The sequence below is a fragment of the Patella vulgata genome, chromosome 2, assembly GCF_932274485.2.
Source record: "Patella vulgata chromosome 2, xgPatVulg1.2, whole genome shotgun sequence".
NCBI lineage: Eukaryota > Metazoa > Mollusca > Gastropoda > Patellidae > Patella > Patella vulgata.
Window position 1 is genome coordinate 86,864,958 of NC_065880.2, and position 144,179 is coordinate 87,009,136.

General features: G+C 37.7%; 5 protein-coding genes across 5 annotated transcripts; 2 read left to right on the top strand and 3 right to left on the bottom strand.

Moving 5' to 3' along the window:
* Nucleotides 1-19,239: 19,239 nt before the first annotated feature.
* Nucleotides 19,240-23,536, bottom strand: LOC126812135 (ficolin-3). Its single transcript, XM_050538392.1, has 3 exons — nt 23,245-23,536; nt 21,661-21,739; nt 19,240-21,293 (listed from the first exon to the last, which is right to left on the bottom strand). Exons 1-3 carry the CDS (start codon nt 23,485-23,487, stop codon nt 20,635-20,637), a joined length of 981 nt encoding a protein of 326 aa, XP_050394349.1. The 5' UTR covers nt 23,488-23,536; the 3' UTR covers nt 19,240-20,634.
* A 10,195-nt stretch (nt 23,537-33,731) lies between these two features.
* On the top strand, nt 33,732-62,145 carry LOC126812138 (transmembrane protein 114). Its single transcript, XM_050538396.2, has 5 exons — nt 33,732-34,111; nt 56,261-56,368; nt 57,193-57,330; nt 58,646-58,746; nt 59,617-62,145. The coding sequence occupies exons 1-5, from the start codon at nt 33,877-33,879 to the stop codon at nt 59,965-59,967; spliced, it is 933 nt and encodes a 310-aa protein (XP_050394353.1). The 5' UTR covers nt 33,732-33,876; the 3' UTR covers nt 59,968-62,145.
* A 1,504-nt stretch (nt 62,146-63,649) lies between these two features.
* LOC126812141 (uncharacterized) lies at nt 63,650-69,752 on the bottom strand. Its single transcript, XM_050538401.2, has 5 exons — nt 69,472-69,752; nt 68,129-68,248; nt 65,622-65,789; nt 64,971-65,150; nt 63,650-63,934 (listed from the first exon to the last, which is right to left on the bottom strand). The coding sequence occupies exons 1-5, from the start codon at nt 69,683-69,685 to the stop codon at nt 63,705-63,707; spliced, it is 912 nt and encodes a 303-aa protein (XP_050394358.1). The 5' UTR covers nt 69,686-69,752; the 3' UTR covers nt 63,650-63,704.
* A 10,787-nt stretch (nt 69,753-80,539) lies between these two features.
* Nucleotides 80,540-86,702, bottom strand: LOC130010380 (uncharacterized). The gene is made up of 5 exons (XM_050538405.2): nt 86,429-86,702; nt 85,211-85,330; nt 82,564-82,731; nt 81,869-82,048; nt 80,540-80,824 (listed from the first exon to the last, which is right to left on the bottom strand). The coding sequence occupies exons 1-5, from the start codon at nt 86,640-86,642 to the stop codon at nt 80,595-80,597; spliced, it is 912 nt and encodes a 303-aa protein (XP_050394362.1). The 5' UTR covers nt 86,643-86,702; the 3' UTR covers nt 80,540-80,594.
* Nucleotides 86,703-115,500: 28,798 nt separating this feature from the next.
* On the top strand, nt 115,501-121,388 carry LOC126812144 (SCO-spondin). Its single transcript, XM_050538411.2, has 5 exons — nt 115,501-115,764; nt 118,287-118,406; nt 118,505-118,675; nt 118,918-119,094; nt 120,361-121,388. The coding sequence occupies exons 1-5, from the start codon at nt 115,551-115,553 to the stop codon at nt 120,579-120,581; spliced, it is 903 nt and encodes a 300-aa protein (XP_050394368.1). The 5' UTR covers nt 115,501-115,550; the 3' UTR covers nt 120,582-121,388.
* The last annotated feature ends 22,791 nt before the right edge of the window (nt 121,389-144,179 follow it).

Sequence of the window (144,179 nt, forward strand, 5' to 3'; positions counted from 1 at the left end):
TCATTAATCCCAATTCCTATTCCACAGTTGTACATGGTTGGCATTTAGAAAAACAATTGTAATATATTCTTCAAAAAAAAAGGATGGGATATTGAAATGCAAATACCTATGCAGGTTGTGATATGATAAATAGTCATGGACGCCTGACATGCTTTGAGAGTATGTTCACATATGAAGAACTTATCGCCCCAACAGAACCACTGAGCTGTGTGTGCGATACGCAATAGTGCCATACACGTGGGAGGGGTTCACTGTCAAATTTGAAAACTGCCGCTTGCTGGTTTATCCTGTCCATGTTTGCTTTCCTATCGGTTCAATAAGATTTACTGCTTAGCGTATCTTTGCTTTAGTGTGTTACGTTTAATTTGATCGGCAGACGTGTTCGTCGACGTCAACGTCAACCGACAAAACTTCAAGAATTGGACGTGGCACTGCACGGGGAGTGGGACAGATTGTCCCAAATCGTGATTGGATGGTTGATTAGGAGGATGCCACGACGAATTGCTGAATGTCTGAGGACTGGTGGAGCAATTACTCATTATTAAGACAAAAATCAAAAACGTCCTTTTCACTTTTGACAGTGTATCTCTTTGCGAGTGAAATGGGGCCGTCAGATAAGCTGCCAATATGAACTGTTTATGTTCATGTGTAGACAATTGGCCTGTTATTAACATACACTGGTTACCTCTAATAAAAACAGCAGTGCATTTCCGCAATTTTGTATTGTTTGTGAATATCCCTTACTTTTTTTTGAAGAGTATATATATATAAACATCATTATATCGTTTTGTCTGTTTAGTTATGAAACTAAACATAAGAAATGTATACCCTATAGAGGCGATTCTTTACTTTAGTTCTGTTTTCGTTTTTAAACAGAATTGGTCTTGTTGTTTCTTTTTTTAATAACTATTTTCGATGTTTGACGAAAAGTTCCATTGCCCATGCCTAACCGGGAGTTTGTTGGGGCTTTTTTTTATTTATGTGGTTGATTATCCAGTATCATTGGCCAAGTCAATTAGAATTAAAATTAATTAAAAAAAACATAGATATGGCTCATCAAGAGAGAAATTTTAAGATAAAAAAATAAGAGTGTTAGATATTGAACTGTCAGTGCAATCAAATGGGTTTTCTGAAATGGCGCCAACATTTGTTTTAAGGGCTAGTCAACTCCATTAGACTTTGTTTATGATAATATAAAAGACAGGTTAATCCCAAATGTTGACAACGCATCCAAACTAAAATTCGTAGAATATTTGTCTGGATGATAGAGACTAAGTAGATAAGAGTTCGGAGACTGCATCAGTCCTTTGTGACATTAGTCGAATTTATTGTAAATTTTATTGGAAATTATTTTTCCAAAATAAAGACATCAGAATTATGTAAAAAAATAAATCATTGTCTTGTTCATTTTGTTGGTTTTGTTGTGGACCCCTACAATAAAATCGAAATTTTAAATACTGCAATTCGATTGGCTGACCAATATGCAAATTGCATATATGCAAATTGATTTTACTGGTTAGCCAATCGAATCGCAGTATTTCTTAAAATTTCGATTTTATCTTAGTTTAAGTTTTCGTGAATAAGGGCCATGAATGGGGTAGTGGGGTAGATGATTAATATCTATCAGACACCACCACCACCACCCAACGCCCCGCCCATTGATTTGTCCTGCCCAGGTTTATTCGGCCTTGTTTAGGGTTTGGTGGTGTATTTACGAATCAATTGAAACATGGATGGGGTATTGGTAGATGATTAATATCTATCAAGGACAGTATTGCCGTTCTGAAAATATCAAAAGCATACTTTTGAAGAATTATGAAGAAATTTCTACTTCATTTCTCCCACCTTCCTATCGTCAAGGAGACAGACAGGGGACTTGGATGGATTGGCAGTCGGTATCAAAGAGAGAGAGAGAGAGAGAGGGGGGGGGGGGTTAACGTCGACTCGACACAAACTAGGTCAATTCGGGACTAATAATAATTCGCTTGCGCGTAGGGGTCTTTAGCAGTGGGAGGAAACCGGAGCACCCGAAGAAAACCCACGAGGTTGGACATGCGACCTTATTCCTTGTCATGTACAGCCGGGGATTCGAATGACTCAATGACAGACCTTATGATACAGCGCGCACGTGCTAACCATTCGGCTATCCACCCACCCCCACCCCCGTATCAAAGAAGGAATAAATAAACGACTTGGATTGATTAATAGATAACATCTCAGGAGGGATGAATAAAAGCATCAAAAGGGGGGTAAATAAAAACTTGGTATTAATCCTGGTCCAAAAGCTCTATAAAAATTATATCGACAACATTCCAGGCCCCTGGTCCAAAAGCTCTATGATGATATGTCGATAATATTCCAAACCGGCCATGTAATTCTGGTCCAAAAACTATATGTAAATTTGCCCATCAAACAGAGAGAGAGAGAGAGAGAGAGAGGAATGGGGTTTAACGTCCACTCGACACAAACTAAGTCATTTCGGGACTAACATATGGTTTAATTTTATTTACATAATTCACTTGCGCGTAGGGGTCTTTAACAGTGGGAGAAAAACCGGAGGCCCCGGAGAAAACCTACGAGGTTGGACAGGCGACCCTACCCCATCAAATACAGATTCCTTCCGTATGCGACTGTCGACAAGATTCCAAACCGACACGCAACGTACAGTTTAATTCTAGCGATTGTTATTTATGTTGCATATTCTGTATATATTTGTCTACTACTCACATTACCTGTATCATTTGCTTGATACAGACGAGAGTATCCACGTCGAAACGTCGCATGTTATTAAACTCAGTCTGTGTGCATCCATAACATTGTACCTTGTGTTAATAATGAAATGGGGTTTAACGTCCTACTGTTCGGCTCCGACTAGGCTAATGAACACGGGCATACGTCATAGGGAATTATTTTCCGGACAGCGGCGTTACCCTACTTTTACATCGATTTCTAACTGCCAATGGATCTTTTACGTGCACCCCAATGTGTACACAGGACCTCGGGTTTTCGTCCCATTCAAACGGCTATTGTACGTGTTAATATGTTCAATTACTAAATACCTATCAGAGAAGACCCTGTAGTTGTTAATGAATATGGCCGAATGGTTAGCGTGTGTACGCGCTGCACTATAAGGTCTGTCATTGAGTCAACTGGCGTGGTTTTGATTCCCCGGTTGTGACAAGGAGTAGGGTCGCCTGTCCAACCTCGTGGATTTTCTCTAGGTCCCCCGGTTTCCAGGGGGGTTGGATGGCCGAATGGTTAGCACGTGCGCGCTGTATCATAAGGCATGTCATTGGGTCAACTGGTGTGGTTTCGATTCCCCGGTTGTACGTGACAAGTAGTAGGATCGCCTGTCCAACCTCGTGGGTTTTCTCCGTAGCCTCCGGTTTCCGCCCACTGCTAAAGACCCCTACGCGCAAGCGAATTATTGAAATAAAATTGAACCATATCTTAGCTCCGAAATGACTTTGTGTCGAGTGCACGATAGACCCCATTTCTCTCTCCCTTTCATAAAACGCAAAACAAACGTTGAAACCTGGTGGATTTAATTCCTACATCAAAATGAAATGAAATGAAATGAAATGGGGTTTAACGTCCTACTGTTCTGCTCCTATACTGGGCTAATGAAGACGGGCATACGCCATACAGTGTGTTATGAGGGAAATTTTGCCCGGGCAGCGGCACTATCGCCTACTCTTATATCGAATTCCAACACGGGACCTCGGTTTTTCGTCTCATCCGAAGGACTAGACAGCTGTCCTTGTCAGGCCCTCCGTTCTGCACCACTGACAAGGGGAAACCACGTCGGAAAATCCCGATGAACTCTCTCGGCCAATGCAGGGATCGAACACCCGACCTCCAGTCTAGCGGGCCAGCGTCTCAACCACCTAGCCACCGTGGCTCCTACATCAAAATGATGTTTACTACAAACCAGATGGTGCCATTAACTGGGGTTCATGGAAAAGGTGGCTTAGATCGTTCTGCCCCTGGGCTCTTTATGTACAGTAGCAGAATTGGAATAGTGGCAGAATTGCGTGAACAAATTCAAAATGTAATTTTAACACAGCGACCGTTGCTGTTCCCCAAATCTTTGCTATGGATCAACCGTAGCAAAGATCTCTATGTTAAAATATTGTTTTTGATCAACCGTAGCAAAGATCTCTATGTTAAAATATTGTTTTCAATTTGTTCCAATCTTTGTTTTTGATCAACCGTAGCAACGATCTCTGTGTTAAAAGTACATTTGTAACGTGTTTATACGTAATATTAGCGTTGCACTAAAAAATAAGGAGAGTGTTATTCGTGACAACGGTATAATAAAGATTGCTTCGTAACCTGTGTTTACAAATAACTATTACATAGTAAATGTCGTATTTATGAATTACGACAACCTCGTAAAATCGTTTGAAGCTTTAATTACCTGACATAAACCGCAGTATCGGTCATCAAACACTAAGCCTAAATACCGTAATTACGAATAATTGATTTTTTACTTTCGAAGCAATGACGACATAACTTAAACCGTAGCGGCACTGGTGATTTAACCCCAACCCTGCATACTGTGGTTGCGAAAAATCTATGTTAAAGTTATCGCGCTATAACATAACAAATAACAGACACAATCTGGTTAAAACGCACATCCTATTTCGTTTCGTTTTTTATGTTATGGAAGAGTTGTTATATAACCCGCGTTCTGATTGATGAGGGATTAGCCAATGAAACGGTCTGTTAAGGCGAGTTCTTGGCGTGCTGTGCACGGAACTGTGGATAAACCACTAGAAACGTCAACGATGATTGATTAATCAATATCCGACGTAATAGGTCAAAAGCCGCTGGTATGAACCCTGACGCGGCCTTCCACTGCAACGGTCAGATCTTCGTGTTGTAGAGGCCATCGAAAGTATAAAAAACGAAACGAAATATAGATCTGTATTTCAGATTGATAACAGACACATTATCTGAGATATATCCAAAGATTATACTATTTTGGACATCATTTATTTTGAACTCCTACTGCCAGAACGCATAACTAAAATATTTTGGACGTTTGATTTAAAACGTGTCTGATTTAGATCATAAGATCTGTCATTGAGTCAAATGGCATGGTTTCGATCCCCGACTGGATAAGGAATATAGGATCGCCAGGCTAACCTCCGCCCACCCCACCCCACACTGTTTCATATATGTATTCGAATTATTGAAATAAAATCGTGTCATGTTCTTCCCAAAATGATATGATACCCTGTAAAATATGTAATCGCATCTTTAAATATTACTGAGAATTCGTGTATTAATAATTCATTGACAGATAAGTATTTACTGGAGTTAAGGTGAATTAAATCGTTTTTATTCTTTAAGTCATTTCAACCAATAATGATACACTTTACAACTACAAATGTACATTCACGCCTTGCTTGAACAGTCACAGCCACAGCCAAACTATTATCTTCAATAAGGAAACAGTGGCGTGTTGTCGCCATATAAGAGGCTAACGTCAAACTGTTCTGCACCGACTGGGCTGATGAAAACGGGCATACGCCATGTAGTGTGCTATGAGGGATATTTGCCCGGACAGCGGTGCTATGGCCTGATATTATTTCTAATTCCAATGGTCAAGGGTTCTTGTACGTGTACCCCCAATATGTAGACGGGGTCTAGGTTTTTTTCACATCGACTATACGTTGTCCTTTGCCAGACTGGCCGTCCCGGTTAGCGAGCCTCTTACCCACTCACTGAGCCACCGTGGCTCCCCAGAGAGAGAGAGAGAGAGAGAGAGAGAAAGAGAGATTAATGTTATTGTTAAATGAAGTAAACGTGCACGCTGTGTATATGTCAGTCTTCGTTAGCCGACTTGGGACATTAAAGTAGGACAAGTGGTGATGAAGATTAAAAGAAAAATATTTTACGTCTCCACGATGGAAGATGTTGGGTCGCGATAGCCCTGTGTGTCCCCGCCCCCCCCCCCCACCCCCTGTCAGCACACTATATGTCGTATGCTCGTCTTCATTGGCCTGGTTGATGCATCATATCTAGTTTAGTACCTGAAGACTGAAAGGCTGACAAGGACCTGGACTTATTTTAAACCGGCCCATCCATTGGGACATATGAGTATGGAGTTATTGGCGATGTCATGGATTTTTTCAATCCATAGTTGTAACCACAAATGTATTATTCCATCCTAAGAGAGAGAGAGAAAGAGAGAAAGAGAGAGATGGGGTTTAACGTCCACTCAACACAAACTATGACAGAGGGGGTTTAACGTTGTCCACTCGACACAAACCAGGTCATTTCGGGACTAGCATATGGTTTATTGTAATTCAATAATTCGCTCGCGCGTAGGGCTCTTTAGCAACGAGGGGTAGCCGGAGGACCCGGAGAAAATCCACGAGGTTGGACAGGCGATCCTACAACCGGGGACGACGCGATAAAACTGATGGCGACTAACCGAAACTGAGAGATTATGTCGCTGCGACTAAATTTATCCGCGACTGGATGCAACCACGAGCAACCAGTTGATCATAGTCGTAGGCGCAGAATCGGAGCCACAACTGATCACATGACTGCCACGTGATAGCATTCAAAATGGCCTCATTCCACTTGTCCGCCATGTTTGTACCGCCTTCTGAGTACCACGTGACTAAATAACCTAATCGTATTGGTTGCCTCAGAGAGGGGCCGACTCAACGTAGTCGCAGGCACGCCCATGTCCCTTGCAACAAGGGACAACTAGTTGTCTTCAGATGTTGGAGTAGAACATGTGCGATTCCGAGAAACTGGAGGGGGCTGGTTGTCGTCCGACTTACACCAGTCGTAAGAGCGCTCATCATAAACCAGTCGCCGATTTTGAGTCTCCGTCAGTTTTTTCGCGGCGTAGGACGACATTAGCTAGGCTTTAAGGCCAACTCAAGATTTCGTCAAGGTCACTGAGATGTAAAGAAGGTTAGGGCCGGTGATTGTCGGCGAGATTGTAGGTTAGGGCTAGAGTAAGCGTTAGGGATAGGTCCAGGGTTCCGGTTAGTGTTGGGATTAGTGCTAGCCTTGTTAACATCTCGTGACCTTTGACCTAACTTGAAGTTGGCCTTATGAAATAGATATACCCCAAGTTTACGGGTTCAGACGCTGTGGTAGCCGAGAAAGTTCCCCGGGACCAGTGATTCTCAACGGCACACTAAAAAAATGTAAAAAAAAACACGTGATGATAATTGAGTATTCACTGGTGTCTACTGATAAGTTCATAGCTGTGTAAAATGTAACAAAAACACTTGATCATAATTCAATGTCTACTGATAAGTTCATAGCCGTGTATTTCTTTATTTAGTTTGTGTCTACGGTTGTATGCCGTCTGACTTACCATGTTTTTATTTTGCAAAATCAAAATATTTTTCATATATATTTAGCCAGCTGTGGCGCTATTGTTTCATGTTTTCGAAGGCGCACGTTGGCAAAAAAAAGGTTGAAAACCACTGCCCGGAACTCTTCGGTGTGGTTTCTCGTACAAGTAGTGTATGTCAAGGAACCGGATCTGAGATCTTTCGGATTGAACAAAAAGTCCAGGGTCTTGGCTGCACGTTGACGTAGACGCAAAAAGGATAACAGTTGGAATTCGAATAGATGGAAACGCCGCGGCCCGGGCAAACCTCCACCCATAGCACGCGGCATGGCATATGCTCGCCTTCATTATCCAGGTTGGCTAAGAAAAGATAAACGTTTAAACGTTAAGCTCAATGTCGTGTTACTTCCCTGCTTGTCCGTTACAAGGAGAGGGTTCCCTGCCCAGCCTCGTGGGTTCTCTTCTGGTCGTCCGGTTTCAATTCGATAGATTATACGCCTACACGCAAGCGTATTATTGAAGTAAAATTAAACCAAATGTTGGTGCTGGCATGATGTATTTTGTGTCGAGTGGACATTAAACTCTCTCTCTCTCTCATTTTTCCCGGTTGGTGGAGAAAAGTTGGACCGAAATGCCATAGTTTGTGTTGAGTGGACGTTAAACCCCATCTCTCTCTCTCTCTCCCCAACTGGGTCTTAGCGAGGCGGAATACATTTTAATGTTTGTGTCGAGTGGACGTTAAACTCCATCTCTCTCTCTCGTACCTTATATTTGACACCAGGAAGTGAATTGTGTACGTAGAGGTTTCCGTCTAATTGAATCAAATCAATTCGAGTATTTTACAGTCAGACCACGAACGCCATGTTCTTATCATTTCAACTGACTAATAAACACTCAGACAATAAATGTTATCTACTAGAAGTAGACACAGTTACCCTAACCTCCTTTTATGAAGGGGATCACGTGGCTAAGTGGGTAAGACGCTAGCTCGCTAGCCTGGAGGTCGGGTGTTCGATCCCTGCATTGGCCGAGAAAGTTCATCCAGATTTTCCGGCGTGGTTCTCCCTTGTCAGTGATGCAGGACGGAGGGCATGACAAGGAAAGCTGTCTAGTCGTTCGGATGGGACGAAAAACCGAGGTCCCGTGTACACATTGGCGTGCACGTAAAAGATCCCTTGGCAGTTGGAATTCGATATAAGAGTAGGCCGTAGTGCCGCTGTCCGGGCAACATTTCCCTCATAGCACACTGTATGGCGTATGCCCGTCTTCATTAGCCCAGGTTAGGAGCAGAACAGTAGGACGTTAAACCCCATTTCATTTCATTTCATTTTTGCCTTTTATGAAATAAAATGGGCTAATGAAGACGGGCATAAGCTATACAGTGTGTTATGGGGGAAACTTTGCACTATGGCCTACTTTTATATCGAATTCGAACAGCTAAGAGATCTTTTACGTGAACGCTAATGTATACACTGCATCTCGGTTTTTAGTCCAAACCGAACGAATAGACAGTTGTCAAGCTCCGTCTTGCACCACTGACAAGGGGAAAATTTCCCCCATAGCACACTGTATGGCGAATATCCGTCTTCATTAGCCCAGTCGGAGCAGAACAGTAGGACATTAAACCTTATTTTATTTCATTTTCAACCGTGAACAAACAGAACATGCATATCCATACTGCTCTCAATAAACCATCCAATTGCGCATGCCCAATTGATATGTGCGAGTGATGTTGCCATATTGCACATGCCACTAGAGAAATAAAATGAAATGAAATTGGGTTTAATATCATACTGTTCTGCTCCTATTGGGCTAATGACGATGGTAGCCACTGGTGAGTAGAAGATATGACATGGTATTCACTTACTAGGTCTTGTACAAATTGAGATAAATAGCCGTACTTATTCTATATTCCCCAGGTGATACGATAACATGTGATATTCATCAACCATTATGTTTGCGAGCTTATATCCCCTGGGAGTGGATATTGTATTCATGTGTTCCGACACTGAAAACATCCACTGATTTAAAGAACTTTCGTAGACATAGTGGCGCATTGGGTAAGAAGTTGGTTAAGTGTCGCCTTGTGTAGGTCAAGGGCCTGGTACAAAAAAGTGTCAAGCCGTTAAATGTATTTTGGACGAAACTGGTTTCTCATAGATGTATGTCTCTCAAAACAATATTAACATCAAATGGTTTAAGGAAAGTATTAAGTTAAAACTAATGGACCAGTATGTACAAGAATGGAGGTCTAAAGTAAACAACAGTAGCAAGTGTCTTTACTATAAAATATTCAAAGATAGTCTTACATTTGAAGAATATCCAGTAAGCCTGTCTAGGAAATATCGCGTTAGTTTCACACGATTTCGATGTAGAAGTCATTTGCTACCAATAGAAAATGATCTTTTACAAAGACATCTAAACAAAATAGAATATGTACATTATGCAATAATAATGAAGTTGGTGAGGAATATCACTATATATTCAAATGTTCTTTTTTTTCTTAAGAAAAAGGCTGTATATTTAACTCGTTTTTATAGCAGATCTCTTTAAACCTATAAAATGAAAGATTTATTTAATGTTAAAGGCACAAACTTAATCAATTTATATCAGTGATATTAAATCACTTTTATAAATAATATTTTAAGCACGATAAATTAAATGTAAATAGCTGTAGGTAAATGTTTAAAACGATTGTTATGTTCGACTGTATTTACATTATTATGTATTATACATATTCATGTATATTTTTTCTGACACTCTTTCCGTGTGTCCCGTATCCAAATAATTCACTGCTTATGGCCATGTATTTATATTATTATGTATTATATATATTCATGTATCTTCTGATGAAGACTTGGAATAAAGATTATATTCGGATAGGACGTAAAGGATACCCTGCCATTTGCTTTAGGGGCAAAATATCCTGTGGCAATCACTATTTGGAAGTACTGTAGTTCTGTTTCACAAGAATTTGAAAATTTGTTGTACTGAAAGTTTAGAAAATTTGTTGAACAGGCGTAGGCACTGTTGTACGGATTAACCTTTCTTATCATAGTACAAACATTTTATTGAATATTTCAGTATCTCTGTCCCAGCGAAATTCTCCAATTAGCCACTCTCTCATACCAGGGGTCGAAACCACGACAGCAAGCTAGGTGGCCGACTAGCTAGAGCTCGACACGCGACTCTCCAGACCACTAGGCCATCCCAACCCTCCTTTTTGGTCTTTTATATCCCCAGACATCTCGTATTAGGTGATTGGTTAATCAATGCAAAAGAATTATCCTAATGTGAATAATGTAAACATGAAAGACCATGACTCTAGATATGTCACTAATTCGTCAGCATAACATTTAACAACAAACCAATTGCATTATAAATAAACATATAGTTAAGAGGACTGTTATCATAGTCATGTAATATTATAATCGGGCCCGGATCCAGGATTTTGTCGATGGGGGGGGGGGCATACATTGGAGCAAAGGGTAATCAACAGAGTGCCGCATGCATTAGTGGTTTGTTGTAGTCCCCAGAGTCTTCGTCGCGGCCTCATTAAACAGAAACTAAAATCTGGGAATCCCGTTGCTGGCTGCAGGTGCTGGTCTGAACAGTGATGACCAGTCTCACTGGGGCTGGGGGAGGGGCACCGCCCCCGTACCCCGGATCCGCGCCTGATAATTCAATATGGCGTCAACACCGAAATCGTAACAGGGCCTATATTACCCCCGGGTCCGAGTTACCCCCATACACCAAAATTCAGCCCCAGGGCAGTCCATTTGTAGTCATTAACCCTGACAGATAGACAAACAAACGACAATATTAGTATAAGTCAGTGCAGAAAAGTAGAGCGATGGTACTTCTAGAACGGTTTTGAAAATGCATTCTAGTAACTGTTATCTATCGTTCGAATATAAAAATAGGATGATCCTCGAAGCTGTAATTGTTGGCTATCTATACATAGAAGCACTCTTGAGCATGTTCAAAATATTCCATTTGCTCTGTTTGAAAACTAATGCATGCATCTACCCAAGGAAGCAGTGAAGCGACAAATAGGTGATTCAACTCCTTTAAATTCATTCGAATCCTATTCAGATACTAAGGATTTCCCATCTAATTTTAATGGCAATCGACAAGAATACTTGTTCAGTTCTTTTACTGAACACACATCTTATAGAATTACATGTGATGTAAAGTAGATGTACTTTATGTGATGTAAAGTAGATGTACTTTACTGGTAGTATAAATTTGTGTATTGTCTAATGTAGAATATTTATCAATGTCTGGCGATATTTGAGTTTTAATCGCAATAAGGCGCCATTCATACTAGTATCAGTCCAACCGAACACAACCTTACCCCACAATCAGTTCAAAGCTGTTTTTCTCTAAAGAATAGTCCCCAGGGTTTATTTGTGCCAATTTCGATACTTGTATCCACATTTGAACGATTATCCTGTTAAGCTGCTGGGCTATTATTGGAATCGAATATTTAAAACTACAATAAATTGCCGACTGGGAAATTCAAAATGGCGTCAGCTTTTTTAAGGGGCAATGACAACTGGTTCGAAGAAGACGAGCAAATTGAATTGATGTATGGTAAATGTATCAATCTTTTTTTTGACATGAAATGAAACGAAATAGGATTTAACGCCCTACTTTTCTGGCTAATGAACCCTTGGATATGTCATGCAGTGTGCTATGAAGGAAATGTGGCCTGGACAGTGGTGCTGCAGCCTACTCTTATTTCAACTGTTCCTTACTAGGCCCTCGCTCACGCACCACTGACAAGGAGACAACACGTCGGAAACTCAAGAGGAACTCGCGGCCAAAGCTGAAATCGAACCCGGGGCGTCCAGGTAAGCGAACCAGCGCCTAACCCACTAACCCACCGCGAAAGATACATAACCACCCAATTAGTGATTCATGGACAACATTACTCGGTGCTGCGAAATATCAAATTTCAAAATACAGATGTGACGTCATCCTTTGATGTTGGCTTACCATTATTTCCAATGGTTCGAGCAATGTGCCACAAGCGTATTTTTTTTAATACTAGTTGCAATAATGGACCCGCGTGACGTATTTCATTGAAATGCACGTGCTGGATAGTGTCTGTATTTTAAGTTGTTTAATGGTCTCGTGCAAGACATTGCGTAATATATAGATATTTCCCTCGTGCTATCGCACTCGTACAATATCAATATCGCGTTCGACCTTTAATTGTTTGTGTAATCGTAAAACAAAATCCTTGGTGACCAAAACGTGAAATACAAAACCTGCCGAATGTCTTTTTTAACCCAACAGATAAAAGGCTTATCTTATTCATATATAAAACACAACATATACGATGAAAGGCCGTCAGCTGAGAAGTGGGTGCCGGAATTCTGCTATTACATTACGACGTTTTGTTTACGGTTACAACTGCTCGCTGACGGTAAATTGAAGGAGCTAAATCCCTATTCTTTGGCACGTAGAAATTGACACAAATGGATCGCACTGCATATAATAATGTAATATGAATGTATATAAACCGATTTACATTCAATCGTTTCTGGTTTTACTGTAATTTCTAATCAGTTATGTTCGGCGAAATGGATGGTAGTCTTTGGCGTCTGGTTATTCCAGTCTACACCGTTAGTAATCTCTTGTGGGGTATGTTTAGCCTCGTTCCTCAATTTGCACATTAAAAGTTGCGATCGAAGCATTCTGGCCCGCGATTCGTGCCAATTTTAAAACTTACATTTTGTCTTAAATATTGGATATCAGAAGCCCAACTGATAACGGTAAGATAACAACATCAATGTTGATTTAAATTGACCAATAAGTCGTGTTTGCAATGACTGGGGATGATATTGAGTAACAGTAAAACTCTTGTCATTCATTTCCTAATAAGCACTGTACTGTATTATAGGGTGAACCATCTTGATTCGTCGTCATGCATTTCCTACCAGGCATACAACTCATATTTAACTACTGTGAGCGATCCTGAGCGCAAATCTGATTCATCGCCACAATTGCCAGAGTCAGAACGCAACAAAATACAGAAAGTACACGATTCGGTAAAAGTGATTGTACCACTTCCATAAGTTGTCTTATTTTAATTTTTTTTTCTTATCTTAGCGCTCGCGCAGAGGTCGTTGCTATGGTAGGAAACCGGAGTACCCGAAGTATACCCAGAAGGTTGAGAAAATCCTTAAGAACGTTCTTGTGCTTAGATTTTAAGTAGACTTCATTGTAAGCACAAGAACGTCATTATGCGTTCCAAGAAAACACTTAAGCACAACTTCGTTTCTGTTTCTGCTTCAAAAAGATGGCTGACCGTAGAGTTATTCCACGGCATTTCCGACACCTTTTGATACCAAAGAGACAATTACCAGACAGAGAAAATCCTTCTCGAGAAGAAATTTCAAATTAAGAATGCTACAGAAAATTTCGTCGAGGCCTACCCTGATAAACCATTTTATTTATTTATTTGCCAATTAGTAAACAATAGGCTACAAACACACAGGCTACTTTAAGATCAGGCGCTCTCACAATTATTCAGTTAGTTTGTATGTGCCTGCGTTTCTTTTTTATCTTGTGGCACATTTTATATGTGTATAGGGGACATGTCAAATGCATCTAAATCAACCATATATACATGTATATGACGTCAATGAAGCAGACGACAAATTTATGACGTAATTCGCATACCAAAGTTGTTTTTATGACGTTAAAGAGCATCGTAGTCTCAGTTTATGGTAAACTTTACCAGTCACAATGTGCTTAGATTTATACTTGACTTGTGCTTACGTAAGAATAGTCTTGAGAATTTTCTAGGGACGGTATTTTTATAAGTTTCTTACGTAAGAAAAAGTGAAGCATGATTTTGTGCTTACTTCAAGAATTTTCTAGGAACCGGGCCCTGGGATCGAAACCACGACCGATGTGATCGACTAACGGGTAAGGTTTTCGTCGTTTACTCGCGTCATTTGAGTGAAACATCCCGAACGGTCCGAGTAGTCCCATGACATCAAAACAAAATGGCGAGACACCTTATTTTTTTTTGTTTTATTTTTTTCGCAATGGTTGCCCCCATTCCGAATCTCTTTTTAATTCAAGAACTATTAGAGGACGAAGAAGAAGAAGATTCCGAAACAACCGATCGAGAGACAGGCTTTTTTGTATAGGACGCCATTTTGTCACGTGACAAACCCTTTTACTCTCCGCTCAACGGGGAGTAAACGGGTTAGTCACGTGATGCGACTCGAGTCAGTCATGTGACCAACTCGATTCAAAACGCGAACGGTCTGGTGTCGACTCGAGTGAAAAACGAAAACCTTACCACGGGAGCTCGAAGCGCGACACTATAGTCCATCCCAACCCCTCAACTCGGTACAAGAAAAATCTCATCCTTAAATACCTGAATGCCGGAAAAAAGGGGTAGCAGCAGGTTTGTCTTAGCTTTAATTGCATATTGATCTGTTTGGTGTTACTTATTGATTAATAAAATGATTCAGCAATGATTTAACTGTATCTTCGGTTGCAGCGGTTATTGAATTGCCACAATTAGTCTATAAACAAAGTGGCTTGCGTTTGTGTCAATATTGGCTGGTTTTTTAAATTGATTTTTAGCCAGGGAGAGAGGTTCACTAGTCTGTGGATGCACTATTCCGCGGGTACACTAGTCCGCCGCTATAAAAATTATATAAATATGTGTATCAAAACAACAGCAGGTATGGTGGCTGATTGGTAACATGTCGCCCTTCATAAGGCGACATCACGACATTTTAACCCGACACCACAACATTTTAACCCGACATCACGAAATTTTAATCCGACAATACGATATTTTTACCCAGCACCACATTAAAAATGTCGTAACGTCGCATAAAAATGCCGTATTGTACTTGCAATCTTGTTGATTAATTCACATTGTATTATCTATCTATAACGTCAACCACTGCAGAGAAACATTATTTTGAGACTGCAACACAGACATGGTTCAATTTTATTTCCATAATTCACTTGTGCGTATGGGGTATTCAGCACAGAGAGAGAGAGAGAGAGAGTAAACACGTGGACCGGGAGAAAACTCCTTGTACTGTTGAAGCGGTCAATGGAAACAACGCCAATTGACTCAATGACAGACACCGTGGTTTCACGCGCACCACTAGACCACCCAACCCAATTTCTGGAACTGCAGGTCACGGAACACTGAAAATCGACACGGTTCATACGTTTATGAAACCTATGGTTAATATCCAAATTGAAAAACAAGTGTTAAAAAACTATTGCTTCTATCCACTTCACAAGGTTTTCGTAATGAACATCATACGCGGGGTGGCGGCAATATAAAGCATGTGAGATCTTTTATGTGCTAGTCAATGTGTACATGAGACCTCGGTTTTTGTCCTATCCGAACCGCTAGACAGCTGTTCTTATTTCGTTTAAACGAATTAGTTATTACATCATAGTGTATTAATTATTTCGTTATAACGAATTAATATTTCGTAAGGAATTATTAGTTCGTCATAACGAATTTATATTTCATCATAGTGAATTATTTCGTTATAACGAATTAATATTTGTTTAAAGGAATTAATAGTTCGTTATAACAAATTAATAGTTCATTATAATGAATTAATATTTCGCTTAAACGAATTAATATAATTAATAAATGATATAAGAGTGGAATCATGCACGAAAAAAATATGTAAGAGTGGAATCGTGCACTTAAGGGCTCCGTAAGTAACATTACAAGGAATGTGTGAGATGTTTTAGCGACTAAGGTCAAGCAAATAAAACACTATCGAGCTCGCTATGGATAAGGCAATGATTTCCAATATACGATCTTATTTACATTCAACTATTGATGTATTTTTCCATACAATTCTTATTTGTTAGAACTAAATTTATTGGGTCAACTATTGTTTATTGTATGTTATAAGATATGGTAACCACCTAGATGTCTGTGGATATTATTATCCATAGAACTGTGTCATGTTATGTTCAAATCGCTAAATTACATTTCAAGTTGACATTTAGATTTAAAAGTTTGTCAGTACCAGGCCCGCAATAATTTGGCCGGAAGTGTTCCTTTCTCCAGGTTATTGCACGCAAGTAACTATTCGGTTAGATACAATGACGTAACTGGAAGAGGCCTTATAACATAGAAGTGAGACTTCCAGAATGTAGCCTTTCAGAAAAAAAACCTACTATAGGCTACTCTATACTGATCGCGATTAGTTAACTGAACAGTCGATCTTTATTTCAGGCTCATCTCACTTCCGTTGTATCTATGGCAGATAAGGTAATTAAAAAACAGGATAGAGTTTTTCTCACACTCTTTCCGTGTGTCCTGTATCCAAATAATTCACTGATTATGGCCATTTAAAAAAAGCGGTTGCCATGCAAGATATTGAGTCAACTGGCGGGGTTTCGATTCTCCAGTTGTACGTGTTAAGGAGTAGGGTCGCCTGTCCAACCTCGTGGGTTTTCTCCGGGTCCTCCGGTTTCCTCCCACTGCTAAAGACCCCTACGTGCAAGCGAATTATTCAAATAAAATTGAAAAATGTGTTAGTCCTGAAATGACCTAGTTTGTGTCGAGTGGACGTTCAACCCCATTTCTTTCTCTCTCTCCCATGCAAGATACGCCCACATTGTGGGAGAAATGAATGGGGAAAAGGTAAAATCAACAGGGCTCATACTCCTAAGATAAGTTGATCCTTAACATGTTTGTTAAGTTTAATCTGAATGGGTTGTAGCCCCTGGAACCTCGCCTAAAGTCCTAGTATGGTAGCCCCACGCCCACATCCCAATCCCAATCATAAATTGATTCCGCCGGTCCAGAGTACTGACAGGTTGTAGAATGGTTTAACGACCAAGGTCAAAACGATATCGAGCTATAGCTCTGGACAACGATTTCTATTATATACGATCTTTTGTGTTACAACTAAATCAATTAGATTGGGTTTGGCGACCAAGGTCAAAACGATATCGAGCTATACATTTACAACGATTTACATTATACACGATCTTATTCATACCAAAATATTGAAGTGTCTGTCCTACAAATTCTTATTTGTTACTACTAAATCAATTGGATTTAGAATTAGTTTATTGTATCTTATTGAACATGGCAACCATATAGACTTAAATGTTAATTAGAATTGTAGGTTTGTCGCGGTTTCTCGGTGAGTAAGGCGCTGGCTAAGAGGATTCGGTTCCCTCCGGGTCTACAAAGTTTATCGGAATGTTCCGGCGTGGTTTCCCTTGTCAGTGGTACATGACGGAGAGTCTGGCAAGTACAGCTGTCTAGTCGTTCGGGTAGCCCGAAAAATCGTGGTGTAAACGTAAACGAACCATTGACAGTTGGAATTTCAACTAGCAAATTTCATGGCGTGGTTTCGATTCCCAGATTGTACGTGACAAGGAGTAGGGTGGCCAGTACAGCCTCGCGAGTTTTCCCCGGGTCCACGGATTTCCTCCAACTGCAAACGAATTATTGAAATAAAATTGAACCATATAGTAGTTCCAAAATGGCAGAGGGTGTCTAGTGGATGTTAAACTTTACCCCCTCCCCCTTCTTTCTCTCTCCCTCTTATCAGTACTGTGGGATTACAGGATGGTTTAACGAACTAGCTTAAGCAAGGCGATATCTAGTTTAAAATGGAAATGAAATGGGGTTTAACGTCCAACTGTTCTGCTCCGAATTGGGCTAATGAAGACGGGCATACGCCATACGGTGTGCTATGAGGAAAATTTTGCCCGGACAGCGGTATTACGGCCTACTCTTATATTGAATTTCAAATGTCAAGGGATCTTTTACGTGCTCGCCAATGTGTACACTGGACCTCAATTTTTCGTCCCATCCGAACGTCTAGACAGCTGTCTTTGCCAGGCCCTCCGTCCTGCCGGGAAATCTGAATGAATTTTCTCGGGTAATGCAGGGATCGAATACAGTTTAATATGGACAACGTGTCATGTTTTTAATTTGGCTGAGTATATAAATATAAATTTAATTATAATTAAAATTGTAGCTATAATTATTAAAATTGTAGTATAATTATTAAAATTGTAATTATAGTTACAGGTATTTATTGCATGTATATTATTTTAATAATCATGTATTATTATCAGGTATTTGTAGGGAGAAGAGCTTTGTAAGTGAATTCACTTGTCTCTCATCCCTTTGATGTTTTATGATCAATAAAATATGTTTTAATAAAAATATTCTTCAGATATATCAATAATGTATACTGAAACAGGGAGAAATGTTTACATATATAGCACTTTATACGTGCGCTTCGTGGAGCGTGCTGCATGCGTTCCAATATATGACTATTATATACTACTCACTGTTCGAAAGTTTAAAAAGGGCGAAATTTTTAATATATCATACACAAATTAATATATAAAAATACTTATATTTGGATGAAATAATCTGCATTTAAATAAATTTTACATTAGTGCCAAAGTCTTTTTTTATTAGGCCCGAAGACGCCGTAAGGCCGAAAGATCTTGGCACTAATGTAAAAGTTATTTAAATATAGATTTTTTCATCCACATATTAGTATTTTGTGGTATAGAAACCTGAGTGTTTGATTTGTTAAATCATTTAATTGCATAGTAAATGGTTATAGTGAAAGCTTCTATCGGGTGTTAGATATTAGAAATAAAGTTGTTTTTGGAAAACTAGGTTTTTGCGTGTACTTCCGGCTTTATTAAGCTTCTTCAGGCAAACTTTATCAATTCCAACAAATTGATGTGATGTCATTTATATTAAAGTAGATAAAGTACCCGTCCTTCTATGTTTACGATAAATAAATACATAAATGAAAAATACTTCCAGGTAAAAAAATTCACCACTTTAATACATTCTGATATACATTAAAAATACATTATGCAAGAGTTAAATCTGCCTATTGTTGGTGATTCCTTAGGCCTGAAATGTTATCTAACTTATTAATTAGACATTAATTAACATATCCAGACCATAATCAACTCTCGATGCCATCGCTAGCCTACGATGTTTATTGGATTAGGTTCCGATTAGCTGTTCGACTTCCATTCATGATTTAATCATGAAATGGATAATCAAGACTATATTTTTTTTATCCTACCGACTTTAAAAATGATGATCGAAAACTCAATCGCTACAATCTAGGTTTAGAGTGGATCAATTTGACTGAAATTTTCAGCAAATTCTCTTCACATTATCTAGTATTTAACTATTATAGTGAGAACTGCCAGCTCTTTATCTAATCTCCCCTAATGTATCTATAAATCACATAGGCTAGCTGTCTGTACTTTATAGGCGTCTTCAGGTATGAATAATGTAAAATATATATATAGGCCCACTGAGTATTTTAGATATGAAGACCTGCCACTGTTCTTGCTACATTTCAAGATTAGGTTAGGATTTTGCAAATAAAACCACATAAGGTACCGACCGAGACGAGCCGTGAAGTCGTATAATAAAATAAGCAAAGAGCACGAATACTCTGTCTCGTGCATGAAAGGGAAACATATGGTCCCCTGGGAGGAAAAGGTCACAAGTGACAAAACAGTTTATAATTTGACCCCTCCGGGTTATAGCAGACCATGGTGGCAATTACATTGATACAATCTGAAATATGGGAAAACACCGCGAGAAAAAGAAAAACCGAGACCGGTAGGTCTTTTTTCTGAAGTCTTTCTTGCTCAAGCATAACCGAAGTCGAGGAATTTATCTTGCTTATAAACCGTCTAGCTTTATATGAACGTAAAATGAGAATATCCCAGAATTCCTGTAAGAAACACCGTATATCATGTTTTCTTATGAGGAAAAAACTACCCTGGAAAGAATAACCCGTTACAGGTTTAAAGAAAAACTTTGAGACCGCAAGTTATTCCGGGAATAGAATATAAACCCCAAAGATCAAAGAGATATGCCGTTATGTATCGTTTAATGGCCGAGCGCGAGACATAAGTAATATATTGATACTGCACGAGGCGTTAGCTGAGTGTTGATTCAATATGTTACGCAATGTCTTTAGCTCGAGACGATTAAACAACTTAAAATACAGACACTATCCCGCGCGTGTTTTTCAATGAAATACGTCACGCGAGTCCGATATTTCATCTAGTATAGATAATGTACGGTTGGCAAGTTGCCCGTACATTATTGGAAATAATGGTACGAAAACATCAAAGGATGACGTCACATCTGTATTTTAAAGGTTTATAAGAGTGATTAATATTAGGTAGTAAGTGGGGAAATGGTAGTAAGTACACGGATAGCAGTGTAACAAGGTCGTAACGGACATATATATATCACTTTATTACTGCTTTCTTTGTAGCTTTAACTGAATATCACTAAAATCCGTTCGGCTGCCCAAGTTGTCCAGCCAGTGCCAGGTAGCCTCAAAATTACCACCATCTCTCTTTCCATGCACATTAGCTCGACTACAGACAGGGTTATCTAGATACCACCATCCACCAATAAAACGGGCTGGACAATCGTTATTACTGAAGTCCCGATCATAAGTCGAAAATGGTCGACCGTCGATGTTATATAAGCCGTTGGTCAAGGAATCCCCAGTGGGGTTTGCAGTATCATCTTTGAACAATTGGAGCGAGATTCGATAATCATCATCATATGTAGAGATGTCAAACAGCTGATAATAGCTTGTTTGATGCCCCGTCTGTCCAAAAATAACTATATTCAAGAAGAACTGGGGGTAATTTTGAAGAATGTCGTAAATGTTGGCAAGACCGAACCAATAATTGCCATATGATGTACCAAACCCATCGGAGTATTCTTTCCAGGTTTTGTTGTAGTCGACTTCCTGGCAACCTTGGAATCGGTATAGTAATATAGTATATCCACCCCATTTAAAGTCACATTTAACTTCCAGTATTCGTCCATCAGCTTTTGGTCGGATGTAAGACATCAGAGATTTTTCAGGTACTAGATTTTTTCGTATTCCATCCGAACAATCTGAAATTTTATGAACTTAGATTTATTTAATTTAAAACAAAAAAAAACGGGATCAAAGTCTAACAAATCTGGATAAAGCGAGGAAACCAACCCAGGGATCGAACCCGCGACCCCAGGCTAGCAAATCAGCATCTTATTCACTTAGGCACCGTGATTCCCATTTCAAGTTAAAACGTCTTGCACTACAGTTGAGAGGGGATTTTTGACGAATAAATCACCTCCCATTTCAGTTTATAATCTGCCTTGCTCTACTGCTGAGAGGGGATATTTAAAATACCTAATTCTGGATAATAATTAAATGATAGATAAAATGACATTTTTGTAGAAATTGGTAAATAAATAAAATATATTTAAAAATAATTCTCACCTTCAATCACGTGTTGACACTGATCACCATAGTAACCAATAGGACATCTTGTACATTTGGTCTCGCCACAAACGGATTTCTGAGGGGAAAATAAATAACGAAATAAAGGACTGAATTAAGAACGCGCAGTCAGCTTTGTGTGGATTTCAGAGTATTTAGATTGAATGTGAGTGGGTTTCTGAGAAATTTGGTTTCTGAGATGATAGATTAAACCCCACAACCGGGAATATGGGGTGTGCGATCGTAGATCTTATGTCTAAGGGCAGGAAATGAAATTAGAGCGTAGATTAATGAGGTTATAGGCATTCAAATAAGGGAGAAAATATCTGAGATTAAGGATTCAAACATCATGGTGGGTTAAAAATAACAGGAATACCAGTCTGTTGGGCTAGACACGCTTAGATGCAACTGAGTCACCAGCCTGGTGGAGTCGACACGCTTAGATGCAACTGCGTCACCAGCCTGGTGGAGTAGACACGCTTATATGCAACTGAGTCACCTGCCTGGTGGGTTAGACACGCTTAGATGCAACTGAGTCACTAGCCTGGTGGGTTAGACACGCTTAGATGCAACTGAGTCACCAGCCTGGTGGGTTAGACACGCTTAGATGCAACTGAGTCACCAGCCTGGTGGGCTAGACAAGCTTAGATGCAACTGAGTCACTAGCCTGGTGGGTTAGACACGCTTAGATGCAACTGAGTCACCAGTCTGGTGGGCTAGACACGCTTAGATGCAATTAAGTCACTAGCCTGGTGGGCTAGACACGCTTAGATGCAACTGAGTCACCAGCCTGGTGGGCTAGACACGCTTAGACACAACTGAGTCACCAGCCTGGTGGAGTAGACACGCTTAGATGCAATTGAGTCACTAGCCTGGTGGGTTAGATGAAACGTGCAGTCCCATGCAGCCTGGTGAGTCTATAGCAGTGATTCTCAACCAGAGTGCCGCGAAATTTTGAACGGCACCACATTAAGAAAATGTGCAAAACCACGTGATCATAATTGTGTCTTCACTGGTGTCTACTGATAAGTTCATAGCTGTGTTAATTTGTGTCTACGGCTGTATGCCGTCTATGACTTACCATGTTTTTATTTGGAAAAATTCAAATATTTTCATATATATTTAGCCAAGTGTGCCGCTATTTTTTCATGCGTTCCAAGTTGTGCCGTTGGCAAAAAAATAGGTTGAGAACCACTGGTCTATAGGCTTGGATACAACAGAGTCCTCTTGTTTTTAGGTCATAGGTACAAAACCAGAAGAATAGCTAAAATTCAATTCTGATAATTAGAATTGGATTAAGAGGGAAATGAAATATCATGCAGTGTGCTATGAGGGCAATTTAGCCCGGACACCGGTGGTACATCTACTGTTCTGTTCCGACCGGGCTAATAAAGACGGGTATACGGCATACAGTGTGCTATGGCGGAAAATGTGCTCAGACAGCGGCGCTACGGCCTACTCTTATATCAAATAAAAAAATGTCAAGGGATCTTTAAGTGCACACCAATGCGTACGCGGGACCTCGGATTTTTTCGTCCACTCCGAATGACTATACGTTGTCCCTGAATTAAGAAGGTAATTTACCTGTAAGTAACAGACCATGTTATGCACATCCTGTGATGAAATACAGTTTTCTCCGGATTCGTACAAAATGCACTCCTTAGATTCTTCGTCGAACATAAACCTGCGACATTCGTCAACAGACGAACAAAGTTTGGCGCAACTGAAGACCGAATGATCCGTTCTTTCCAGAAGCGTGTGGTGAAACGAAGCATATGAACACCCGATATTTTCTCTTTGAACCTTTGTCTGAATGTACGTTGACATTGAAATATCCGATGCTATCGCCGTGTAGAATACAATTTCTAAAACTCCAGGTAGCAACAACCAGTGTACCATGATCGCGGAGGCGCTAGAGGAATATAAATCCTCGAATCGACACGAGTCATTAAATATTGTGAAATATTGATGAGGTTAATCGATTATTGATTATTGCGTGCGAGTTTCTTATCTTGAAATTGAAGGACTGTTTCTACCGCTGTTAAATCTCGTTTTGAATTTCTTTATTGCTAATAATTAAAAATTATGATATTTTTAATATTCAAGTCCCAGTGCGCCAGAAGGTCCGTGAGAGAGGGAGAGAGATGGGGTTTAACGTCCACTCGACACAAACTAGGTCATTTTGGGACCAACATATAGTTAAATTCTATTTCAATAATTCGATTGCGCGTAGTGGTCTTTAGCAGTGTGAGGAAACCGGAGGGCAATCGAAACCACGCCAGTTAACTCAATGATCCAACGCGCACGCGCTAACCATTCGGTCATCCACCCCCTACCCCCACCTACCCAAACTAGTAATCATTTTCTTGTTTAAAGGAGAATATTGGTGTCAGTCATTATCACATATGTGTTAGAACTGGTTTAACACGTTCCAAATAAAATATAACCCGTACATTCACTTGTTTTTATTTATTCTATACTTAATAAAACATGGTAATGCATGGACTTTTTCTATATTTTTTCGTTTTCTCTTTTCTAGTGACAGTCAATTTCTGTTTTGAATTGTCGGATATCCTCTAACAGCCACTTTTGGTCTTCGAAGGAATTATTAGTCAGCAGAAATTTTGCCTGTGTATCTGTTATCACTCGTCACTTCAGTCAGTTATATAGAAGGATAACTCGTGTTTTCCTTTTGCGTTCGTCACTTCCGTTTGTTGACACCTTGATTACGCATCTGTCGTAGCAATGATCTCTGTGTTTAAATTATATTTAAATACATGTATTCCAAGAATCGGGATTTGAAACATCCAAGGACATTTCAGACTTTGGTTAAGGATGGAAGTCGTTCAGAGATCCCATGTACAAATTAGCGTTTACGTAAAAAAAACACTTGCCGGGAATTCGAATGAGAGTAGGCCGTACGGTAGCTGTCTGGGCTAAACAAAATTCCCTGAATAGCGCAATGCATGGCGTATACACACTTGTCTACGATATCACTCCGGTGGAAGCGGATGTTAAATAAAACAATTTCACACACGTATGCACGTCTTCATTGACTCAGTGAGATGGTAAGTACAAACTACATATTTCAAGCTAGCGCTTCAGTTCCATCGGAACCTCTTCAGGTTTTAATATTATGATAGCGTAATATTATGATGGAACTGAAAGCGCTAGCTTGAAATATGTAGTTTGTTTTCTTTTCCAATATCTTATTTATTTATATATCACCTGAGAGCTGTTTCCAGAACTTTTTGTGTATATATAATTGTGGTATAAGTGTCAAAATATTTCGAGACATTTATTTAGGGTGGGGCATCCTACTCTATGTCTATAGCTTTTCTTGTATTCATGTTTTTGTTGCCTTGTTTTCAAAACACAAAGTTTATGTATTGGGTTGCGAAATCAATAAAATCGAAATCAGAATTTTATATCTGATTTAGTTGCTATGTTATGGACGTTTCCTCCTAGTGATAGACTGGGTTACAATGTCAAAGCAGCATCCTTATGATTTTTGTAAATAAAAGGAAATCAAATATGGATTAACGTCCTATGAGTTTGCGCACCTATCATAATAGGGACCTTTCGCATCGATACGAACACGAAAACGTAATCGATTCGTGTGTACTTGTGACGTCAACTCGTAATGAGTGTTTGGCCGGTGAAAAACGTAACGCGTGTGGAGCTGGATTTACGTAGGTATGCAAAAATGTTTCTTGTCTCATATATTGAATTTTTCACCATTTTTCGAGGCTTTGTGTATATTGTTGATTGTGTAGAATTCGTAGAATGTGCTCAAAGGCAATATTCTGCTTGATTTGTTGTACATCTGCAAACAATTCGATTGAAAACTTTGTCTAAACAGAGAAGTTCAACGAGTGGTGGAAATTAACGCCATATATCTGGTTTCGTACGTCGGATTGCGAAACCGCGTTTTAGGGGATATGAAAACGTAAACGAACATATGTTCGTTTTGGTGTTCGTTTTCGTACCGATGCGAAATGTCCCTATTAATTAAGACGGGCATACGCCATATCGTGTGCTATGGGCGTATTTTGCCTGGACAGCGGCATTATCGATAAGACTTCGTCGTATTCTAACTTCATCGCATTCTAACTATAACGGGTGTTTGTCGAACTGATTGTTGTCACCATTTATATGATGACTATTTTCTAACATGAGCAAAGTAACAGAAGAGTAATTAATATATTGGTGGGCTAGAACCTTGCTCTGTCATGTTGCTAAGCAACACTGCCATATTGAATATTGGGAAAATTAAGGCCCCAGCACTGTTGAAAGCCTTTGTTGAAAACTGTTGATAAAAAGGAATGTTTTAAGTTTAGGAAAACTGAGTTTTGACCAAGTATACCATTCTCTTTTAGAATCAGGTTGAAGTTTTGTCGACAAACTGTAAAATATCAAATTGTTGAAAAGTTCGGCTATTAAATCTCAGTTATTTAACCCCTGACGGAGGCAGGTCCCTTTTGCCGTGGAATACCAGACAAAAAAAAATGTTTTCAAAGGAGATAACTACAATTAATAACACATAAAAATCCTTGTAATTAATAATTGTGTTTCCCGTCAATAAATACCAAAACCCGAAATACAAATCATTTCAATTACAAGCCTTTGGTGTAGGAAGATGTTCAGAGGGAGAGAAGCAGGAAGAAGAGGGAGAGAGCAGCCACGATCAACGTACTCCACATTATTTCCACTATGTAATTCTTACAGGGATGAGACCATCAGTAACAGTCACGTACTGAAAAGATATGGGGCCATCTATGGACCCGCAAACTGAAGGACTGAAGGGAGAGAGGGGGAATTGGGGTTTAACATCCACTCGACTAGGTCAATTCAGAAGTAACGCTTAGTTCAATTTTATTTGGATAATTCGCTTGCCTGTAGAGGTTTTTGGGAGTGGGAGTGGAGGGAGACCAGGACAAAACCCACGAGCGTATACCAGCGAACCTTTTCCTTGTCACTTAAAAGCTGGGAATCGAAAACACGCAACTTCACTCAACGACAGACTTTATGATCTTACGCCGCGCATGCGTTGAACCACTAGACCATCCATCCTGCCACGATGTCCTGGGACAAATTTGTGATCTTCCATTGTCCCGACAAACATGAACAACTTCAGGGATTAAAACCCTTAACCGGTCTACCTAATTCTGACGTCATGACGTCAAGTGTTCATGGTAAATAAAGGCTAAAGTGAAATATTTTGTATGCCTATTTGAAAAGACTACTACCGGATAATTATAAGTGCTAGATTCTTGACACCAATAAAAGAGATGAAGGGAATAAGTTGATCTATAATGTGCACTATTGTTTTCACCTCATTTTAAAATGCAAATTCAGTTAATTTGCATAATTAACGATGTTTTTCCCTTTTTTGAGGGGGTATTCTACTTCAAAAGGTGTTTCTTTGTTGTGTTTATCATTGTATATGTTTCTTAAAATACAGATCTATATTTCGTTTCGTTTTATTTAAACTTTCGATGGCCTACACTACATGAAGATCTGACAAGTTGTAGCGATAGGTCGAGTCAGAGGTCATACGAGCGGCTTTTGACCTATGACGTCATAGACATTTGAGAACCCAATCAACATTAATGTTTCTAGTTTATTACCGACAGTTTTGTGCAAAACACGACTAAAGCTCGCTGTAAAACACCCTTTCATTGGGTAATCCCTCACACCATCTAGAACACGTCAATGATAACAACTCTTCCAGATCCTAGTGTAGTAAAGACAAGTAAAACAAAATTTTGAACTATAAAAAACGAAACGAAAAAGGATCTGTGTTTTGATCAGATTAATTCTCTCTCATCTTTTTGAGGTAAAACAAACCTGGTTGAAGAAGAATTCAAGACATATGGGGTGGCATGTTCCTGAAGCAACGACTGCGAGTTTTACAACATCTGGACGTTGCTCTATTACTTCACAATTCTCGTACTTAGAGCTACGTTATCTACAGACACGTGAACAGTGGCGTCCAATCAGAGGTTGTGACATAGCGACCTCCACGGAAACCTTGACATTGAACGAACCTTGAACTTTGCAACTCGATTAAAAAAAACCAACATTATTCAGATCAGTAATTTTAAAATAAATTCAGTAATTTTATAAATTAAATTCAGTAATAATGCATTTGACAATTCAATGTTCATTTCAATCACCAATAAAATAAATTTATAGTTCAATAACGAATTTTATAGTCTTTTATTGTGTGACATCGTTCAAAACATTTATCAATGGACATAGCTTGATTACAACGTTTACAGTAGGTTTTCACTTGTTTTCGATTTCCAGTTTTCCTGTCCGAACAAACTATACAGTCAGGCTTATGGGTTTTATCCTCATAAAAGGCTGGGAAATGTGCCTTGGGTTTGTTGTAGCTGACCGATTGAATTTTTTATGCAAGAAGACTTTTACTAACAGCTATGCGGTAATCTTTACTGTTAAGTTTTTTCTCAGGGAAAGCCAGATTGTAGGTCACTTTAGCATTAGCTAATGCAACTTTAGTACAAAAGTGGGAAATGACACTATACGTCCTTCTTTTCATATGGGGATACTTATAATATGACATTACTTGATCTAGTCGATCAACACCACTCATGTATTTGTTGTAGTCATTTATTAAAGATGGTTTATTCATTTCACGATATCCGCCTTCGTGACTCTTAGCACGAATTCTTATCCAAAAGACGGAGTTGCCATGAACAGTAGATAAAGCTGACACACGTTTTACATCTTGCCAAGCAACTGCCAACAATTTATCATCTAATTCAAAAAGGCGTGGGGGTCACCTTTCTTCATTTTGGCTCTAAAATCTGGTATCTTTGGAAGATGTTTCCTATCGATGCGTACAGTACCACATACACCGTGTCCAAGATTCAATAGTTCAAGATATAAATTTACAGATGAATAATAATGGTCCATGTAGATGTGGTGTCCTTTTGCAGGTAAGGGACATATGAGATCAAGGACAACTTGTTCACCTTTGTTAAAACTAGCAGTGGGGGGGGGGGGGGGTCCTTTTCCAGTATAACAATGGAAGTTTAGACAAAAACCAGTATGAGAGTCACACATAACAGAGATTTTCACGCCCCACTTATGAGGTTTATTCGGAATATATTGTCGATAAAATACTAAGATTTTGGCCTGCCTCAAAATGTGTCAGAAATGTTGGAATGATTTTATCCATCATTGGCCTCACTTTATATAAGGGGTCATAGTCAACACTTGTTCTCTCCGGTTGATCTGCATTGTCGTTGTAATGCAGGAACGAATTGAGTAGGCGATACCGTCTTATAGACATAACTTCACTAAAAATAGGAGTCGAAAGCAAAACATCTTTAGACCAGTAGTCACGTAGGTCTGGTTTCCGCACAATACCCATAATCAACTGTAGACCAATGAATTCTTTAATTTCTGAAGAGAAGGTTGGTTTCCAATGTTGAAAAATTGAACCAGCAGTAACATCACACGAACTGTCGAAAAATTGTTCAGCATAACGGTTTGTTTCGGTGGCTATCATATCAAAAATATCTTCTGGAAACAATTTGTAAAAGAAATCCACAGGCTGCATACCATCTGCATTAAATTTGATTCTAGGAGTACGAGAGCCTGAATACACTAGAACTGAAGAAGGTGTTCACCTGCCATCATGAAGAAAATTCCAAACAAAGTCACTTTTATTGGGTAGATTTTCTTCTAAAACGTCATCATCATTTTCACTGTCGCTTTCGGTTTCCACGGCAACAGATTCGTCGAAAACATTATGATTTTGATCACGAAAATTGTTGAAATCGGCACCCGCACGTGGTCTCTCGTTTCCTAAATCATATTCATCAGAGATATCGTCTTCAGACTCGGTTTCATCTATATAATCCGAGTCGGAATCATTCATAAGAATTGCAACCACGTTGCCAGTCTTTAACCTTCTCGACATCGTTAACATATTACGTCTTTTGTCAAAAATTGTTGAACAAAGACATGTTTTTCTCAATGCTATTGACAAGGCAAGTTCCTGTCTGACACGCATGCGTGGCGATATCAATTAAATACGAAACTAAATACTCAAATGCGGCTTATAAAAAAGGTTCTAGCTGTATAACGTTATGGGGATTATAGTCGACCGGTTAAGGGCAATGATGATGTGCAGATATTTGGCTCAGTGGGACAAACCGGGATGTGGCGGTGGCGGTGGTTCTGACAAGGACAGTTGTCTAGTCGTACGGGTGGGACAAAAAACCGAAGTCCCGTTTACACGTTGGTGTGCACGTAAAAGATCCTTGACAGTTGGAATTCGATAGTCGGAGCAGAACAGTAGACGTTAAACCCCATTTCAGTTCATTTCTGTATTTACAAATAGTGATTGCCAGTTCCCACAGTAACGTCAGTTGTCTTAATTGGTTAATAAATTTCGAAATGGATTGGGGCTTCGGCTGTGAAATAATTAAACTATTTTAATATTAGATAATTAATAAAATATATACGACTTGACTTATTCCACGTTATCATTTAAATCTCTATCAATAATAGCAAGTAAAGGGAGATAACTCTTAGTTGAGTGTTGTTAGGATTCGGACAACACTCGGTTACAATAAAACCATTTCATAGCCTAGAATTCTTTTCTGAACTTTCCTTTTAATTCTAATCTTTATACCTATGAAGCCCTCAATGTGTCAAAATCATCTGGTCACCACCTTGATTTTTGAGGATGTCAATTTATTATATGTTAGACCCAAAACGACATGGTTTACCTTGGGATGATGTTAAACTGCAAGAAAAATATGTTTTGTAGTTTGTGTTGGGGTGAAACTTGAGATCCCATGTACAAATTACATTTGGTAGTGCACTAGGTGGTAAGGACACTGCCTTTGCTTATTACCCCCACCCCGCTCCCATTATACACGCAACCATAGAATTTAACAATTACCGTTCCATTTTGGGGGATAACTACCAGGCCCATTGGAACGAGAGAGAGAGAGAGTAGGTCATTTCGGGATTAACACACGGTTCATTTTTATTTTAATAATTCGCTTGCGCGTAGAGGTTCCCTTATGCTTATGCAAGGTGTGTATATAATTCGGTCTTTATCACGGTGTGACTTGATTTAAATTCGGGCTTAGCGTCTGCTTTCAAGGTGTGAAATTATCGACCCCTATATATAAAAGAGCGGTCTATATTTATCTTAAGGTATATTTGATAAATAGGTGTTAATGACGGGAATATTTTATACCTGGATTAGGTTAAACACCTTTCAACCTTTCCCTAATTCCTTCATGTATGACATGTATAGGTACAACAAAGACGGCGGGAGTGTATAAGACAATACCTGTAATTATCACCTTCCCGTCCAGGTAAACTGGTCTAAACATAACGCTACTTTAATCTAATTCCATGTTTAATTACTGTTATTGTTTTAGAGGATTAATGAAGCCACTGCGTCCCTAATTCTCAATCATATCACTAACTTAACCTTTTAGGATGAAACTTACATTTTATAACAGAAAATAAAATGTAATGGCTGTAAACAAATAAAGTTTTGAGATGGTTTCTTGATTGTTTATTAGTGTCGTGGGTTTTCTATGAACCACACTCCAATTAACTTCCGTAACTCATTCTTTTACAATGTCTTTTAGTGTTCATGCTTGTAATCAAATAGTGTTCGGGGTTAAGGTCGCTTGTCCAGTGTCGTGGGTTTTCTCTGAACTGCCCCCGTCCTTAGCTTCCGTAATTCCCAATAACATGTCTAACTCATTCTTTTACGATGTCTTTTACTTTTTATAACATAAAATAAAGTGTTAATGCTTGTCCAATGTCGTGGGTTTTAGCTGAAATGAGACCTCCGTCTCCCCTCCGCGTCTTATCTTCCAATATCATCCCTACGTTTTATTCCAAACATTAAAATTAAATGGTTGGAAATAAATAATGTTTTGAAGTTTTGTCCAATGTTGCGTGTTGCCCTGAAACTGTCCCCCGCGTACCCCCCCCCCCCCACACCATTTCACCCCTGCTAAAGAATACTAGGCGGAAACGGATTTTAAAAAATTAAAAACATTATCATAATATTAGTCATGCAATGGCCAGTGATCTAGTTACGCTTCAGGTGACTATTTTTGGGACATGTCACCATATGACAGACGACAAGATACACTATGAATTCATTTATGCGGCGGTGGATTGGATCGCGTGGTTTAGATTCCCCGATTGTACGTGACAAAGAGGGGGGACGCCTGTCCAGCCTCCTGGGTTTTCTCCAGGTCCTCCGGTTTCCTTCCACTGCTAAAGACCCCTACGCCCAAGCGAATTATTGAAATAAAACTGAACCATGTGTTAGTCCCGAAATGACCTATTTTGTGTGTGTGTGTCTGTCTCTGTCTCTCTCTCTCTCTCTCTCTTATTTATGGGGCACCTAGTATCGCTGTTTGTTTTATGATAAGTTAAAAACCGATGAATACCGAACATTTCTCACGGTTTCAACTTCTATTCAATCGGAGCTACCGTGCAGTTTTCTAACTAAAACAGGTTTTACGGTTAAGGGTTATAGTCTTGATCATCCGGTCATTCAGATTATTGTCACGCCGACTATACAGTTATGTAACGTATTAGGAGTATTAATGATTACTAAAAATAAGATACACTCGGGTGGACTCAAAATGACTACACCTCTCTGTCAAAAATAAAATTATCATTTCATTACATTTTATATGTAATTCTGTTTCTTGGGATAAACCGATTTCGTTCAATTCTATTTACAATTTAATTAATAAAGCCATTAGTAGGGATATGATCAATGATAAGTTCACAAGGCATACATGAATATGAAATAAGTAGAAAACAGAATTCCTCAAAGTCTTACCAAATAAAACTTTAATGGTATAGAGACTGCTGCAGCACTGATGAACATTACACCCAACGACAACGCAAAATACTGCTTTATTTTGTTTTATCCAATTCTCAGAGGTCTAGTTCCTGATAATTACAGGAATTTAATAAATGATTATTGATTCCAATAAAGAAACAGAAATATACGGACCAGTTATTTGCAAAATGAAATGAAATGGTGTTTAACGTCCTACTTGTCTGCGCCAACTGAGATAATGAACACGGGGTGTGTTATGAGGAACATTTTGCCAGGACAGCGGTGTTACGGCCTACTGGTCTTTTTGAAATCCAACTGTCAAGGGGTTCTTTTACGTGCACATCCATATGTACCTCGACTGGATGTATAATAACAATATTCATATCTGTGGAATCAGAGCTCTACATCAGTAATGTCCACATGTGGTCACAATTCTTACAATGCATAAGAATTTTGTCGACAAATCCAAGAAATAAACATAGAAGTTTGAATAAAAAAGTGATTACGGCTAATTTTTATTAATTCAATAATCTTGAATCCTTGTACTGTAAATGAAATGTGGTTTGGCGTCCTGCTGTTCTCTTCAGGCTTACGCCATACAGTGTGCTATGAGGGGAATTTTGCCCGGGCAGCGGCACTATGGGCTACTCTTATATCGAATTCTAGTGCCAAGGTATCTTTTACGTGCACGTCAATGTGTACAGGGGACCTCGGTTTTTCGTCCCATCCGAACGACTAGACAGCTGCCCTTATCAGGCCCTCCGTCCTGCACCACTGACAATTGTTAAACCACGCCGGAAAATCTTGAATAACTTTTCGGCCAACACCGGTATCAAACCCGCGACGTCTAGGATAGCAAGCCAGCGTCTTACTCACTTAGCCACCGTGGCTCCTCTGTGAAAATAAATTCTTGTGAGTGCTTATTATTTTGTGTAGATTATAGCTCAGTCGCTGCTGACATGTCATTAAACTCCGGTATATTTATTGATAGTGCTGTCATGTTATTGAACGCTGTGACTAATAACCTATAGCTTGCAAATAGATCGATAATACCTGAAAGCTTTTTTACCGTTATATGATAAACATTGCCTGGACAATCGTGACTATATAACACGTCTATAAATAAAACATCTTTTCATATTTTAATAGGGTTTGGGAACAATAGAAACTAACAGAGCGTTAAGATCGCTTTAAGACCAGGCCGTATATCATACCTGTGGGAGTTACCTGGCTTAACTGTCGTCATTCGGGAACATTAGTTGACGGAGAAGGTTGTTCGGGTCGTGGTGTGGAGATATAGCGATATTTCGTATTAAACAGGTGCTCGTTTAGAATCAGTTATCATGGGATCGTGTGCTACTGGCTTGATTGTTCTGGCGACAATTCTAGGACCAATAACATTAATATTTCTAGCAGTTTCATTTGGTACGGACAATTGGCTGATCTACAATGTAGACAGCACTAAACTGACAGCAGCCGAAAAAACAGATCGAAACACGGATCAAGCCAAAGCTAGATATTACCATACGAGAGCGCGAGGCCTGTTTAGAGAGTGTTACCCGGGAAATGACACGCAATGTAAGTATATAATTAATATATTATTATTCAAACTTTATCTTTACTATATCTTGACAACAATGTGCGGCGGTGGCCTACATCCATGGCAAAACAAACAAGAAGCCACTCAATAAAATTGGAATGCAACGGAATGTATGTATGGACTTTGCCGTTTGGTCAACTTTATTATTGGTCATTTTGGGACTAACATATGTTCCATTTCTTTTCTAAAGGTATTCGGTTTACCAAAGGAATTTATTTTAAATCGCCTTCTTGAGCCTAGTAGGTACAAAACAGTAGAACGTTCAACCTCATTTTATTTGCGTATTTTAGAACTGATTAATTCCGCATTATAAATCCCCACTAGTTGGTCATTATCAAATTAATATGGTTTAAATGAAACGGTTTACCATATAAATTATACCTGGAATTATATACTTAATATATTATCATATCTTAATATAAAATGTGTCACCTGGTTTTATACTGATTAAAGTTCAGGTGTGTTGCCACGCCCAGGTAAATACAGGTATGAAGGAATGTATGTATGTATGATAAACGTATCCCCCGAATATTTTAGCTACTTGAGTAAGCGATCTAGCAGGTCGTGTCGTGGTAATAAGATATGGATCAGCCATGTTATGTATTAACAATAACCAAGCTGTTTTTTAAACCTCAGTAAACATGGTCTATATTTATCGATCGATATGACTTATTTAACAGTTTGTTATACAATTGTCGTGGAAATTGATTTAATACCTTTTAGTAATTGAATATGATTTACAATTCTGTGTAATTTAAATGTTTATTACACATTTAGAATGCATAACAAACAGTTTCAATGGCATTTAGTAACTGAACTTGTTGTCGTGGAAATTGTTTTAATACTATAATAATATTAATTGAACATGAAATACACGATTCCTTTGAATACAACAACTGGTTATTTATTACACAAGTATTTGATACACTGGGATAACTCCGTGTGGTATACAATTACTAGAAAAAGACACGAGAATCATTGTAGAAAATTAGCTCCCATTAAAATACAGTAATTGTTTTTCCGTGTGATATACAATTACTTAAAAAAGACAACAGAATCATCGTAGAAAATAAGCTCCGAATAAAATTCAGTAATTGTTTTCCTCGAGACTCTTGCGTTTATTTACTGTTTATTACAGAATTCATAGCACATGACTTATTAACTGAATTGCAATTAAACAGGTCACTATGCTATCGAATAGAATAATTACTGCTTATTATAGAAATTTAGAATGCATAGCACATTGTTTCAATAGCACTTAGTAATTGAACTGCGATTACACAATGCACTTTTCTATGGAATACAATTACTGCTCATTACAGATACATGTATTTGGAATGCATAACAAATAGATTCACTTGCATGATGAATTTGAACTTAAAATACACAGAGAACACAGACGGTTTTAAGAAGAACAGTATCTGTTGAAGTTGACGCTACTGTACATAAAATCATATCACCTAAAAATCAGCATGTGTCATGCACCCATGAAATTTAGAATTCATAAAACGTATTATTTCAATGACATTTAGCACTTGAGCTGAAAATACACAGATTACAGTTCTACGAAACATAATTACTGTTTATTACTGAGCGACTATTTGCTTCTCCAGTCTTTATCAATTATTGTTTACTACTGAGCGACGATTTGACCATTTGCTTCTCTAGCCTGTATCAATTACTGTTTATTAATGAGCGACGATTTGACTATTTGCTTCTCCAGTCGTTATCAAGTACTGCTTATTACTGAGGGTCTATATGCTTCTCAATTCTTTATCAATTGCTGTTTATTAATGAGAGACGTTTTGACTATTTGCTTCTCCAGTCTTTATCACAATTACTGCTTATTACTGGGCGTCTATATGCTTCTCAGTTCTTTAGCAATGGCTGTTTATTAATGAGAGATATTTCGACTATAGACCTCTAGTTTTTATCAAGTAAATGTTAGAATTATTGTTTGAGAAGCCTAGTAAAATTGTCGATCAGTAATTATGTCCCTGTGTAGGTAGTTGTTTACATCGTTATATTGTTGTTTACAACAATTGGTGAACTGGTAATACAATGGACAACATTCTTTAGAATACAATTAATGTTTATTACTGGGCTCATTAATAAACATTAACTGTATTTCATAGTCCTATTACTATTGCTAACTGTTTAGAACTACTGGGGAACATCAAACGATTACTAACAAATAGATGGTAATGTTTTATTTGCCAGTAACATGTTATGTTTGTTTCCAAGAATTAGAAATTAAAAATTTAGTATCTATAACTTTGTTTAATTAGATCTCATTACGTCACGCTATATGTGAATATACATTAGATTATTCCACTCCCGTGACAAAACAAAATCAATGTTGGGATTTTGGAATATAACCAAATGATGTCGGTCCTTCCCAATATTTCAGATAACAATTGGAGCATTTGAGTTTGTCCATGGCTCTATTGAAAAAAAAGTAAATAAACATTCGATAACTTTCCCAACGACTAGATTATAATCAAATCCATACATGTAATTAGTTTTCTTTGAAAATAATGAGTCAATTTTGAATGACCTACTTTTTTCGGTGTGTTGACAAGAAAACTGAACAATTGGTTGCCAAATATTAATGTCAAATCCCATCTTATTAATTTTCTTAGATATTATCAAATATCCCACAGATTAATCCACGTAAATATCTCAAATAGATTATTTAAAATTTAATTAAGAAAACAAAATCAAAATGTCAACGGTAGATAATCTCGCCCCGGCTTGGATTCAATCGGATTAAAAACAGGCTTATCATCGCAGCTTGTTCAGCATATGACACCGAACTGGCTGCAAATATATTTAATTCATATTAACTTTGAATAGTATTTAGTAATTGGAACATAATCAAAATAAATAGCATTTATTGATAACAATTACTATGGTATATTTCACTGCAACGTTTCTACAAGATTACGTCGCAGTGTAATAAAACTATAGTAATTGTTAATTATTATGGTTTGTTTCACTGCGACGTTTCAACACGATTACGTCGCAGTGTAATAAAACCCTAGTAATTGTTAATTATTTCACTGCGACGTTTCAACAAGATTACATAGCAGTGAAATAAACCATAGTAATTGTTATCCATAGATAATGTTTTATTTGATAATTCATATCAAAACAGAACATGCCTCAATCATCTTTGAACTTCTATTCCGTTAAGAGATTCGACTGTAATAGTATTTCCAGGTACATTTAATATATCGATTCACTCACAGATTTTTCATATTTTATAATTAAATAACTGTGTTATATTGATCCTGCCACATATATATGATATTTAATAACGAAATAACTGTATTTATATACATGTATTATAATTTATTCCAAACACACCGAATGGCTCTTATCGTGTTGTATATTAAAGAAATAGAGATTATACACCCAGACGATATAAAGTAAACCGTATTGGGACACACCCGTTTAATATTATACGTATATTTGTTAATAGTCAACAGTGAATAGCGGGTTTATAATAAGTTATATAGCAAGTGCTTAGAGTTCGACATGTCCCTTAGTGAGGCAGATCCTTCTGTTCGAACAGCAAGGCGCATATCAACCATTCATTAGCAAAGCATATGCACGTACAAGACATTAACACGGACATATCGTAAGCCAGACAATTACACCAGTCTATATTTTATTAGTCTTTTCATTGAACTTTCGATGCTGTATTTATTGTTAGATTCTGATCGAATTAAAGATTCAGATACTGATTAATCTCCTCTGATTCGAATGATTAAAGGTCTACATCAAAAAACATCATTTAGTAATATATATCAGTCTAAACGTGTTAAATAAGAGAGAGGGGGGGGTAACGTTTACACAACAAAAACTAGGTCATTTCGGGACTAACATACGGTTCAATTTTATTTCAATAATTCTCTTACGCCTAGGGGTCTTTAGCAGTGGGAGGAAAGCGGAGGACTCGGAGAAAACACATGAGGTTGGATAGACGATCTTCTACTCCCTTTCACGTACAACCGGGAAATCGAAACCACGCCAGTTGACTCATTGACAGACCTTAAGATACAGCACTCAACCGACCCGCTAACCCTTCCGCCATTCACCCCACCTTATTTAAGGGTGTTTAAACGAGTTCCGATAGGATAGTAGAGGGTTCTAGATCACAGATCACGTCACCGGTCACGACTTTTTATTTTTATTGAATGTAACACAGTGACGGTTCACCGACTTTAATCTTATGCCAGTGAGTCAGAATGAAACACCCTTTATTATAAAACCCTAAAACACATAAACCGACTTTGTGACCACCATGTTACCTATTATCCCATTAATTTAAGCGAACATCAATGGCGGTGACTGCGTATTCTCTTCATAAGACAAGAGAAAAGAAAAGAAACCTAGTTGAAAGATCTCTCAGTAATAAATAATAATTGTATTCCATAGAAATGTGTTCTGTGTATCCCAATTTAATTACTAAATGCCATTGAAACAATTGAGTCTTCTATAAATATCCCATTGTCTTGTCGAATCCCCTGTTGTACGTGACAAGGAATAGGGTCGCCTGTCCAACCTCGTGGATTTTCTCCGGGTCCCCCGGTTTCCTCCCACTGGTAAAGACCCTTACGCGCAAGCGAATTATTGAAATAAGATTAAACCATATGTTAGTCCCAAAATGACCTAGTTTGTGTCGAGTGGACGTTAAACTCCATTTCCCTCACTCTCCCATCGTCTTGGTCAATAATGCTAGGTTCCCACTATCACGATTCATGCTGTGATTGAAATCGTAGTTTTAATCGTGGGGATACTATCAGGTCTTACCATACATTGGGGTTATACGTAGCGATCGTGTTCATCGTATCCGAACGTATCTGTACGTACCGGATCGTGGACTCGATATGGACAATCGTATCGAACGCATCGCACCACAGTGGTAACCTAGCATTAGCTTACACCTAAGTTAATCTTATGGCAGTGAGTTCTTCTTGACACGGTACCAGCTCTTTCATTTAATCGTACAGCAGTGAGATCTTCTCTACATGGTTAAATTTTCTTATTTAATGATTTGACACCATGGTACAAACTATGTCATGTAATATTTACGAAATATGTTGCAATATATTTAGGATGTTCTACATATTTAACCGTTGAATATTTTCGAAAAAAAAACCCTAAGAAATATTGTCGAATCATATTGATAAATAAAAGCATGTTTTCCCCTTAGGCTATACATTCTAAACAATATCCGGTATGTGTACATTTTACTTGTAGAGAGAGAGAGAGAAAGAGAGAGAGAGAGAGAGAGAGATGGGGTTTAACGTCCATTCGACACAAGTTATGTCATTTAGGGACTAACACATAGTTCAATTTTATTTCAATAATTCGCTAGCGCGTAGGGGGTCTTTAGCAGTGGGAGGAAACCGGAGGACCGGGAGAAAACCAATGAGGTTGATTAGCCGACTCTTCTCCTTGTCACGCAAAACCGGACAATCGAAACCACGCCAGCTGACTCAATGACCGATCTTTTGATACAACGCGCACGCTCTAACCATTCGGCCATCCAACTTCCAACATTTTACTTGTATTATGACTGTTGAAGTTATCTGGTTATATAACATGGGCTACAGTGGGATTATATCTAATCTGATTAAAACACAGATCATATTTCGTTACGTTTTTATAGTTCAAAATTTGGTTTCACCTGTCTTCACTACTGTAGAAGTAGAGGCCGTCGATGGTATAAAAACGAAACGAACATACATGCATGTGAGGTCTACAAAACATGGGGAGGACTCTGGGGTAGTTAAATCCAAACTCCTAAACGTCCCAATAAACATACAGACAAAACTAAATCAATTAATAACTGTAGGGCAACGATTTTTTAAAAGCAGGCTGTAGAAAACAAAAATGTAAATTTCTTAAGAAAGACCGTTTTAAGATTTCACAATAAAGGGTTCCCTCCCTCTCTATCATTGTCACTCCCATGGCAATACTATTTAACGACGTAGATACGTATATTCGGAGTTAGATAAACAACTAGATCAAATTAATTCATCCATAACAGTGACTAACTCTATTAATCGCTAAAAGGATTATTTCATAACAGATATACTCTACACCGGCTTGATTACATGAGACAAGGATAATAACAGTACACGTCAGGGGGCGTGAATTCAGTGGTCTATTTTAAAGATTAAAATAAACAACATTGTTATTGTGTGGAAAGAAAGAAAGAAAAATGGGAATTAACGTCCACTCGACACAAACCAGATAATTTCAGGACTAACATACGGTTCAATTTTATTTCAATAATTCGCTTGTGCGTACGGGTCTTTAGTAGTGAGAGGAAAATGAAGGATCTTAAGATAACCCACGAGGTTATATATAGACAGGCAACCCAACTCCTTGTCACAAACAACCGGGGAATCGAAACCACACCAGTTGACTCAATGACAGACTTTATAATACAGTGCGCACGCGCTAACCATGCGGCCGTCCACCCCCCTGCCACCCAATTTTAAAATCTCGCAGTAGAGATATATCACTGCATGTCAAATATTTTTTATTTTATTGTTCACGAAATCTAAATGGCTAAAGTACGATTTTAAGCGACAATAATAAACTTAGCTCTAAGCAATGTGTGGACGTTGTTTAGTTTTGACTCCGCAAAAATAGAATAACTGTTTTTGGTTTACTTCCCTTCCCTGTAATTCGCCAATTCAGTTTCTAGGTCGTAGATTAAGTATGTTTTGTCCGAATTGTATAACACAACGTATAAGTGAACAAAATGTCGGCATAGGAAGTGACGTTATTTTGACAAACTACATTTTGGACCAGTTTGGAGCGTCTTTACGAAAGCAAGATTAGTTTGGGTATAAAGTATACCAAAAGGGAAATATTAAAATGAAAGAGGCAAATATCAAAGCAACATATTTATACAGTATCTGTCATATATTATTGTGTGATACGGGTTACAGATACCCATGGGCGCATTTAGGAGATAAATGGTGGTTAACAAATAACGGTCTTGTCAATTCATATCCCCGTCACGCCTTCTAGAACAGAAGATGCAGTACTTATCTAGGCTTTACATGTAAAGTGATAAAGTTGTCGAGTGACATACATTTATAATATTATAATATAATACTGACAGACTTGAAAATCTAGACTTGGTTGTCTTGATTAACAAGTCAATGTAAGTTATCTGAAGTGTTGTTATATAAAGTTGACATTCTGAAAATAGTTTTATCAATTACAAAATGTCTACTATAAACATGGTACCATTTCGCCGACTTCAACATGTTTAACACATTGTTCGAGAATTTAAAGCTTTCTGGAACAACGCTGGACCAAACCCCGCCCGATGTAATGAAGCCGATGTAGGGTATATCTGTTATGAAATAATTTACCACCTGAGTTTAAATTTCAGGTATTTAATCATAGAAATATTATTATATATTAGTATTAGAAAATATGGTATTAAAGGTGTCGACTCCACCCATGTGGAACATTCATTTAAACTTGTAAATACGTAGTTAATGAAGTTTAGGATTGTATACAATGGTGGGCGTGGGGTAATATTTTCGATCATTACATATTAAATATTCTCAATGAAGCTTATATAATGTAGAAATACATGTTTGTAAAAGATTTGAATTTCTAGATCTGGCCATCGGTTGTTGTTCGTTATTCAAGTCTATTACCTTGTTTGCATCGAAGGTAAATAAAATTAATCCCACCCAGTTTTTCATAAAATATTTATTGGTTGCGTCTTGTCAGCATCAAAATCAACATCCCTGGCATCCTATATATAAAGTACCTGTATACAAATCTCAATCCGTCTCTCGTGGCAACCTGAAAGACCACACCCCATATATACCCTTAATTTACCTACAATTGTGGTTGCAGAAAGTTCGGTTTCCTATAGTATGTGGAATGTGATAGAGATTGTTGAGAATGTCTACTTTGTCATCTGTGCCACCCTATCCTCCCGAGCTAGCACATTCCCAAATTATGATGGATCATATGGAACGGCAGATACATTATTTCGTTCAGATCTTATACCAAGAAAGACACCCACATAGATCTCTTTACAAAATCCTCCCCAGCTAGCACATTCCCAAATCATGCTGGATCATATGGAATGACCTATATAGTATTTCGTTCAGATCTTGTCTCAAGACACGTACATATATAATCTTCATAAATCCCCCCGAGCTAGCACATTTCCAAATCATGCTGGATCATAAAGTAACAACCTATATAGCATTTCATTCAGATCTTATATCAAGAAAGACACGTACATGTATCTTCATAAATTATTGTGTCGTTTGTGTGGTTATCGAGGTAATTCTCCACCGAATATAAATGTTTGATATATGTCAACCAAGAAAGAGGAGATGCGATATTCATCTAACAGCCAACCTACATTTCTTATGTTGCTAGAGCTGGGTTATTTATTCTGGCTAGTCTCGGATAAGTTTCCTTTAGGATATTCATCAAATAGCCAATATACATTTCTTGTATTGCTCGAGTAGAGTTATGTATTCTATGGCTAGTTTCGGGTTTCATTCAGTTTGATCAGTATTTAAAGGGGTACCTACTAAGCCAAAATTATTTTGTAAACGAGTAATTAATTGTTATTGAAACCATGTTACAGAGGTGATTGAGGATTCCTAAATATAATAATATAATAAATGTTCTGGTGAATATGCTTTCTCCGTCAGAGCAGCTAAAATGTGGAATGATCTTCCAAAAACTCTTCGAGAGTCCTCTTTCATCCAGAGCTTTAAGACTAACTTAAAAACATGTTTATTTCAAAAATATTTTTGAACTGTTTTGTTGTGAATGCGCCTAGAAACACTTATGTGTAATGAAGCGCTATTTAAATCGAATAATAATAATTATTATTATTTCTAAAAATATTCAAATTTGTGGAAACATTGTTGGCCGAGCACATTCCTAGGGATTTCCAGGTGCTGTTTGGCTTTGTCGATGGTGTAGGACAGGCGTAGTGGCAAAGAACAATGTCTAGTCGTTTACACGTGGGCGTGCACGTAAAAAAACCATTGGGAGTAGGTCGTAACGCTGATGTCCGGACAAAATGTCCCTCATAAAACGCACCGTCTTCATTAGCTCAGTTGGTGCAGACAGGTAGGACGTTAAATCCCATTTCATTTCGCTTAAAATATACCTCTTATTTCATCTTCCGTTTACATAATGGCGTGGGATTCTAAAGTCAAAGTTCAAACTATAACCCGCACTATTAATCTATTAATGTGGCAGGTCTATTTGGAAACCTGTCTTCAGTAGTGCAGTCGGAGTAGAACAGTAGGACATTAAACCCCATTTCATTTCATTTCTATTTGGTAAGGCTCAATTATGCCCGATTTAGAACATGAAGTATATAATCGCCATAGGGCGTTGTTGGTGAGTCAAGAATACAAATGTCAGAAAACATTGAAATATACAGTTTGTATTGTCCAAAGATTGACTTTCTTTTATAAAGTTGTTTGATTGGCCGCTCATTGACTTTCTCGTGGAGATCTTGAATTTTGTAAACGTAGCTAACAGTTTTATGTAGCGTGGTGATCAGATTATTGACGTGAATATTGTACACACAGCTAACACAGTCTCATATCATTTGTGGCATGTTTAAATGTTTCAGCCTCTCTGAGCAGATGTATTTAGTGATCGTAATATAAGTTAGCACTTCATTGTATATAACCTTATATTATCTAGCTGTTTGTAAACGATTCTTTCTTGAATAAATAAATTGATGTTTGTCATGTGTATAAAAGACTCAACATTCTAGACTAAAAGACATGCGTATCAGACCGTTGTCTATCAAGAGTCGGAATGGCCCAAGAATTCTCCAAATGGAACAAACGTTGTATAATACTTTCTATTGATTTCATCATTTTCTGTCTTAGAACGTAAGTCAATTACTAACGAATATTTCACTTCTATCCATGGATGTCAAGATAACATCTAACCTAGGTTTTATTTGTACATTTACCCCCCTAGATTATTTTGTAAAGCACACTATTAGCCTTCTGTGGCATTGAGGATTTCATTATTAAAGATGACCATAGAGGGTTCTTTTTCGATAACCAGTGGGTCAAATCTTTGATTGTATGCCCAAAGATTCAAGTACAGGGCCAACGCCTTGATTGTATGTCCCCAAGATTCAAGTATAGGACCAATTCCTTGAGTGTATGTCCCCAAGATAGAAGTATTGGGTCTACTCCTTGAGTATATGCCCCAAGAAACAACAAGCCAACAGTGAGGCTGATGTCCCCCGCCGAAATAGGAAAATAATTAGAGGACACATATAAAAATCAAATTGCGTATCGCTCTGCTTACCCTGAGCAGAAAATGCTCATTATCAAACTTATTCAAGGTATTACTGTAATGAAACTATACACCAAGTTTCATCAATCTCACTTAATTAGAACTAAAGTTATCGTGTCCCAAAGCATCAACCAATCAAATTGCTTATCTCTGCTTACCCTAAGCGGAAAATGCTCATCTTCGAACTCCATCAAGGCATTGACCTAATCAACACATACACCAAGTTTGAACATTCTAGCTCAATTAGGAAGAGAGTTATCGTGCCCCAAAGTATCAACCAATCAAATTGCTTATCTCTGCTTACCCTAAGCGGAAAATGCTCATCTTCGAACTCCATCAAGGCATTGACCTAATAAACACATACACCAAGTTTGAACATTCTAGCTCAATTAAAAGTTATCGTGTCCCAAAGCATCAACCAATCAAATTGCTTATCTCTGCTTACCCTAAGCGGAAAATGCTCATCTTCGAACTCCATCAAGGCATTGACCTAATCAACACATACACCAAGTTTGAACATTCTAGCCCAATTAGGAAGAGAGTTATCGTGTCCCAAAGCATCAACCAATCAAATTGCTTATCTCTGCTTACTTTAAGCGGAAAATGCTCATCTTCGAACTCCATCAAGGCATTGACCTAATCAACACATACACCAAGTTTGAACATTCTAGCCCAATTAGGAAGAGAGTTATCGTGTCCCAAAGCATCAACCAATCAAATTGCTTATCTCTGCTTACCCTAAGCGGAAAATGCTCATCTTCGAACTCCATCAAGGCATTGACCTAATCAACACATACACCAAGTTTGAACATTCTAGCTCAATTAGGAAGAGAGTTATTGTGTCCCAAAAAGTGTGACGGACAGACAGACGGACGGACAGACGGACGAACCCATTTTAATAGTCCCCTGCTTTCTTCGAAAGGCGGGGGACAATTATAGGGCCAAATCCTTGATTGTATGTTTCAAGATACAACCGAAAACTGTGAGAAAGGAAGCCATTGAAGATTTCATCATTAATTTTCAAAATCCAGTTTGTTTTGTGAGAAGAGGATATTGATGTTAACTATATTGTAAACAAAAGCAAAACTCTACCAATAATATACCAACAAAGAAATGTTAATTATTAACAAGCATTTTTGATGTACAACTTGAAATTGATAGATGTGTTTCCGTGGTGACAGACCACGTGATATGTTATTTGTGTCCTGTGAGTTATATGTTAAACATTATAATATTGGGACAGGAAAAGAGAAACACCTTCGGTCTACGTTCTTTGTCAAGTCACCTGTCACCTTGATGACATCTACATCTAACATGTAGGTAAATGCGACAACGATTCATAAATAAATATTCACGCTACTTTTGAAAGATATTTTGTTCATTTCACAGGATTCAAGGTATTCGGCGGATGGGACGACAAACTGAGATCCCATGCACTCTGGCGTGTACGTAAAAGGAATCCCTTACGGTTAGAATTATATGAAGAAGAGGAGGAAACGCAGCTGTTCATGCACATTACATGGTGTGCTCGTCTGTCCAGTCGTTCAGATCGGGCGAATCACCGAGGACCCGTGTACACATTGGCGTGTAGTTATAAGATCCGTAATGCCGCTGTCAGGGAGAGATTTCCCCATAGCACACAGTATAGCGAATGCCCATCTTCATTAGCCTAGTAGGAGTAGTACATTAAACCACATTTCATTTCAGTGGCCTGGGTTTTGCAGAAAAGTAGGACGTTAAACCCCATTTAATTTCATAGAAAAAACGCATAATACTATTTTAATTCCTTCAAACAAATATCTGTTATTGTTGTTTAGTACATGTCTGCTGTTTTCTGTTAGAATGAAATAGGGGTTAACGTTCTGATTTTCTGTCCCAACCGAGATAATGAGAGAGAGAGAGACAGACAGAGAGAGAGAGAATGGGTTTTAACGTCCACTCGACACAAACTAGGTCATTTCAAGACTACCGAGATAATGAAGACTGACATATGACATTCAGTATGCTGTGAATAAAATGTTGCCTGGGCAGCAATTAAATTCCAACTGTGAAGGGTTCTTTTAAGCTCACACCAGGGTTCACACATGATCTGAGTTTCGTCCCATCCAAACGACTAGACACGACTGCTTGCCAGGAACTCTGTACCGCACCACTGACAAGCGCAAACCATGAAGGAAATCCCAACGAACTGTCTCGGCCAATAATATGATCGATTTGCTGTTAAAACTACTATACGGCGACATTAACTGTTTGTTTTGTGCCGTGGCTTAATTATACCCAATCTCATTAAAACACATCCTATTTCATTGCGTTGTTAATAGTTTCAAATTTCGCTTTACTTGTCTTTACTACACAATGATCAGGATGAGTTGTTATGTAACACGGGTTCTGGATGATATGAGGGATTAGCCAATGGAATGGACTGTTACCACAAGTTTTTGGCGTGAGGTGCATGGAACTGTGGGTAACCAACTAGAAACATCAACGCTGATTGGTTAATCAAGTGTCTTAGCGTTAAAAGCCGCTTGTATGAACCCTGTCACGACCTTCCACTACAACCGGTCAGATCTTCATGTAGTATAGGCCATCGAAAGTATAAAAAACGAAACGAAATATAGATCTGTATTTTAATCCGATTGATTTATACCCACATAAAATATGGTTCACGCATTTCTAGATAATTGACCTGTTGGATTTAACAAAGTCAAACTGATAATACGACAATAACAAACAGTATTTATATTATAACTCCTACAGGTAGATATCAGATGTCACCTATATTTACTATGCTATAAGTATTTATCTGGTTTGTTTCAAGTCGCCAATTACTTTATTCGTGTGGTCGTACAATCAACACACTTATAACCGTACTTTACGCCTTTAAATTTACCCGTCAAATAAACTGTTTTAAAGATACATTATGTAAGATTTAGGTAAAGAGCTAGCCATTTTGCTATAATAGTCCGAAAACAGATAATGTAAAATGAATAATTTGAAAATTTCATTCAAATTACTTTATTGCGAGCGAAGATATTAGCCTTTGAAGGTTTGACGAGATATGTGCAATAATTTCAACCACCGTACTGGTTGTTCAAAGCTAAGTCTTGCTCCTCCATTTTTAATTTAAATCAAAATATGACTGAATTGTTCTAATCTATTTAATATCGGAGAAATCTGATGTCTTCGAGAGTTGATTATAGCCTGGATCAGTTAATTAATGTTTAGTTAATAATTTAGAAAACATTTAAGGCCTAAAGAAAGACCTACAATAGGCAGATTTAGCTCTTGCATAGTGTATCTTTAACTGTGTAAATGTACGAGTTCGGTCCACAGAGAACTATATACGACCAGAATAGATTTCTGCCCCGAATTGCTTCCATATTCAAAGCTCAGGATAGTATTAGTTATGCGCTTCTAAACAGATTAACTTGTGTCATGTCCGCAGGTTTGTCTCATCGGCCTTCTTTGAGTGTAGTGCCGTATGGGAATTGGTGTCAGTAGATAGTTAGAGAAAGAAATGAAATGAAATGGGGTTTAACGTTCTACTGTTCTGTACCGACTGAGCTAATGAAGATGGGCATACACCATAGAGTTTGCTATGTGGGAAATTTTGCTTACGGCATACTCTTATATCGAATTCCTACTGCAAAGGGATCTTAAAGTGCACGCCAATGTGTACACAGGACCTCTGTTTTTCGTCTCATACGAACGACTAGACAGCTGCCCTTGTCGGGCCCTCCGTCCTTCGCCACTGACAAGGGGAAACCTCGCGGGAATATCCCGATGAACTTTCTCAGCCAAGGCCGAGAGCGAACTCGCGACCTCCAGACTAGCGAGCTAGCGTCTTACTCACGTAGTCACCGTGGCTCCCGAGTTAGAGGAAGGGTAAGCAATTGCCCCCTTCTGGTTTCTAAAGCTGACTTCCCGTTACTGACCACCACCCAATTTGATTCTAGACTACCAGTTTGAGTTGATCGTAAAGCTAAAAGGAATATCCCCTTTGGAAAGTTCTGCAAACCAAAACATCTTATTTAATAAAACTGTTCATTCAACACCATAAAGTAAATCCAAGTAAATATAAACTGCAGTGTTTGTGTTTAACTAATACGGTGGCAGGTCTTATTTCAACAAAACCTCAATCATCCTCCATCTAAAGACTCTTGTCAGTATACAACCAGGGTTATAATTATAGCCTCCAGACAAAAATATAACCTATGAAGATATATTCTAAAGATGGAGAAAGCCTTTATTAATAGGTTGATTTTAGCATGTCAATCTTGTGAGGGTCAATTATTTAGGGTTCGAAACACAGAGTGTCCACTCGTCATGGTCATTATAAGGGCGTTGTTAGCGTTGATGAGTCAAGGGCCGATCTTTGAAAGGAGATTTTATTTTTGTTCTCCAATTTAAAAGACCAATTTCGGAATATCTATTCAAGTACAAAGTGTATGTTGTCGATGGGTATTTTTTGTTTACCACTTATACACTTGGGAATATAATATGCCGCTTTTACTGTATCGAACGACTTGGAAAGTCTAGCGTTTCCTTAAATTGCTAAATCAATAATCACAAGTACCTTTCGTCTAATTACTGTTAGCTAACTAATTATTTGCATAGCTAATTATTGTTAAGTACAGTAATTGTCATAGCTAACTATTTCTAACTTCAATTTCTTCATAGCTAACTATTTTAAGTACAAAATTTCCATAGCTAACTATTTCTAAGTACAATATATGACGTACGGCATGGCCATCTCTAAATTTCTCGAAGTATGAAAAATATTTTTAAGTATACAATGATTCATAGCTAATTATTTTAAAGTGCAATATTTTCAGTTGGATGGGCGGTTGGATGGCCGAATGGTTAGTGTACGCTCTCATTGAGTCAACTGTCGTGGTTGTACGTGACAAGGAGTGGGGTCACCTGTCCAATCTCGTGAGTTTTCTACGGGTCCTCAGCTTTCCCCAACTGCAGCGAATTATTGAAATAAAATTGAACCATTTGTTAGTCCCAAAATGACCTAGTTTGTGTCGACTGGACGTTAAACCCCATTGCTCTCTCTATACCAAGCACTGGCGATTAATTAACCTTGACCTTTATAAAGTATACACCATGCATACTACAAAGAATGTATTGATATGTAAAGTGTATAGTTTATCTATGGTATTGTCACCAGGTGTCGCTGTAGGCTATATTTTATATGATTTTAAGGAGGAGATAAATGTTGATATTATTTGATATTGTAAGTGATTATCGCCTCTAGGTATATGTATAGGTCTATATAATAACAAACATGTAACATCGACGTTTATTGACCATCTATGCATTGTTAACTTGTCTACATCCCAACCAATCTCTATATCAATCGTTATAACAATTATCTTTTTTATAAAATCATACAAGCGATAAAAATGATGCATCTGTCACATACATCTGTCATAAGGTTGTTTTTTTTGGGGGGGGGGGGTTCGCTTCTGGAATTCGACGAAGAGCTTATAACCAGAAAACTCTTGTCGTTCCATAGTCAAAACTGAAAGATTTTAGCTTATAACCAGAAAACTCTTGTCGTTCCATAGTCAAAACTGAAAGATTTTGGTGACATAAGTTTTAGTGTAGTTGCTGCTAAATTGTGGAATGATTTACCCCTGAAAATCCGAAACAGCGAGACTTTGACTACTTTCAAATCACAGCTGAAGACTCACTTATTTCGAGAATTCTATGAGAATTAGACTTTCTGTTCACTGTGTATATAACTACTGTCTCATTGCGTTTTGAGCAGGCTTTTGGATGGATTTGGCGCTCTACAAATGTACATTATTATTATTTATTTTTATCATACAGAAGCCCCGTTATCCGCGCAACAGTGTCCCTCAAAGGACACACATGAGTATGCCCACCTCCATTAGCCTTGATGGTCCAGAGAATGCGATATAAAATCCCATTTCATTTCATTTCTAATAACAACAACATTTCGTAATCTGCTGATCATGAATGGTGACTTTAAAGGTATTAACGTCAGGTCATGTTAAAATAGGAAAATAAAAAAAAATACCGAGCTATTAAATGTCGAATGTATATCGCGTGACAGTAATATGACGCTCTAACAATGTTTGACGATGAAAACGCGTACATGGACAACGGGCTTAAGATAAAATATAAAACTTCAGGGTAGAAGAAATGTACTAGGTGAGTTCATGCGATTATTTTCCCATGAATCTGATATAAGATAGTCAAAATGGCCGCCAGATATTTGAACTAGCAGAAGATTACTCTATTTATGCTACAGAAGCTGGCTAGTGTATATTATTTGTTTGTATCTCTTAAGCAGACATTAATACATCTTTTTTATATACAAACACACGTGTCTACTCATATGATCACATTTAATGTCTTTATTGACACTAATGTTAATTCCTGTCCCTTATCCCAAATTTTCGACGGGCTGAACGCTTTCTTATCCTAATGGAGCAACACGTGGCAACCTCTGGCTCAAAAGCATGTATGCGATTCACCATGGACATTTTGAGATACACAAACTGGAAGTAACATACACGTCAAGGTACATTGTCCACCCTACATATCAACATGGTCAGCCCCTTAACTCTTATATCCGTCCACCTCAAAATCGTGAATATTCACCAAACCCTGGCCTAAAATGTAAATTCAAACCCCTTTTCATAGATTCTTCGATTCTACTCCAAAACGTCAGCAAAAATCGTCATGCGCTGGAGAAAGGGTAACCAGATGCAGGAATGCACTGTGTCATATAATATATTAGACCAAAATAACAAAATGGCTATCTAAGTGATGAGTTATCTTTCGATGAAGGAATGGGGAAGCATGTAATATGCAGAATGAAGCATCAAATTATAAATACATATTTCACATCACGAACTAATTCAAGGTGCGTTATCTTAATCTCGGTTTTATTCTGCAAGATAAATATCATTAAGCATACGTGTTACCGGGAGGGTGTTGTTTTAACCATTGTCTTGTTACAGTCAACCGAGATATTTCGTTCCGCTTAACTGATTGTCGAAACATGTACTGTCTCCTACTCTATCTACTGAACAAACGGTAGAATTCCTGCGTTCAGTGGAGTGGAACTGTGTAGAAGCTAGATCTGTACCGGTATTTGTCACGTGTTTCATTACCGTCAGGTATTTCTAGAAGATGTATCAGTAAAGCGAGAGAGAGAAATGGGGTTTAACGTCCACTCGACACAAACAAGGTCATTTCGGGACTAACATATGGTTCAATTTTATTTTTAATAATTCGCTTGAGTGTAGGGGTCTTTAGCAGTAGGAGGAAACCGGAGACCCAGAGAAACCCACGAGGTTGGACAGGCGACCTTACTCCTTGTCACGTACAACTGGGGATTCGAAACCACGCCAGTTAACTCAATGATGTATCAGTAAGACTAAACATTTTGGAAATTAAAATAAATGGGGTTTAATGTCATACTTTTCTGTACCAATTGGACAAATGAATACGCCATGTTGTTTTCTGTATGAAATTTGTATGAAATTATATCTGAGTTCTGTCCGTCAACTTTTGATATAAAAATAAAATAAAACCCAAGTACCAACAATCCAAACCATTAGACAAATCTCGAAGTCCTAAAAAAAACGGTATCGGCAAAATAGGGTAGTCAGCAAATGGACTGTTCCCGATCCCATTCGATTTTGTTCACAGACCATTCTATGTGAATCATTTATAATTTAAAGCGAAAGCTGGATTTCCTGGTAGATCAGGTAATTAATTTTGGAATTCAAATCAAATCCGATCGTCGAGTTCCTAAAATATCATGTACGTTTTATTAGAATTTCTATCAAAACTTTGATTTCTTGGTGGATGAAGTACATCATTTTAGAATTTATCTTAACACTCTGATTTCTTGGTGGATATAGTACACAATTTTAGATTTTTAAATCACTTTGAAACCTGTCAGATCAGACTGTATTTAGATAAATGAAATGGATATGGATTGCAAACAATAACCATTAAATGAGACACGATTTAACTACCTGTAGTTCGACATTAACCCAGCAATAACGATCGCTCAATGTCAATAGTGCTTTCATCTTTTCGCTGGCTGGGTTTGTTTGACCGACAATCTAGTTAAAATTTAATGCACATAATGAAAGGCTTTCGCTGATATTTAAGATGGTGGCTTTGTTCTGTGAGTCTATTATTTGGGTATCGGTGCTGGTTGGTGTGTCCCCGGTATTGTAATGTGATTATAGGACAAGGTGGCCCCCATGGTGACCCCCTGTCTCGTCACATTTTAGATATCAAATGTACAATGTGTTTGAAAATGAAATGAAATGAGGATTAAAGTATCAGGCTATAAGGCAAATCTTGCCTGGGCAGCGGCATTTCTACCTTCTCTTCATCGAGTTGCAACTGTCTTGGGTTCTTCTGCGTGCACGAAACGTCGAATTGTCGTCCCATCCGAATGACTAGACTGTTCAATTTCGGACTAACATGATACCTGGTCTTTACTAATATTTTTTCCACGCTTAAAGATAACATAATGTGTTAATGCCATTATCTATGGAACAACTAATTGTAGCGTATATACCTTACTCTGATCAGGACAGCTGTCTAGTCGTTCGGGTGTGCCGTGTATATATTGGTGTGCACGTAAAAGATCTCTTGACAGTTGGCATTCGATATAAGAGTAGGCGATAGTGCCGCTGCCCGGGCAAAAGTTCCCTCATAGCACACCACTGTATGGGGTAAATCCGCCTTCATTAGCCCAGTCGGAGCAGAACAGTATGTGAGACACAAAATCGGCCACATGATAACACTGGCTTTATTTATAGATAAAATATAACTTTAAAGCAAAAGGAATTGACTTTTTTTCACTCAAATTCAACAAGTCTACTACTCAATCTAATTCTTATCGTTGGGGATAGACCTCGGGGAATATGTCATACTTACAACTTCCATCATAGTCAGAACGGTATTGAGGTGCGAGCAATGAGAAATCAAAGAGGTCAAGTCAGTATGATCCATTGGGGCTAGGTAGCGGCGAGGGTAACTCATAAGGATATGTCCGAGAAATTACTACTCGGAACGTACAGTGCACAACCCACCATCGCAACCCGTTAGAGCACCCAACTCCTGTCATGGTTAGAACTGAATGTGGTATTGAGTTATGAAAAATCAAATTTATATGATTTATAAATAGATACGGCCACGCCCTCGCCACGTCTTCTCTTCTCTTATAGAATATCATTCAACCATACGGATAAATATATTCTCTCTCTCCCCCCCCCCCTCTCTCTCTCCCAATATAATACTACCACCCCCAGATAACTAATCAATTGCCAAATCAAAATTTAAAAAGATTCTCTTACACACAATGAAAATAATTCCCCCAAGTGTGATTTCAGATCGTAAGGTCTGTTATGTGCTTAATTCAATGGTCCGATCTCGGGATTTGGGTTGACAAAATGTACCTTTGCCAGTCCTATCTCGTTAGTTTATTGCATCGGTTCAAAGTAATGGTTGGGTTAGTTAGGCTTAATGTTAGATAATACCGTGTTTACTTCAACTGGTATTTTAGCATATATTACGTGCTTTACTTGTGCTTACGTCTTTAGCTATAATTCGACAAGAAATTAGTAAACAATTAATTCAGATTGACTGAGTTATCTACTAGTGCATGACGTCATGTATATATTAATAATAAACAACTAAAACACGATGTATGACGTAATAAATTGTGTTTAATTGTAGGGTGTATAGGATCCTATCCTATTCAAATATTGACCTCTAAATCTATATGCATGTTTTTGTTAAAATGTATTTTCAAACTGTAGTAGGATATATTGATGAGAAAGACCCTCACTTGCTCCATTTGGCTATTCATGGTGACAGGTGTCGTGTTCAAGGCATATAATACTCTTTATGGAACATCATATAAGATAAGATAAGATTTTTATTGATGCGTCATAAACAGATAAAAACAACACCGATAAACTTAACATTTAATAAATAAATAATCTCATTTATATAAAACTACACATTGGGATTGTCATACCTGGTCATGACGAATCAACGATGACAGCAAAAGCACACACTATGTGTTAAGCGTTTTTCCGTGGTGGTCCTGGGAAATGTCATGACAACATGACAAGCCACAGACACATTTATACACATATACCGAAAGACAATGACATGAAACCGGTATCTTTCAGAAGGGGTTATAATACAACAATAAGTTTTAAAAGTATACAAACTGGGAAGAACTGCTTTTAACTAAGTTTTCGAATAAAACATCTCTTATTGCTTTTTTATACTTTACTATTTGGTCAATACATTTGATATTATAAGGGGGGTTGGATGGCCGAATGGTTAGCACGTGCGTGCTGTATCATACGGTCTGTCATTGAGTCAACTGGCGGGGTTTCGATTCTCCGGTTGTACGTGACAAGGAGTAGGGTCGCCTGTCCAACCTCGTGGGTTTTCTCCGGGTTTCCCGTTTTCCTCCCACTGCTAAAGACCTCTACGCGCAAGAGATTTTTGAAATAAAATTGAACCATGTGTTAGTCCCGAAATGACCTAATTTGTGTCGAGTGGACGTTAAACCCCATCTCTCTCTCTCTCTCTCTCTCTCTCTCTCTCGCTCTCTCTTTTATATTATAAAGAAGACTGTTCCAAAGCTTCAGGCCAGAATAGTGAAAAGTTGTTTTTTTTTACCCTGAGATTCAACATTAGTTTCTTTTATTGACAACTGACTAGATCTAGTAATGTGTTAATGAACATCATTAGTGAATATTAATTTGTCTGTCAAGTACTTAGGGGTCAGACCACCTCTTATTTCAGTGTGACGTTCACATCTCTGATAATTTACGTTGTTCCTCTGTATTCGCTCTGTATAATATTCGAATATGCCGGAAATTAACGGAATTTATCGAACTATGACGAGTGCTGTGTATGCGTGCAAGCGAATAAAGGGAGATAAGTCATCTAGACAGGATTGACAATGGTATATCAACACGAACTTGAACAAAGTTTCTAGCTATCTCAGTATTTATCTTGTCTTATAAGTCGTCTCATATATCCGATAACCTTTCTATCAACTCACAAGATAAACTTTATGTTTACTTCTTACCCACGTGACAACGCCCTATAATAGTCCTTATAACTTGTATTTTGTTTACCATTCCGTGTGAATATATCACGCTATATTTGACATGTGTATATCATTTTTGTTTTCGCCTCGTGTAATAATGAATTAAAAGTGATCGCGTGCCTAAGCCCCAAATGCCCTTTTTTAATAGAGAGAAAAATGGGGTTTAACGTTCAACGTCAACTCGACATAAACTAGGTCATCTCAGGACTAACATATGCTTAAATTTTATTTTAATGCTTAAATTTTATTTTAATAATTCGCTTGCGCGTAGGGGTCTTTAGTGGGATCCGAGGAAATCCCACAATGTTGGACAGGCGACCCTTCTCATTGTCACATACAACCGGTGATTCGAAACCACGCTAGTTGACTCAATGACAGACCTTATGATACAGTGCGCACATGCTAACCATTCGGTCATCCAACCGCCCAAAAACACATACAACACAAGTGTGCAATGCTTTTGGATCTCAGAGGTATATAAACAAAAATGATTTTTTATATATTTATCTAAATTTTGTAAACTCCATTCTAGCCCACTCCTGTGTTTAATGTTTTATATTTTTCTGTTTTTCAGTTTTATAAACTCCATTCTAGCACATGGTTTATTATTTTTCATTTTTCTGTTTTTCAGTTTTGGATGCCGCACAGAATAAAGTAGATGGATATTGTTTTAACGTTGTATATGAATTACCAGAAAATACTGCCATTTCTGCATCTGAAAATTATATAGCTAGAATTCGTAAGTCATATCTATTTCTGACCATAACAGTGGGTAATGGGCTTGGGTTTTGTCCATAATAATAGGCGCTGGAACCGGTTGCTGCCCATATCAATATGTCCTGGACCATGTGCCTGTCCATTACAGTCTGTCCCGGCGTCGATTTCTGTCTGTAGCAATCTGTCCAGGACTCAGTTTATATCCAGAACAACAGGTCCTGGGCTTTGTCTCGGTCTCTTAAAATCTGTTTTACTGTAGCTTGTGAATATATGACGCGTATATCCAGGGGAGACAACTGTTATTTGATATCCAGTGCTCTGGGAACGCACAGCTATACGCGAAGATGGGATTAAAATTATTCATAACAAAACACAACACAAGGTATATATGGATATAACTACTTCTCTATTATTTAATAACGACGTTTCGTAACACATATAGGTACCGTTTTCAAGTTAATGATAAATATCCATCTAGAAAACGTGACCTGTATGTGTTACGAAACGTCGTTATTAAATAATAGAGAAGTAGTTATATCCATATATACCTTGTGTTGTGTTTTGTTATGAATAGTTAAACCGTGCTTCTAGATGACATTTAAAGAAGGGATTAACACTATTCTAGGAATTAAACCTTGGTGCGTCATTATCCTCAGAATACTCCAATAACCATATCTGTTGAACGGTGTGACACGTGGAACGTCTGTTAGTTTTACTCATTTACTCAACGTTTTGAGGGTTTTGTCCCTTTTAATGAATCGTTAACCCCTACCAGTGTTTACTGGGGTTTGTTATGTATCATTAATGTTTACAATAATAATTTACGGATTTATTTTTATTTTTCAGATTTAATGAGATCCTTCCTAGCCTTCTATATTATCGCCCTGGTATTTTTCATCCTAGCCTATATATTTGGTCTTGTGTTATGCTGCTGGAGAGTTTCCAGATGGGCGTATACCGCGGGTTTGTGTGCTTACATTGCTGGTAAGTCGAGCACTATTTATTATTTGACGACCACAACGGTGACTATAATTGTTTCCGGTTGTAGCGGTGGTTAATAGACTGAACATATTCGTCAGCATTGCCTCCTTTTAATCTCAGGAAGTGCAAAATATGTATCAGTTTTCCATCGCTTTGAATGATCTTGTTGCACAAAGAAATACTTGGCCTAACATCAAACGGTTATGATAATAGTTATTATATTGAAAACAAAGCGATAATGACCGGGGGACATCAGGCCAAAGCAATAATGAACACATTTACTTATAGACAGCCTAGAAGACTAAGATGAAAACTATCCACATGGGTATTAACGTCTCCGTCCTAGCTGTGTAGTGAATCATTATTAGAGTTACCTCCCCCTGTTTAGTCAACCCAATATTTATCATACTCTTTTACGAGTAGTGGCGTGTCTATTCTATATCATTAGCAGAACTCCCCTAAAAGCTGCGTTAACAATATTATTTAATTAAAGCTCTCAAATGTGGATCTAAGGTCAATATCTAATCCATTTTACGTTCTATCACACCCTGTACATGGGTGGTTAGGCATACTCTCCCCTTCCTGGTATCATGGGGGTTTTGTTGACTATTCGGTATCGCCACACGTTGGTTGACAAATGAACTAACTTTATTGTGTGTAAACTAAGTGCGAGGACTTGCCGTGATGTCACTCTAGAGAATAACCTATATTAATCATACATTATGCAAGAGCTAAATCTGCCTATTGCCGGTCCCTTATTCACGAAAACTTAAACTAAGATACAATCGAAATTTTAAGAAATACTGCAATTCGATTGGCTGACCAATATGCAAATTGGATATATGCAAATTGATTTTACTGGTCAGCCAATCGAATTGCAGTATTTCTTAAAATTTCGATTGTATCTTAGTTTAAGTTTTCGTGAATAAGAGCCCAGGTCTTTCTTTAGGCCTGAAATGTTATATAAACTATTAATTAGACATTTATTATTAAAAAAAACAAGAGGATAATCGACGCCCGATGGCATCGGATACTCGAGATTCTAACTAGAGCAAAACGGTTCGCCATTTAAAAATTTAATTTAAAAATGGAAAAGCGAGCCTAAGTCCCGATTATACCAGTGCCCTGGTTACCACTGTGCACGCATCTTGTCAAAACTACAAACAATGATAACTTGGCTGAGAATAAAGTAATTTGAATGAAATTTTCAATATTTTCTTTTTTCATCATCTATTGTTGAATTATTATAGCAAGAATGTCCAACTCTATATTAAACTCTTAACTAACGTATCTTTAATTAACAATATTTTTATTTTAGCATTCAGTACTGCTGCAGCCATCGCCTTCTTCCATGGTGCTGAATATCTCGAGAGAAATAAAATTGAAGGACGAGATGAATTTTACCAGTCTTGGTCTAGTGTAAGTATTTAAGTTGAAGTGGGTCATCAACCACGTTATCCATGCTTGTCATGAGTTGGGACTCCTGGTTTTGTACTTAAGTATTTAAGTTGAAGTAGACATTGGGATTGGGTGGCCAAGTGGGCCGTAGATCATTAATTATGTCATCTATGCGTGCCATGAGTTTGATTCCTGGTTTTGCACTTAACATTACGATTGGGTGGCCAAGTGTGCTGTCGATCATTAATCATGTTATCCGTGCTTGTCATGGGTTGGATTCCTGGTTTTGTACTGGTTTTTCTCCAACTACTCTCCTTTCCTCCTACTATGCTGCTCCTACTGGGCTAATGAAGACGGGCACACGCCATACAGTGTGCTATGGGGGAAATGTTGCCAGGACAGCGACGCTACGGTCTATTCTTATATCGAATTCCATTTGTCAAGGGATCTTTTACGTGCACGATAATATATACACGAGACCTCGGGTTTTCGTACTATCTGAACGACTATTGCCGGAAACAAAATATGTTCTTCGCTTTCTGGATTAAACCTAACCCAACTTCCCGGTATAGGAGCAGAACAGTAGGACGTTAAACCCCATTTCATTTCATTTCATTTGTATATGTCAAGGAGTAGGGTCACCTGTCCATCCTCATATATTTTCTCAAGATCCTCCATTTTCTTCCCACTACTGACGACCCCTACGCGCAATCGAATTATTGAAATGAAATTGTACCATATGAAATGTTAGTCCCGAAATTACCTAGTTTGTTTTGGGTGGACGTTACGTCACATTTCTCTATCCCTCTCTAATTTTATTACATTCCAGATAATATATCTTGCTGACATATTTTAGCAATATATTTGAAATATATGTTTGTTCTATTACAGACATTGAAAGATGCTACCAAGAGATCTTATGGATGGTCGTATGCTCTAGGATGGGTTGGTATGATCCTTGCCGCTTTTACCGCCACCTTCTATTCCCTAGCCGGATGTTACATCACAAGTGACCGTTATGAAGACTCTCGGGAAATCATGGAGAAACGCAGTCACTATGGTCGGGATTATCCCATGCCAATGCACGAGCCAGTATATGCTGTCGAAGATCCCTACTACAATCAAAAGGGTTATTATGGTTATCCACGTGGTGGCGGTTATGTTGGACCCTATGTTTATGAACGACCCGTCCCTGCTGTAGCTTACCCTAGCGGCCATGACTGGCAATTTCGAGAAGTCTAATTCAGGGCCGCTGTTATTTTAGACTTAATATTTGAAATCAAAATACATAGATTGGAGAATTTGTAATATATAATTATGGATGAGATCTAATTACACCGACTCATAACTAACACATCAAACGAAGCCAAATTGGTCATGGGATATATAATAACATACACAAATCAACATGGAAATAATTTAAAATTCATGTGTATACATTAGATTGTTGACAGTATGTTAATTTAAAAGATTCATCGTTATGAAGCAAGCAATATTTATATCTGTTTAATGTCCATATTTAGTTTCCCCGAAGCCTGTTGCCTCTCTTTAAAACTTTGATTCATCGTCACTCATATCGCTTTTTGTGCATACAATTAGTAATTGTCTACTTGTTTTTCTTGGGACAGTGCTCTGCAAAAAAAATCCATAGGCTCCGCCAATACCAGTACGATCAACATGACACTTGGTGTTCTAGTTATGTGGATAATTGCGCATCGATTAAGTGACGCAATGCTGGAAATGACGTCACAATTCCAATTCCATAATGGCTGTAATGATGCCTTGTTCAATTCCTTGATTCATATAATACTTCCTATACCTATTGGTTATTGTGAAATAAGAAAAACCTAATGCTGTAATATTTTGATGGCCTTATCAGTAGCACAAAGATCAGTATTTTTATATTAGTGTACCTAAATAAACAAAACAAGGAAGATGTGACGGGTTTCGGTAAATGGACAAATATGGCGTCTTAATAACGTCAACATATTGAAAGATAGGGTACATTTGTTTTAACTTTTAAATATCATGTAAATAATAATATAGTTCTATATATAGTTTTGTCGGAAGTTCGATTTCTCTCAAATCAAGTTTAATCGTTTCTTCCATCCAGTTGGTCAATAAGGTTTTACAAACCGCTATACAATAAATCAAAGGGACGCAACTGCAGTGTGTTTGTTATGCTAACAGTTTAAGCTCTGGTGTGTTTTTTTTTAAGACATAAATTCAAGAATACTGTTCATTCATTTCTCTGTAAAATGTCACGTATTGCAAACAAACGATTTTTTGTTAGCTAACCAAGTTTAGAATTAGAGTTTTATTACTTTATATTTGAGAGATTTTGAGGGTTGTAGCTGACCATGGGTTGGGACCCATAATAATAATGTTTTACTTCCTGCATTGTCTACCCGTGGTCGGTTTCAATAAATTAATGACCACACTGCTGGTTTAAACAATTTGTTATTTTATTTTATATCTCCACATTTTAGATTTAAATTTTACGCGATGTGTTGACATTAAAATTGCGTTAAACAATGTTTTATTTCGCATACAACACGAGCATACTGAAATAATGGATTTGAACATACGTCGTTACTCATATAAATTCATCTCCATCATATTGTTTTATGTACTATACTAGTTACTTTCTCTATATTAGTTATACCTATATTTATAAATATGTATATTACAAGATTTATTATATTTTATAACCCTTCCCCCTACCCCAACCCTCCACTTCCCCGCACAATCTTACAACATTCTCGTAAAGAATTGTATATACTATGCTAACCTAATAGATTTATTTTATCATTTATATCCTTTAGAATAGTTATTCATGTTAGTACAGTCGAATCATTCAAATTTTCAAATATTCGCAAATACACATGTATTTCGAAGTCTTCTATATAATATATTATCCATTCGTGTTTCAATTTCGTATTCTAATATGAACAATTCGTATTCTAATATGAACACTTCGTATTAATATGAACACTTCGTATTAATGTGAACACTTCGTATTCTAATATGAACAATTCGCATTCTAATATGAAAAATCGGCATTTTTTAAATGTTACTATGTTTCCACTTTATAGATTGTCTATTTTTATCATTTTGTTGTTAAATTTTAGAAATTATCCGCGAATATTTTATTTATACTGCTGGAGTTACTCCCCTTCTTGTAGATGTCTTCCCAAGACAGCAGTCAAAAGACATAATAATGTTCATTGGTGAATAATTGTAATTCAGTGTCACACGTGGAGTTACTTCCCTTATTTAGAAGTCAAAAAACATAATAACGTCCATAAAGTAATAATATAACATTGTAATTAATGGTCACACGTGTAGTTATACATATATATATATATATATATTTACTTTTACGTCTTATTATTTTAAATAAAGATGTTGTATAATTTATACCTCTTCTTATATTGTATGGGGAGTCTTAGTGGAGCTGGTCGCTAACCTGGAAAGGGAATGACATAAAATGGGGTTAATATGGCCCTGCTGTATACGCCATACAATGTGCTATGAGTGACATTTTGCCTAGACAGCGGCACATTGTCTACCATAATTTCGAATTCCATCCGCCAGGACTTCTTTTACGTGCACGCCAATGTGTACACGGGACCTCAGTTTTTCATTCCGTCCGAACGACTATATCTTTTTCCCTTTGCAGGCCCTCCGTCCTGCATCGCTGACAAAGGGGGGTCACGCGGGAAAATCCAGAGGACCCTTTTCAAGCCAATACCGAGAGCGAACCTTGGCACCTCCTGACCCAGAGTCTTATGCCCTGTGTCACGGCAACTCCCCCATTTTTTGTCTGAAAGGTGATGAGACTCCAAAGCACGATCTTTCATCTGATTCATCATTACCCTGTTATCCAAGGCAGTATCCATCTAAATGGCGCTATTTACAGTTAGCAAAGAGGGCCATCAATTTCAGGATTCCCAAATCCCTTTCAGACTATCCAATAACTATCCAACGCAATGGGCCAATTCCATGACAGTTAAATCGTGTTTCATGCCAAACAGAACGTGTTTCCTTATTCAGGATTCAAATTTTGAACAAAGAATAACGTGACAGACTGTGCTTCGTTATTCGTGATTATGAAACAAAGTTATTAAATGAAATGAAATGGTGTTTAGCGTCCTACTATTATGAACCGACTGGGCAAATAAAGACATGAAATGAAATGAAATGGGGTTTAACGTCCTACTGTTCTGCTCTTAACCTGGGCTAATGAAGACGGGCATACACCATACAGTGTGCTATGAAGGAAATTTTGCCCGGACAGCGGCAATACGGCCTACTCTTATATCGAATTCCAACTGCCAAGGGATCTTTTACGTGCACGCCAATGTGTACACGGGACCTCGGTTTTTCGTCCCATCCGAACGACTAGACAGCTGTCCTTGTCAGGCCCTCCATCCTGCATCACTAACAAGGGGAAACCACGCCGGAAAATCTGGATGAACTTTCTCGGCCAATGCAGGGATCGAACACCCGACCTCCAGGCTAGCGAACCAGCGTCTATGCAATGTGCTATACAGGGCAATTTTGCCCAGACAGCGGCACTACGACCTACTCTTATTTCCAATTCCAACTGCCTAAGGTTAATTTACGTACACAAAACCTCTGGTTTTCTTCCCATCCGAAGGACTATACGTTGTCCCATTCCAGAATCACCATCCTGTGTCATTGAAACAATCAATTTTTAGTTAAAGTATAATATAGCCATTTAGGGAATGTTAAAGCCCTTGTAAAAAGTTCAATCTCTAAAAATAATATAATTCCAAAAGATGGTTCATTTCCGTTCAGTATTTCCACGGATATGTTGAATTTAAATTCTATTAACATACATGACGACTAAGTCAAAAAGAAAACAATTATAATTATGGGCAAATTAAATAAGTCAAAATAAACTAAGGACAATATTTATTACAATAATAATTATGGCCAAGTTGAATTATTTATTACGGTTCACTTGGTGTTGCTGTGACATCTTTTTCGCAAACAGATTTATACAAACTGTAACAATAGGTCTCATCCATTTCTGATCTTGGCCGATTAAACCGGACACAGTCTTGTCTACCCGACAAAGGTGCTTCGCCGATCCAATCAACAGCTGTGCCATCGAGATGTATAAATTCATTTTGACCGTTTTTATCTATCGCTCCAAGAAAAAAACTTAAAGTGCTGTCTCCTTGAAAAGTAAAAGAACAAACCAAATTAGATAATTAACATTGTAATGCTGTTTTACATCTGTCATTTTGAGAACTTAGTTAATATTTATTTGTATAGTTCGGTTTTCATCGGTTGTTTCCGGCGTGGTTCCCCATTGTCAGTAGTGTTTGACGTAGGGCCTGGCAAGAGACTATGTATAGTCTTTCAGATGGATGACAAACCGAGGTCCTGTGTACAAGTTGGCGTGCACGTAAAAGAACCCATGACAGTTGAAATTCGAAATAAGAGTATAACGTAGCGCCGCTGTCCTGGCAAAATGTCCCTTTGTTCATGACGTATGCCCGTCTTCATTAGCCCATTAGGAGCCGTATGACGTTGAACCCCATTTCAGTTCTTTTTATTTCCTGTATAGATATGTGTGCAATGCGAAGGGGTGGGTGTCCCAGACATTGGTGTTTTCGCTTACTCTAAATGATCCTTAACATGCACGTGGAGTTTGGGGTCAAGTGGTTTAATGCGTGCGCCTTAGATAACTAGGTCGTGTGGCGTGGTGTCGACCCACATCTTCAACGTTACAAGGATAAAGGTGTCCTGCAGAAACTCATGGTGTTTTTTCCCACTGTTGGTGTTAGTTCCTCCAGCGCAGAAGAAATATTTGGACAGTAAACTTCCCGTTCCATGCTGACAATGGGGAAACTTACATATACCGTGACCCATTCTGTCTGGCGTTAAACTTTATTATACTTCTAATGTTGTCGCATTTAAAAACAACTAACACCCCACCCCTTTCATCTTTTATACGAATTACCCCCCCCCACACACACACACACACCTTCCTTGACATCCTTAGTACAACTAACAACATTTGGGAAATGGGAAGTAACACATTTAGGTGAAGATCACACTTGTAACACAAAGCACATGGCGTTGGCATCCAGAAACTCCCTAAAGGTATGCAAAGATTGACATTCCCCGACCCCCTATGTCCCAGTGTACAAGATTCCCTAACGAATGACCATTCGGATCGACTTCTAAATGAATTAAAATATATTCACCTTGTAATTGTAACGCTAGAAAATCACGTTTAGCTGTGGTATCCATTTTAAACAAAGTACCGTTATCCTCCTCGCACTGGAACTTGGCACCAAAAAAGTTCAGTTTGTTTTGGAAAACTTTGATACAGATGTTGGTGGCGGGATCAAATTCATAACCATCAAAAGTTGCACACAGTTCAGCTGAAATGAAATCAATATTAAATGGTTTTAAATACATTCAATGCTATAATTGGACCAACTTTACAGACAGTTTTCTTTAGACAACTTTACATTCTAAAATATATTAACCTAATTACACTACGGAGAAAATCACTTTCTACAACCAGATTGGTCGACATTTTACATAAACATAAAAACATAAATCAGTGTGAACTTGACCCGTGGGACATTTTTATAGTGGTAGATGATATGGTCGACTTGGTCCGTGGAACATGTTTATAGTGGTAGATAATATGGTCGAACTGACCCGTGGGACATGTCGATAGTGGTAGATAATATGGTCGACTTGGCCCGTGGGACGGTTATTTGAATGGGTGTCGACTTAACAAGTGAGACATGTTTATAGTGGAAGATAATATAACCTCTGAGGCATCTTTCTAGTGGACGGTAATATGAATGGGTGTCATCCACCTGAACGGCTGGATTACTTACCTGGACATAAAGTGCTACAATCTTGCGTTTCTGTATCCACACCCACACAATCGCTACATCCATGAGATGATGCCGGTTTTTCACAGGTACGAGTTCGCGTTCTTGTCCCATTACCGCATGTCACAGAACACTGACTAAACGGTGACCAGTTTCCCCAGTTACTTTTAACTGTAAAATAATACATATGTTCCTTTGTTATACAGGGAGGTTGAATTGCCAAATAGTTAGCATAAGATCTGTAATTGAGCCAACTGGTGTGGTTTCGAAACCCCGGTTGTACGTGACAAGGAGTAGGGTTGCCTGTCCATCCGCGTGGGTTTTCTCCGGGTCCACCGGTTTCCCCCCACAGCTAAAGACCCCTACGTGGAAGCGAATTGCGAATTATTTAAATAAAATTGAACCATGTTTTATTACCGAAATGACCTAGTTTGTGTCGAGTGGATGTTAAACCCCATCTCTCTCTCTCTCTCTCTCTCTCGTTTGTGATACAGTACCAAGTGATACATCTATTATTCTAAGAAGTATATACATGTATATTTAAACGCATCAATATAACATCTATTCTACGTAACGGCCAACGTCCCAAGTCACACCTGTCTCCATGGTCATATGCTCTCGTTCTTCAGAGCTGCATGTCCACAGATCTTGTATCAAAACCTAGAGCCATTTTGTACTTAAAGTCACCTCCACAACGTAGGTAATTAAAGGGGCATTATGGAGGATTAAAGAGCTGGCAGTTAAAATAGTTAAAAACTAGATAATGTAAAGGGAATATGCAGAAGATTTCATTAAAATTGATACACTCTGAACCAAGAATTTAGCGATTGAATTGTAGGCCTAGCATCGATCATCATAACTAAAGTCGGTACGATAAAAAAAAACATAGTCTCAATTATCCATTTTTGGATTTAAATGGCATCGAGAGTTGATTAAGGTCTTTTCATGTTAATAAATGTCCAATTAATAGTTTATATAACATTTAAGGCCTTATAAGAAATGGTGGTGGGGGATCTTTTTGGGATAATATATTTGAAGTAGATTTGAGGTAATGGAGAAGTTTTGTCCTGAAAAGATTCAAGTTATTTAAAGTTTTTAAAGAGAGCGGCAACGAATTCCATAGTTTGGATACTGTTTTTAACTATTAATATTTGACTTTACTATTATTAGTGGTTTCCTAATATGGTTTATTTGCGATAATTAGTTGTTATATATTTTGTGTATATGTTTTCATAAGCCCCTATTCCTATATAGAAGATTGACTTATATAATTAATGGTTTCCCTATTGATTTAATATAATAAATGGTTTCCCTATTGGTTTAATATGTTAAATGGTTTCCCTATTGATTAAGATTAATTAGTTGTTACTTGTTTTTGTATATAAACCCTCGGTGGAAGCGGACGTAAAGTACAAATAACTAACAACAACATATTTTCATTATCATTTTCTTGAAAACGTTGAGAGAACCCTCAACGAAACGTCGCTTTGAATAAAATAGTAATTGTGTTCCATATTATGTTTGTGTATTACGTATGTCAATTGCTAAATGCCGCTCAAAGAAGATATTAATATTTGGCTTGAGAGTAGTAAGTTTATTGTTAAGATGATTATACAGAGTTTGATAATAAGGTTAGACGTCAAATAAGTAATCATGGCATTGTTTAGCAGAATTTTACAGATAAATATACATTGATTAGAGATATATCGATTTACTATTGTCAGAATTTTCAATTTGTCTAGCATGGATATAAACACATCTTACTGTATATATACTAATACAAGATTTATACACTGATTTTACCCATGCATATTAATGTAATTGTTTGTATTATTTTAAATTCACGAGAGATAATATCACATACTGACCACTGTAACTAATTCATGAGATATAATATCACATACTGACTACTGTAACTAATTCATGAGATATAATATCTCATAGTGACCACTGTAACTAATTCATGAGATATAATATCACATAGTGACCACTGTAACTAATTCATGAGATACTATCACATACTGGCCACTGTAACTAATTCATGAGATATAATATCACATACTGACTACTGTAACTAATTCATGAGATATAATATCTCATAGTGACCACTGTAACTAATTCATGAGATATAATATCACATACTGACCACTGTAACTAATTCATGAGGTACTATCACATACTGATCACTGTAATTAATTCATGAGATATAATATCACATACTGACCACTGTAACTAATTCATGAGGTACTATCACATACTGATCACTGTAATTAATTCATGAGATATAATATCATATACTGACCACTGTAACTACTGGCCATAACGGGAGCCATTATAAAATCTATGAAACAATAGGTCGATTTTAGAATCTGTTTTAAATTTATTCCGCGATGAATTTACTTGCAGATGGGGTACTGGACCTTCCGTCTTTCTTAATGCCGGATTGGCCTACTAATCGAATTAATCAATCAAGAAAATGCTGTTTAATATCAATTAACTGGAGTACATACCTTCACAGCATTTCGCACAGAAGTTTTCTCCTTTTATTGCACAAGTATCAAATTCCATTGGCTTGAAAAATCCATTTAAAGTCTTAACAATTTGGTCTCCATTCTTGGTCACAATATAAGCTACAAAATAAGCATATATATAGAATATAATTCAACTATTTTTATGTTTAAAGCTGTATGTATAGAACAAATTCCAACTATTTTTATGTTTAAAGCTGTATGTATAGAATAAAATCCAACTATTTTTATGTTTAAAGCTATATGCATAGAGTAGAATCAACCTATTTTTATGTTTAAAACTGTATATATAGATTAAAATCCAACTATTTTTATGTTTAAAGCTATTTTTTATGTTTAAAGCTGTATATATAGAATAGAATCCAACTATTTTTATGTTTAAAGTTGTATGTTTAGAATAAAATCCAACTATTTTTATGTTTAAAGCTATATGTATTAAATAAGATTCCACTATTTTTATTTTTAAAGCTGTATGTATAGAACAGATTCCACTATTTTTATGTTTAAAGCTGTATGTATAGAATATAATTCAACTATTTGTATGTTTAAAGCTGTATGTATAGAATAGAATCAACCTATGTTTTGTTTAAAGTTGTATGTATTGGATAGGATTACACTATTTATGTTTATCTTAATGAACTTTTAACATCATATAAACCATGCATGAACCTGCGCCCTGTTGTACAAAAACTTGCTTCATGCTCTTATGCTCTTACAGTAAAAACTAATTTGCTAATGTGTGGAATGGGTTACCTGGTCATGTAAAAACTCTACTAATATGTATTTTAATATTTCCATTTGACCTCGTTGGACACGAATAATACACCTTTAAAACTTGCGACTATACAAGGTAAAATTTCCTAACGACGCCTTTTGTTAAGCGATAAGTAAACCTATGACCGTACCACAATGTCAGACGAAGAGCGGAGATGCATATCAAGCAACGTCGCATAGGCGAGTTAAATGACAAGATAAAGATTAAAAATTAATTTACTAAATTAAAAATTAATTTACTAAATTAAAAATTAATTTACTAAATTAAAAATTAATTTACTAAATTAAAAATTAATTTACTAAATTAAAAATTAATTTACTAAATTAAAAATTAATTTACTAAATTAAAAATTAATTTACTAAATTAAAAATTAATTTACTAAATTAAAAATTAATTTACTAAATTAAAAATTAATTTACTAAATTAAAAATTAATTTACTAAATTAAAAATTAATTTACTAAATTAAAAATTAATTTACTAAATTAAAAATTAAATTAAAAATTACAAATAAAACAATTAAACAAACAACCAAACAAATAAATTACGAACCATTTTCCATAGCATCGCTGTCACTGCAACATTTTCGGGTCAGCCGCTTGGTGTTACCTGTGACAAATTGCTTCAACTGATCACCGAAGAGGCAAAAACCTCTCAGTTTAACACCATCACAGTTTGTCTGAATTGATGACTTGAAATATGAATGAATTTTATTACGATGTCCGCAGACGGTGGCCATGATGAAAACCAGTATTAGAGCCCGCATGATGAAGTCTCCGATAAAACTTGTATCTAATGGTAATACCAAGAGTTGAACAGATGTCGATGAAAAGAGCAGGGTCGACTATTTATCCTTTACAAACTATGTGACGTCAATTCTTTTGATCAATCAAATGTCTGTTTATACGGTGTTAGTAAGTAGTAGGCCTACAACACGTGGCATTACCAAATTGGAGAAAAAATTGAAAATTGTATCTCCTATCATACTGGGAACATCGGCTGATATATCACCTCCCCCCCTTCCCCACCAATCTATCTGGGACCGAATGTAATCCTTGAGTGGCATTTAGTGACTGAGCATATTTGTACTTGATAACGATAAGAGAATACTTGTCGAAACGTCGTGTTATATGTGTATAAACCAGTGATTGTATTCCATACAAATTATGATGGGTTTTTTTCTATCTGTGAACACGGACCCCACTGAAATACCGTTCCCTTTGAACCATTGATCATTTAGTTCATTGATGTCCATTTATTGCCATTCTTTATGGTGATAACATTGTTATTATCTGTGAAACGGGCGCTATATAAATTTTGTAATAATAATAATAATTATTGTCCATTTGAAATGTGAATTTATTGCTAGCGATGTATATACGTTGGTCGATTAACATGTTTACAACCTAAACAAGTTAAATTATTCACTGATAAAAAAATCCGTATAGACTTTATAGACTTTATACGATCAGGCTGTTTCCCAGTGAATATTTTATTTCAATATTTTCATAACTTAATACACGCTACTAATATTGCTTATTTCACATTAAAACAGAATAGCAATGTATAATTAAACATACACTATACAAGAGCTAAATCTGTCTATTGCCAGTCTTTCTTTTGGCCAGAAATGTTATCTAAATTATTAATTAGACATTAATTAACTTATCCAGATACAATCAACTCTCGATGTCAACGCTAGCCTGCAATATTTATTGGATTATGATCCGATTTGCTGCTCAACTTTCAATCGCTTGTTTCTCGCTTCATAGAGGATGAATTTGACTGAAATTTTCAGCAAATTGCCTTTATATTATTTAGTTGTACGTATTTCCTTTGAAGTCATGCGGAGCTTGTGTACAGATCATATTATGTAGCTTGTAAATGACATATTTTCATTTTTTGAAATTTATTTAGCTAAATAAATAAAACTAAAATAGATCAATTGATTCTAAATATTATGGAAATATTAACGAGGCTTTAGAATCTAGTCTGGAAGCCATCCGTGGATTGAGTTTGCATCAACATGGAATATAGGATATATTCTGCATGGTCATTGTCCGTCACCTACACAAATGCAATTTGCTTGTCAGTATGATTGATAAATAGATTTATTTGGCACATTAGATTGGGTGTTGGATCCCGAAATAAAATATAAAAAAATATCTCAAAATATTAGCCCGCTTCGTTTTCTCTAAAATTTGTGCCAAACTCAGAAACATTTTACTCCCGGTCAAGTTGCTCTAATGATAAACAAGGGGATCACGTGGCTAAGTGGGTAAAACGCTGGCTCGCTAGTCTGGAGGTCGGGTGTTCGATCCCTGCATTGGCCGAGAGAGTTCATCCAGATTTTCCGGCGTGGTTCCCCCTTGTCAGTGATGCAGGGCGGAGGGCCTAACAAGGACAGCTGTCTAGTCCTTCGGATGATACGAAAAACCGAGGTCCCGTGTATACATTGGAATGCACGCAAAAATCCCTTGGCAGTTGGAATTCGATATAAGAGTAGGCACTACGGCTTACTCTTTGTAAGTGTACTTTGTAAGTGTACTTATTTAGTACGAATAAACGAATTATTATTATTACGCAAGCGATTTATTGAAATAATATTGTACCATACGTCAGTACCACAGGATTTTCTGGCGTGGTTTCCCTCTTGTTATCGGCGCAGGACAAAGAGGGACTGGCAATGTATGAGGTGTAGTCATTCGGATGGGACGAAATATCGAGACCCCATTGGTGTGCATGTAGAAAAGCCAGTTGGAGACAGAGAGAAATGTGTCCACTCGACACAAAATAGGTCATTTCGGGACTAACATATGGTTTAATTTTATTTCAATAAATTGCTTGCGCGTAGGGGTCTTTAGCAGTGGGAGGAAACCGGAGGACCCGGAGAAAAAACCCACGAGGTTGGACAGGCGACCCTACTCCTTGTCACGTAGAACCGGGGAATTGAAACAACGCCAGTTGACTCCAGTTCCGGATCTAGGGGGGGGGGGGCAAAGTGGGACAAATGTCCCGGGCCCCCCACATTTAGGGGCCCCCCACAATTCTAGGTCATACTAATATTTTATCCCGGACGGAGCCAACCAGTACCTGGGCTGAGGGAGCAGTAAGGGATATTAGGTATGAACAGATTTGTTTCAGATGCACTGAAATTAATCCTAATTTTAAAATAAAAATTCCTGGAGGAAAACACCCCAGGCACTCAAAGGGGCGGGGTACATGCTAGTACGATCCGCGGTCAGTACGAACAATTTGAACAAACAACAATTAGGCCCCCGCACAGTTGCTATGTCCGGGGCCCCCACAAGGTTAATCCGGCACCGGTTGACTCAATGACAGACTTTATGGTACAGCGCGCACGTTCTAACCATTCGGCCATCCCCCTACCCCCACTCCTTGACAGTTGGAATTAGAGGGCAAATTGCCCTCATATCACACTACGTGATTATTACATCCGCTTGGTACAGAAAAGCAGGAAATAGAGATTTAAAAAATCAAATTTTGAAAAAAATAATCGAAATTGTGTATGGTAAATTTCCACCAGTATGATTCAACGTAGACGGAAACAGAATCACACTACATGGCCAAATTTCTCTCATAGCACACTGTATGGCTTATGCCCGTCTTCAATAGCCCAGTTCGGAGCAAAACAGTAGGACGTTAAACCCCATTTCATTTCATTTCCTATAATTTAGTCTTGTTGGCATATGCAATCAAGGAACTGGTCCCATGTATCACCAAGCCTCTTCATGCTAATAATTCAATCCACCACTCTCTTAACTTTAGTTAGAACATATCACTCCTTAAAGCCACAATCAAATAATCAAGAACTAAACTACCTACGAGTAATCAAAATCAAGCAGCAAAAGGGACACGTATTCCTTACAAAGAGTACCTATAAAGTTTCAAATTGGTTCTGTTTGCTAATAAATGAGAAGACGCTCTAGATTTAGACAGCGAGGAGTGGCACGGGTGTACAAACTTTTACTTTAAACCTGGCATAGGAGATGCCTTTAAAGTCCACTCGACGCAGACTAGGTCATTTCGGGACAAACATATGGTTCAATTTTATTTCAATAATTCGCTTGCACGTAGGGGTCTTTAGCAGTGACAGGAAACCGGAGGACCCGTAGAAAACCCACGAGATTGGACAGGCAACCCTACTCCTTGTCACGTACAACCGGGGATTCGAAACCACGCAAGCTGAACCTGGCATAGGAAGTTACTGGTGACAGAATACATGCCAATAGCCTGTAACAATATGGTGACTGTAACAATAATGTTATCTTTACAAATTATTGATTTTAAATTCACAATCTAGAAATTTAGCAAGTAATACAGGTTATTTTGATACGTTAACTGAGCTGTAAATTAATACACTTGGGTCATTTATATTTTCTTTGTCATAAACGTATATCATATTAGTTAACAAGGGGGGTTGGATGGCCGAATATTTAGCACGTGCACGCTGTATCATGAGGCCTGTCATTGAGTCAACTGGCGTGGTTTCGAATCCCCGGTTGTACTTGACAAGGAGTAGGGTTGCCTGTCCAACCTCGTGGGTTTTCTCCGGATCCCCCGGTTTCCTCCCACTGCTAAATACCTGTACGCGCAAGCGAATCATTGAAATAAAATTAAACCATATGTTAGTCCCGAAATGACCTACTCTGAGTCGAGTGGACGTTAAACCCCATTTCTCGCCCCCCCCCCTCTCTAACTCTTATTAGTTGACAAAATTAGGTAACAATCTCTACCGATATGCGTGGTATGGTGCATGACCATTCCATATTTGGAATTTAGCGGTTATCAGTCTATGACGTAAATCAATTAGGGGTAGGTACCTATAAAAGAAGGAGCGAAAGCTAGAATAGTCAGGCACGCATTGGATTCTTTAGACGACCATAATGGTGTAATGGTTTCCTGAGTCTATCCACACTGGTTAGACTTTTACAGCAGTGGGGTTGAGAGAAAGGGGGGTAAATTTTAGATATTGTAATGTAGACTACTGTGTATCTGTTGTGACATACAAACGTACAGGAAAAAAAAACTAGCATTGTTCCTGTTACATATTTGATTTCGAAATCGTAAGAAAACACAACGCTGAAGTCCTTAAGAAGAGGTACAACAGTAGCCAGTCCATAGTCAAACCAACCCTTAGACAGCCAGATCAAAACAAAAAATATGTGGCAACGGTAGTGCGACAAGGGTTCGTGGTATTCGATTAGCTTATTGGCCTTGAGTATTTTAACAGCTAAAAACGCCTCCAACGCCCGTAGATTAATTGATTCTGAATATTATGGAAAACTATTATTTAAGCTATCCGTGGACATTAAGGACTTATAGAGCTGGTCATTGTGCGCAAGGCACACAAATGCAATTTGTATGTCAGTATGGTTGATAAGATAGATTTATTTGGCGCAATATAGAATTGTTATTCGGAAGCCCCTTTAACATTGGGTCCCCTGTCGTAACCCGGTCTACACCCCGTTTAACCTGGGTCTGGTGGATTGAATTGGATGTTGGATCCCGAAATAAAATTTAAAAAAATGTCTATAAATATTAGCCCGCTTCGTTTTCACTAAAATTTGTGCCAAACTCAGAAACATTTTAGTCCAGGTCAAGTTGCTCCAATCATAGCAAAGTACAGTTACTACTCATCTGTTTTCAGAGACGGTCTGGGCATCGGCCCGCCAGACTTCGTGCGGGGAACGCAGGAGGGGCAGGGTCCCATCGACACCGATTGGAAAAACATTATTCACCGTGACTGGGGGCACAAAGTTGGTCCGAGGGCCTCAATGGCATAAATCGTCATTTCCACTGAAATTTATAATGGTCTCAAAGCAAGAAGAAAAATAATCTGTGACTGAGCTCGTCATATCAAGAACATTCGTCGCCGCCATTGGGCCCCCGACAAAACCAGTTCGTCCGAGGAAAACTTTAATACGGGGTTAAATACGGAATTGTGTTTATAAATGGATTTAAATTGCAAAGTTTTTAAAATCGAAACCCAAATCAGCGAAAATTGGATAACAGCCACAATCAGTCGATGGATGTCACACGAAATTAGTTCGCCCGGGGGCTGTCACATTATCATTTTTTAATAAGTGGGTCTATGCCTTGTTTGTAAAATTGAATGCTGGGATAGTCCTGCCTCTGTCAAAAAAAACAACTCTTTAAATTCATTAGGTCTAATCACTGTACACATCTGTTGGGAGGGGGAGGGGGGTCGGGGGGAAAATGGCTGTTTGCCTTACATCGTTGTTTAGATTGACATCGTTTGTTTACATCATTGTGTACATGATGTGTGTTTTCTCCGGATCCTCCGGTTTCCGCCCACTGCTAAAGACCCCTATGCGGAAGCGAATCATTGAAGTAAAATTGAACTATGTGTTAGTCCCGAACTGACCTAGTTTGTGTCGAGTGGCCGTTTAGCCCCCCCCCCCTCTATCTGTCTCTCTCTCTCTCGCTCTCTCCTTTGTGATACAGTACCAAGTGATACATCTATTATTCTAAAAAGTACATGTATATTTAAACGCATCAATATAACACTCATGAGATATAATATCACATAATGAACACTGTAACTACTGACCGTAACAGGAACCATTATAAAATATATGAAACAATAGGTCGTTAAACCCCGTTTCTCTCTCTCTCTCTCTCTCTCTCCCACTCTCAGATAATCTTTGACTAGAATTTCTCTTCATCAAAGATTAAAATTAATTGTTAAAAATGGGATCATAAATCAGACATTTGAATCCGTGATTTCATATAATCATTGATTAAAGAGTTTTTGTTTATTATTGATGAAAGGGGTCCAGCTAACGCAGTGATTCTCAACCAGTGTGCCGCGAAATGTTCAACGGCACACTATGTAAATGCGAAAAACCACGTGATCCCAATTGAGTACTCACTGGTGTTTACTGGTAAGTTCATAGCTGTGTTTTTCTTTATTTAGTTTGAATCATTCTATGAGCCAATGACTAGTCTGTGTATGCCGTCTGTGTATATTTTTCATATATATTTGTCAGATGGGGAAAGCGGGAAAACAAATCCGGTCGCCACATCCTATGACCCATGTACTCTCTTCTTGCTACATATTTTAATAGCCTTGTGATGGTCTAGTATTTTTTAATACTCGTCTTGGATTACTTTTCACGTTGTGTATTTTCTTCTTACTGCTATCTCACAATCTGATTAAAACACAGATCCAATTTCGTTTCGTTTTTATAGTTCAAAATTTCGATTTTACTTGTCTTTACTACACTTGGATCTGGAAGCGTTGTTATTTAACTCGTGTTCTTCTTGAAATGAGGGAACTGTGGGTAGACATTAGCGGCAATAGAAATAAAAAAAAGCAAAAGTAGATAAAAAATACATGGCGGTACTAATTGGTTAATCGAATGACTGACGTAATCGGGTCAAATGTCGCTTGCTTGGTACCTGACGTCATAGAACATGAACTCCCACTATAAATTGTTAGATCTACATGTAGTGTAGGCCATCGAAAGTATAAAAATCGAAACGAAATATAGATCTATATTTTAATTAGATTGGCTATCTCAGTAGTTAAGACATTTGTCTTACCAGGAATAACAATGCCACAGTTCAGTGTTTATGTCAAGTTTATATTCCTGGTGTAGTCTAGTACCTGTTTAATTTATGTCCCGGTTGTATTTGAGTAGCTCTTTTATTTTTTATATACCTGATTTAAATAAACCATATATTTACTAAACTGATATCTGTTATCACTAAGGGGGATGGATGGCCGAATGGTTCGCACGTGCGTGCTGTATCATAAGGCCTGTCACTGAGTCAACTGGCGTGGTTTCGAATCTCTGGTTGTACGTGACAAGGAGTAGGGTCGCCTGTCCAACCTCGTGGGTTTTCTCCGGGTCCTCCCACTGCTAAAGCCCCCTACGCGCAAGCGAATTATTGAAATAAAATTGAACCAAGTGTTAGTCCCGAAATGACCTAGTTTGTGTTGAGCGGACGTTAAAATGTTACAGTATATGTTATGGTGCCGTGAGATCTGTTATGGTGCTTCGACTAACAAGACCTCGAGGTGTGTTATCAGTTATGGCAGAAGGACTGAATGGTTGTCTTACTATGTTAATGTTCCTGGTGTAGTTTTAGTCCCTGTTGTATGTATGTAGCTGTTTTATATATCAAATATATTTACTAAACTGATATCTGGTGTCACTAAAATAGTGTTACATAATATGGTGTATGCCCGTCTTCATGAGCCCAGTCGATGCAGCTAAGAAGTACGTTAAACCCCAATTCATTTCATTTCATTACAAAATAAACTTAGTTTCATGCTTATTTGATTTATAAATGAATAACGGAATGTATCATAATGGCATATCCATGCACTTAACCCTTCCTTAAACTACCCCCACACCCCCGAGATGACTAATCCTTGGTGTGATTTAATCAAAGATTAAGTACAAGTCAACGTTCCACTATATCACATTTTGTGGTATTCTAAAACAGTGATTAACTCAATGATTAGGCTAATCAAAGTTTAGAAATATCTTAATTTAAAATTTAGTCAGCTTTCAAGAACAGGATTGGTCAGAAGATTGGCGATTAAATACAATAAATCAAAGGGGTGCAACTCTAGTTTATTTGTAATGCTCCCAGTTACAGCATGGTGCTAAACTGCAAGATCTGTTCATCTATTCAAACTAGAATGATATTTGATATCCTAATAATTATTAAATGTCTTAATTGATTAATAAATTCTAACAGCTTAAGCTCTGTTCATTCATCTCTCACTGAAACGTCACGTATTGCAAAAAACATTATTTTGGTAGCTAACCAATTTAAGAAATAGATTATTGAAGTAAATGCTATAAAAATTAATGGACTTGTAAATTTTCAAGTAAATCAATCTATGACCTGTAAAAGTAAAAATGTCACATATTTGATAATATGTCCAGGTTGCAATGAAAACTATAATAATATAGGAAAAACTGGATCAGAACTCAACATAAGGTTGAACCTACATAGATCCCACATCGCTAATCCCAAAAATAGAATGATTGCGCGTAGGGGTCTTTAGCAGTGGGAGGAAACCAGAGGACCCAGAGAAAACCCACGAGGTTTGAGAGGCGACCCAACTCCTTGTCACGTACAACCGGGGATTCAGACAAAATTTAAGATAGTTTGAATACCGAAGTCCCGTGTAAACATAAGCATGCTTGCACGTAAAAGAACCCTCAACAGTTGGTATCCGAGGAAAGAGTTGAATATGCTGCTGCTGTCCGGGCAAAATATGCATCATAGCACACTATATGGTGTATGCCCGTTTCTTAAATAGTCCAACCGGTGCAGAAAAGTAGGACGTTAAACCCCATTTTATTTTACTGAAATAATGGATTTGAACATAATTCGTAGCTCATATAAATTCTGGTAAGGATAATATTATGTTAAACAATATTTTATTTCTCGTACGACAGGGCATATATAATACTGAAATAATGGATTTGAACATAAGTCGTTACTCATATAAATTCATCTCCATCATATTGTTTTATGTACTATACTAGTTACTTTCTCTATATTAGTTATACCTATATTTATAAATATGTATATTACAAGATTTATTATATTTTATAACCCTTCCCCCTACCCCAACCCTCCACTTCCCCGCACAATCTTACAACATTCTCGTAAAGAATTGTATATACTATGCTAACCTAATAGATTTATTTTATCATTTATATCCTTTAGAATAGTTATTCATGTTAGTACAGTCGAATCATTCATATTTTCAAATATTCGCAAATATTTCGAAGTCTTCTATATAAAATATTATCCATTCGTGTTTCAATTTCGTATTTTAATATGAACAACTCGTATTCTAATATGAACAACTCGTATTCTAATATGAACAATTCGTATTCTAATATGAACAATTGGCATATTCTAAATGGTACAATGTTTCCACTTTATAGAAATTATCCGTGAATATTTTATTTATACTACTGGAGTTACTCCCTTTGTTGTAGATGTCTTCCCTAGACAGCAGTCAAAAGACATAATAACGTTCATTGGTGAATAATTGTAATTAATTGTCACACGTGGAGTTACTTCCCTTATTTCGAAGACAATTGACATAATAACGTCCATAAAGAAATAATATAACATTGTAATTAATGGTCACACGTGTAGTTAATGGAAAGGGAATGACATAAAATGGAGTTAATATGGCCCTGCTGTTTCGCTCCGACTGGGCTAATGAAGACGGTCATACGCCATACAATGTGTTATGAGTGACATTTTGCCCGAACAGCGATACATTGTTCTACCATTCCAACCGTCAGGAGTTCTTTTACGTGCACGCCAATGTGTACACGAGACCTCAGTCTTTCATTCCTTCCGAAGGACTATACCGCTGACAAAGGGAAACCACGCGGGAAAATACAGTGGACCCTTGTCAAGCCAATACCGAGAGCGAACCTTGGCACCTCCTGAGCCATAATCTTATGCCCTGTGTCACGGCAACTCCCCCATTTTTTGTCTGAAAGGTGATGAGAGTCCAAAGCACGATCTTCCATCTACTTCATCATTACCCTGTTATCCAAGGCAGTATCCATCTAAATGGCGCTATTTACAGTTAGCAAAGGGGGCCATCAATTTCAGGATTCCCAAATCCCTTTTCGACTATCCAATAACTATCCAACGCAATGGGCCAATTCCATGACAGTTAAATCGTGTTTCATGCCAAACAGAAGTGTTTCCTTATTCAGGATTCAAAGTTTGAACAAAGAATAACGTGACAGACTGTGCTTCGTTATTCGTGATTATGAAACAAAGTTATTAAATGAAATGAAATGGTGTTTAGCGTCCTAGTATTATGAACCGACTGGGCAACTAAAGACATGAAATGAAATGAAATGGGGTTTAACGTCCTACTGTTCTGCTCTTAACCTGGGCTAATGAAGACGGGCATACACCATACAGTGTGCTATGAAGGAAATTTTGCCCGGACAGCGGCAATACGGCCTACTCTTATATCGAATTCCAACTGCCAAGGGATCTTTTACGTGCACGCCAATGTGTACACGGGACCTCGGTTTTTCGTCCCATCCGAACGACTAGACAGCTGTCCTTGTCAGGCCCTCCATCCTGCATCACTAACAAGGGGAAACCACGCCGGAAAATCTGGATGAACTTTCTCGGCCAATGCAGGGATCGAACACCCGACCTCCAGGCTAGCGAACCAGCGTCTATGCAATGTGCTATACAGGGCAATTTTGCCCAGACAGCGGCACTACGACCTACTCTTATTTCCAATTCCCACTGCCTAAGGTTAATTTACGTACACAAAACCTCTGGTTTTCTTCCCATCCGAAGGACTATACGTTGTCCCATTCCAGAATCACCATCCTGTGTCATTGAAACAATCAATTTTTAGTTAAAGTATAATATAGCCATTTAGGGAATTTTAAAGCCCTTGTAAAAAGTTCAATCTCTAAAAATAATATAATTCCAAAAGATGGTTCATTTCCGTTCAGTATTTCCACGGATATGTTGAATTTAAATTCTATTAACATACATGACGACTAAGAAAACAATTATAATTATGGGCAAATTAAATAAGTCAAAATAACCTATGGACAATATTTATTACAATAATAATTATGGCCAAGTTGAATTATTTATTACGGTTCACTTGGTGTTGCTGTGACATCTTTTTCGCAAACAGATTTATACAAACTGTAACAATAGGTCTCATCCATTTCTGATCTTGGCCGATTAAACCGGACACAGTCTTGTCTACCCGACAAAGGTGCTTCGCCGATCCAATCAACAGCTGTGCCATCGAGATGTATAAATTCATTTTGACCGTTTTTATCTATCGCTCCAAGAAAAAAACTGAAAGTTGTGTCTCCTTGAAAAGTAAAAGAACAAAATAAATTAGATAATTAACATTGTAATGCTGTTTTACATCTGTCATTTTGAGAACTTAGTTAATATTTATTTGTATAGTTCGGTTTTCATCGGTTGTTTCCGGCGTGGTTCCCCATTGTCAGTAGTGTTTGACGTAGGGCCTGGCAAGAGACAATGTATAGTCTTTCAGATGGATGACAAACCGAGGTCCTGTGTACAAGTTGGCGTGCACGTAAAAGAACCCATGACAGTTGAAATTCGAAATAAGAGTATAACGTAGCGCCGCTGTCCTGGCAAAATGTCCCTTTGTTCATGACGTATGCCCGTCTTCATTAGCCCATTAGGAGCCGTATGACGTTGAACCCCATTTCAGTTCTTTTTATTTCCTGTATAGATATGTGTGCAATGCGAAGGGGTGGGTGTCCCAGACATTGGTGTTTTCGCTTACTCTAAATGATCCTTAACATGCACGTGGAGTTTGGGGTCAAGTGGTTTAATGCGTGCGCCTTAGATAACTAGGTCGTGTGGCGTGGTGTCGACCCACATCTTCAACGTTACAAGGATAAAGGTGTCCTGCAGAAACTCATGGTGTTTTTTCCCACTGTTGGTGTTAGTTCCTCCAGCGCAGAAGAAATATTTGGACAGTAAACTTCCCGTTCCATGCTGACAATGGGGAAACTTACATATACCGTGACCCATTCTGTCTGGCGTTAAACTTTATCATACTTCTAATGTTGTCGCATTTAAAAAAACTAACACCCCACCCCTTTCATCTTTTATACGAATTACCCCCCCCCCACACACACACACACACACACACACCTTCCTTGACATCCTTAGTACAACTAACAACATTTGGGAAATGGGAAGTAACACATTTAGGTGAAGATCACACTTGTAACACAAAGCACATGGCGTTGGCATCCAGAAACTCCCTAAAGGTATGCAAAGATTGACATTCCCCGACCCCCTATGTCCCAGTGTACAAGATTACCTAACGAATGACCATTCTGATCGTCTTCTAGATGAATTAAAATATATTCACCTTGTAATTGTAACGCTAGAAAATCACGTTTAGCTGTGGAATCCATTTTAAACAAAGTACCGTTATCCTCCTCGCACTGGAACTTGGCACCAAAAAAGTTCAGTTTGTTTTGGAAAACTTTGATACAGATGTTGGTGGCGGGATCAAATTCATAACCATCAAAAGTTGCACACAGTTCAGCTGAAATGAAATCAATATTAAATGTTTTTAAATACATTCAATGCTATAATTGGACCAACTTTACAGACAGTTTTCTTTAGAAAACTTTACATTCTAAAATATATTAACCTAATTACACTACGGAGAAAATCATTTTCTACAACCAGATTGGTCGACATTTTACATAAACATAAAAACATAAATCAGTGTGAACTTGACCCGTGGGACATTTTTATAGTGGTAGATGATATGGTCGACTTGGTCCGTGGAACATGTTTATAGTGGTAGATAATATGGTCGACTTGGTCCGTGGAACATGTTTATAGTGGTAGATAATATGGTCGAACTGACCCGTGGGACATGTCGATAGTGGTAGATAATATGGTCGACTTGGCCCGTGGGACGGTTATTTGAATGGGTGTCGACTTAACAAGTGAGACATGTGTATAGTGGAAGATAATATAACCTCTGAGGCATCTTTCTAGTGGACGGTAATATGAATGGGTGTCATCCACCCGAACGGCTGGATTACTTACCTGGACATAAAGTGCTACAATCTTGCGTTTCTGTATCCACACCCACACAATCGCTACATCCATGAGATGATGCCGGTTTTTCACAGGTACGAGTTCGCGTTCTTGTCCCATTACCGCATGTCACAGAACACTGACTAAACGGTGACCAGTTTCCCCAGTTACTTTTAACTGTAAAATAATACATTTTATATTCCTTTGTTATACAGGGAGGTTGAATGGCCAAATAGTTAGCATAAGATCTGTAATTGAGCCAACTGGTGTGGTTTCGAATCCCCGGTTGTACGTGACAAGGAGTAGGGTTGCCTGTCCAACCGCGTGGGTTTTCTCCGGGTCCACCGGTTTCCCCCCACAGCTAAAGACCCCTTCGTGGAAGCGAATTGCGAATTATTGAAATTAAATTGAACCATGTTTTATTACCGAAATGACCTAGTTTGTGTCGAGTGGATGTTAAACCCCATGTCTCTCTCTCTCTCTCTCTCTCTCTCTCTCGTTTGTGATACAGTACCAAGTGATACATCTATTATTCTAAGAAGTATATACCTGTATATTTAAACGCATCAATATAACATCTATTCTACGTAACGGCCAACGTCCCAAGTCACACCTGTCTCCATGGTCATATGCTCTCGTTCTTCAGAGCTGCATGTCCACAGATCTTGTATCAAAACCTAGAGCCATTTTGTACTTAAAGTCACCTCCACAACGTAGGTAATTAAAGGGGCAGTATGGAGGATTAAAGAGCTGGCAGTTAAAAACTAGATAATGTAAAGGGAATATGCAGAAGATTTCATTCAAATTGATCCACTCTGAACCAAGAATTTAGCGATTGAATTGTAGGCCTAGCATCGATCATCATAACTAAAGTCGGTACGATAAAAAAAAACCATAGTCTCAATTATCCATTTTTGGATTTAAATGGCAGCGAGAGTTGATTAAGGTCTTTTCATGTTAATAAATGTCCAATTAATAGTTTATATAACATTTAAGGCCTTATAAGAAATGGTGGTGGGGGATCTTTTTAGGATAATATATTTGAAGTAGATTTGAGGTAATGGAGAAGTTTTGTCCTGAAAAGATTCAAGTTATTTAAAGTTTTTAAAGAGAGCGGCAACGAATTCCATAGTTTGGATACTGCTTTTAACTATTAATATTTGACTTTACTATTATTAGTGGTTTCCTAATATGGTTTATTTGCGATAATTAGTTGTTATATATTTTGTGTATATGTTTTCATAAGCCCCTATTCCTATATAGAAGATTGACTTATATAATTAATGGTTTCCCTATTGATTTAATATAATAAATGGTTTCCCTATTGGTTTAATATGTTAAATGGTTTCCCTATTGATTAAGATTAATTAGTTGTTACTTATTTTTGTATATAAACCTTCGGTGGAAGCGGACGTAAAGTACAAATAACTAACAACAACATATTTTCATTATCATTTTCTTGAAAACGTTGCGAGAACCCTCAACGAAACGTCGCTTTGAATAAAATAGTAATTGTGTTCCATATTATGTTTGTGTATTACGTCAATTGCTAAATGCCGCTCAAGGAAGATATTAATATTTGGCTTGAGAGTAGTACGTTTATTGTTAAGATGATTATACAGAGTTTGATAATAAGGTTAGACGTCAAATAAGTAATCATGGCATTGTTTAGCAGAATTTTACAGATAAATATCACATACTGACCACTGTAACTAATTCATGAGATACTATCAAATAGTGACCACTGTAACTAATTCATGAGATATAATATCACATAGTGACCACTGTAACTAATTCATGAGATATAATATCTCATACTGACCACTGTAACTAATTCATGAGATACTATCAAATAGTGACCACTGTAACTAATTCATGAGATATAATATCACATACTGACCACTGTAACTAATTCACGAGAGATAATATCACATAGTGACCACTGTAACTAATTCATGAGATATAATATCACATAGTGACCACTGTAACTAATTCATGAGATACTATCACATACTGACCACTGTAACTAATTCATGAGATATAATATCTCATAGTGACCACTGTAACTAATTCATGAGATAATATCACATACTGACCACTGTAACTAATTCATGAGATATAATATCACATAGTGACCACTGTAACTAATTCATGAGATACTATCACATAGAGACCACTGTAACTAATTCATGAGATATAATATCACATAGTGACCACTGTAACTAATTCATGAGGTACTATCACATACTGATCACTGTAATTAATTCATGAGATATAATATCACATACTGACCACTGTAACTAATTCATGAGGTACTATCACATACTGATCACTGTAATTAATTCATGAGATATAATATCATATACTGACCACTGTAATTAATTCATGAGGTACTATCACATAGTGATCGCTGTATAACACTCATGAGATATAATATCACATACTGACCACTGTAACTACTGGCCATAACGGGAGCCATTATAAAATCTATGAAACAATAGGTCGATTTTAGAATCTGTTTTAAATTTATTCCGCGATGAATTTACTTGCAGATGGGGTACTGGACCTTCCGTCTTTCTTAATGCCGGATTGGCCTACTAATCGAATTAATCAATCAAGAAAATGCTGTTTAATATCAATTAACTGGAGTACATACCTTCACAGCATTTCGCACAGAAGTTTTCTCCTTTTATTGCACAAGTATCAAATTCCATTGGCTTGAAAAATCCATTTAAAGTCTTAACAATTTGGTCTCCATTCTTGGTCACAATATAAGCTACAAAATAAGCATATATATAGAATATAATTCAACTATTTTTATGTTTAAAGCTGTATGTATAGAACAAATTCCAACTATTTTTATGTTTAAAGCTGTATGTATAGAATAAAATCCAACTATTTTTATGTTTAAAGCTATATGCATAGAGTAGAATCAACCTATTTTTATGTTTAAAACTGTATATATAGAATACAATCCAACTATTTTTATGTTTAAAGCTATTTTTATGTTTAAAGCTGTATATATAGAATAGAATCCAACTATTTTTATGTTTAAAGCTGTATGTTTAGAATAAAATCCAACTATTTTTATGTTTAAAGCTATATGTATTGAATAAGATTCCACTATTTTTATTTTTAAAGCTGTTTGTACAGAACAGATTCCACTATTTTTATGTTTAAAGCTGTATGTATAGAATATAATTCAACTATTTTTATGTTTAAAGCTGTATGTATAGAATAGAATCAACCTATTTTATGTTTAAAGTTGTATGTATTGGATAGGATTATGTTTATCTTAATGAACTTTTAACATCATATAAACCATGCATGAACCTGCGCCCTGTTGTACAAAAACTTGCTTCATGCTCTTATGCTCTTACAGTAAAAACTTATTTGCTAATGTGTGGAATGGGTTACCTGGTCATGTAAAAACTCTACTAATATGTATTTTAATATGTCCATTTGACCTCGTTGGACACGAATAACACACCTTTAAAACTTGCGACTATACAAGGTAAAATTTCCTAACGACGCCTTTTGTTAAGCGATAAGTAAACCTATGACCGTACCACAATGTCAGACGAAGAGCGGACATGCATATCAAGCAACGTCGCATAGGCGAGTTAAATGACAAGATAAAGATTAAAATTAAATTAATTTACTAAATTAAAAATTAATTTACTAAATTAAAAATTAATTTACAACATCAAAACTTATTATACAAAATCCAAAATTTTATATAATTCTACAAAATCAAAAATTAAAAATAGAAATTAGAAATTATTTTTCAAAATTAAAAACACAAAAAAACAGTTGGTATTTGAGCTTACAAATAAAACAATTAAACAAGCAACCAAACAAATAAATTACGAACCATTTTCCATAGCATCGCTGTCACTGCAACATTTTCGGGTCAGCCGCTTAGTGTTACCTGTGACAAATTGCTTCAACTGATCACCGAAGAGGCAAAAACCTCTCAGTTTAACACCATCACAGTGTGTCTGAATTGATGACTTGAAATATGAATGAATTTTATTACGATGTCCGCAGACGGTGGCCATGATGAAAACCAGTATTAGAGCCCGCATGATGAAGTCTCCGATAAAACTTGTATCTAATGGTAATACCAAGAGTTGAACAGATGTCGATGAAAAGAGCAGGGTCGACTATTTATCCTTTACAAACTATGTGACGTCAATTCTTTTGACCAATCAAATGTCTGTTTATACGGTGTTAGTAAGTAGTAGGCCTACAACACGTGGCATTACCAAATTAGAGAAAAAATTGAAAATTGTATCTCCTATCATACTGGGAACATCGGCTGATATATCACCTCCCCCCCTTCCCCACCAATCTATCTGGGACCGAATGTAATCCTTGAGTGGCATTTAGTGACTGAGCATATTTGTACTTGATAACGATAACAGAATACTTGTCGAAACGTCGTGCTATATGTGTATAAACCAGTGATTGTATTCCATACAAATTATGATGGTTTTTTTTCTATCTGTGAACACCGACCCCACTGAAATACCGTTCCCTTTGAACCACTGATCATTTAGTTCATTGATGTCCTTTTATTGGCATTCTTTATGGTGATAACATTGTTATTATCTGTGAAACGGGCGCTATATAAATTTTGTAATAATAATAATAATTATTGTCCATTTGAAATGTGAATTTATTGCTAGCGATGTATATACGTTGGTCGATTAACATGTTTACAACCTAAACAAGTTCAATTATTCACTGATAAAAAAATCCGTATAGACTTTATAGACTTTATACGATCAGGCTGTTTCCCAGTATATATTTTATTTCAATATTTTCATAACTTAATACACGCTACTAATATTGCTTATTTCACATTAAAACAGAATAGCAATGTATAATTAAACATACACTATACAAGAGCTAAATCTGTCTATTGCCAGTCTTTCTTTTGGCCAGAAATGTTATCTAAATTATTAATTAGACATTAATTAACTTATCCAGATACAATCAACTCTCGATGTCAACGCTAGCCTGCAATGTTTATTGGATTATGATCCAATTTGCTGCTCAACTTTCATTCCTGATTTAATCATGAAATGGATAATCGAGACTATGTTTTTTTTTATAGTACCGACTTTAGAAATGATGATCGAGGCTAGGCCTAAATTTCAATCGCTTGATTCTCGCTTCATAGAGGATGAATTTGACTGAAATGTTCAGCAAATTGCCTTTATATTATTTAGTTGTACGTATTTCCTTTGAAGTCATGCGGAGCTTGTGTACAGATCATATTATGTAGCTTGTAAATGACATATTTTCATTTTTTGAAATTTATTTAGCTAAATAAATAAAACTAAAATAGATCAATTGATTCTAAATATTATGGAAATATTAACGAGGCTGTAGAATCTAGTCTGGAAGCCATCCATGGATTGGGTTTGCATCAACATGGAATATAGGATATATTCTGCATGGTCATTGTCCGTCACCTACACAAATGCAATTTGCTTGTCAGTATGATTGATAAATAGATTTATTTGGCACATTAGATTGGGTGTTGGATCCCGAAATAAAATATGAAAAAATATCTCAAAATATTAGCCCGCTTCGTTTTCTCTAAAATTTGTGCCAAACTCAGAAACATTTTAGTCCCGGTCAAGTTGCTCTAATGATAAACAAGTAAGGGGATCACGTGGCTAAGTGGGTAAGACGCTGGCTCGCTAGCCTGGAGGTCGGGTGTTCGATCCCTGCATTGGCCGAGAGAGTTCATCCAGATTTTCCGGCGTGGTTCCCCCTTGTCAGTGATGCAGGGCGGAGGGCCTGACAAGGACAGCTGTCTAGTCCTTCGGATGACACGAAAAACCGAGGTCCCGTGTATACATTGGAATGCACGTAAAAGATCCCTTTGCAGTTGGAATTCGATATAAGAGTAGGCACTACGGCTTACTCTTTGTAAGTGTACTTTGTAAGTGTACTTATTTAGTACGAATAAACGAATTATTATTATTATTACGCAAGCGATTTATTGAAATAATATTGTACCATACGTCAGTACCACAGGATTTTCTGGCGTGGTTTCCCTCTTGTTATTGGCGCAGGACAAAGAGGGACTGGCAATGTATGAGGTGTAGTCATTCGGATGGGACGAAATATCGAGACCCCGTTGGTGTGCATGTAGAAAAGCCAGTTGGAGACAGAGAGAAATGTGTCCACTCGACACAAAATAGGTCATTTCGGGACTAACATATGGTTTAATTTTATTTCAATAAATCACTTGCGCGTAGGGGTCTTTAGCAGTGGGAGGAAACCGGAGGTTGGACAGGCGACCCTACTCCTTGTCACGTAGAACCGGGGAATTGAAACAACGCCAGTTGACTCCAGTACCGGATCTAGGGGGGGGGGGGGCAAAGTGGGACAAATGTCCCGGGCCCCCCACATTTAGGGGCCCCCACAATTCTGGGTCATACTTATATTTTATCCCGGACGGAGCCAACCAGTACCTGGGCTGAGGGAGCAGTAAGGGATATTAGGTATCAACAGATTTGTCTCAGATGCACTGAAATTAATCCTAATTTTAAAATAAAAATTCCTGGAGGAAAACACCCCAGGCACTCAAAGGGGCGGGGTACATACTAGTACGATCCGCGGTCAGTACGAACAATTTGAACAAACAACAATGAGGCCCCCGCACAGTTGCTATGTCCGGGGCCCCCACAAGGTTAATCCGGCACTGGTTGACTCAATGACAGACTTTATGGTACAGCGCGCACGTTCTAACCATTCGGCCATCCCCCTACCCCCACTCCTTGACAGTTGGAATTAGAGGGCAAATTGCCCTCATATCACACTACGTGATTATTACATCCGCTTGGTACAGAAAAGCAGGAAATAGAGATTTAAAAAATCAAATTTTGAAAAAAATAATCGAAATTGTGTATGGTAAATTTCCACCAGTATGATTCAACGTAGACGGAAACAGAATCACACTACATGGCCAAATTTCTCTCATAGCACACTGTATGGCTTATGCCCGTCTTCAATAGCCCAGTTCGGAGCAAAACAGTAGGACGTTAAACCCCATTTCATTTCATTTCCTATACTTTAGTCTTGTTGGCATATGCAATCAAGGAACTGGTCCCATGTATCACCAAGCCTCTTCATGTTAATAATTCAATCCACCACTCTCTTAACTTTAGTTAGAACATATCACTCCTTAAAGCCACAATCAAATAATCAAGAACTAAACTACCTACGAGTAATCAAAATCAAGCTTCAAAAGGGACACGTATTCCTTACAAAGGGTACCTATAAAGTTTTATAAAGTTTCAAATTGGTTCTGTTTGCTAATAAATGAGAAGACGCTCTAGATTTAGACAGCGAGGAGTGGCACGGGTGTACAAACTTTTACTTTAAACCTGGCATAGGAGATGCCTTTAAAGTCCCTTCGACACAGACTAGGTCATTTCGGGACAAACATATGGTTCAATTTTATTTCAATAATTCGCTTGCACGTAGGGGTCTTTAGCAGTGACAGGAAACCGGAGGACCCGGAGAAAACCCACGAGGTTGGACAGGCAACCCTACTCCTTGTCACGTACAACCGGGGATTCGAAACCACGCCAGCTGAACCTGGCATAGGAAGTTACTGGTGACAGAATACATGCCAATAGCCTGTAACAATATGGTGACTGTAACAATAATGTTATCTTTACAAATTATTGATTTTAAATTCACAATCTAGAAATTTAGCAAGTAATACAGGTTATTTTGATACGTTAACTGAGCTGTAAATTAATACACTTTGGTCATTTATATTTTCTTTGTCATAAACGTATATCATATTAGTTAACAAGGGGGGTTGGATGCCCGAATGGTTAGCACGTGCACGCTGTATCATGAAGCCTGTCATTGAGTCAACTGGCGTGGTTTCGAATCCCCGGTTGTACTTGACAAGGAGTAGGGTTGCCTGTCCAACCTCGTGGGTTTTCTCCGGGTCCCCCGGTTTCCTCCCACTGCTAAATACCCGTACGCGCAAGCGAATCATTGAAATAAAATTAAACCATATGTAAGTCCCGGAATGACCTAGTCTGTGTCGAGTGGACGTTAAACCCCATTTCCCCCCCCCCCTCTCTAACTCTATTAGTTGACAAAATTAGGTAACAATCTCTACCGATATGCGGGGTATGGTGCATGACCATTCCATATTTGGAATTTAGCGGTTATCAGTCTATGACGTAAATCAATTAGGGGTAGGTACCTATAAAAGAAGGAGCGAAAGCTAGAATAGTCAGGCACGCATTGGATTCTTTAGACGACCATAATGGTGTAATGGTTTCCTGAGTCTATCCACACTGGTTCGACTTTTACAGGAGTGGGGTTGAGAGAAAGGCGGGTAAATTTTAGATATTGTAATGTAGACTATTGTGTATCTGTTGTGACATACAAACGTACAGGAAAAAAAAACTAGCATTGTTCCCGTTAAATATTTGATTTCGGTATCGTAAGAAAAAACACAACGGTGAAGTCCTTAAGAAAAGGTACAACAGTAGCCAGTCCAGAGTCAAACCAACCCTTAGACAGCCAGATCAAAACAAAAAATATGTGGCAACGGTAGTGCGACAAGGGTTCGTGGTATTCGGTTAGTTTATTGGCCTTGAGTATTTTAACAGCTAAAAACGCCTCCAACCCCCGTAGATTAATTGATTCTGAATATTATGGAAAACTATTATTTAAGCTATCCGTGGACATTAAGGTCGTATTGAGCTTGTGTGTCACCCTTACAGATACAGTGAAATACGGACATATCCTGGTCATTGTGCACTAGACACACAAATGCATTTTGTATGTCAGTATGGTTGATAAGATAGATTTATTTGGCGCAATAGAATTGTTATTCGGAAGCCCCTTTAACATTGGGTCCCCTGTCTACACCCCGTTTAACCGGGGTCTGGTGGAGATGAATTGGATGTTAAATCCCGAAATAAAATTTCTATAAATATTAGCCCGCTTCGTTTTCACTAAAATTTGTGCCAAAGTTTAGTCCAGGTCAAGTTGCTCCAATCATAGCAAAGTACAGTTACTACTCATCTGTTTTCAGAGACGGTCTGGGCCTCGGCCCGCCAGACTTCGTGCGGGGAACGCAGAAGGGGCAGGGTCCCATCGACACCGATTGGAAAAACATTATTCACCGTGATTGGGGGCACAAAGTTGGTCCGAGGGTCTCAATGGCATAAATCGTCATTTCCACTGAAATTTATAATGGTCTCAAAGCAAGAAGAAAAATAATCTGTGACTGAGCTCGTCATATCAACAACATTCGTCGCCGCCATTGGGCCCCCGACAAAACCAGTTCGTCCCAGGAAAACTTTAATACGGGGTTAAATACGGAATTGTGTTTATAAATGGATTTAAATTGCAAAGATTTTAAAATCGAAAACCAAATCACCGAAAATTGGATAACAGCCACAATCAGTCGATGGATGTCCAACGAAACTAGTTCGCCCGGGGGCTGTCACATTTATCATTTTTTAATAAGTGGGTCTATGCCTTGTTTGTAAAAGTGAATGCTGGGATAGTCCTGCCTCTGTCAAAAAAACCAACTCTTTAAATTCATTAAGTCTAATCACTGTACACATCTGTTGGGAGGGGGTGGGGGTCGGGGGGAAAATGGCTGTTTGCCTTACATCGTTGTTTAGATTGACATCGTTTGTTTACATCATTGTGTACATGATGTGTGTTTTTTCCGGATCCTCCGGTTTCCGCCCACTGCTAAAGACCCCTATGCGGAAGCGAATCATTGAAGTAAAATTGAACTATGTGTTAGTCCCGAACTGACCTAGATTGTGTCAAGTGGGCGTTTAGCCCCCTCTCTCTCTCTCTCTCGCCTTTGTGATACAGTACCAAGTGATACATCTATTATTCTAAAAAGTACATGTATATTTAAACGCATCAATATAACACTCATGAGATATAATATCACATACTGACCACTTTAACTACTGGCCGAAACGGGAATCATTATAAAATCTATAAAACAATAGGTCGTTAAACCCCGTTTCTCTCTCTCTCTCTCTCTCTCTCCCACTCTCAGATAATCTTTCACTAGAATTTCTCTTCATCAAAGATTAAAATTAATTGTTAAAAATGGGATCATAAATCAGACATTTGAATCCCTGATTTCATATAATCATTGATTAAAGAGTTTTTGTTTATTATTGATGAAAGGGGTCCAGCTAATGCAGTGATTCTCAACCAGTGTGCCGCGAAATTTTCAACGGCATACTATATAAATGCGAAAAACCACCTGATCCCAATTGGCGTCCTCGCTGAAGCAATATCCCACCAGACGTCGCTAGTAAAAACTCGGTTCCACGTGACCTTATCGATGGTAAGAGACCCGTATCGGGATTAAATTCAATATTAACGACCAAAACTAACGTTTGTCAACACACCAGTTCGTAATGAATGTACAGGAAAACAATGCTGTAAGGTAAACAATGAGATCAAGTGGGACTGCCCCACCTATAAATCATGTCCCTTTACCTCTCGCGAGGACGCCCATTGAGTATTCACTGGTGTTTACTAGTAGTTCATAGCTGTGTTTTTCTTTATTTAGTTTGAATCATTCTATGAGCCAATGACATTTCCCAACCCGGAGTTCACGCAGTCAAAGGGATCAGTAGGGGGTAAGCAGTGGTGAGTAGGGGGTAAGCAGTAGGGGCGGGGGGAAAGCGGGTCCAAGTAGAGTATGAAATCTTTAGTATTCGGACAATGGGGGGGGGGGTGGATGGCCGAATGGTTAGCACGTGCGCGCTGTATCATAAGGCCTGTCATTGAGTCAACTGGCGTGGTTTCGAATCCCCGGTTGTACGTGACAAGGAGTAGGGTACCCTGTCCAACCTCGTGGGTTTTCTCCGGGTCCTCCGATTTCCTCCCACTGCTAAAGACCCCCACGCGCAAGAAAATGACCTAGTTTGTGTCGAGTTGACGTTTAACCCCATTTCTCTCTCTCTCTCTCTCTCTCTCTCTATTCGGACAATGAACATCCAAGTAAATTAGAGTATATTTTTTGGTATTCGGACAGTAATTTCAGTAGTTGTTATCAGTCACATTTCCACAATGCGGAGGTGTGGGGGTGTAATTGTCTACACTACAAAGGAAAATTCTCGCAAATTAACATCCGAAATTATCATTATTTATCAATACTGAATACATATTTCAATTTACACGAGGCTCCATGCGTAGCTCGGTCACCTGGTAGATGAAAAAATAATTATTAATTTTAATAAAGTTGTTCGCATTTTATATAAACATAAAATGTGTCCATTTCGATTAAATTTAATTGGCCGTTTAATTCTACTTTTGCAACTGAGTGCCAATAACATAAAATTTCATGAGATATATTATATATAATATCGCTTATTATATACATGTACTAATCAGCAAAAGAAACGTCAGGTTGGAATGTTACTCTGAATAGACGCATTGCATAAAACTTGCCAAATGTTTTTATTGTATATTTGTGACCACATCTCCATCTTTACCTGAGCAATAAGGCTCCTCCCCAAACATAGAATTGAACCCAGGAAATGTTCTCAAAAACGCAACCTGACTTCTGAGATGGTAATGTGTTCTCCATGATTTACATGTAACTCATGCTGCACGTGCTGTTCACCGGGATCAGCCCACTAAAATGCACCCCTATACCTGGTTGAATCATTCACACTACAACGTCAGCAGCATGCCACGACTCACGACAGCTCGTATGAATCAAGCGCTTGGAAGACTTGACGCTGACCACACTGCTTAAGCCGTTGCCAATCTCTTCCAGGTCAATGGTCGGACAATCTACCGGTGTCAGCAACGCTTTCGAGCCACCAACACCACGGATGCTCGCCTTCGAATTGGTAGATCGAGGGTTACGACAAGACCGCGATGCTGTGCAACAGCACGTTATGACAGAAGGACGGAATGGTTGTCTTAATGTACACTATTAATGTTATCGTTTATGTTCCTGGTGTAGCTTTAGTCCCTGTTGTATGTATGTAGCTGTTTTATATATCAGATATCTTTGTTTCAGGGTAAACGACGAAAAGATAAAAGGTATGCCGACACAAACTGAATTCAACACTGGTTTAATAACATTTTAATTTTTTAAAGTACTTTTCGTACGTCTTGGAACTATTCATAAATAATGCCATTGTTTAAAGATGGACAGTATATTTATAAATATTTGCATAGTAACACTGTGGTTTTAATTGGCTATTAGTTACCATTGTCTATGGTTACATAGTGTATCGTTAACTAATAGACAACATGTACACACGTATATGGGTTCAATTTAGGAACAATGATTCAAAATCTACCCGGCCTCAATAATCAAGGCAGATAACTCTTAGTGAAAATAAGAGTTTTGTCCCTTGGTAGCCGTAAAACTGAAACTTAGCCCCCTGAAACGAAATTCAGTTATCGCAGTCGGAAAACATCGTTTATTTCCTTGCTGTGAAGTAACGGAATACACTCGATGAGACGATTGAATTTGACATGTGTGCGCATGCGCAAATGCTTAGTTGTTTTAACAATATACCCACGACTTCAAATGTCTTAATATTAACTGTTTATAATGCTACAGTGGAAATTAAAATACACGTTTAGCTGGATATGAAAAGATCGACGTTTGACATGAATTGTTTAAAGATTACCCTAATACATGTATAAAAAAGAACAGTGCTTTCATTTCTGTATACCCACAGACACCGGTCTGTTTATAATGGCATGTTATACAGAGGGAGCAAATGAAATGAAATGAAATGGGGTTTAACGTCCTACTCTTCTGCACCTAACCTGGGCTAATTGAAGACGGGCATACGCCATACAGTGTGCTATGAGGGAAATTTTGCCCGGGCAGCGGCGCTACGGCCTACTCTTATATCGAATTCCAACTGCCAAGGGATCTTTTACGTGCACGCCAATGTGTACACGGGACCTCGGTTTTTCGTCCCATCCGAACGACTAGGCAGCTGTCCTTGTCAGGCCCTCTGTTCTGCATCACTGACAAGGGGAAACCACGCCGGAAAATCGAGATGAACTTTCTCGGCCAATGCAGGGATCGAACACCCGACCTCCAGGCTAGCGAGCCAGCGCCTTACCCACTTAGCCACGCAGAGGGAGCAAAAGAGAGAGAGGCGTCTATATATTAAATAATGTAACACTTAATAATGTTAGTTCCAAAGATAAATAAATATTGTGCAGTATGATGTTTGTTATGAAAAATAAATTGTCGGATAAAGTACGAGGAAAATATAATGGCATGTAATGCGGAGAGTGAGGAATAAAGACCTCTATAAATCTATTAATTTAACACTTTATGTTTTGTCCCACAGATAAATAACTATATAGTGCCGATTGATGTTTGTTATAAAAAAAGAACACATTGTAAGATATAGTATAGGGACGATATTCTATAAGTATTACAAATAAAAAACGATCGAGATTCAGGCAGATTTGAATTCGCATTTGGTATAGTGGGGACGGGTAAATACAACATAAAAGATAATTTATATTAACAAAAAATTCAAAATTATGACACACGAATATTTATGTTATCTGGTCTATGTCGCATTCATTTATACAGGCATTCAAAGCGCCCAATAACATTTACCAAAATACATTTCATCGTGACCAACGCCATATGTCTGTATGTTAGAGCTGCATTTGCTACCGAATGTTGTCTTTTGCAACATCATTAAATCATATACATGTACTTATACAGTATAACCATATATCTGCCTGTTCAGATATTTTTTATAACAATCAATGTTATCATGTCAGCTATTATACTACAGAAATACAAGTTTCCCAAAGATGATTTAAGTTAATATTAAATTAATCTATTAATTGTAATCGCCTGTACACACAACCTATTTAAATTTTGTAGTTTCGTCAGTATAAAGGGTGGTATTTTTCGCCGACTTTAACGTTTCCGAAACATGTTTTAAAGATACACCGACGCGCTCACATGATATTTTTTGAACTGTAGATTTTGAAGGAGTGTAATTAGATTTTAGTCCCGCGACAGCCAAACATGTGATTATAACCGCTGCTACGTTACCATTCGAAACGTTTAGATATTTAAGTTCCATGACCAAATTATGAAATTATGCTGTGTATCTTTGATTTTCGACATCATACAAAATTACTTCGTTCTTCCTAAAAGGTCTGGACTTGCAACCATTTTTTTTACCTGCCAATTGTTTTTTATTTTCATTATTAGCCCTCATGCGAATCATTTCTTTTTTAGTCTTCCGAAGTCAATTTTTTTAACTGGGCGATTGCGCTTTTATGACACTTTGACAATCGCCGCAAATACCTATTTTTCCTATTTAAATCAGTTATTAAATTAATTTCACTAGTATCTCCCGATTGAGTCTCGTCCACTATCCCGAAAATCATCGTATGACTTCATACATTTATTGGACTTAGCCTTACTTTTACCCAGCTTCCTAGTCTTTGTCTTCAGTCTGACCAGTCTATTGTGAATGTAATTGTCACCAAACGTCACAGAGTCGTCATGTAAAGCAGTTATGATAGACCAATGCTCCGTAGTTGTCGGAAATTTATTAACAATGCCTAGTATAAGCCTATTTGTGATTTTTGCCATGGGTAGTTTGGTTATAGTGCTCAAATCATAGGGGTACTTGTCCAATCCAATGCTGGATAGCAAATGATCGGTGGACGTCATCTTGCAGGGCTCAGTCTCCGATCTAGAAAAAAAAACTATGTCCGTCGATCAAGGATTATGGCTACAGGACAATTAAATATGATTATGAAAATAATTTACACCAAGTTACCAAAAAGTGTCTGGCAAATAGACTACCAATAAAAATTTTGTTTCGGTTATTTTCCGGTCTCAAATAGTTCTGCGTATTTAGAGCTAGCAAATATTTATTTCCTAAAGTAAATAGAGCGCCACGTAAACGAAGGTTGTAATCACTAAATAAAAGTAAATCCCAAAATGTTGGAATGAGTTTATCTTGCCACGCTCATGGATTAAAAAGTTAGAAATGAAACGAAGCTATTGCAGCTAGCTCTGTACCGACATCGCCCAAATCAAAAATTAAATCAAAGATTGCAATAGAAATTTTTGCTCACGTTCGCTATTAAATAAACACGAAAGTCGAATCGCGTAATGAGTGTATTTTTACTTGGCTTTATATACCAATACATGTTTGTATAATACCACGTGGAATGCTATTTATGACGTATATTTGCTGCGACATCGAAATTTTGACCACTTCAGAAAATCTCACGGACGGTGCAGTCAGGCAGATAACTGTGCATGTTTATATAAGAACAAATAATTGACCATTGAACCACTCTACCAGGAGTGACCTGCTCTCGTACATTGTCTTAAAGAAGTTGCGATGTTGCTGGTTATGAGTAGCGACAAAGGTAATGATAGCCCTCAATGTTTGGATATTAATTGCCAAAGCCTTGTTTATACCAACTTCTATCGAGGGGGTAATAATGTTTAAGTAAATTTCTTTTTAGCTCACCTAATCTGACAACCCGGAGGTCTTCATCTATCACATATTTTTCTAGCTAAAGAAAAGGGTATATTATTTTTGGTATGGAGTGGGTGACATGATCTACACGAAAGATAGTTTTTGGTATCCGGTTCTTTGGAATACATATCCGTTATAAGGAGTTCTCCCCTTCATTTCACTAGAACGTCCAAGAATGCGATTTGCAAATCGTTCGTTTCAATTGTGAATTTGATATTTAGATCTAAATCATTCATTATTTTTTGCAAATCTGCAATGTTGTCAATTCGTTCATTCCAAATACAGAATATGTCGTCTTGGAATCGTTTCAATTGATTTTCAAAATGTAATCTGTAATCCACGCCATGTTCAATTTCTATATGTGAGTATAGTTTTCCTCAAGAAATCCCGTTGTTAAATTACTTAATTGTGGTGCCGCCTTGGTACCTATCGTTATACCAAGAATCTGTTTCGCCAAATGTAAAAGTGTTGTTAGTTAGGATGATTCGTATAGCTTTGAGGATGAAGTTGTTTGAAATTCTCTCATGACTGCATTCAGGATGTTTATCCAGCCAATATTCTATTGCTTGAAAGCATAGGTCATGGGAAATGTTGCCATACATATTACAAACATCCATGGTTACGTAGTTACGAAAACGGCGCCATCGTTCAGATTTGGGGGAAATCTATTAACAAAATCTATGTCATCCCGAATAACACGTACGGCTTAAGTAAGATATCAATAAGATTTGATAGTCTAATAGTAGGGCAGCACGGGCCGGCAATTATTGGTCTGAATGGGAGATCGCCTTGTCGGAAAACACTCATGAATTCGGCATTTTGGTGTGTAAAAAAGACTCCTTGATCATCTTGGATTTGCGGATTTTTGCTCTATACTCGAAGTTTCGGAGATAATCCTGTTCGTTGTCCGTCAGTTCGTTTTTGTGATCTTGAATCAAGTCGTTTTTTTTAATCTCATTGTTCTTTTATCATGGTTCGAATCTATGGTTGTATACATTCGTTTGTCTTCAAGTATGTGAAGGACGTCTCTCTCCATAATATTCCACGTCCATGATAACAATGGCACCTCCTTTCTCGCTTTCTTTAATAACGATCTATAGCACACTGTTCCTCCTTCGACACATTTGATGTTGCGTTGCAGTTCATAGGGCGTGGCAACTTGGTTAAATAGTCGATGAAATTTCCAGCGTCACGGCTTTGCTTCTGGGGTTGAAGTGACTTTTGTTCCTCACAATATCTTCCGGAGCAGTGTCTTCCCTATCACCGAAAAATTCCTTAGTTGTAGCTTCCTACAGAAGGCGTTGATATCACACTCCATTCCTGTATATTAACTTTAGGTGTAGGTGTGAATCTTAGTCCTTTCTGTAGGAGAGTTAGCTCGTAATGATTTAGGACTGCGGATGATATATTTATGATTTTTGGGTGTCCTGGTTCTGAGAATTGGATAGTGTGTGGGGGTTCCTGGAGTGACGCTGAACTTTATTCCTGTATTGGGGAGGTGGTTGCTGGGACTGGAATGGTGGTCGTTGAGGTTGGGATTGGCCTCTCTGAAAAAAAACTGCCTCCGGGTTTGAGAGATGTGATCGTTCCTCCGTTGCGTGTTATTGGGAACGCTTGTCACTTTTCTCCCAGTTTGGCTGTGCACATTCTGGCTTTTATCGCCATTGCTTCTTTGTGCCCCTGAGTGTTTTTTTTTCACCAAGCATGGTTGTGCACATTCTGGTTTTTATTTTCAATGTTTTTTTTGTGTCCCTGGTTTTTGCTATTTATTTCGGACCGTTTGCTAAGTGTCGCATGATGGTGTTGCGTCGGACGAATTAGGTTCCTCGGTATCTTGACAATTGTTGGTCCTCTCTGTATAGATGCGCTCCATTTCCGCAGCACGCGTGGGCAAGTTGGTAAAAAAATTCTTTGTTCTTTTTCCATATCGCGTGTGACTTACTTTCCTCAGTAGAAATTTCTCAGGTCCACGTTTTTCAGAAGATCCACTAGTTCTTTTTCGTGGTGTCCTTCAAGGAGTGTCAATAGTTCATTCTCTGCTTTGTTGAAGATTTCTGTTTGTTTCGCAGAGAATTCAAACAGGGAATCTATCTCATTTTGCATTTTGAGAATGGTCTACCATAATTTCGAATTCCAACCGTCAATAGGTCTTTTAAGTGTACGACACTGTGTACATGGGACCTCGATTTTTCATCACATCCGAACGACTATACGTTTTCCCTTATCAGATTCTCTGTTATGCACAACTGACAAGGGGGAGGGACAAAGCAGGAAATTTCAGAGGAACTTTTAAGCCAATACCGTCGGCGAACCTTATTCCCTGAGCCCCCCCCCCCCCCATTTTTTATATGAAAAGTGATGAGACTCCAAATCACGATCTTCCAGTGTAATCAGCAAATGAGCTGTTCAACGTGTACAAAATACACGACAAACAGTGGTAACAGGTGTCCGGAAGGATAAGCTTATCCTGTGCCTGGCGCCATAGCTGCATCCAAACCATTAGACGAAATCTCGGTTAAATAGCGTAATTATTGGCCAATGGACTTTCCATACGAGACTGCACATGATGAAGTGTTAACAGCTGTAGTGGACATAATCAGGAAGATAGTATACTCATCAAATAAATATATCTAGAATAAGGGGATCACGTGGGTAAGACGCTGGCTCGCTAGCCTGGAGGTCGGGTGTTCGATCCCTGCATTGGCCGAGAAAGTTCATCCAGATTTTCCGACGTGGTTTCCCCTTGTCAGTGGTGCAGAACGGAGGGCCTAACAAGGACAGCTGTCTAGTGCTTTGGATGATACGAATAACCGAGGTCCCGTGTACATATTGGAATGCACGTAAAAAGATCCCCTGGCAGCTGGAATTCGATATAAGAGTAGGCGATAGTGCCGCTGCCCGGGCAAATTTTCTCCCATAGCACACTGTATGGCCTATGCCCGTCTTGATTAGCCTAGTATAGGAGCAGAATAGTAGGACGTTAAACCCAATTTCATTTCATTTCATTTGTCTGCCGGTCGGTTGAATATGGAAAGCCAACTCTCCAAAGCTTGCCTCATCAGACATATGGCATCATTTTGCTACACCATAATTCGTGTGGCAGGAATTTTAGGCGCGGGGGAGCTCTGCCAGCACAATTTACGCATTGCACTAACGTTCTTGAATGTGAGCCGGAAATTAAAAGAAACAGGCCAGGTCGCCCTGCAAAATGAAGAACAATCGCATGAAACTGTGCTCTCTAATCAAAATAAATGATGAAAGACAATAGACCATCTTGGAACTTTGTGATAATATCACTTCATTTGAAGAACATTCTGACATTGGTTCGTACGGTTCAAAGTTGATGAAAGAAAAGTTGAAATCTTACTGCGGGGATTATTTAGTGTTTTCGCAGAAAGAGGGGCTCGGAGATGTAATTACTCTCAGAGAAAAAACTCATAAAATTCTCCGCACATTTTATGAAAATACCAGTATTGATTCTAGTGACGAAGCTAAAACAATCGCCATGATTAATGCTACAATTAAATTCCTAAGAAACGATACAATATCTAATGTTGAAACTGTAAATGATTCCTATCCAAAATCCAGCGAACTAAGTCTCGCATCTTCTCTTGATTTCCTCCCTGACACAGTTAGATACTTTTTGCGAAGGGTTGATCAGTGGAAAGGAAACTAAACAAAAGGTTGCGTCGTTAGGACAAGATATCGTACAGGGCTGTAATAGCACTCTTACAGCTAGGATTATCGATCCAATTACATTACCATCTAAGACGGTGACATCTTATCGATGCATTTAATACTATAGGGTTTTGCTCATCGTACAGCGAGGTTCTCAGATTCAATATGAATACTGCCTGCTCTGATGCGGATATGCCAATTGGGGCGATGTCTGAACAAATGGCACCCTCGTTTGCAGCTGATGTCGATCATGGTAAAATTACGACAGATGGAAAGGGTGTATTCCACGGAATGGGGATGATCGCTGCAGTAACACCACGAAACACGATTACTAATATTCTACGTATAGATATGGCGAAGGTAGATGTAACTGGTCAGAGTAAAATTGATATAAAGCACTACCACCATTCGGGACAGACCCGAAAACTTAGTTTTGATGCTTTTCTGAAAGTGTCAGTTTGCCCGAAGATTCATATGTTATGGAAACTCAAACCTCATCATAATTCTCTCAACTGAGGGGGAAGCATGAGTCTGATTTACAAAGACGGTGCTCACCATGGGCAATACTCGGTGTATTTCCTGAATATGATAGATATGCGGTCTAGTGACAAAACGTATATATTTTCGACATTGTGATAGCTCCCAGACCTAGCTCGCAATTACAAGCTTCCGACCATTATAACGTTAGACCAACCAGTCTTCTGCAAGGCATCGGAACTTCTGAATGATTTGAATGATAATAATAATTTGAAACAAATATTGTGTTGATGCTTGGATCATTTCATACATTGATGAATTTATTAGGCGCTATTGGAACTCTAATGGATGGGCAGGTTTAAGAGACGTATTACAAGTCATTTATGGTGAAAACACGGATGAACACATGCTGTCCAAAGAGTCCTACGCGGTTTACTAATGGATGACAAATGTCTCAGACGATATCTGATTAGGCTTTTAGCTGTTGACGACAATGGATACGCTTAGTCAGAAATACGAGTTAATTATGAATGGAAAGGAAACCGTTGAATGACTGGCAGAAGATGAGATTTTCATGTGAGAACTTGAGATTATCAATTCCAAATAGAACGAACTGTCGTCAAAGTCAAAGAGGAGTGTATTATGTTTTGGTTTTCAATATATGATTCAAGTGGCTCGCAATTTAGTTCGAGGTGTACGACTGTCTGAAAATCTTTAGAGCTGCAGGACATTTCAACTACCTAAAATCAGCACTTATGTACCGGGCGAAATTAGAAACCACGCAACCTAAAGTAAATGCTATGTTTGAACAAGGACTCTTAGTATTAAGATGAACCGAAAAATTCTGGGCCGGGCTTGGATTGAATCTAGGTATTGAACAGCTCCCCATGAGGGCCCTCAAGACTTCAGGAGGTTTAACAAGAGGCAGTAACATGACTGAAAAACAAATCGCCTTGTGGACAATGTCGGTGCCTGTTTGCTCTCAATATAATCAGACAATGCAAGAATTCACAGGAAATATGTTTGAAACCAGCGAACAAAGAAGCGATGCCATGTCGGATAAAGCGTAACGCAGAAGATTCGTCGAAGGTTTTCGGCAAATTCAACGACTATCCGCCTTGGATCACATATCCCTCTTTGGGGAATATCATCTCTGGTTTGGGCACCAATCCACAAAGTGAACGTCACTCGTGCCAAATGACAGTTGTAATAATAGCATCAAACCCGATATTAATGCAGATTGAGAGGATGATGATGCACTACCTGACATTCAATAGTGTATAATTTGAATAAATAATGGGGTTTAACGTCCTACTGTTCTGCCCCGACTTGGCTAATGAAGACCGGTATGATTTAAATAAGACCTTTCTATTTAATTTCTTCCCTTTTCTGACTCGATATTGCTTTATGGCGCCACTATGACGTCATAGCAACAATTTGATCCATCATCTGATTCAGTAGTATCACTTTTATATTAATTCATTGTACATTAATATGGTCGGAGATATTTGATATTTTAAGCCATTTCAGACCATCGTCCGCCATCTTGGATTGACTATTGATTTTCGCATAGACTCGCACATCCGATTTTGGAAGACTTTTGGTTTTTTGATAAGCAAGTGCCCTAGATACAAAAATAGTTGAATCCAGCTTTCTGCAAATTTATTCCAGGTCATAGTGGGTCTGTTCCATAGATTTACAGGTTTTTCACATGTTTCTGTTAAGTTTCAAAACTAAGATTTTAAATGACACATATATTTGGTATACTTTCTTTTGGACGTCAGTATATTTGAATTATTTTTAATGATGTTGATATTTTATTTTGTTTCTCTAAACTTAGGAATAGTTTTCTATTCTTTTCCCCCATTCGTACCACTCCACTTTAGATCTATATCATTCATAACTTTGGTCAACCTTGTGTTTAACCCTACATTTCTAGTATTCGTTTTTCTTTTAACTTACTTTAAAAATTTTGTTTCCTTTTACAGTATTTAATTTTAATGATTTCATTTTTTAATCCCTATTTCTTCCTTGTCATGATATTAATTCTTTCATATACTGATAGTGTTGTTTACTAATATTCCTCTTGGAAAAATAAATAAATAAATAAATCTCCAAAGAAAACAAATGATAGATAATAAATTTGAATATTTGTTTCTACATTGGTATTGTATTATCCCATGATCTTTGTTTATATGTGTCTGGGGCTTCCCCTGGGCTTTTCTTATCTCGACTAAGCTATATAAATTATTGGGTTTAAATTGCTATTCAATGTATTAATGTGTTTATGGGGGCAGAACGACACAGTGTTTTGTGAGTTATAACTGTCACCGAACTAAGCTAAAGGGCAGTCTGTCTTTGTAAAAGACCCAACATTTTCGAAAAACGCATTGTCCATGCACTCACTGATCCATATTAGGGCGTGGTCAGGTGGAATTTAGGACGGTCGGAATTGGGGAAAGCCCCAATATTTTTGATTTGATTATATTTCCCATGTATGTCTTTGTTTCTGTTAAGCTTAAGCCATGTAACTGATGATAACGAGGTTAAACAAATTTGGGGTGCTAGGGTTACCTCGATGTATTAATTGGATACTTTAAAATACGGAGTAGTATATCCTTTATCTATTACCCCACAGTTAATGGCATTATATAATGTTTGTATCCATCTTAAATAATTGCGTTTAAATCCAAAAGCGTCTAAAACAGAAAGCAATTAATATGTATGGCTTACGCTATCAAAAGCTTTTTTTTTAATATAAAAACAATGGCTAAAAGAAAACCAGTTATTTTCTTAATGTTTGCGAGATAAAACAATCATCAATAGTACGGGTACTTTCCTTTAAATGATGCCAAAGGGATAAAAGCAGTTTGATTTTGATGTATTAAGTATTGAAGAAAGGGGTTTAAATGATAAAATCTTACTTGATAATTCTACGTCTACATTTATATGTGTAATTGGACGCCAGTTACATAGAAGTGATTTATCTTAGCCAGGTTTGGGTATTAGTTTAGTAATCGATTGTCTTTGTGACTTTGATAATTGCTTGTGTTCAAAACTATAGTTAAATCAATTTAGTACTACTGTATTAATAAGAGGCCAGTATTCTCGGTAATATTCTATATTCAGTACATCGCTGCCCAGAGTTTTATTATTTTTATACGCCCACATTTTCATGTGGACGTATATTGTCGTCGCCCCTGTCCGTCCGTTTGTTTGTGGACTCTCTACAGGTCACAATTCTTGTCCGATTTTGACGAAACTTGAAATATAGGTATATCCCCAAAAGATCTCGACTGCTTTCGATATTGGCATGTATTGGATCGAAACTTCATGGGTTATGGCCCATGTTTGTACGAAAAATCAAGTTTTTAGCTTGTGGGCCCTATAGAGGTCACAATTTTTATCCGATTTTGTTGAAACTTGACATGTAAGTTTATAACCCAAAGATCCCAGTTCCTTTCGATATTCGTGCATATCGGACAGTAACTTCCTGCATTATGGCCCCTGATTGTACGAAAAATCACGTTTTTAGTTTGTGGACCCTATAGAGGTCATAATTTTTATCTGATTTAAAAAACCGTATTATTATATCACCGTTACACCCTAAGGTAGGTTGAGTTCGAATTTTGTGAAAATCGGACCAAAATTGCCGGACAAAATGGCCGCCGTTTATACGCGAATAGTGTAAAAATATGGTAAATCAAGGTTGTGGACCCTGTATGGGTCACAATTTTAATTCGATTTTGATGAAACTTGAAATGCATGTTTATAACCTAAAGATCTTGGTTCCTTTCGATATTGTAACATATCGGATCGTAACTTCCTGAATTATGGCCCCTGATTATACGAAAATCGCGTTTTTAGCTTGTGGATCTTATATAGGTCATAATTATTATATCACCGTTACACCCTAAGGGAGGTTGAGTTCGAATTTGGGGAAAATCGGACCAAACTTTCCGCCGTTTGTACACGAATAGTGTACAAATAGGGTAAATGAAGATTGTGGACCCTGTATGGGTCACAATTTTAATTCGATTTTGATGAAATTTGAAAAGCATGTTTATAACCTAAACATCTTGGTTCCCTTCGATATTGTCGCATATCGGATCGTAACTTCCTGAATTATGGCCCCTGATCATACGAAAAATCGCGTTTTTAGCTTGTGGACCCTATATATAGGTCATAATTTTTATCCGATTTAAAAAAAAAAGTATTATTATATCACCGTTACACCCTCAGGAAGGTTGAGTTCGAATATGGGGAAAATCGGACAAAATTTGCAGGACAAAATGGCCGCCGTTTGTACGCGAATAGTGTAAAAATAGGGTAAATCAAGGTTGTGGACCCTGTATGGGTCACAATTTTAATCCGATTTTGATGAAACTTGAAATGCAGGTTTATAACCCAAAGATCTTGGTGCGCATATCGAATTGTAACTTCATGAATTATGGCCCTTGATTGTAGGAAAAATCACTTTCTTTTTAGCTTGTTCTCTATCCATCTCTCAGAAATGTGGGCGTATCCTGCCTGGCAGCCGCTGGTTTAAATAGCTATAATGCTTCTAAGCATTCACTGTTGTCAAATTTATGGTCCAGAAACTGCCTTTGATTTTCATTTAATTTTTGGATATATTGTTTTCTCACGATTATTTTATCCTCGAGGCTTGATTTGTTATAAATTATATCTCAATAAAGTTTTGAATAATAGTTACAAATTTCCTTTGGGCAAGTAATTTCATTATTATCTGCACTGTCGCCAAAAATTAACAAAAACAACAAAAACGAGTTTAACAATATATTTTTTTATATTTCACTAGAGTATTCTTTTCTGCGTAATCCGAATGTATACACTTTTCATCAATAACAACCATACAGACATGAAATGGACAAAAACACACCGGGGATCCAAAAATGACAGCATTTGTCATCTAAGCTTCTACTACAGGGATAATTGCTCGCTAAACTTACAAAAACCATAAAGGTTATGGCCGTCATATTGACTTGATTAGGAAATATAACATGTCTCTTTCGCCTATTATTCTAGATATATTTAATTAGCACTTATACTATCTTCCTGATTATATATATACTACATCAGCTGTTAACACTTTTTATCGCGTGTATTTTGCATACGGATAGTCCATTGGCCATATTTTACCGAGATTATGACTAATGCTTTGAATCAAATAATAGCAGATGTTCAGTGTAACCAAGAAGGGGTTGGATGGCCGAATGGTTAGCACGTGCGTGCTGTATCATAAGGCCTATCATTGAATCAACTGGCGTGATTTGGTATCCCCGGTTGTACGTGACAAGGAGTAGGGTCGCCTGTCCAACCTCGTGGGTTTTCGAATTATTGAAATAAAATCAAACCATATGTTAGTCCCGAAATGACCTAGTTTGTGTCGAGTGGACGTTAAAGCACATCTCTCTCTCACTCAGTGTAACCAAGACTGTTAATGAAGACCACTTTACAAATGATATACAAATAATAATTAACCTGACACAGAATATGTATTTGGCTTAATACTCTGATAGATTGTCAGTCTGATATATTGTAAATTTTACTAACTAAATTAAAGAGATCATCCTTTGAAAAACAACTTATAGTATACAATTAATGGGAAACAATTATTTTGTATCTAAATAATAGAAACTTGTTGTTTTTTAAATAAAAACATGTGATACCATACGAATTCTTGCTTGTCCCGCCGTTGCTAGTTATTTTTACCCACAACGGTGTAAGATGGCGTATGCAGGTTTAGCTAAATTTCGATGGCCTGAAGACGTTAATATGTGCACGAATTTTGTATGTAATAACCCTTCTACCTATCTACCTAATTCATCTGTACATAAATACATACCTGTCGTATTGTATTCATTGTTTTTGCTGTCAAACACCATACACTGCCCGGGGGGATCACGTGGCTAAGTGGGTAAGACGCTGGCTCGCGCGCCTGGAGGTCGGGTGTTCGATCCCTGTATTGGCCGAGAAACTTCATTCAGATTTTCCGGCGTGGTTTCCCCCTTGTCAGTGATGCAGGGTGGAGTGCCAGGCAAGGACAGCTGTCTAATTGTTCGGGTGGAACGAAAAACCGAGGTCCCGTGTAGACATTGGCGTGCACGTAAAAGATCCTTTGGCAGTTGGAATTCGATATAAGAGTTGGCGATAGTGCCGCTGCCCGGGCAAAATTTCCCTCATAGCACACTGTATGGCGTATGCCCGTCTTCATTAGCCCAGGTTAGGAGCATATCAGTAGGACGTTAAACCCCATTTCATTTCATTTCATACACTGCCCATGGCTTGTCAGATACTAATTATCAACTGCTATAAAGGTTTTCTATATTTGTGTGTTTTATGTTTGGTTATGTAATTGTATATTGTTTTTCTTACGTAGATAATATTAATCGGACGGGTAAACGATATGAGGTAAGACAGGAATATGGAATATATAGCCAGCTACTGTCGAGTTATCCAAGAATAAGGTTGGTGCGAGGTAGGGGTTCTCTTGGCGTATGCACAGATAATTTGATCATATTTTCATGTTGAGGTAGCTTCTTTAAATTTTAGAGGTTTGAGAGATAAAAATAAAAGATTACAAACATTTCAATGGCTGAAATATAATATCATCTTTTTACAAGAAACACACTCGAGTCAAGAAGTAGAAAACGTATGGAGGACCGAGTGGGACAAGGATATTTATTTTTCACATCATCCCTCACATAGCGCAGATGTCTGCGTCTTATTGAAGAATGTCTTAGTAGGATTGAATAATATTGATATCATTAGTGAACATAAGGGTCGTTATATAATTTTAAAAGTAGCTCTAGATACACAGGTTCTTTAATACTGTGTAATATACGGTCCAAATAAAGACGAGCCACAATTTTGCAAAACTATATTTGAAAATATTTTATAGGATATCCATATACCTTTTTATAATGGGAGGTGACTTAAATTTTGCAGCTGATATTAAAAAGATAAACAAAGGGGCGGAGGTAACTTTCCAGAAATCACAAAAACTGTTAAAAGAGTTTATGTGTTTGTCGGATAGCATTGATATTTGGCGTATGCAACACCCAGAAGATCGAAAATTCACCTGGAAAAGACAAAACCCAACGATTAGTTGTGGACTTGATTTTTTTTATAACATCATTCCAACTTTCTACACAAATTAATATAAGTTATGGATATAAAACAGACCATTCTATTATTATTAATCACTAATACGCAGTGAAAATAAACGCGGGCCAGGTTTCTTTAAACTGAATTACATCTCTCTTTTAATAGATGAAAATTATATTAAAATTATTAAAGAAATAATAGCCGAAGGGAGAATGACATATCGTAATTGTAATGCGCACTTGCTATGGGACGTGATAACTGTAAGTTAGAAGAAAAACGGGACATGTTACAAAATAAATACCTCCTAGCTAATGATAACGAGTATGAAAAAATAAAATCGGAAATTTATGCTATTGATGAGAAAAGGCTTAAAGGGGTTGTGATGTGCGCAAAAGCCAAGGGAATAAGTGAAGGCGAACAAAAGAGAAATACTGTATTATAAGCCTATTACAAAAGAAAGATAAAGATTGTAAGCACCCGAAAAACTGGAGGCCTATAACACTACTTAACTGTGATTGTAAAATTATGACTCAAGTAATAGGAAGCAGGCTTAAAAAGATACTAACCAATATAATAAATACTGACCAAACTGGCTTTATTCCGGGTCGTTATATTGGAGAGAGAGAAAAAAAAATGGGGTTTAACGTCCACTCGACACAAATTAGTGTATTTCGGGACTAACATATGGTTCAATTTTATTTCCATAACTCGCTTGCGCGTAGGGGTCTTTAGCAGTGGGAGGAAACCGGATGACCTGGAGAAAACCCACGAGGTTCGTTATATTGGACAAAATATTAGAAATGTATTTGATGTAAAAGAATATACGGAAGAAAACGATGAGCGAGGCATGCTATTTCAGATTGATTATGAAAAAGCCCATGATAGATTAGGGTGGAATGTTATTGATAAAGCGCTGGATTTTATTCACTTTGGTAAATCCTTTAAGATATGGATTAATATATTTTATAAAGATATTTCAAGTAGTGTTATAATCAATGGATGAACCACAAAGAGTTTTAAAATATCTATAGGCGTAAGACAAGGGTGTCCCTTATCCCCATATTTATTTATTTTATGATTTTCCGGCGTGGTTCTCCCTTGTCAGTGATGCAGGACGGAGGGGCTGACAAGGAAAGCTGTCTAGTCGTTCGGATGGGACGAAAAACCGAGGTCCCGTGTACACATTGGCGTGCACGTAAAAGATCCCTTGGCAGTTGGAATTCGATATAAGAGTAGGCCGTAGTGCCGCTGTCCGGGCAAAATTTCCCTCATAGTACACTGTATGGCGTATGCCCGTCTTCATTAGCCCAGATTAGGAGCAGAACAGTAGGACGTTAAACTCCATTTCATTTCATTTTCTATTTATTTTATGCGCTGAAATATTTTCATAAGTAATTACAAACGAGCCATCAATAGCAGGAATTAACGTAAACAAAAATAATATAAAAATCTCACAATCTCACAGACGATACAACACTATTTTTAGATGGGAAATAAAGTATTAAGTATTATGGAAGAATTTAGAATAGCGAGTGGATTAAAAGCAAATTGCGATAAATGTGAAATTGCTCCTCTCGACGCTCTTAGACATTCGGGTTTAAACTACACAGTTAAAAACAATATCAGAAATATATGTATCCTGGGGATTGCTATTCCTTTAAATAACAAACTAGACGACAAATATAAGTATAACTATGAAAATAAGATAGAAAACATGAAACATACCCTGAAAACGTTTAAGGGTAAATCCAACACACTGAGTGGCCGAATTGTAATTTTAAAATCAATAATTCTACCGAAAATGATTTACCAACTATTTATGTTGCCAATACCAAGAGCGGAAATTCTTAAGGAAATAGATCAATTCATTTTTAACTTCATAGGGACGAAACGCCAAACAAAATTAAAAAAAGAACAAATGTAAAGCCCTTTCGATCCGGGTGGTTTAAATGCACCGGATATTTTTACTTTCACTTTTCGCTAAATCAATAAAGATTAATTGCGTGAAAAGAGCCATCCAAAATAATACTAAGCAAATCTAGAAGAACTCAATCTTGGATACATTTAATCAAAATTAATCAACACCTTTGAATTCATTTTAAGCCCGAAAGATGTTGCCTATATAAAAATTAACAACATGTTCATACGCGATATTTTAACTTACACACTGGACCCTTTGTTCGGACTCGGGTAGTTCAAGTTACTGATCAACCTGTAATGTGTTGTTTTAATGTGCACCATTTGAGGAAAAGTAGGTGTTCATATAAAGGAACACCCCAACATACTAACCCGGTGATTGTCAAAACAGACCATGCATTTTCGTGCGTGCACTGTATTATAAATAACAAGAAACACCGTGTTAGTTACAAAATATAAATGCATCCAGTTAAAACAATGAATAAATATTTTTTCAATGTAGATTGTGAAATAGTATCGTTAGCTAGAAAACGTATCCAATAGTATAAGGAACAAATACACAAAACCTAGCGAACTGGGATAAATTTCTGTTTGGGCATATTTTAGATAATTTGTAATCTTGTAAAATACCTTTCCTACATCATCGCACATGCTATTTTTTTCGTACATGGTTATTTTGTTCTGTGGCTGACAAATCGTGAATGAAAAAAGTATTCAAGTCAATGCAGCATACCCCATTCACACCAAATAATTATTATATTATTCATTGGCCTGTTGTGGATTTTAAAGATAGGTTGCCAGACAACGAAACATACGCCCACAGCAGCTAAGTCGCCCGGGCAGTCAATAAGGGTGTCGCATATTTTTTCTTTTGTGGGGAATGAGAGAGAAAAGGGGTTTAACGTTCACTCGACACAAAAGAGGTAATTTCGGGACTTATATGGTTCAATTTTATTTCAATAATTCGTTTGGGCGTAGGGGTCTTTAGCAGTGGGAGGACCCCGAGAAAACCCACGAGGTTGGACAGGCTACCCTACACCTTGTCACGTACTACCGGGGAATCGAAGCCCGGGCAGTCAATAAGGGTGTCGCATATTTTTTCTTTTGTGGGGAATGAGAGAGAAATGGGGTTTAACGTCCACTCGACACAAAAGAGGTAATTTCGGGTCTTATATGGTTCAATTTTATTTCAATAATTCGTTTGGGCGTAGGGGTCTTTAGCAGTGGGAGGACCCCGAGAAAACCCACGAGGTTGGACAGGCTACCCTACACCTTGTCACGTACTACCGGGGAATCGAAACCACGTCAGTTGACTCAATGACAGACGTTATGATACAACGCGCACGCGCTAACCATTCGGCCATCGAACCCCCCTTGTCGGTAAGGAAAACAATTACAACACATTAAAATATAAGTACGAATAACAACCCATTAAGTAATTGTCATACTTGTTTGGCTTCTAATTCTGCCCTATACTGACGTTGAGTACTCAAAACATTAAATATCAAGGGCCACAAATCTGAAAGTCATTATCGGAAATCATTGAAAATCAGTAGGATTCATCGTCTCATGACCATAATTGTTCAGCCTCCAGGGCGTGGACACCGGACGGGAGCGACATAAATATACGATATGTTGACGTATAAAAAGTGCCGAAAACCTGAAATCAGCAAATAGGCTTAAAATACATTTATCCATATACCAATCCAAATTCCTTAAAGTTGTATTTAAAAAACCTGACATTGGAATGATCTGATTTGTATGCATCGTAAATAAACAGGTATACACTGGCTATATTCAGGTTATGCCCCCCCCCCCTCAATCTGCTGAATAAACGACAATACGTGACAGTCAAAATAATATATTGATACCTGTTATAGACGAATTGGTAAAATTATTTTGTCTGATAAAGGGCCTTTGATTTTCGTCTCTCTCGTATCCGTCCATTTTCATTCACTCATTCATCTTCTTACAAAAACAAAGAATCCAGTGTGTAAGTGAGTTATCGACCTTCGACCCTCGGGGTCAAGTTAGATGAACACCCGAGCTCGCGCAATTGAACACTTCGAACACTAACGCGTTCTCAGTGTACAACCTTGCACGAGCTCGGGTGTTCATCTAACTTGAACCCCTCTGTCTCAGTAGATAACCCTTACATCTTGGGCATATATTAATTTCTTTCCTTTATGCCATAAAACTCTGTTATATGGTATAACTCTAACATAAAGATAAATAACCAAATTATCTTTTATAAGAAATGGTATGCAGTGGAAATTTTTGAAATTTCGATTCGTTTCGAAAACGGTATAATATTAACGTTATTGTTCTTACATATCACGGTTTAATATGTAGTATCAAAAAACTATATTGTACACAGATTAAAACAACAACATTCGATAAAATAATGTCAATAAATAAAAAAAAAATATGCATATGATCAGTTGAAAGAATACAAAAACATTGACCTCCCAAGGACAAAATGGAGAGAAATCAAAATAAAAGATAATTTCAACCCTTTTATACACTTACGTAAAATAGGTATAGATCCAAAAATTCGACTACATTACTACCAACACACTCGTACTTATACAAAATAGGACTTTCTAAATCGCCCTTTTGTGTACACTGTAATGAAATGAAATGAAATGAAATGGTGTTTAACGTCCCACTGTTCTGCTCCTTTACTGGTCTAATGAAGACGGGCATTCGCCATACAGTGTGCTATGAGGGAAATTTTGCCCGGGCAGCAGCACTATCGCCTACTCTTATATCGAATTCCAACTGCCAGGGGATCTTTTACGTGCATTCCAATATATACACGGGACCTCGGTTTTTTGTATCATCCGAAGGACTAGACAGCTGTTCTTGTCAGGTCCCCCGTTCTGCACCACTGACAAGGGGAAACCACGTCGGAAAATCCCGATGAACTTTCTCGGCCAATGCAGGGATCGAACCCGCGTCCTCCAGCTAGCGAGCCAGCGTCTTAACCAACCTAGCCATCGTGGATCCCCACAATGTAATGAGTTAGACACAATTGAACACTATCTGTAAGTGTAGAATAGTTAACCCTATATGGGAAGAGATATCAAATACAATAAAAGAACAATTAGTGTCGACTTTAAACTAGATTTTAAATATGTAATATTACAGGATAGCAATATTAAAGGACATACGAACTCCGTTGATTTTTTAACTCTATTTACCAAGTATTTTATCATGTGCTGTAAATGCCAAGATAGTTATATTAGCCTCTCTATGCAAAAACTAAGATACCGAGAATCTATTGAACATATAATAGATTTGAATAATAATACATTATCTGTGCACACGTCGAAGTGGTCTGGTTTTCGTAACAGCTGTTGACAACAATTTATAACTTGAAAATGTTTAAACCGTCGATTACAATTAGGAACTACACTGTAGACTTTCAAATAACAGCACGTTTTGAGTATATGTCTATGTAATTTCACACACTTTTGTATAGATGACAACAAAATAATAATAATAAAGCGTGCCAGAACGGAAAAAAGAACTATAACTCGAAGAAATCTAAAATACAAAATACATCATGTCGTTACCCTTCCCGTGGGGTATGACGAGATTGATTATCTGTATTTTTTTTGCCTATTCTCTGTGGTTGATAGGGTGGGTGGCGGTGGTGAGTTAGTGCGGCGCGGTAATTACTGTTTAGTGTGTGTCCTTTTAGTTGGTAATACTGTTTATATTAAAGTTATGTATATATAAATGTACGATGTAGTTTTTTTAAAAAAAAAAAAAGCTATGGCGGGCGTGGCGCCAGACGGGTAAGCTTACTCTTCCGGAGACACCGGTTACCACTATATTTTGTACACGGTGAACAGTCCTTTTGCTGATATACACTATTTTACCAATACCGCTTTTTTTAGGACTTCGAATTTTGTCTAATGGTTTGGATTGTTCGTACTTGGTTTTATTTTATTATTACTTAACAAATCAAATATGACAATAGAGGTGATAATATAATACAATATCACAATTCAAATTTTGACTCATTTGGGGGTTTTTTCTAATTTGCTAACGGCACATATTGTAGTCTATTACTTACTTATATTGTTTAAATAGTTATTGCATTGGTTGAAAGACGTGACGTCACATAATTAAGGTATAAAATATGCAGACAGACATCTTTTCTACATTAGTTACATCTACTCGTCGACGTCTGTTCAACTCTTGGCATCACCATTAGCAACAAATTTTATCATGCAGGCTCTAATACTAGTTCTCCTCGTGACCACTGTGACAGCCATATGGGATGATTCTAAACGCTATTACCGGTATCCGGTTAGGAACGAATGCCAGGAGGTTAAAAAGAAGGGTTTGTGCCTTTTCGATGATAACCTGATCACCTTCGCTAGTAGCAGCGCCAAATATCTATTCCATAAATGTTGCTATCCCAGCGATGCCGTGGAAACAGGTTGGTAATATTATTAATTTCAATTTATTGATATATTGATTTATTTGAGTAGTGATCATACTCATATCTAAAAATGTTCCCCGACATCAAAAGCCATCAATTCAGACAATCTGCTATGATGTTAAACTGGGAGACTTTTGCCTTTTCGATGATCAGTTGAATCAATTTGTCACAGGTAACATCAAGGTTCGGAACATAAAAATAGTTGGATTCTATTGTAGGGGTGTTCCCACTTTGCCGGCAGTCTTTGATGTCAAATTTAGCCGCTAATCCAGAGTTAATCCTAGAATAATGGTGTTATAAACTATAGTCCATATCTTTTTTAAGAATAAAACTGTATTGATTTTAGCAATTTTAACTTTTATTAAACGACATTAAATAATTAACACATATAAAAATGTATTGATTTTAACAAATTTAAATGTTTTTGTTGAACATTTCTAATGGACGGCATTTGGTCTGCTTGACTTTATTCGGTACTTGTAACCATTGTGTATTAAGTATTTGTAATTTAAACCCACCTTTATGGCATCACGTCTCGATTGATTGTGTTCCTGTACAGAGTGACCTAGCAACGACAATACATCCATACAAATTTTAATTTGAGTTGAAAGTTGGGGTTTAGTATTGTCCTTCTGCTCAGTTTTGCTTGAGTTCAATAAAATATCCACAAGCCCCATAAGGGCGTACGAGCATTTGAGGAGTTTTTCATTCAGCATAAAAGATTCCATGTCTTTAAACGGAGTATCTCTCTTTAGATGATTCCAAATTTTAGAGTTGACTTTCTGGGGGGTGAATTTCTAAATTTGCAGGTCTGAAATGTTTTTCTAGAATTTCTTTTAATCTTTCATCTGACAATTTTGAATTAAACAGCTGTTTAATTATCCCAGATACTTTATCCGGCAATACATTGCCCACTTTATCACTGACAGAGTATTTTTGTTCTAACGAATCTTCAAATTTATCGATTTCATCTACTTCGAGTTCTAATTCTATCTCATTCTCAGCATTGTTATTGTTGTCCGACTTGGATTTTTTATTTTCCTCTTCTTCATAATTCAGCAAATCGTTAATTTGTTGGTCAATATTCATATCATTTTCCCCCTTCTTCGAAATTCTAGGAATTTTGTACCGTTTTTGAGTGGCAGGAATATCCGAATCAGAATCGAAGAACGTTTCATCGTCAGAAACTGATAAAGAATGGACTCGCTTCCGGCCATCAACAGGTCATTTTTTTTACATCGGACGTTTCTGGTTGTCGTAAACTCGCAAAATAATTTACAATCAGAAGTTGAAGTTCTTCGAACGATTTTCGATGCATGTCATTCATTTCAGCTTTAAATTCTTCAAAAGATTGAGACTTAGATGCACTAAGCCTAGCAGTTTTGTCAAGTTGTGACGAAATTATTTCATCATCCTTCTTACAGGACACGGACGTCAGTGACGACGAAGCCGACTGATTACTTTGCCGATTTTTTACAGTCACTTGACTGGTATCACTGGACATGCTAGAAGAAGCGAATTCTGCACCGATGGCCTTAGAACTAATTTTAGAACTGCCCTCAATCGTTTTGGAAGGTTTTCTTCCTTTATCTTTATTGTCAAAGAGGACACTAGCCAGGTCAAAGCTAGTACTACTACTAGTGGCATTTTTCTTCGAGTCCGCCATTTTGTTAACTTAAACTTGGCCTCGTGGCTCACAACTAGGTAGACCCGATAAAATTTATTTTTGGGCAGATAAATAGTCTAAAAAGACTAAAAAGCTTTTATTAAGCAAATTGAACTAATCTACTTCAGGAATAATTGACCAGAAAAGGTCATAAGCCAGTCGAATCACTGTAAAATCGAGCGACTGAAAAATACGTGTTGTCTCTTCGATGGTTGACACGCTAATGATGGTTCTTGGCATGCGCATCTCATATGACGTCATACAGTAAGACAGAATTTTGAATCTTCTGATGAAGACTAAGAATAAACTAATATCTAAACATGTCTCTGATTTACTGCATTTACATTTCTATATCTCTTGAATAGTATCATTATAATTTAATATTTTGAATGACGAAATCGGTACTGAACAAAAAAGATAACGAGAAGCCACTCTTCAGGTCAGTTTTGAAGCAAGCCATTTCTGTCCCCCCCAAAAATACAAACTTGGTCTCATAAATTCACAGCTCGGCTGACGATTCCCCCCTTTGAGCCACCGGACTAAAACGGTGTTCCAGAGTCAGTTAATTCTTGATTGAAATAATTGATCCCACAGCGTGAAGTCAAAGAAAATTGATAGTGTCGCAGCTAATTCCTTTTTGTTGCCGAGATACAGGATAGTGTCAGCCGTGACGAAGGATGGTTACGACGTAACCCTACCTGCAGTGTCACAGGCCCTTTATTGTGAGTCCGTGACCATGGTAGTCACCTCTGTCCGCGTAGTGTCACACTGTTCTATACATATAGTTTTAAACATAAAAAATAGTTGGATTCTATTGTATACATACAGCTTTAAACATATGCTTATTTTGTAGCTTTTATTGTTACCAAGAATGGAGATCAAATTGTTAAGACCTTTAATGGTGATTTCAAGCCAATGGAATTTGATACTTGTGCAATAAAAGGAGAAAACTTCTGCCCTAAATGCTGTGAAGGTATGTACTCTAATTAATTGATATTGTGTAGAATCTGAAGGTCTTTGTGACTTGGCTGTTGACGAAGGGATAAATGAGGATATGTATTTTTTTTACAGTGAATGGTAACTGGGGACACTGGTCACCGTATGGTCCTTGTTCTCAGTCATGTGGTACTGGTATGAGGACACGCACTCGTAACTGTGACAACCCTGCACCAGCTAATGGAGGTAGCGATTGTGTTGGTATGCCTACAGAAACTCAAAGTTGTAACACTCAGCTATGTCCAGGTAGGTAATCTAGACGTTCGGATGGAGTTAAAAGCTAAAGCCTTGTGGTTATGCATTTACAATTTTTAGACTAATCGTGACCAATAGTTTGAGATTATTATATTTTTCAATCTGTTAAAAAATGAAGTTTTCTAAAGGAATCTGTTTGTTAATTTAGCTTACGTATAGCACTGAATGTTTTTCTGATTGTGAGTGTGTAGAACGTATAAACGTTCTTTAAAACCATTTAATGTTGATTTCAGCTGAACTGTGTGCAAGTTTTGGTTATGTATATGATCCCGCCACCAACATCTGTATCAAAATTTTTCAACACCTAGTGAATTTCTTTGGTGCAGAGAAACTGTGCGAAGAGGATGGCGGTGTTTTGCTTAAGTTGGACTCCTTACCTAAACGTGATTTCCTACAAACACAAGTAGACGGTAAATATATTTTATTTCATTTAGAAGAAAGAGGATTTGGGTTGGGCGGTAGTTTTCGATTGACTGCAGGGACGCCAGGAGGATTTTTATACGCCCACATTTTCACGTGTACGTAATATGCCGTCGCCCATGTCCGTCCGTTTGTCCGGGCGTCAGTTCACGCTTGTTTGTGGCCACTTTACAGGATTATCCGATGTCGATGATCGACCCATAACTTCCTGAATTATTACCTCTGGCTGTACGAAAAAGTGCGTTTTAGCTTGTAGACACTCTAGAGGTCACAGTTTTATCCCATTTTGATGAAACTTAGCATGTATGTTTCTATCCCAAAGAACTCGGGCGGCTTCAATTTTGGAACATAAAGATCTGGTTGTTTCATTATTTTTCATTTTAAAAGACCGTAACATATATATTCGTTACACCATAGTCGCGGATGAGTTAAAATTTGTCGAAAATCGGATCGACACCAAATTGGTCCTTCACCTTTATGCAAATAGCAGCAAAGCATGTACTTCATATACCAGGTTGGAATATATTAAAATATATGTTAAGGTTCAGAAAATCTTAGATTAGTTTGCTTTTTGTGTCTATCCCCCCCCCCCCGCCTAGCCCCCTTTTTGCAGTTATACGCCCTTTTCCAAAAATCCTTTAACATATTTTTTTTTCTAAATTTGGTTTGAAGCATTGAAGTCATGGGAGGAAGAATGTTTTAAATTCGATTTAGAACATTGAAATGATGAGACCTATTGATTTCCCCAGTTCTCCGTTGACCTCTTTCAAAATGGCAACCGCTTGTTCTTAATTTATAAATTATTATGAGAGTTAATTCAAGAAAAATATTGGATTTGGCAGAAAACTTTAACAAGGGTTTATGGTCGACTTTGATATTTATGAGGTTTCGAAGTATAAATATCACTTTAGGGATCACGTTGGCTAAGTGGGTAAGACGCTGGCTCGCTAGCCTGGAGGCCGGGTGTTCGATCCCTACATTGGCGGAGAAAGCTCATCCATATTTTCTGGCGTTTTTCCCTTTGTCAATGAGGGTGTTTAGTCTTCAAATATTTCTGAACGATGCGATGACACTCCATCCCGACAACAAACAACCACCATCACCGCCACGTATTGCTCACGTTTCCATAGAGACAGATATTACTATTACCCGTGTTTGTGTCAAAATGACCGAACAACTAGTTTCGACGAGATTTTAACCACCACTACAGTTTTGATTGGTTAATAATATGTTGTTTTGTTCTCTTGCTTTACAAGGTGACAGCGCTCATGATTTCATAATTGGGGCGAGAGATGTAACCGGCATGGACGAATTTGAACATCTTGATGGCACAGCAGTTGTGTGGATCGGCCCAGCACCCGAGGACTCAGACACTATGGATTGTGTGAGATATGTCAAAAGTGGTCAACGCATGGACGAAACCCCTTGCGGAATAAAAAGGAAGTTTATTTGTGAGAGAGATGTCACACCAATGTAACCTACCTTGAATTTATAACCTCCGATCACCATTTTATTTTTTCCGACAATTTCCATTTTGTTGTTCAAAGCTGAATCCAGGTTAATATGTATCCAGGTTGATTATGTGGTTAAATAAACAGACACGAAATATCCATGGTAGAAAATCGTTCAATCGGATTCAAAATAGTCACATGATCAAAAACCATAGGTGGCGCTTGTTCGTGTTGACCATACCCCCCATAGATCGTCGAATGTTGACAAGTATTTACGGATGTAAATTTAGGCAGTATACCCAAATCTACCTTTTACTCAAGATACGAAATTGATTTCAGTTGAGAATCTAAAATCATGGTCACCCCGAAGACTGTTTAAGAATGGTTAAGTCTCATTGTGTAATTTTAGTACTTTAGGAAGCACTATTGGAATCCGTTAGGGAGCACTATTGGAATCCTTTAGGGAGCACTATTGGAATCCTTTAGGAAGCACTATTGGAATCCTTTGCAAACTACAAGTTTGTTAAAGATATATCGCTAATAGGAATAGCCCCCCCCCCCCACCAAAAAAAATAAAGAAATAAAATGGTTCATTTCTCTTCAGAATTTACAAAGTTAAGCCAATCGCCATTTGTTATAGGAGAGCAGAATTGATAAGCCTATTTTGAATCTGGTTTAATCCAAGCCGGAAGATTATCTAGGATTGGTTATTTGATTTGTGTTCTTGGTTCAATGTTAAAGGATCAAGCTGAGTAGATATTAGGGTGGGTGAAGCCGTGAGAAATTGGAAATTTTAGCGGAAAATCAAAATGATGAATGGTTACTTAAATAAAAAGATGCAAATCAAAATTGTGTTTTGTATTTCTTTGAATTATTACCTACATGAATTGAGTTTACAGATACATTACCGATATTACGAACGAACAGATTTCGAAACTCCAAAGATTACAAAACCGCGCTGCTTACATTGTAAAAAAAACTAAATCAAAATCAAGATCACACATCACCCTAGTCTTGAACAAATAACATTGGCTCCTTGTTCGAAAACGATCAGCTTTAAAATCTTATCGTTAACCTATCAAACGATAAACAAATCCGCGCCAGGTTACCTTCAAATTCTAGTATCACTGTATCAACCTAAACGATCATTAAGATCGTACCTGCCTATAATTTGAAATCTTTTGGATCCAGAACTTTTCGATACAGTGCATCAATTGTTTGGTATACACTTCCAGAAAATATCCGACAATGTGAATCTGTGTCGGTTTTTAAATGCAAAGTGAAAACGTGGTTGTTTAGTCACTATCATTACCACTCCAAAGTGCATTTCCTAGTGGATTGATCATCATTATTAAGATTTCATATGAAAGCTTTTTGTTTTTGTTAAGATTATTATTTTTTTTTTTTTACTTTCTGCAAATCGGATTTCTCAGAATCTAACCATAGGAGGATCTGTCTGAAACTTTGACCTACCCCACAAAAAATGGGTGGCAACTTTTGATTAAATATATTTTCAAAACGTTTTACGAATCCGAAATCACCGAATTTTACGAACGAAGAAATTGACCTACATACCCATAACTCTGTGACTATGTGACCTATTTTACTAATTCTTTTTTCTTTGAGTACCTTGAAATATTTACTTCAAATCTGCTATTTTCGAATTTCGAAAATTACGTCCATGACATTTCGTCCCGGAAGTAAAACAGAATTGACAACTTCTTTAATATTGGTACGATTTCCATGAAATTTGGAATGTATGTAGATCGCATTGACCCAACTTCAACGATACTATTAAAAATGTCCTAACTTATCTCCCCTTGGAGAATTAAAGGATTAAAGGTCAGATTGCCTTGAATTTATTTTTCTGTACTAGCTACGACACTTCTGATTCGTTCACAAAAAATGGAGTTTGTAGCCCATTCCGGAAGTGCCACCATCTTGAAATGTGAAATATCGCTAAGGCTTTTTTGATATTTACTTACAGACAAGGGAATTATATTTTCCGAATCCTTGAAGGAATGCCTAAAAATCGTTCCAGACAGAATTTTGATTTAGGTCAACTGATGGTCACCATTTTGAATTGTATATGAAAAATAGTGAAAATTCGACATTAACGGACTTGTAAACATACACAATTGGTCGTGGCTTAAAGAATATGTCTCCTATTACCGAAATTAATACATTTCAGGATAGCCTGGCTCATGGCCGAATGTTTGGTATTTAAATATTTCAAAAATTCGAATTTCGCCTTTGATGTTTTCCGTGCCGACAGGGTTGTTTTCGAGTGTACGCGCGCGCATGCGCGTCACATCACTACTTTCGTGCACACCAACTTGAAAGTCACCGGGTACCTGGCCTAAGGTCCCAAGCACAATTCCAACCAGAACGTTTAGGGCCCGACCCATGGGGGGCGAGCGGTGGCCATTTTTCCCTGGGGTACTTAAAGAAAACAAAAAATAGAGATGGAACTAGGTGTTCGATTTTAATTTTGGGACCATTTGTGGATGCGCCGAGGTCGGAAATGGTGGGGTAGGCCGAAGTTTCGAAGAGATAGGTCCATTTTGTAAACAAAAATCCCTTCATAACGTATTTAGCTGCTTTTGACTTCGCGCATGCGCAACGCTGGAACCAAAGGTACCATGACTACCAAATTTTTCACGTAGTTACCTAGGTGCCCTGAAAATTTCAAGGCGATACCTACACTCCTTCAAGTCGTCTGTTCTTGGCACGGCTCCAGGTCAGCTGCCATTCTCATTTTTTCTTTGAAGTCCAGATACGGCTTACGTAAGGGGAAAAAAGTTGAATTTCGCCACGACACCGGAACGGATTGTCCGAGAACCATGAAATTTGGACACAATACGCCTATTACCACACTGGATACTGCGCTTTACTCCCATTTTGATCCGATTAAAAAAAAGAGTTTTAGCAAAAAAGTCCAGATACGGCTTACGTAAGGGGGAAAAGGGGAATTAAGCCACGACACCGGCACGCATTGTCCGAGAACCATGAAATTTGGACAAAATACGCCTATTACCACACCGGATACTGCGCTTTACTCCCATTTTGATCCGATTAAAAAAGAGAGTTTTAGCACAAAAAAAACAATTTTCGGAATTTAATATTAGTTTTAATTAATTTTGAAATTTCAAATGCAAAGGGATTTTATCGCCTCTTCCGTATGTGATAGGTATTAGTACTATACACATTATCCTTAAAAGACAATTTTTTAAAATGACCGCAACGATGTTTGCGACACTAAAATCCGAAATCGCCTATTTAGACCTTATTTGACTGCTGAGACACCCTTCCGTTGGTCAAAATCTCTGGAATTTCTAGCGGTTGGCTGCGCCGCGTTGATATTTATCACATATTAAAAGGAGAAAATGCTCAGATATCAAGAACAATAAAAAATCGATCAAATACGGCAATTTTTTAATCAAAAAAAAAACATTGATGGCTGGGGGTGTGCTTCGAATTTATATTCAACGTTCTCGGAATTCCATACTCTTCTATTTTTAATATGTGATAGCTAGAATCCCAAGGTACATTCTGTGCAAATTTGAAGGTAACCGTACCACCGGAACGATGCCTATGCAGTGAAAATCAACCCCGGTCCGAAAATTCATGAACGCTTGTTCATGTATTGTGGCCGCTATCTTAGATCCGCCCAACCTCACGTACCCACCCGACGTCACCAAACCACTCCGAAATCCACGAAAAATCCACCGCAACTTCTTTTGACTTCGCGCTTGCGCCATGCTGGAACCAAAGGTACCATGACTACCAAATTCCGTCTAGGAACATTTCACGTTGGTACCTAGGTGCCCTGAAAATTTCAAGGGCAGGCCGTTCTTGATATAACAGTTCAAACAAAGATAATGAAAAATATACACATTGAAAATTTCAGCCAAAATACTTCATTCTGAGCGAAGTTATGAATGTTATAAGTTTTGATAAGAATATCATAAACTCACTTTTTATTACTACCATTGTTACGATAATCAACAAAATCTAGATTATCCATTTTTTAAATTGAATTATGTCGATCGTGTTTCAATCCATTAAAAATCTTGACCACCCGTTGATCTAGAGAGTTGATTATGGGCATGTCAAGGGTACAAATGTCAAATTAATAATTCATTTTATATTTGGGGCGAAAATAAAGACCTACAATAAGCTGATAATGCATCTTTAATATAGGGCTGCTGTTTATTAAAACTTTGAGATAATGTAATGGCATACAACTCGTTTAATGACTGAAAGAAAAACCCAAACAACCTGGCAAATCGATCCTAAGGTATAAATGTAATGAAATGGAGTTTGGCGTCCTATTGAATGCACCGACTGGGCTAATGATGACGGAGGTACCCCTTACAGTGGGCTATGAATCACCATGAGGGACATTTTGCTTGGACAGCGTTATTACGTCTATACAGGACCTCAGGTTTTCATTCCACGACTAACGACTAGTCGCTTTTTCTTATCAACCCATCCGCCCTCCCTCTGCCCTGCACAATTGACAAGGGGGGGGGGGGTCCACCCCATCCCCGTCCTGCACCACTGACAAGGGGGAGCCACGCCGGGAAACATTGCGGCCAACATTGAGACCAGGCTATCGAGCCAAGACCTTACTCACGGAACCACCGCGAATCAGAAGTCCGTAAATATAATACCGAAGGAGTAAATATAACATAAGGTGTTTATATAAGAGTTAGCATACCGTGCCCCACGAATGCCACATACTACTACTAATATAATTATAAACACGACTTGTTAAATATAGAAAAAATATATTACAAAAATGGATATCTGATTAAAATACAGATCTATATTTCGTTTCGTTTTTTTTTATACTTCCTTTGGCAATCGCAACCTGTTTCACCTTTATCCTTAACTTCTTGAGTTTGAAAATCCTTGTCCCGCAAATCCTCGCGTCTCAACTTTTCGACAAAACACTGCCGATGGATTGCGCCAGGCTTTTCTGAGAGTGTGGTTCCAGGTGCCAATGGCGTTCATCAATCGTCTGGTCCACATCATGTACAGACGCGGCCCTGCTGTTATTGACACTCGAGGTGGACACATCAGATAGTGATGTATAGACTGTGTACAGACTCTAAATCTTCTCGTGATGTCTTGGAATAGTGCTGAATTAATCACTAATGTGTCAACATACCGTTCACAAAAAAATTCTTTGATTAAAGTGCCTCGCTAATTTTGAAATTGTACTGACGTTTTTGGTTTTTTTTTTTAAATGGAACTGACGTTTACTTTTGGTTTTTTTTAAGTATATTATCTTGACGATTGAGTAAAACAGTTAAATTAGTCAAAATAATAATGGACAATATTTATTACAATAATAATTATGGCCAAGTTAAATTATTTATTACAGTTCAGTTGGTGTTACTGTGACATCTTTTTCGCAAACAAACTTATAAATACTGTAACAATAGGTCTCATCCATTCTGATCTTGGCCGATTAAACCGGACACATTCTTGATTACCCGGCGAAGGTGCTTCACCGATCCAATCAATCGCTGTGCCATCGAGATGTATAAATTCATTTTGATCGTTTTATCTATCGCTCCAAGAAAAAAACTGAAAGTTCTGTCTCCTTGAAAAAAAGTAAAAGAACAAAACAAATTAGATAATTAAAACTGGAATGTTGTTTTACATCTCGTCCAAACTTAACTGGGTCATTTTGAGACTAACCTAGTTAATATTTATTTGTATAGTTCGGTGTTCGTCGGCTTTTTCTGGTTTGCACCCACCACCCTTTGTCAGGGGTGTAAGGCGGAGGGTCTGACCACGATTCAACGTTTTGTTCGTTCGGATTTGGGAAAAACCCAAGCTCCCCTGTACACATTGGCGTACACGTAAAATAACCCTTGAAAGTTGGAATTCTAAATAAGATAAGGCAGTAGTATCGCTGTCCGGGCAAAATATCCATCATGGTTCACCGCATGGCGTATGTCTATCTTCATTAGCCCAGTATTAAATATATAATGCGAAAGGGATGTGGTGTTCCAAACATGAATGTTTCCACCTACTCTAATGGATCCTTTGCAGGCACTTTAGACCACAAGGTGATGTGGCGTGGTTTCGATTCACAGCTTGAACATGGCAAGGACGTGGGTTTCTCCCCACTATTAGTGTTAATTCTACCAGCGCAGCAGAAATATTTGGACAGTAAATTCGGTCACCCGTGTTAACAATGAGTACATATACCATGGTCATTCTGTCTACGATATCATCCTAGGTGACAGCAGACGTTAAACCTTATTATACTGTTATACATTTACTATTTTCGCATTTAAACCCCCCCCCCCCCCATCTTAAATGCAACTAGCTACCCTGGGCTAATTTTACATAATTTTCCTTTAGAAAACTTTACATTGAAAAATATAATAATCTAAACCTAACAAGATCAAATTTTTATATTATACGATTGGTCTATATTTCACGTAATAATCTAAAATTAAGGTTAATATCATTATCTATAACCAGATTGGTCTACATTTTAAATAAAGATAAAACACATGTTTATAGTGAAAGATAATAATTATGATCAATGAGACATCTTTATAGTGGACGGTAAAACGAATGAGTGTCGACTTAACCAGTGGGACATATTTATAGTGAACGATAATATGAATGGGTGTCAACTTGGCAAGTGGGACATGTTTATAGTTGACGATAATATGAATGGGTGTCAACTTGGCAAGTGGGACATGTTGATAGTGGAAACAATATGACTTGTGGGACATGTTTATAGTGGACGATAATATGAATGGGTGTCAATTTGGCAAGTGGGACATGTTGATAGTGGAAACAATATGACTTGTGGGACATGTTTATAGTGGACGATAATATAAATGGGTGTCGACTTAACAAGAGGGGCATATTAATGGTGGAAGGTAATATGACCATGGATCGATCACGGAACCTCCAGTTTAGTGAGTCAACGTCTTACACACTGAGCCACCGTGGATATCCATGTGCTCCTGCAGCTGTTGCATGTTGTGATTCTGGATATGGCGCTACACTGAATTACATAATTAAATGAAATGTCTACGCTGTAATCGAGGCTAAACATGAGAATTACTGTACCCAGAGTCTTACATTATCTGTCATAGTTGCTCCATAAATTTTAAATGTATAACCGCAAGACGCTGCGTTTAACTCCACCCGAACGTCTAGATTGCCTACCTGGACGGGGGGTTGGATGGCCGAATGGTTAGCACGCGCGCGCTGTATCATACGGTCTGTCATTGAGTCAACTGGCGGGATTTCGATTCCCCGGTTGAACGTAGTACGTGACAAGGAGTAGATCGCCTGTCCAACCTCGTAGGTTTTCTCCGGGTCCTCCGGTTTGTCCCACTGCTAAAGACCCCTACGCGCAAGCGAATTATTGAAATAAAATTGAACCATGTGTTAGTCCCAAAATGACCTAGTTTGTGTCGAGTGGACGTTAAGCCGGGGAATCGAAACCACGCCAATTGACTCAATGACAGACTTTAAGATACAGGGCGCACGTGCTAACCATTCAGCCATCGAAACCACGCCAGTTGACTCAATGACAGACTTTATGATACAGCGCGCACGTGCTAACCATTCAGCCATCCAACCCCCTTGTTATACAGTACCAACTGGTCTAATATAAGTGATGCATATATAAACCTAGCAATATAACATCTATTACATATTAGAGGGGAGCCGCGGTGGCAAAGTGGTTAAGGCGCTGGCTCGCTAGCTTGGAGATTGGGTGTTCGATCCCTGCATTGGAATTTTCCGACGTGGTTTCCCCTTGTCAGTGGCACAGAAGGGAGGGCCTGACAAGGACAGCTGTCTAGTCCTTCGGATGATACGAAAAACCGAGGTCCCGTGTATACATTGGATTGCACGTAAAAGATCCCTTGGCAGTTGGAATTCGATTTAAGAGTAGGCGATAGTGCCGCTGCCCGGGCAAAATTTCCCTCATGCCACACTGTATGGCGTATGCCCGTTTTCATTAGCCCAGTATAGGAGCAGAACAGTAGGACGTTAAACCCCATTTCATTTCATTTACATATTAGACTTTAGTCGCAATGGCCTACGTCCAAAATTATTCATGTCTTCGTGGCCAGACGGCCTCGTTCTGTAGCTGCCTGTCAACAGATCTTGCAACAAAACCCCCGGCTGATTTGTACTTAAAGTTCATTTGTTGATTACACCATTTGCAGATACCGTATTTTTTTTAGAATATTGAATATTGTCTAATGGTTTGGGGATTGGGCGTACTTGGTTTTATTTTATTTCAATCACTGTTTATGAAAAATATCTTTTATCCAGAAACACAAAACTTTGCACATATATTCTTATTGATGTATTTGATACATTAAAACAAAAAACGTTTCATATAAGGATACATTTTAGTTAAATAAGGTTAACAATTTTGAGTAAATTCTTAACTTACGTCTGTGAATGCTTTGTGAGCTTGGGGCCCGTTCTAATTGCAAGGGCCAGGTCGCCCTGAGAACTAAGAACGGTCGCAGACTTTCAAAAAACTATGCTCTCTAATCCGACGTGTGACATCATCCAAGCTACACCTCTTTGTTTCGACCTTGATCGTCTGGGCGTGACTGACACTCTATGGAAACTCCCTGATCTTTTCTATCATGTCTACTCAAAAATAACATTTCTTTCATGGATCAGTCGCGTGGATATAGACGCGGAAACAGCTTAGACCTTTAATACAAAGAAGAGTAGATTTTTGGAGCAATGTGAAGTTGGCACGTTATTCGGGATTCGAATAACGACTAACGAGCCAGCTCGTTATCATACCGTGTTGGCTTGTTATTCGTCATTCGTCAATAACGAATAACGAGCCAGCACGTTATTTGGGATTCGGGATTCGCCACTAAAACAGACCGGTCTACCTTCCATCCGACCATTTCCTCGCTACCTCCGAACCAAATGGGTTAGTGAACGTCGAGCGGCCGACTAGCACGGAGACGGCAGCTTCTCAAGCGAGTATGGTACTGACTGGTTTGTTGGAGAGCATGGGACAGTAAGTGAACGTTGGGTGACCGACTAACAAGGAGACGACTGTTAGTTGAGCGAATAAAGTGTTGACTGCACCTTATTCGGGGTGGCGAATCACAAATCCTGAATTACGTGCAAGCTCGTTATTCGCGAATCCCGAATAACGACCCAGCATGTTATTCGGGATTTGGAAATAAAATAGGTGATTGCTGGAGAGGACTGACCAGTGCGCGCCAACAAACAAGTCAACACCCTATTCGCTCGACAAACAGTCGTCTCCTTGCTAGTCCGTCACCCAACGTGCACTTACTGCCCCGTGCACTCTAACAAGCCAGTCAGCACCCTACTCGCTTGAAAAGCTTCCGTCTCCGTGCTAGTCGGCCACTCGACGTTCACTTACCCCTAGGATCGGAGGTAGCGAGTAAATGGTCGGATGGAAGGTAGGTCGGTCTGTTTTAGTGGCGAATCCCGAATATCGTGCTGGCTCGTTATTCGTTATTGGCGAATCCCGACTAACGAGCAAGCACGATATCCCGAATCACGTGCCAACTTCACGTTACCGACTTTTGGTTAATCTCGACCACTACTCAGTATTTTGTAAAAGAGTGCACCATTATATACCAAAGACATCCAGTGATCACCAAGCAATAGCTATTAACATATTGACTATTGAATTAAATAGAGGCCCTGGACTATGGATTTTTAATAACAATCTGGTATCAGATAAAAATTATTACAATTTTAGTAAAGAACGCTATCAGTACAGGAATTTTATCTCGCAAAAATCAAGAAAATAACTAGTTTTATTTAAGCCATTGATTTTTAAAAAGCTTTTGATAGCGTAAGCCATAAATATTTATTGCTTTCTGTTTTAGACGCTTTTGGATTTAAACGCAATTATTTAAAATGGATACAAACATTATATAATGACATTAACTGTGGTGTAATGAATAAAGGATAGACTACTCCGTATTTTAAAGTATCCAATGGAGTACATCAAGGTGATCCTAGCAGCACAATTTTTTTTTTAACCTCGTTATTGAAACACTGTATATATATATATACTATTCAAAAAATGTAGGGGATATTTGATTTTAGGGGCATAATACTAAAATATGCAAATGACTACGAAAAAAGTCACTATAGAACCTAACAGAAGAAACATTTCCAGTTACATGTGACGCCCAAACGCACCAATAGCTACCGCATGGAATGCAGGTGATGCTTGGGATCATCATGGGGGTCCGACCCAAGATTTGCACGACTCTGACTTTGAATGTTACAGTCATTGTGGCATTGAATTCCAGGGTGGAAACATCAGTTTAATTGTTTTAGTGACCAGAAAACAAATTTTGATATGCGTCGGCTTACCCAAAATGAAAGGTTACGTGCCCTTGGCATGCTACAGATCGGCACAACACAGGCGGTTGTGGCGCGGACGATGAATGTTCCTCAGTCTGTCATAAGCAGGCTATGGTCCAGATACCGTGATACACAATCTGTACAGGACAGACCACGCTCAGGTCGACCAAGGGCGACAACTCAAGCCCAGGATCGATTTATCCGTACCTTGGCCTTGAGAAATCGTGTCATCACAGCAAATCAGATCAGCGCTCGTCTTCAAACAGACACTGGTGTGAGAGTGAGTGGCCAGACGATTCGGAATCGACTGCATAGGGGTCACCTTCGCGCCCGACGTCCTCGCGTGATCCCTTGTTTGAGAGATCATCACATTCAGGCAAGACGTCGTTGGTATATATAGTATATATTAGAAACGATATAAACATAGGAGTGGGGGTGGGGGGTATCTTTGGGGATCAATCGTTAAAATAAATAACCTATGCAGACCACATGACAGTTTTATTGAAAGTTTTTAAATCAGCTAGACACCTTTTTGAAGTTTTAAGAAAAATGAGTAAGGTTTCTGGACTAGAATTAAACGCTTCTAAAACTGAAGCGATCGGTTTAAACAGTGGTAACGCACAACTACGGGATGAAATTTCTGAAAAAAAATTAATTTTGAAAATTGCATAGATCAAATTTAAGATAGTTTGAATACAAAAACTGCTTTTAATTGATTTTTATTCTTTGTAATACACAGATAAATATCCACTGTGAGAATTTTCACTATTCAAAAGTTAATACTAAATTTTGCAATGGTAGTCTAATCCTATGGAAGGATAACGTTGCCAATATTATCTCAATGTTTACGGTACAAAATGCATATGTCAGCTGTTGAAAATACGTATTGTAGTTTTACAATTTCCATTGCTCCACAATACCATTGCCAGAGTGTTAAAATACAGAATACACTTTTCAATAATAGAAAATACAGTATAATAGTTATTTTGCACATCATACCCCTCCGTTCTGCATAATAGAAAAATGCATAATAGAACTATTTTTGTATACAAATGAGCTTCGTTGTAGATCCCATATAAGGTATCTGTTCTACTATGCGAAGTTCTATTATGCATTTGTCTATTATGCAAAATGCGGAATGGAGAAGTGTAATGTGCAAAATAACTATTATACTGTATCTTATATTATTGAAAAGTGTATTCTGTATTTTAACACTGTGACAGTGGTATTCTGGAGCAATTGAAATTGCAAATTGTAAAACTACAATACGTATTTTGAACTGATGACATATGCAGTTTGTACAGTGAAAGTTGAACTAATATTGGCAATGTTATCCTTCCATATAATACGTTTTTCCATCGTTCATAGACACAAAGACTAAAATAAACATTTTTATTAAATGGAAGCAAAATAAACAAAAATCTACCCAAAATTTCCGGGGCTTTCCCCAGGTGAGACCACGTCAAATATAACCTCACGGGGCTAATAATATGGTACATGGTCATCAGTTCCAAGGTTGACACTTATAGGAAACAAAGATCCTTACTTGGAAAATATAATATTCAAAAATCTAACCAAATATTTTGGGGTTTTCCTCAGTTGAGATCGCCCTAAAGTCACCCCAACCAAACTCTAAAATAAGATTTTTTTATGAAGTCATCAGATACATGACTGAAGCTTAACAGAAACAAACACATACATGGAAAATGTAATCTAATCAAAAATATTGGGGCTTTCCCCAACTCAGATCGTCCTAAATTCCACCTGACTTTGCACTAATAAGGTGATTTTCTAACATAAACATGGATCAGTGCATGGACAATGTGTTGGGTGTTTCACAAAGACATATTAACCTTTAGCTTAGTTCGGTGACCGTTATTACTCACAAAACTTTGTGTCGTTCTTCCCACATAAATACATTAAATAGCAATGTAAACCCAATAACTTACATAGATCAGACGAGATAAGAAAAGCCCAGGGGAAGTCCCAGACACATATAAACAAAGATCTTGTGATAATACAATACCAATGTTGAAACAAATATTCAAATTTATTATCATATCATTTCTTTTTCTTTGGAGATTTTTTTATTTATTATTATTTCCAAGAGGAATATTAGTAAACAACACTATCAGTATATGGAAGAATGAATATCATGACAAAGAAGACATAGGGGAACGTTGGGATTGTTATATTTAAAATTAAAAAATGAAATCATGAAAATTAAATACTGTACAAAAGAAACACAAATTTTAAAGTAAGTCAAAAGAAAAACGAATACTAGAAATGTAGGCTTAAACACAAGCTTGATCAAATTTAAGATATAGATCTAAAGTGGAGTGGTACGAAAAGGGGGAAAAGAGAAAAAGAAAAAAAAATATCAACATCATTAAAGATAATTCAAATATACTGACGTCCAAAAGAAAGTATACCAAATATATGTGTCGTTTAAAATCTTAGTTTTGAAACTTAACAGAAACATGTGAAAAACCAGTAAATCTATGGAACAGACCCACTATGACCTGGAATAAATTTCCAGGAAGCTGGATTCAACTGTTGTTGTATCTTGGGTACTTGCTTTTCAAAAAACCCAAAAATCTTTCAAAATCGGATGTGCGGGTCTATGCGAAAATCAATAGTCAATCCAAGATGGCGGACGACGGCGTGAAATGGTTTAAAATATCAAATATCTCCGAAAGGAGGCGTTTTAGACCATATAAATGTACTATTAGTTAATAAAAAAGTGATACCACCAAATCAGATGATGGGTCAAATTGTTGCTGTGACGTCATAGTGGCGTCATAACGCAATATCGAGTCAGAAAATAAACAAATTGAATAGAAATGCCTTTTAATGAATTAAAGTAAGAATAAATGGAGGTATATCACACTTTATATATTAAGTGTCTTATTTAAATCATACCGGTCGTCATTAGCCCAGTCGGAGCAGAATAGTAGGACGTTAAAACCCATTTCATTTATTTAAATTATACACTATTGAATGTCATGTAGTGCATCATCATCCATTCTATCTGCATTAATATCGGGTTTGATGCTATTATCACAACTGTCAGTTTGGCACGAACCGCATGTGATAGTGCATGAGAGTCCGCATCGTCGACACCCACACCTCATACTGGCACAGTATGTGATGCAGTTACAATGAACCATTCTCAATAATTCGTCCGGTGCATGAAGTTGATCAGTCATGATTGGTAAAAGTAAGAGTTTATCATTAGACATATTCCATCCCCAATAAGTCGCCACCATATCACCAGATACAGCCATCCAGGTCATTATTTGGTGGTTTGTTCTCAAGCTGTGAAATATCGTCGCAGACGCAGTCGGAGGCAACCATTTAGGCGCGACAAAGTTTTTCGACGAGAAGACTTTGCTTGTCAGCTGATTATGGCGTAATTTCGCTTAACTTTCTTCTTTGCTGTTGAATAACGTGAGCATTGCTTCACAGCTAGCTCTCGTAATTTCCTCCACGCTCTTGCCATTAGTAGTGAACAAATCCGCAGATTTTCCTAGTTTAGTGAATTTCATAAGTTTGGAGAACGCCGTCGATTTTCAGGCAAGACTTTATTATTGAAACTTAAAAGCTATCTGGTATCCATTTGATGTGGTGCAGTAATGAACCACCGTCCAAAACATACCAGTCAGTGTTCGGTATAGAATCTAAAATGGCTTTGTTGTCTTCATCTTCTTCACTGTGAATGGACTTTGCGAGGGTTTGCAACAGTGTTGGTATGTCGTGCGCCCTTATCAGGTTTGTTTTATTAAGAAAATAACTGGTTTTATTTAAGCCATTGACTTTTAAAAAGCTTTTGATAGCGTAAGCCATAAATATTTATTGCTTTCTGTTTTAGACGCTTTTGGATGTAAACGCAATTATTTAAGATAGATACAAACATTTTATAATGACATTAACTGTGTTGTAATGAATAAAGGATATATTACTCCGTATTTTAAAGTATCCAATGGAGTACATCAAGGTGATCCTAGCAGCACAAATCTTTTTAACCTCGTTATCGAAACACTATGCATATATATTAGAAACGATATAAACATAGGGGGAATTATCTTTGGGGATCAATAGTTAAAATAAATAGCCTAGGCAGACCACATGACAGTTTTATTGAAAGTTTTTAAATCAGCTAGACACCTTTTTGAAATTTTATAAAAAAAATTAGTAAGGTTTCTGTGCCCTGTTTCACAAAAAACTTCAACTAAACTCACTGAAATAGATTTTAACTAAAATCAAAATTAAATTTTATGCGTTTAACGAAGATCGGCCTGCACAGTGCACAATTCCGGCGAGGGCACTTAAGGCCAGGCAGCCGTAGAGAGATAAAATAAATAAGTTTATTGCTTATTATTCGTTTTGAAATGTATCGGTGAGTTGGCCTTGAACTTGCATTCGCTTTCGTGACCTTGACAGTTGATTTACTCACAGGCTTCAGTGGAAATAATGCGTATCGATATACTATAAATCGCTTGAATTTCGTACTTTTATGTTATTTTGGATAACAGAAACTATTGAGAATTGTCACAAACATGTCATATTTCTGACTCAAACGATTAACCTAGATTGTAAATTGTTGTCGAATTTTAAAAGTATTTAACAACTTTTAAACTAATACACAAAATAGCCAATGTTCCGATGCCTAGATTTGAAATGTCAATCCCATGACCCTTTCAATAATACTTTGAAAATATCAAAGTGCCACACTCCTTATTGGATAATGCCTATCTATCTTACTAAATCAAAATGTTTTTTCCCAATATACAATACCCTTGGCTCCTATATAAAACTTCTCTGATTTACCCTGTGTTGTTGGTTTATTCCCACGAAGGCGCAGTTATTTACCGTAACGGATTAAAAGGGGTCGTTTTCAACGCCTTCGTGGGAATCCAGCTTTCGGGGATTAAAATGGATCAAAAATGTAACAATGGAGTTACAGATTGTTGTGGTAAGAATTTAGACTTTCATAATCCTCATTTGACTAATTAACTAACATTTTAACATGTTTTGCATATGACTTAAGAAATAAAAACAAATTAATTTAATTTCGCCAAATAAGACACCCTGTCTAAATACTCGACTTAAGTTAATTCCTCTAATTTTTAATTCCTGGAGCTGGGTCTGGCCTCTTACTTGGTGGTTCCTGTCCCGGCCTACTGTACGATTCTAATTTCATTAATATTTTGCTCTTGTTGTAAAGATGAGATCACCTCCAAATAATTCGAATGGGCTTTAACAACTAGTTTCTTGATCCGTGAATGCCATCCTTCCAGAGTGTTGTTGGTTCTGTGTTCCCCTGGGTGGTAGTGGTTTCACTGCTGATTAGCATATTCACCCTCGCCCATTGGTTTTTTACTTAGGCGGCCAATTCAGTTATTTTTGTGTCTGAATATGTGAATACTACTTGGATGCTTTGATGATATTCATCATTAGTTGCCAATTGATGATTAAGATTCATATTGAATACTTGGATGATTTGATGATTTTCATCATTAGTTGCCAATTGGTGAATAAAATTCAGAGTGAACATAAAGTCTTTCACACCGTTAATTGGGTCCTTAATAACAACACGCCTCTCTTCAAACGAAAACCGACAAGTCCAAATCGGGGTGTTCCCACTTAGCCGGCAGACTTTGATGTCAAATTTTGCCGCTAATCCAGAGTTAATCCTAGAACAATGGTGTTATAAACTATAGTCCATATCTTTTTTAAGACTAAAACTGTATTGATTTTAACAAATTTAACTTTTATTAAATAACATTAAATAGCTTACACATATAAAAATATATTGATCTGCGCCTTCGTGGGAAGGATTAATTTTGGTCACGCTCTGTAACGGTCCCGTCGTGGGAATACAACGTGTTATTAACGAACGTCTTTATTAAGAAATAATAATCAATTCATGATATTAAAGTTTAATTTCAAATAGGCCTATAAAATTGTTCAATAAACACATCTGAGATTATTCATTATCTTTTTACAAATCATCATAACCCCCAAACCATATGAGTAAATACTTTGCTTATGGCGTGTCTAGTATTATAGGACTGTGGGCCTTCTAATACCAAGAAATTGGCGACTTTAAAAAATTGTAGGTCTACAAAGATATTTTTGTATAGATATTAGATAGGAAGTGAGCTCAGATTTTTTTTTAGGGTTTTTGAAAATGGTATAATTTATGCTTGAATCATATGGTAATATATAAAATAGTTACAAAAGGTTTGTTTACTGGGGTTTTGAGGGTTGTTTTGTTCTTGGGGTTTTAATTTGGGGCGGCATCTAATTGCTTATATTGCCTTACAATAACATAAACGGGTGGGCCACAGCTATATTTCCCACGCAATGAAAAGAAATTGAATGAGAATAATTTTTTGGGAATAATAGTATGTTAAAATTACGTACCGCGGGCCATTTGCAATATTATCATTATTCGAAATATATCTATAAGTCGCAATAGATCTAACAGCGTAGCTCTAATCAATGTTTATTAATGTCATGATATTAAGTTAGGAGAGGGTGACGGCTGTCCTAAGTTAAAATTGATTTTAGTTAAAACTGTCCCTAAAATAGTTTTGTGAAACGCCACTGTTTTAGGTTAAGATAAAAAAATTTAACTTAAAATATTATTTTAGTGCATTTTATCTAAAATGCTTAAAATCGTTTTGTGAAACTCATCTATCTATCTTAAGTTAGGATGGAATTTTAGTTTAAGACGATTTTAAGGAGATTTAAGTTTTTGTGAAACAGGGCCCAGGATTAGAATTAAACGCTACTAAAACTGAAGCGATCGATTTAAAAAGTGGTAACGCACAACGACGTGATGATATTTCTGTAAAAATGAATTTTAAAAATTGCATAGACCAAATTGAAGATAGTTTGAATACCAAAGCTGCTTTTAATTGTTTTTGTCTTTGTAATACCAAATTTGGTTACTATAGACTGCAGTGTAACCCTTGAAAAATGTGGGTGTGGGTGTGTGTGTGTGCGTTTGTATATGGTGTATATCGAGGACACACATCTGAATACACACCTTCTAATCGTGGACCTGTGTCAACCGAGTACGTCCTCGGTTGAACCGAGGACTTTTTTTTTAAAACTAAATCCAAGACTATAACGATGTTCAGAAGCCCGGATTTAATATCTCATTTGAATGTCGCGTCGATCTGAGGTGCTCCGCGTTAGGCGGTATTCTACAGTTAGGGTGTATCTTTCGAGTGTGTGATCTGAAAAATGAAAAGTATGATTTTGTGTATCAAATCCTCGGTTAGTGTTTATTGGACAACTAGCGTATCAAGTCCTCGGTTGATCTACGTCTACCATACACATCATAATATGGTAACATGGGAGAAATAAGTTGTTATTTCAACGATAATGAAAGCAAGTTTTACTATTATCATCATCATACCTTTGACAAAACACCCGATGACCTGTACAGGAAAGCCGTTCGATGTTAAAAAATCAAGCCATCTAGTCATTATATCACTTCTGAATGAATTTTCGAATTTTTTACCTGGCGTAACGTAAAACATTATTGCCGAAATAATAAGGATAAAATAATAAGTAATCAACAATTGAAATATTAATAAGTTGCGTAAGTTCAAGTAGTGACACTTGTTAGCGCGTGTTACTGTTAAGCCTAGTTTTATATTATGCCTAGGTCCCACTGGGCATCGCGATCCATGCGGATCCATCTAGAAAGCGCCAGGAATGCCTCCACGGCCAGTTTTCCCGACGATAAGTAGGGAACACATCGGTAAAAATTCCAATGCAAGCTTTGAAATTTTTCGCAGTTCTCCCGGACAACCCCGAATGCTTAACAACTTCCATTTCTCACGGGACTACTCCGTTGTTTGGGAAAAATTTGTTTTATTTCCATATCGCCGATGATTGTCCCCCAGTGGGACCTAGGCATTAGTTCGTCAAACGTTAGTGATCAGCTATTTTCCAAATTGTACAAAAGAACTCAATATAAAAGACTAGGTTTTGTTATTAACATTTTGATCCACACATCTTAAATAAGAATAGGTCCCCATACACCACGGTGGAAGCGGACGTAAAATACAACTAACAAACAACAACAACATACATGCCCTTTGCGCACTACAGACTTGAGCCTTTCGTTTCAAGTAAATATCTTGAAAATGCAAGTTAATATCTTGAAAGTTCATGTTAGTGTTTTAAAAATTCAAGTTAGTATCTTGAAAATTCAATCTAATATCAAATTAATCTATCAAAAATTTGTTTCATATCCCTCTCAAAACATTGTATTCGGGAGGAAGGACCCCAAGATGTAAAAATCTAATTTTAAAAGCCATGTTTGTTACGTAACTTAATTGAGAGAGTGCCCATTTTCAGAATGTATTTGTCGTTACTTGTGTACATTAAACTATAGTTTAAATTCTGCCCATCGAAATATTGACATCAAGCGAAACAAACAAAGTACAACAATGTAACATGGCGGGGGTGTAGTATGTGGGTAGTTTTTTTTTTAATTATTGGCCATCGCATTTGGTGGCTTTCTATGTTCTGACCTGTTCGAGCTATTTATTGGTTATGTAACGAAGACAGTAAACAATTCGATTACACAATGGTCCTCTTTTAGTGGGTATTAAGTAACTGTTAAATGTAGGCTTTATTTATATTAACATTTCGTCACAAATCTGAATTATCATACTGCTTATATACACGTATAAACCTTCGTATTTTCCATAAATTCAGTGGCATATTGTTGAACAAGTTTCACTCATCAAAGTTTGTTTCCAAAGTAGCAAATTCTTATATGGGTTCAAATCGCAAAACCAACTGGACTAGTTTCTTCTTTAGTATTTCAGTTTTTATTCTCTCTATAGGTAGAGAAATATAATAGCCAAGGATTTCATATCGCATTTCACATTACATTGCAAGGGATATCTGGATTATATAGCCAGTTATGCTTGTCAGTTAATGATACAGAGTTAGGAAATGGTCGTCGTAATTGCCCCGAGCAAATATAGAGGACTGTTACAAATTAAAAGTCTTCCTAAAATTAGCATACTGTCCCAAAATTTATATTGCTTTTATTAATTTCACTCCACATTTGGTTTGTCTTCTCGTTATTTGCGTTTTATTCGTCTGATTTATTATCTAAAACACTATGGTTTAAGAGCAGATAAAATGGTCATATCAAAATCGTTTGTACTTAAAGCCAGTATATATTATAAATGAAATGAAATGAAATGGGGTTTAACGTCCTACTGTTCTGCTCCGAACTGGGCATATGCCATACAGTGTGCTATGAGGGCAATTTTGCCCGGACAGCGGCACTACGGCCTACTCTTATATCGAATTCCAACTGTCAAAGGATCTTTTAGTGCACGCCAATGTGTACACGGGACCTCGGTTTTTCGTCCCATCCGAACAACTAGACAGTCGCCTTGTCAGGCCCTCCGTCCTGTATCACTGACAAGGGGGAATCACGCCGGAAAATCTGGATGAACTTTCTCGGCCAATGCAGGAATCGAACACCCGACCTCTAGGCTAGCGAGCCAGCGTCTTACTCACTTAGCCACGTGATCCCCGTATATATTATAAATACTTTAGCCAATTGTACACCAATCTGATTAATATTATGATCGTGCGGCGGCGTCCATGATGATCACAAACTAAACTTGATTACCTAATCAACAACCTTAATCTCCTCGCCACAAGATGCTTATCAATTGGTGAGATTACCAGGAATTATTTGTCTTGACGAATCTAGACCGAATTGAAAAAAAAAACACCTACAAATACAGGATCACTCTAAATTAAGTTTTCTTCCATTTTCTGAACAGTTGGTAAAAAAATGTTATTTTCTTGGTGATTGATACGTGTTTTATCACCCAAAATAACAAAATATGTCATATCATATCTTACAGTGCTAGCTTTAAAATGGGCATTTTATCATATTCAACGCTCTTAAAAGAGTTTGTTACATTCTTTGCTTCAGTTTCATATGTGCATACAACATTTTCGATAAAGATATGTTAGGAGTTCTTGAAGCTTGGTCTATGCAAATATACTCTTCACGTTTTTATATAATAAATGACATGCTGCCATATACCTTACCAGTGTCGGTATTACGCGGCTTTATTAAAATTTCAATTATCCATAATTATCCATGAAGCGAATCGAGGACAACATATTTGGGGACTTTTTTTTAAAAAATGTAGTGATTTTTAGATAAATAAAAACCCCGGGCAATTTGGTGCAATATTTCCGAGAAAGAGATGAAAGAAATGAAAGACAGTCGTGCAGAACGAACAAAATAAATTTCTTTTAGCTATTTGAAACTGGGTAAAATGCAAACTTTTATTACGTTTTAATGATTATTAATTATTAATATGCTCAATGCACCTTATGATAGTTTATATAAATGAAACTCAGTTGTACAAAAATTGCACATCTATTGTTTATAAACAATGACGACCAGCTGGGCGAAGCGATATCCAAAACATTCTTAAAAATAATAGTTATATTTAAAATTTTTCAACTTGTCAGAGTAGGCCTCGAGTCTGATTTATAATCGTGGGAACGTGTAGTATTATGACAACCCATAAATGAAATGAAATGGAGTTTAACGTCCTACTGTTCTGCTCCTCTGGGCTAATAAGAAGGGCATACGCCATACAGTGTGTTATGAGGGAAATTTTGCCCGGGCAGCGGCGCTACGGCCTATTCTTATATCGAATTCCAACTGCCAAGGGATCTTTTATGTGCACGCCAATGTGTACACGTGACCTCGGTTTTCCGTCCCATCCGAACGACTAGACAGCTGTCCTTGTCAGGCCCTCCATCCTGCATCACCGACAAGAGGAAACCACGCCGGAAGAGAACCCATAAAGCGGAAAGCTAACTAAACAATAGCAATATGGCAATTTTATACAGAATTTCGGTTATAAATCTGAGAGACACCCCCCCCCCCCAACCAAAAAAGGAAAATAAATTGCCAATAGGAAAGCAGGGACAGATCCCCTCTATATCCACGTATAGCGCGATTTGGTTTGTTACATAATTCCCATCCGTCGGCTTTTCGGGTAGAAATCGTGGAATAATTTTGAAGGTTTTGATGTTTACTGACAAACAAACCAGTGTTGACATTTCTTTCTGAGTAGATCTTCATTATGGTGGTTGTTAGGCATGGAAGCGTATAGGGGTCAATAGCGCGATAAATACCGCAATATTAAGTTGGTAATATGTTAACATATTGTAATTGTTATGAAGATTTTATCTCTGAAAAGACAATTTTGCTATGGAAGCGTATTTGGGTCACTACTTATTGAGATAATATCGCAACACATCGAACTAAAATATGTCAACTTCATGAGTTATATTACAAAAAATCGACTTAATAAGTCGACTCGACACATTAAATTCACCTCTAAACGACAAAAACTATGTCGATATGTTTACATCATGCCAATAGTCGATTTGACTCTAAATCAACAAGTCATATTTTAATGCCATATATAGACTTAATAATGTCGCCGTTTTCAGTTATGTACCACGTGCTTAATTTCATTGCCCGAGATTGCTTATTCATGAAAGTGCAGCCAATGATGGGGTTTAACGTCCACTCGACACACCTTCTAATCACGGACCTGTGTCAACCGAGGACGTCCTCGGTTCAACCCAGGACTTTTTGAACTAAATCTAGGACTGTAACGATGTTCAGACGCCCGGATTTAATATCCCATTTGATTTTAAGGTCGATCTGAGGTGATCCGCGTTAAGCGGTATTCTACAGTTGGGGTGTATCTTTCGTGTGTGTGATCTGAAAAGGGAAAAATATGATTATGTGTATCAAGTCCGCAGTGAGTGTTTATTGGACACGGAGTGTATCAAGTTCTCAGTTAACCGATGTCTACCATACACATCATATATGGTCACGTGGGAGAAATAAGTTATTATTTATACCATATCTAAACTTAACCGTTTTAAACCCGCACGATATTAAAAATCTAGCCATCTAGTCATTATATTACTTAACTGGCGTAACTTATATTACTTATTTTTACCTGGCGTAACATATAAGATTATTGCCGAAATGATAAAGATAAAATAATGAGTAATCAACAGTTGAAATATTAATAAGTCGCGCAATTTCAAGTAGTGTTATATAATGCGTAGGTACCACTGGGCAATTTTTGCCTTGCCGATGTACTAAAGATATAAGGCGTCGGGAACAGGTTTTCAGGTGTCCTAGGGGAGCTCCTGGGGCATCGCGAGCCACGTGGACCCATCGGGAGGTGTAGCACTATCATCGTTGCGACATTGTTTTTAAATTTATAGACAAGGAATAGAGAAATAAGATCGGTTAAACAACATATTTTATCTTTACAAATTATTCTCTATTGTCAGTATAGTAGCTATGGTATGAGTTTATTTAAAACGCAAATTAATTGTTTGTGAAATAGCGTGAGAATAACAGGAAAGGGGTTTTAAGTTCAAGGATAGATTGTGTCGAAAAACATGTGACGGAAATTTACGATTGCATCATTTGGCTTATTTGACCAATCTCTGTAATTATTTACATCATATTTGACCAATTAGATAATTGAAGATCCAAAGCCAAAAGCTACAAAACTATCATATTTGTGAGAATTCGTTAGACAGCAGCCTGGTTCTAGAAGTGAAAAGATGTAGAAGTTTCTATTCAGCAGACTCGCCAATATCGAGTCTGGCTGTCTAGGGTTTGAGATTGACTTTAGTATTGTAATCTATACTAATGCTTATATGTATCCAGCTTGATATATTAAATGTAAAAACGAACAGTTGCATTGTTATAACTACTGAGAAGACAAACGTCTTAAGAAAACAGTAAGAAGTAAATACACAACGTGAAGCAGAAGTAAAGACAGCTAGAGGCAAATTCTAGACGATAACAAGGCTACTAAGATATGTAGTAAGAAAAGATGCATGGGTCGTACGTAGGATGTGGCGATCGATTAGGATCTCCCGCTCTCCACGTCTGACAGAAGGTCCATGGTGCTACAGAGGTCACGGAGGAACTGCGAAAAGTTTCAATGCTTTCATTGTCAGGAAAATAGATCGGGAGGCATCCCCAGAGCTTTCCAGATTCACAAGGACATTCCGGGGATGCTTCCCTGGAGCTTCCGCGAAATATGCTCCGGGGCATGACCGAAGCATCGGCGATGTCTTGCTGATGTATCAGAGGACCTTTGAGGATATTT

Bases quoted from the DNA above. Each gene is read 5' to 3' on its own strand.
- LOC126812135 (XM_050538392.1), bottom strand. From the start codon at position 23,487: ATGTCAACGTACATTCAGACAAAGGTTCAAAGAGAAAATATCGGGTGT. The intron at 21,740-23,244 runs GTAAATTACCTT...TTTTCCCCTCAG, and splicing joins ACATGGTCTGTTACTTACAG to AAATCCGTTTGTGGCGAGAC. The intron at 21,294-21,660 runs GTGAGAATTATT...ATAAAATTTCAG, and splicing joins GTGTCAACACGTGATTGAAG to ATTGTTCGGATGGAATACGA.
- LOC130010380 (XM_050538405.2), bottom strand. From the start codon at position 86,642: ATGCGGGCTCTAATACTGGTTTTCATCATGGCCACCGTCTGCGGACAT. The intron at 85,331-86,428 runs GTTCGTAATTTA...CTTATTTTGTAG, and splicing joins CAGCGATGCTATGGAAAATG to CTTATATTGTGACCAAGAAT. The intron at 82,732-85,210 runs GTATGTACTCCA...ATTATTTTACAG, and splicing joins CTGTGCGAAATGCTGTGAAG to TTAAAAGTAACTGGGGAAAC.
- LOC126812138 (XM_050538396.2), top strand. From the start codon at position 33,877: ATGGGATCGTGTGCTACTGGCTTGATTGTTCTGGCGACAATTCTAGGA. The intron at 34,112-56,260 runs GTAAGTATATAA...TCTGTTTTTCAG, and splicing joins CCCGGGAAATGACACGCAAT to TTTTGGATGCCGCACAGAAT. The intron at 58,747-59,616 runs GTAAGTATTTAA...GTTCTATTACAG, and splicing joins TTTACCAGTCTTGGTCTAGT to ACATTGAAAGATGCTACCAA.
- LOC126812141 (XM_050538401.2), bottom strand. From the start codon at position 69,685: ATGCGGGCTCTAATACTGGTTTTCATCATGGCCACCGTCTGCGGACAT. The intron at 65,790-68,128 runs GTATGTACTCCA...ATTATTTTACAG, and splicing joins CTGTGCGAAATGCTGTGAAG to TTAAAAGTAACTGGGGAAAC. The intron at 63,935-64,970 runs GTGAATATATTT...TTACTTTTCAAG, and splicing joins TCTAGCGTTACAATTACAAG to GAGACAGCACTTTAAGTTTT.
- LOC126812144 (XM_050538411.2), top strand. From the start codon at position 115,551: ATGCAGGCTCTAATACTAGTTCTCCTCGTGACCACTGTGACAGCCATA. The intron at 118,407-118,504 runs GTATGTACTCTA...TTTTTTTTACAG, and splicing joins CTGCCCTAAATGCTGTGAAG to TGAATGGTAACTGGGGACAC. The intron at 119,095-120,360 runs GTAAATATATTT...TTGCTTTACAAG, and splicing joins CCTACAAACACAAGTAGACG to GTGACAGCGCTCATGATTTC.